At 41.0% G+C, this 143,046-nt stretch overlaps 13 protein-coding genes across 14 annotated transcripts in view; 4 read left to right on the top strand and 9 right to left on the bottom strand.

The window, feature by feature from the left end:
- Positions 1-4,372, bottom strand: part of tmtops3b (teleost multiple tissue opsin 3b) — a gene marked incomplete at both ends in the record, with an annotated part of 5,097 nt that extends 725 nt beyond the window's left edge. The window contains 3 exons of the mRNA XM_080836237.1: positions 590-823; positions 2,694-3,022; positions 3,997-4,372. Coding sequence (XP_080692363.1) covers positions 590-823; positions 2,694-3,022; positions 3,997-4,372 — 939 coding nt within the window. The remainder of the gene's footprint in view (positions 1-589; positions 824-2,693; positions 3,023-3,996) is intronic.
- A 5,515-nt stretch (positions 4,373-9,887) lies between these two features.
- On the bottom strand, positions 9,888-18,029 carry htatsf1 (HIV-1 Tat specific factor 1). The gene is made up of 10 exons (XM_080835476.1): positions 17,994-18,029; positions 17,301-17,465; positions 15,332-15,515; positions 15,155-15,202; positions 13,559-13,713; positions 12,869-13,032; positions 12,386-12,482; positions 11,352-11,441; positions 11,063-11,200; positions 9,888-10,793 (listed from the first exon to the last, which is right to left on the bottom strand). The coding sequence occupies exons 2-10, from the start codon at positions 17,463-17,465 to the stop codon at positions 10,431-10,433; spliced, it is 1,404 nt and encodes a 467-aa protein (XP_080691602.1). The 5' UTR covers positions 17,994-18,029; the 3' UTR covers positions 9,888-10,430.
- A 6,952-nt stretch (positions 18,030-24,981) lies between these two features.
- adgrg4b (adhesion G protein-coupled receptor G4b) lies at positions 24,982-37,602 on the bottom strand (the record flags this gene model as incomplete). Its single annotated transcript, XM_080845220.1, has 23 exons — positions 24,982-25,139; positions 25,519-25,683; positions 25,825-25,926; positions 26,072-26,352; positions 26,575-26,674; positions 26,821-27,089; positions 27,855-27,976; positions 28,085-28,188; positions 28,271-28,418; positions 28,510-28,635; positions 29,008-29,148; positions 29,538-29,706; positions 31,460-31,664; positions 31,988-32,094; positions 32,859-32,988; positions 33,212-33,360; positions 34,018-34,079; positions 34,263-34,339; positions 34,447-34,515; positions 35,107-35,208; positions 35,354-35,502; positions 36,409-36,433; positions 37,017-37,602. 23 exons carry the CDS (start codon positions 37,600-37,602, stop codon positions 24,982-24,984), a joined length of 3,546 nt encoding a protein of 1,181 aa, XP_080701346.1.
- Positions 37,603-41,087: 3,485 nt separating this feature from the next.
- fhl1b (four and a half LIM domains 1b) lies at positions 41,088-45,637 on the bottom strand (the record flags this gene model as incomplete). The annotated part of the gene is made up of 5 exons (XM_080835998.1): positions 41,088-41,242; positions 43,677-43,863; positions 44,172-44,341; positions 44,889-45,063; positions 45,482-45,637. 5 exons carry the CDS (start codon positions 45,635-45,637, stop codon positions 41,088-41,090), a joined length of 843 nt encoding a protein of 280 aa, XP_080692124.1.
- Positions 45,638-55,467: 9,830 nt separating this feature from the next.
- On the bottom strand, positions 55,468-63,149 carry slc9a6b (solute carrier family 9 member 6b). The gene is made up of 16 exons (XM_080837263.1): positions 62,696-63,149; positions 62,068-62,267; positions 61,758-61,835; positions 61,265-61,341; positions 61,072-61,184; positions 60,019-60,124; positions 59,779-59,920; positions 59,497-59,602; positions 59,166-59,254; positions 58,625-58,738; positions 58,390-58,501; positions 57,960-58,113; positions 57,741-57,771; positions 57,452-57,540; positions 56,785-56,890; positions 55,468-56,407 (listed from the first exon to the last, which is right to left on the bottom strand). Exons 1-16 carry the CDS (start codon positions 62,973-62,975, stop codon positions 56,261-56,263), a joined length of 1,944 nt encoding a protein of 647 aa, XP_080693389.1. The 5' UTR covers positions 62,976-63,149; the 3' UTR covers positions 55,468-56,260.
- Positions 63,150-64,122: 973 nt separating this feature from the next.
- hnrnph1l (heterogeneous nuclear ribonucleoprotein H1, like) lies at positions 64,123-70,005 on the top strand. Its single transcript, XM_080835762.1, has 11 exons — positions 64,123-64,220; positions 65,392-65,502; positions 65,597-65,752; positions 65,883-66,026; positions 66,580-66,718; positions 67,609-67,826; positions 68,337-68,443; positions 68,582-68,717; positions 68,850-68,933; positions 69,031-69,129; positions 69,351-70,005. Exons 2-11 carry the CDS (start codon positions 65,415-65,417, stop codon positions 69,437-69,439), a joined length of 1,260 nt encoding a protein of 419 aa, XP_080691888.1. The 5' UTR covers positions 64,123-64,220; positions 65,392-65,414; the 3' UTR covers positions 69,440-70,005.
- Positions 70,006-75,402: 5,397 nt separating this feature from the next.
- On the top strand, positions 75,403-84,286 carry pfdn1 (prefoldin subunit 1). The gene is made up of 4 exons (XM_080855435.1): positions 75,403-75,453; positions 75,997-76,163; positions 76,376-76,460; positions 83,799-84,286. Exons 1-4 carry the CDS (start codon positions 75,421-75,423, stop codon positions 83,880-83,882), a joined length of 369 nt encoding a protein of 122 aa, XP_080711561.1. The 5' UTR covers positions 75,403-75,420; the 3' UTR covers positions 83,883-84,286.
- Positions 84,287-89,240: 4,954 nt separating this feature from the next.
- slc23a1 (solute carrier family 23 member 1) lies at positions 89,241-95,243 on the top strand (the record flags this gene model as incomplete). The annotated part of the gene is made up of 14 exons (XM_080836717.1): positions 89,241-89,273; positions 89,710-89,844; positions 89,955-90,112; positions 90,238-90,326; positions 90,460-90,527; positions 90,676-90,857; positions 91,195-91,315; positions 91,704-91,860; positions 92,058-92,205; positions 92,291-92,396; positions 93,458-93,587; positions 93,795-93,938; positions 94,143-94,238; positions 94,523-95,243. The coding sequence occupies 14 exons, from the start codon at positions 89,241-89,243 to the stop codon at positions 94,786-94,788; spliced, it is 1,833 nt and encodes a 610-aa protein (XP_080692843.1). The 3' UTR covers positions 94,789-95,243.
- Positions 95,244-95,471: 228 nt separating this feature from the next.
- On the bottom strand, positions 95,472-102,342 carry LOC308372605 (uncharacterized protein). Its single transcript, XM_080847816.1, has 3 exons — positions 102,229-102,342; positions 102,085-102,146; positions 95,472-101,655 (listed from the first exon to the last, which is right to left on the bottom strand). The coding sequence occupies exon 3, from the start codon at positions 101,522-101,524 to the stop codon at positions 97,556-97,558; it is 3,969 nt and encodes a 1,322-aa protein (XP_080703942.1). The 5' UTR covers positions 101,525-101,655; positions 102,085-102,146; positions 102,229-102,342; the 3' UTR covers positions 95,472-97,555.
- Positions 102,343-104,813: 2,471 nt separating this feature from the next.
- fabp6 (fatty acid binding protein 6, ileal (gastrotropin)) lies at positions 104,814-105,998 on the bottom strand (the record flags this gene model as incomplete). The annotated part of the gene is made up of 4 exons (XM_080845210.1): positions 104,814-104,864; positions 104,967-105,056; positions 105,367-105,542; positions 105,932-105,998. The coding sequence occupies 4 exons, from the start codon at positions 105,996-105,998 to the stop codon at positions 104,814-104,816; spliced, it is 384 nt and encodes a 127-aa protein (XP_080701336.1).
- Positions 105,999-108,685: 2,687 nt separating this feature from the next.
- pwwp2a (PWWP domain containing 2A) lies at positions 108,686-119,588 on the top strand. The gene is made up of 3 exons (XM_080847829.1): positions 108,686-110,044; positions 112,201-114,259; positions 118,113-119,588. Exons 1-2 carry the CDS (start codon positions 108,954-108,956, stop codon positions 114,230-114,232), a joined length of 3,123 nt encoding a protein of 1,040 aa, XP_080703955.1. The 5' UTR covers positions 108,686-108,953; the 3' UTR covers positions 114,233-114,259; positions 118,113-119,588.
- A 136-nt stretch (positions 119,589-119,724) lies between these two features.
- ttc1 (tetratricopeptide repeat domain 1) lies at positions 119,725-124,794 on the bottom strand. 2 transcript variants are annotated; one of them, XM_080847840.1, is made up of 8 exons: positions 124,752-124,794; positions 122,856-123,372; positions 122,687-122,747; positions 122,440-122,552; positions 122,106-122,142; positions 121,689-121,837; positions 120,569-120,623; positions 119,725-120,105 (listed from the first exon to the last, which is right to left on the bottom strand). In XM_080847840.1, the coding sequence occupies exons 2-8, from the start codon at positions 123,261-123,263 to the stop codon at positions 119,969-119,971; spliced, it is 960 nt and encodes a 319-aa protein (XP_080703966.1). In that variant the 5' UTR covers positions 123,264-123,372; positions 124,752-124,794; the 3' UTR covers positions 119,725-119,968. The 2 variants fall into 2 exon arrangements, with proteins under 2 accessions (XP_080703966.1, XP_080703967.1); XM_080847841.1 differs by lacking the exon at positions 124,752-124,794 and adding an exon at positions 123,532-123,552.
- A 3,598-nt stretch (positions 124,795-128,392) lies between these two features.
- On the bottom strand, positions 128,393-136,822 carry LOC308377437 (alpha-1A adrenergic receptor-like; the record flags this gene model as incomplete). The annotated part of the gene is made up of 2 exons (XM_080854094.1): positions 128,393-128,928; positions 135,838-136,822. 2 exons carry the CDS (start codon positions 136,820-136,822, stop codon positions 128,393-128,395), a joined length of 1,521 nt encoding a protein of 506 aa, XP_080710220.1.
- Positions 136,823-143,046: the final 6,224 nt, after the last annotated feature.

Below are 143,046 nucleotides of genomic sequence, written 5' to 3'. Positions count from 1 at the left end.
TATTGGACATCAACTTCAGTTCTGTGGGGGCTCGAACTGTTACTACACAAAAACTCACTCTGAGCACGAATCTCAAACCTACAGTACATGTAAACTAATTTAAATATAAACTTTAACACATTTTTACACATCATTCATAACTATAACTATTCTTCACGAAATCAATGCTTAATTACTCAAACAGTTTTCAAAACACACATGGTTGTACTTTTATTTTTTGTGATTTTTATGTGTTTGTGTGTGTGTGTGTGTGTGTGTGTGTGTGTGTGTGTGTGTGTGTGTGCGTGTGCGTGTGCGTGCGTGTGCGTGTGCATGCACACGTACCTGTGTGAACGTTGTTTCTATCTGTCTAACTACCGATTCAACTTGGCACTGTTTCATGAAATTTATCTTAATAATTCAGAACATTTTTGAAGATCTAAAATTAATTTCACAAGGCTGTACAGAGGAAATAGTAGGCTTGTCTGGATAACTCTATGACTGTCCTCTAGTGTACAGCTATACACCTATTAATTCCACACATACAGTACAATTTGATTGAAGCACATCTACATGTTTGAATGACACTCTACAGTGTGCAAATCTATACCTGGTTATTAAAAAGCACGTAGACAATAGGATTAAGCACGGTGCTGGTCTTGGCAAGTAAGGAGGGGATGATACTTGCTGTGGGCCCGATCGCACCGACCCTGCCAAACGTGGCCAGCAATGCCACCACACCATAGGGCATCCAGCAGAGTAGGTAACAGGAGACCATGGACAGCACCATGAGCAAAACATGGGTCTCTCGACGCTGGGCTGAGGTCTGGTTGATCCTGGCTGTCTGCAGGTTGAAGAAGTTTGATGGGAAGGGGTCAAACACCACAGATTTACAGGCTATCAACAAAAGGTAAGCAGTGGTGGTGGTAGAAAAGCAGCATGGATATCTGATGTATAATAAACCCCTTGTGTTATAGATCAGTGATACGGATTCACATCAGCTGAGCTAGAGGTAGTTCAGTTTCGTTGTCATGCCTTTTATGTCATTAATATTCATTCAATCCTGTGTGCAGACAGTTAATCAACTTGAAGAGAATGTTAAGATCAACAGGATTGTATGTGAAGATGCTTTGGGGTTACCATAGTGACACCTTATTTGCTTCTGGAGCTGTCTAGTGTGATCATCAGAGTTGGTACATCACACAATTGTAAACAATGACAAATGCAATTGTATGTCAAGCATTAGTCAGCAAGAGATTTCTTGAGATCATGCAATAGATCTTTTCTTGATTTACAAATGTGAAATCAGGATATATTTCCCTTTGAACTATCTAATTTATTTTCTGCATGCAGGGTGTTGTGTATTGAGGTGGTGTGAAAAGAAAATTGAATAATAGCAATCTTTCAAGTGCCTGTTATTATAATGAGTATGATGAAGTTGCTGTATTTTGTATTTTATGAAAGTAGGAGAGAAGATTGTATGTATTGACTGAATTAAGTGGGACCTTTTCTGTTTAAAATTTGTATTATTCTTTGAGTATGAACACTGTGAAAATAGAGAAAGGAATTGAGGATTTATGCTGTAATAATTCTGAGGGAAAAAACATGTCAGTGTCAGTGACATTGCTACCCATCCCCGTTAACACAGCAACCACCTCTGCTCACCACACGATAGAAAAGCAACAGAAACCTGTAGAGAATTTTTTGTATCTAATTTCAATCCATGAATCAATCAATCAATCAGTTTATGTTAAATCTTTCAGCTTTGTTTGCATTTTCATAGTTGTGAAAATTGCCAAAGTTACTTCCCCTTTTGACATCATCTATTCGTCTATTCCAGTATATGTCTTTGCTAAGCAGAGAAACCAGAAGCCCACATGGAACCCCTCTGACAGTTCCACAAAGTAATGACCCGATATTATCATCAGGCGGAGATTAGGCACACACTCACACCGGACTCAATATACTGCCTTGGGGAAATGTACTCGAGCTGAAGTGGATTTAGAGAATGTATGAATGCTGTCAAGCAGGAATGGATCAAATTGTCAGAGTTTAGGGCTTTGAGATTTCTTCAACCAAGCAATATACTAAGCTGTAAGCATTAGTTTGTCACCATACCAGACCAGTTCTATGAGTGCCAATAAAGTATCAAAATCAGGGTGGATCACATTTTTAGATGATTCATTGATGGGTTTTGAAGAGTCAAAGGTTTATGTATGACTGTTTATGATATGCATAAGGTGTAAAAATTACTGAAGATAACCTTACGTATTATGCCATCATTGTATTGCAAAGTTCAACCATGCTTATATGACATTTTGCCTCGCAGTATAAATCACTGGTTGTGCTACGGTCTGGTGTGTAAAGTGGCTCGGGTTTCAACTGCATTGCTGTGTACTTAATTCTTTGTGTACTTGACACTCAATGACAGAGGCTCAGACTGATAACAAATGCAATTCTACTCTTTGTGGAGGACATGTGAGCATTGTGTAAGATGAGCCTTCATCACATGGATCCATACTTGAAGAGAAGCACTATCAACACAAGGATCAACATTATTACTTGCATATTTGCCATCATCACCATTAATGTACACAATCGCGGTGACCTAATTATCCCTGGTGACATCATTACCAGGCTCTATCATGTCTAAATACACACAACACCTCATCACAGCACCCCCGCCTCCCTCCCTCCAGCCCCTCACCACTTACCCCGTGGATGGCAATCAGGATCTTGCCATAGCAGTAGATCATGAGCAGGAGCGGCAGGAGCAGGCAGAAGATGAAGAGGCAAGTCACATAGGACACGTTGCCGGGGGAACGCTGGTGCCACTGCACGGAGCAGGTGGTGCCTGGGCCCTCGGGGCCGTAGCTGCTCCAGCCAAAGAGAGGAGGCAGAGTCCACGCCAGGGAGTACAGCCAACAGCCGGCTATGGACAGCCAGGCCTTCCGGTAGTCGGAAACATCTGCCGTAGTGTAGCAGAGCATGGTTGAATAGCGTTCCAAGGACAAGATGGCGAAGGATACGAGGGAAACGATCCCTGGATGGAAAAACATGACATATTTGCAGTTCTCATGTTTGACATAATATGCATGCAACTGTGCAGTGAACTGCAGTGAAGATATTGTCAGCCTTTGTGAAACTGTCTCAGAATGATCACAGTTCATGTTTGTAGGATCATCTGTTGTGTTGTGACCCTGTAGCTCAACAGGTACAATACGGTTACTTAGCCTACTTATAATACTAAGGTTCAATTCTCAGGGGGCACAGCACACATAGTGGTACAACTGTATATAAGCACTTCATTGTAAGTCACTGCAGAAAAGTATATATATATATATACAGTAGCCTATATATATATATAAATAAACGTATATTGTATTACATTTAAGGATTCCAGGACTGATTGCTAGAACTCGTGACTCGACTTGGACTTCAGCACTGATGATTCGGACTTGGACTGCATTTGGAGGTAGGGCTGTGTGATACGGTACACTAATTTATTTATCAAACGAGATAAAGTATATCGTTTGATATAGTTGATGTTGTGTTCAATAACCCGTTTCTTCAATAAAGCTGAATGTCTTTGCTCCTCTCGTCTTCTCTCTCACACTCGCAACCCTGACCCCACTCTCCTTCTGCTTCTGCAGGAGTCCTCTAGACATCATACTGGTCAGCGATGTCCGGAATGTTGTCATGAATGTAAAGGTTGTAAACGGTATTACTGCCTTATATTTGTACACCTATAAACTACTTCAGACCGTTGTCAATAAAGTGACTATAGTGCCTACAGTACTGTATATCTGTATCTTTATAACTTTTTTGAGAAATGTTCACGTTTTTACTCGTAACCTTTGCAGTCCCCAATATAAGAAAGTAGAGGTTTAAAGCAAACAGTTCGGCCACGTCTGGGAACCCATGTGTCTGTGTGTGTTGCAAAACAATAGTTTTATACTCTAGTGCAAGTTATAATAACTTAGGTAGAAAATGATATTAAGAACAGCAAGGACTCACCAAAAAGTGCGTTTGCAAAGCCATACCATTTACAGCCAGAAAGTCCTATGAGCCATCTTCCGTAGATACTAGCAGCAAAGCTGAAAGGAGTGCCGAAAATGCATACTAACATGTCACTTATGCAGATATTTAGCAGAATGAGATTGATTGGGGTCCGAAGAACGTGGAAACGAGCAAAAACAAGAAGAACACAGAAGTTACCCAAGAAACCCAGTATAAAAATGATCCCAAGACAAACTGCCACAATTGTGTGACTAGTCCTGCTAAGTTCCGGAACATCTTTCAGAGCTCGCGGGTAACGCAAAACGTCAGTGGTCGGGTCGATCGTGGCGCTGTCCATGGTGCTAATATTCAGGTCACTGTTTAAAATGACCATATCAGCTTGATTGCAAAGTTGATGGTAAGCGAGGCAAACAAGAGCTCAAACAAGTGCATACTTGTAATTGCTTGTTTCTTCGTCACTCTCTCTCCACTTTATTGGTCTAGCAACAGTTTCCTCCAGGCAGCATTGTTGATCGATCTCCCAGACCCCGCACGGCTGAAAGCCAACTCTCCCGCCTCCCGTGAAAGTGTCCTGTTTGTTCTGAGAAACATTCACTTACAACTGCATGAATCACCACTATACACAGAAAAAAAAAACTTTACCCCATACTGCTTTAACCTCCGGTAGTGAGGAATATCGGTAATTTGTGTTTAAACTCGAAGTTGATCAAACAACACGGGGTAAATAGAGTAAAAAATAATATTTAAGGAATGGTGATGACATATCACACCACACTATGTTTGTTTAAGGAAAGCTGTCCACTGTTTTGTCATTCAGATGCAGGATATTCTTAATTCCTAAACTGCTAATAATATAGCTCTCCATTATAGCTTTAAGATGATAAGTGATTTTGTTTGGAACATTTAAAAGGTTTATCAAAAACCAGGGTTGCCCCTCAACTGCATCAGCCAGGTGCCTAACTGCTGCTTTGGCAGAATGAGTAATGAGAAAGAGCTTTTTTTCTGAGCTCACTGGCACACCACCCCAGGATTGGAAAGCTCCTTGGGCTGAACAGATGGAGGAAAGTAAGATATCACCAGAGCATCAATAATCCACTAGATGGCCTGTTGAGAGGGCTATTACGGCAAACCCCATATGGGTCTGACAACAAGAGGGTCCAAAGGATGGGAGACTGGGTCCAATGTGTTGCAGAGAGAAAGGAGTGGTGAGAGTAAATTTAAGAACCATTCTTCAAGCTAGTACAAGGTCAATTTTGTTGCAACTGTGTGATTCTACAAATGAGTAATTGAAGCACTACTCATATAAGCACTATGGAAATTTTAAAGAAAAAGCTATTCAGATGCATTTGGTAGGAGTGGGTTTGTGTCGAAACAACAAAGGAAGTAATCCTGGGTCAAACACAATTGCAATTTGAGGTTGAATGCCAGCAGCTGAAACCATGCTGTTCTTCGAGGTACTGGTCTGCAACCTTCAAGCAAGACTGATTCTTATTCATTAAAAGTGGATAACATAAAAACACTAAATGTTCAGAAACCACACTGTCAAGAACATGTAACTTTGGAGACCTTCATTAATCTCTAAATCCACACTGCCATCAGCCAAGGATATGCAACCTCCTTTGTTGATGTAATGTCCTTCAGCAAACCTACCAGAATTATTTAGAACACTTTTCTCATTTTGTGTCCTTGTTCATATTTTCTTTGGGAACTTTTTAGTCTGGGAAGTCCCGCCCCTCTTCTCCGGCCAATTTGATTTAGCCTCTGAAGGGGGTCTGGCAAACTTAGGATAGCAGTTCACTTCAAGATTTCCAGAATCCTTGGAGCCAATCACAAACTGGCTTTTGGCTACCTGGCGCGCCATTGGCGGATTTAAAATAACCACGTCTAGTAACAAAAGCGAAACTTAAGAGAAAAGCACAGTAAACTATATACTGCTCTCGCGGCTGTCTTGGATGATTTCAAAGGCAAGTTTTCTTTGAAAATAGAACAGAAACCTGCTCTGGAACGATTCATACAGAAAAAAGATGAGTTTGCTTTATTACCGGTCGTTGTATCGTTGTATAGTATCATTGGTCTGATTGGTTAAAGGCGTGTCCAATTACGTGAGTGAAGTGGACCTCCATTGAGGAGTTGGCCAGACTAACTGAGCAAATGAAATGCAGTGAAGGCGCGGGGAATTCCCAGACAAGGAACTTTTATACACTTTTGTAGTATTGTAGCTTTAAGGTATAAGGTATAAGGTTACATTTTTTGTTTAGATTTCTAAATTCGAAATCTTCTGTGAGCCTGTAATCTTAAAAAATACATACAAAAATAAGACCAGGCCCAGAAAATGAACAAAGAGTTTGAGGGCTCAGCTTCTTTAAAAAACATTTAATGGGTTTACAAATGTTTTTCATTATCTAGAGAATAAGTGGCCTCCTACATGAGCTGCCTAGCTTTTTATATGCCTTCATCTCAGCTATGGGGGTGAGAGGATTATTAGCACTGACTTGCATGTCTCTGTACCCATCCTCTGTACACATAAATCAAACCTCGTTAGATGTGAGAAAGTCACTCTCTGTCAGGCTCCGCAGGAAGCTTGGAGGAAGTGAGTATGAATGAGTGAGTGGGTGATGGAGCTCAGCCAATGAGGCCAAGCAGCAGTCACCACGGTCATCTGTGACGCAAATGATTAAAACTTCACATGACTCTACCACACACACACACAAGAACACATCGTTATGTCAGCCAATTAAAACTCCTCCTATTTCAATAATAACATATGAATATATCAATTTTCTTGTGAGATTGTCATTAAACAGTTGGTCAATTATAATAATCTCCCACTTCTTATGAGATACTAGTCCATATCAGAACAGTGTGCTGCAATTCATTATAGTTGGTGAACTTGTATGAGTGAGTTTGTGTCTAGATAAAGATAAAGAGGCAAAATAAAAAAGACAATCAAGGCATTACATTTCTATTTATTGGTCACACTACGTTTCCATAAAATAATCATGAAATCTTACACATCTGACCCTACTGATTTTATTTGTCTATTCCTTTTGTCGGTTCATATTTTACCCATTGGTTGTTTCTTTCCATGCTTTCCTTCAGATACAAACAAAAGATTTAAATCAAGTGAGAAGCTGGCCATTTTTATTGACAGCACTAGGCCGAAAAATTGTTCATGTTCACCGTTTGCCTCCAAAAGCATCAATTTATCATGGGATACATTCCAGGTATCTTGAGATATCATGTCAAGGGATAGTTGTTAATGAGCTTTGCTTCAGCATTGGCTAGTCAAATGTTTTTAATTCAGACTTTATCCACTTGATGTAAAATAAGCTAATTTGTAAGAAATAGAAAGTTGATAGAGAATAATAATGTACTAAATATTGAACCATTCTGTATATTTGACAATGTGCCTTGCACTTCTCACTAAGCAGTAATTTATCAAATGTCATTTTAGGTTTGCTATGTCCATAATATGTTAAATGACAACCATGGGGAACCTAAGCACTCACATATGCCATAATCTCTAATTATCTATAGGTAAGACAGAAAGTGAAAGTGAAGATGGAGGATTATATGCCATGCAGGGGAAGATTTGAATACAACACAAATATTCTAAGACTTTACATTGCAGGAATAAAAACAATGAGTAACACTAAGAGTGTTAAAAATGAGCTAATGAATACATAGCAGGTGCTGTAAATGGATTTGCGAGGACATTCGTCAGTCACTGGAGAACAGCGCAACTGTAAGACACAAGTTGGACCAGATTCTTTCTAGCAGATCCATGACACTACCCATTAATGTCCCTCTAGGCTGCCTTTAGGGTAAATCCCTGCTTCCAAATCACAGGTTCTGAGCTTTGGGACTATTGGAGAGACCGAGAAACCCACAATGAAGGTCTATCAATTTTAGCAGTCAGTTTCTTAGGCTTGATTCTCCCAGCCTCTCTTCTGAAAAGCCAGTGTGGGAAAACATCTTATTTACTCCCATGCCCATGACGTCAAAGTAAATCCTCTCCACAAAGGAAAAGAGGTACTTCTTCTTTTAGTACCAATACAAGTCCTTTGTCTTTTCTGGTACTTGGACACCTAATAAGAGAAACACATAATACATCTCAAATTATATATCTGAATTAAAATAAACAGCAAAACTAGTGTAAAATGATAAATTATGCTTATATAGCCATATTGGTTTTGTTCCACTTTCCCTAAAATGAATTCTAACCACAGACGTCCAACTTCAAAAGGGAGCCTTGCCAAAGTCAAAATCTTGGATGTATCGATACATGCTTCTTAAGGATGTTTCTGATAGAGGTAGATGTTAAGGAGCACATAAAGCTTTGCTCAAATTGAGACCAATACAACTTAAGACAGAAAATAGAAGATGTTAATAGATATGAAGGAAAATGTCTGAATATACATAAATACTGAAGATACTCTAATCATGTACACTATATATTAAAACAGACAAGCACCTGAGTCTAGACTGATCCTGTTGCCCACTGAATCTCTAAAAGCAGTGGGTGAATCCCAGCCTGGACCGCCCGCCTTGGGAGCCATGACTACTCCCCCTGCTGGCCGTTCCATGTGTAGCATGCTCAGGAAGCCCTCAGATGGCGGTGGATACACCATCGGGGGCAGGTCAAAGCCAGCACCTGGCCTAGTGGGGTAGCTCCAGAGAGCAGAGGTGAGAGCCCCAGGGCCCATGATCACACCCTGACCGGCAGCCGGATTCTCGGCTGATGAGAACTGGGCCACGCCAGGACCAGATGGAAAAGTGTTCTTGGGCCAGTCTGGGCTGGACGGGTTCCAAGTCGGGGTAGATGGCTCTTTAAAAAATAAATAATTTATAAATAATAAAATAAAAAAAGGATGGTTAGTGTTGTAATTGTATGGTTGGAAGCGAAATTGTATGGTTAAGGAGAAGCTTAAAAAACATTTCCTTGTTTGGTTTACAGTTACACAATTGCACAACTCCTCCCCAAAAACAAAAACCCAGAAAGGGAAACCTGGGGAGGAGATCAAAACCTGGCAATCTATTCCTAGAAATAGCTTTGAATAATCTGTCTGGGCATGAAAAAGATAAGGCGTAGAAAGACAAACCTGGTTTGATGGTCTTGCTTCTGCTCCGAGGTTTGCTGTTGTGGTCTATGGGCGTGCTGGCTTTGACGCTGAGGTCTTTAGGAATGTTTGCCTTTTTGAGGGCACGTGAGAAGTGCTCATCCACCACACTGTTGATGTCTCCCTGGTAGTAAGTGAAGAGCACCCTTTGTGGTGGTTCTCTCTCCTTTATCTCTGCCAGACGCTCTACCCTCAGATTCTCCATTAGAAAGCACACTCACGGGCCTACATGGGAAGGAAGTTGTTGAATTTATCCCATAGCACTGAACACAGTACATTTCAAATAGGACCACAAGGATTTTTGGTCATTAACCTCATGTATAGTACACATCCTATGATCTATGCACAAGGAGCAAATACACAGATCTCTTACCTTCATAAACGATAAGTCATGTAAATCCCTTTCCAGAAGGAGTGTTACGGCAAGTCCTTCAAAAGAGTGTCTGCCCGCCAAGACAGCTTCTAGCTGAGTGCCTCAACTTCAAATGGGACAGGCTCTGTGTTTGAGCACACCTTGGCCGATACTTTAACTTTCAGTGGTATGTGGCTTCATGGGCTCTAGCATACAGAATGTGGCCTGTCTAGTTTGACTGGTAACAGACATGTTATATTAGTGAGGGGGATGGGGGGGGGGGGGGGGGATCAGCTACAGGCAGGTTCCATAATGACACTTGGGCTGTAATGATGCACCTTTAGATCACTGACATGGATGTTTGTGGCCATGAAAAGCTCTAAAGCAAATATGAAGAAAGACGCTGAATACAGATGTTCAAATTCACCAGTTTGAGCAATTTATGTTTCACAAGCTCTATGAATATTGCTTCCATGAACACAGTGCCACAAGAGTGCACCTGTAATGTAATTAACAACTAGAAGTACTTTTTTAAAAATAATTCAATTGATCTTCTCTTTTTCTAACATAAGATTCAGCCAAAATTCTTCAAAAGTCTTAAAACATGAGATAGTAGTTAGTCTTAGAAGTGGTAGGTTTCTCACAACAAAATACCCAACAATGATATTACTTTAGAGTTTTAATTATAAAAAAAAAATCTCAAAATAACACGGGAAACTGAAGACATGACAATGAATTAATGACAAATTAAAACACTGCTGCACAGCACAGTTCCACAAACGAAGGGGGCAATCATCGTCTCACGAAGAGCTCCTACTGAAATATCACAATTTGATGACGTTGCACGGCCACACAAAGGAAGAAATCAGGACAGACAAGGCAGTGTTGTGGGAGCTTTGCAGTGTGGTTTAGAGCGGGTGGAGATTAGTATGAGATGAGGCTACCGAGTCATCTCCCCTCTAAGCATCCTCTTCCTCATCATCTTCATCACTACCAGCCACACTGCTATCTGTTGACTCCGCGGCCCGGTCTTGGGACTCCTCGTCTGCCTCAAGGCTCTCCGATGCCCCCGTCGGGCCCAGAGCAGGAGTCGGCGTTGGAGCCGTGGCTGCAGCTGTGCCCTGGCCGTTGGAGGCGTTCGTGGATGCTGCTGGTTCTGTAGCTGGTGGTGCTGCATCTGCTCCGCTGCTTTTCGGGGCTTCTCCCTGCGCTGCGGCCACCGCCGTAGCTGCGGTGGAGGCCTCTTTGCCCCCCTTGCCATCATCCAGGAAAGTCTCCCAGCCTTTCAGCCTCTCCTCACGCTCACGCTTTGTCTCATCCACCTACACAGAAGGCCAAGAGCAGGAGTCAGAAGAAGTATTCAAGAGAGGGGGATGGGAGACAGAGGGAATAAGGAAGTTGAAGAAAGGTTGCGGAAGGAACAGAATGAGGTAGATGATAATATTACCTGAACCTGCCTTAATTGAACATCGTATATCATTAGCATTAATCAGTTTACTCTATACCTGAAATGTTTCAGAAGACACTCTGGGGCCTAGTTTGCACATTTATACATATACATATATATATACATTTCCTAACAAGCATTCACCGTATAATCAGTGGCGCCATCCCACAGTGCAGCAGACAGCTGCTTCCCTCCGAACCACCGGCCATTTAATGCCAGTATGCAAGCGTCACCATGCTCGGGCTCTTTAAACGCCACAGAAGCCACTCCATCAGGGTGTCTCTGAGGAAGGAAGGCACACGTACACATAGCACAAAAGGAAAGTTATCTTAGGTATGATTTAAGTATGCTTTGTGTAATTTACTATACTGTATTCTACAGCTGTGCATACGTAGGGTTTTCAAGGAAGTCAAGGGGATTTGTTTTTGCTCACATCGAATATGATGACTTTCTTCACTTCGCCAAATTTCTCACACTCAGTTCTGAGGTCTTCTCTGTACTCGTTCAAAACCAGAGGATCTTCCTGAATAGAGAAAATCACACATTACACAAACTCAAGACAACATTTAACATAACAAGGACAAATGTAGTCATCTGCAAAAGGATGGCAAGTTTTTTGCACTGAGGCCAGCAGTTTTTATTCTAAAGGAATAAGAAAAAAGTTTCTCAACCATATTTCTGAAGGAACAGTAAAATATTCTTTTCAAGTTCACTTTTTTCAGGCATTTTGCTGTATTAAGAAGAAAAAAAATTCCAGGCCTGAAAAATGGGGTAAGACAAACAAAATGCTTAGCATGCTTAGAATGCTTAAGTTGTTAAATGAAGGGTAAAAAGGGTCACTGGTCGTAATGAGAGAGTTTGGTGTGAGGAAGTTGAAAGCCAACCACTACAGACATGGCAGTATGACTCAAACACACACCTGCATTCCTCTAAAGGAGTCTGTTGATTTAACCAGACACTGACAAGCGGGAGACGAGGAGGAAAGCATCTGCTTCAAGCAGAATGTAGCCAAACTTGCTCTCTCTAACGACACACCCACTCACTTTTTTTAAGTCTCTCTCTTTCTCGGAGACAGCGTCACACAGACCACACACCCACACCCACACCCACACCCACACGCGATTCAAAAATGTAAACGTGATAACATGGATTATTTTATTAATATTATCTAGGCTTTCAATTAAAAATGGTGGATAAATGTTACTGATACATTTTCCCAGATGTAAGATCATCATCCATCAACATCACTGGTGTTTCTACTGCATTACAAGGCATATTATTTTGGCTGCAGGTAAATCAGGGTTTCCCTGCTCTGAAATGTTGCTTTGGATGTGTTATTACATTTGCAGACCACAGTGCCTGTATACTGCTTGATATCTCTCTTGCTGCATTATGTTAATGTGTGCATTTGTGATTCATTGACGAGGTGCTTTTGTGTTCATTGACAAGGTTTGTGTCCTGTCTCACCTCAAAGTCACTGGGATGAAACATGTTCCGGATGATCACCACTCGCTCGTGGCGCTTACGAGTCTCCCCTTTCTTCTCAGGCCGCCAGTCCAACTGCCTGGAGCAAGAGTGGAGGTATCAGATTGCATGATTGCATACAAATGGTACACAGAATAGTAATTTTGCAAAGAACCATGCCACACACACCCCCTGACAGACACATACTCACGCACACACACACGGTACAATAAAAGGTAGATGATGGCTATGGCAAGATTCTGTGTTTTTATATGCGGTACGTGAATAGGGCTGCCACCATCTATGTGGATGCCCACCAAGCCCCCCCCCCCTGCACAGAGCACCACCAACACTGCAAAAATAACTTTACATCATAGCAGCTTCTGTCCTCAAGGAAGTGAGTACCCCATTATTATTATTTTTTTCAATTTGTAAACACCCCAAACCCAGCAGTATCGCTTTCGAGATTTCAAATGTCAAGCATACTTTTGCTGCTGCTTAAGTCTCTTGCGGTACTCTTTGGACTTTTTCTTCTTCTTGCTGGCATCGTACGTGCCCTTGAGCTCGAAGCGTGCTGCCTCCACATGCAGCTGGTAACCCCTTATCTCACTCTCATCCAGCAGGCGCAGGGCAAGGGCGACCGACTCTTTCTGGAAACCAGGAGAGGAACAGATCATTTTTAAAAACACATTTCAAAACAAACAGCAGACATAATCTGCAACAAACAAACAATAAAGCATAATTGGGCCTGCTACATATCTAACTGACACTTCCCATTTAAACAGCAACTAAGACATCTTAAAATGAACCAATGAAAATTGTATATGACTACATCGCTATCAGGTAGCATGAGTAAGCCGGCTTTTCAGGACCATTGCAACTATGATTTCAAGCACACCAAAGAAATTATGTTAACATGACCAACAGTGTACTGGTACAAAAGCCTCTGCTGATTGGCTTGTTAAAACAGAATACTCGTAATAATTAGTCAAGACTAATTGTGACAATTAGCTTTGTAAACATTTGGACCACAGTTACATAGCTCTTAAAGCAATACAATCCAGTCAGGTCAAGGTCCAAGGTCCAGTCAGTGGGGATCATAAATGAGCATCACAGTTCCTTAGCACACCATTAAAACTTTTTCATAATCTACTCAGAGAGACTTTCTGGCCATACCTTCAAATAGCAACAAAGTGCATCTCCTTTCTGGTTACCCTCTCTGTCCTTGTAGAGCTTCACCTTGTACTCCTCTGTGATGGGGTCACGCATGATGATTCCACATTTAGTCATGAACCCCACAAACTCTTCTGGAGTTATGTCTAGGGGTAGGCCTGAAAGGCAGGGGATATGAATGCGCAAATTAGGTGGGTCAGTTGACCCAAAACAAAACCAGCATTAACTGGTTACCTCCGCATTGTGTTACGTCCTTGTATGAAATTCCCCGTAAAAATGAAGTTTGATTTGATTTGATCAACCAGAATGTTCAGGAGACTATCTTTGACTAAGCATATTGTCAAAACTACCTTTTGATGACGCAGTTGTATGCATTCCAAATTCAAAAAACATTGAAAGTGAAGACTTTTACTCAGCTAAACGAATCAAACTCACTTCGATTGCAAGGATATTGGTTAATTCTAATTACTTTGTCATGAATTAGCAGATCCTTTTAACATGAATCACTAAATAATCCCCCAACACCCTCCTCCCCAGAGATCAGAAGTAAGAGTGGGATTAACCTCTTCTAAACTACAGAGTTTAAGCTCTCAGTCATCACAGTCCATCTCAATAGAAATCACATCAATTCTGTCTGGCAATCTGCCTAGTCTCTCATATTCAAAGGCGGTTGGAGTGAACAAAAGCTGTTCTCAGGTGCAAGTATTGTTATTAATAGTTAATAATAAAGACTCAAGTAGAAGTTATAGTACCCATCAAAAAAATGACTTGAGTAAAGGTTAAAATATATCTCATAAAAGTAGTACTCAAGCCGTGGGTAACTTCATCTGATATTTGTTACACATATTAGGCATATGTATTACATTAAAATGTGGGATTTAGCCTAATATGTTAAAATTTAAATAGCTTCTCTAATAATCACAATGTAACATAGACATCTGCACATTCACGCAAATCACATTCTGAATAAACCAAATTAAAAAACAAATAAATAAATACATTTTAGGGTGGAGGGCTGCTGCTGGCCTTTTGGGTGCCCAAAGTGGAATTGCTTTGTGGTTTGGCGTGTGGCTAGCATTTCAACAGACAGTAGGCCTATGCTTTAATCAGTCTTAGAATAAACCACACACAAACAAACTTTGGCTTTTTAACCCATAGACTAGGCTTGAAACATTAAATGTACCCAGTAAGATATTAAGCTTTCTAACATTAGCTAATTAAACTTGGACATTTCTTGCCATGTCTGGATCCAGTGCTACAAGGTCCACACTCCAATGCAGCCCATTTTCCTGCGAATTTCCACTCAGAGACTAATGTTTTGGTATTTACTTCCATAGATTCACACCGTCATGTGCCCTGGTTCAATATTGCTGCACCTTTGGCGTACGAACCAGAGGCCACTGTGGCGTCTACGTCTACGCTGTACGTGCGTGAATAACAAATTATTGAATGTAAAAGTAGGGAGACGTGTGTAGCCTAATGTAACAAAATATACGTACATTATTTAAATTGTACTTAAGGAAAAGGTGAATAGTATTCTACATAAAATTCAAGGAAAAGGTGAATAGTATTCTACATAAAATGTATCAGAAAACATACCTGAGACATAAACATTTGTGTTCTTATCTTCTTCCACATCAAACCAGCCTGCAATCGAAACAAAAAAGGGGATGCTCTGTTAGGACACATCTGGTGTCTACTTAAACAGTCCTGATTCAAAATAGATAGAGTATAACATTACAGAGCCTTTTGGAGGCAAAAAACAAAACAAAAAACCTGGATCTCCCTCCTTCTTCCTTTTTTCCCCTTTTGCATTGGACTCTGGGTCATCACTCTTCTCTGGCTTCTGGGGCTCCCCTGCCTTGGCTCCTGGGTCTTCAGAGGATGCAGCTGCGTTGTCCTCCTGGTTCTCAGTAATGCCATAGTTTGCCTGATACACTGCCAAAAAGTCATCTGTTAGCTGCAAAAAAAAGGACATCAATCAGACTGATGTCAATACACCATGCGCTGACTCACAAAGAGCAAATTATATATACAGTCCTGCTCACCATTATTGGCACCCCTAGTGAATATGGGCAAACAGGGTATGAAAAAATATGTCTGTGCTGTTTATCCTTTAGGTGTTACACTCAAAATATTCACAAAAATCTTACCTTTTCATTGAAGTTGAATTATTGTAAGAAAAAACAACGTTTAAGATTAAATAATGTGTGCCACTATTATTGGCACCCCTAGAAAAATCTTATAATTTAAATCTAACTGAAGTATATTTCCAGTCATGTTTTACATTTTTAAGTTCACCTGTTTAATTATGAACTCTTAAGAGGTTAACCATGACTTCCTGTTCCACTGACGGACAAATATGAGGTGACACAGGCCAAATTCCATTAGTCATTCATCACAATAGGAAAGACCCAAGAACACAGTGACGATGTGCGATGAAAAGTTGTTGAGCTGCACAAATCAAGAAATGGACACAAGAAAATCTCGTACCAGTTGAAAATACCCATTTCCACTATCATGGAAATAATAAAGAAGTTTAAAGCGTCAGGAGATGTTAAGAATCAGCCTGAAAGACGACGTGTGTGTACATTGACCCCAGGCACCGTGAGGAGGATGGTTCGACTGGCAAAATAATCTCCAAGAATCACAGGTGGAGAATTGCAGACATTAGTTGAGTCTTGGGGTCAGAAAGTCTCCAAAACTACCATCAGACGCCACCTACATCACAACAGGTTGTTTTGGAGGGTTGCCAGAAAAAAGCCTCTGCTGTCAATCAACAACAAACTAAAGTGCCTACAGTTTGCCAAATGGAAGTCAGACTTTCAATGGGACAGAGTTAAATGGTCAGATGAGACCAAAATAAAGCTTTTTGGCAAAAACAACAAAGGTGGGTTTGGCGTAGACAGAAAGATAGCCATACAGAAAAGCACCCCATACCCACTGTGAAGTATGGTGGCGGTTCTTTGATGTTGTGGGGCTGTTTTTCTTCCAAAGGCCCTGGACATCTTGTTAGGATACATTGTATCATGGACTCCATCAAATACCAGCAGATATTAAATGAAAACCTAACAGCCCCCTATAGTAAGCTTAAAATGGGCCATGGTTGGACCTTCCAGCAGGACAATGATCCTAAGCATACCTCAAAATCAACACAAAAATGGTTCACCGACCGCAGAATAAAGGTTTTGCCATGGCCATCACAGTCCCCAGACCTAAACCCCATAGAAAATCTGTGTAAAGAGCTGAAACCTATTGTACCAGCCTTGACCTAAGAATCTGAAGGATCTGGAGAGATACTGTATGTAAGAATGGTGTCAGATACCGTGCCATGTGTTCACCAACCTTATCACGCATTATATGAGAAGACTCAGAGCTGTTATCTTTGCAAAGTGAGGCTGCTTAAAACATTTAATTAAGGGGTGCCAATAACTGTGGCACACATGTTTTGAAGAATAATATTTATTTAAGGTCAAAACATCGTTTTCTCTCAATTATTTTACCTCAATGAAAAGGTAAGATTTTTATGAATATTTTGAGTGGAAGACCAAGAGGATAAACAGCAAAGACATTTTTTCATTGCCTGTTTGCTCATATTCACTAGGGGTGCCAATAATGTTGAGCAGGATTGTAGTTATTCACAGAGTAATTTTAGCTCAACTGAGCTTGTGTTGAACATAAGCAGTGAACGTGGTGATTTAACCTTAAATTACTGTCTGAGCGGTCATCTTTTTACTCAGTTTACCTTTGGAAACCAAGCTCTCTTGTCAGGGTCCCAGTCGTACTCAGTACCGTCCTCCGGGTCCACATATGTGTAGGGGTCATCGACGTTCCCACGCTTCTCTCCGTAGAGCTCCTGCAGCCGTAGCTGTTCAAGGAACTCCTTATTTCCATGCGGTTCTCCACTCATCTGCACACAGAATAACACAATTTAGGCGGCTCACAACTAGTGAGTTGTTGCAGCTCCACATAGGGAGCTGGACAGGCACAAATCTTAACATGATTGTGGTATAGACTTCAATCATCTATTGTTGCTGTTTAACTCCAGAAGTGAAAATATTACCAATGAATACAGATGCGCATGTTGTCATATTATTGCCAGCACTAAGAAGGAACGTGATTATAAGCAACGATGTCTATATGCATCACATATCTATGCCCATATGGTACATTAGTGATAGCTCTAGATAAAGTAAATAATAGTAGTTCAAGTAAAACGATGAAACTGGCAGTGGCTAGTTAGCTAGCTACGTAGCTAGCGTCAACAGCTATCCGTTAGCTATATATCATAGCTAGACCTCTCAAAGTGGTGGCATGCAGCAATACATCAACTAGAGGCTATATGTATGCTTCATGTAAATCCAAGCCGTTTTTAAATAGACGTTTCATATCCGATTGGTTACAACAGAAAATATGCCATCATTTAATAGCTACATACCACGGAGAATATCCGCGACTACAACTTAAACAAGTTAACTTCCGGGTCAATGAATCACTTCTGTCTGACAAACCAGAGACGGGAGGCGTGACAGATAGGATGAAGGAGCGGGACATTCAAATGTTTTGCACATAGACATCATATAGGTCTATGATGTCTATGGTTTTGCAGACATTGGTGTTGATGCTTCTAAGCAGTAGGCTACTGGTTTGTAGGGAAACAAGTTGAATGTGTTTTCAAGGTTTCCAAGTAGCCGAAACATCACAACAGTACAGTGCAACAAGGAAGATAAGGCAAGTTTACACATTTAATAATAAGTGCCAGACCCTTCTTAAAGGCACCCAGTGCAACTTTATGTAAACCGCAAAGATGAGACGTCGTTCTGTGGTGAGAACTGATAGAAAATTGTACACAACAACAATCGCCGGTGGGGAGAGGCCATTTTTCCATTGACTGGAATCCTGCTGTATTTATTGTAGGTTACAAAAAATAAAGAAAATGGCGGCGATTGTTGTTGTTATCGATTTTCTATCAGTTCTCACCACACGACGACGTCTCATCTTTGCTCCTTGAATGTCGATATGTAATGGTATGGAGTTATTGAAACTTACTACGTGTAAAAAAGACTAGAAATTGAATGTTTATTTTTAAGCCTCGAAAGTTGCACTGGGTGCCTTTAATTAAAATTAAATTAATCTAAAATCAATATTATGTAGGCTGCAATGATTAGCCTAAAGACCGCGATTATGTGGCACTGATCAAGTTGTTTCCTCTCCCTTTATTACAGGGCATTATGATGGAAGTTATCGCAGGACCGGGATGCTTGGAGAACCCTTGTTGACGGCCTAAGCCCCAGTAGGGGTAAAAGGCGATGATGATGATGATGATGATGGACTGCTACTGGTAGACAGAAGATCGTCTACTCATACACATGGTTGATGACCCCCATGGTTTAACTGTCTCCGTGTAACAACAAGATGGTATGTTCTTGGTAAGGCTAATTTTAAAAGATGGACATAGGACTACTAGCAAATATAAAACCCTTACCCTTTGCATATATATATTTAATATTTTTTACTTTTTAGAATTTTTATATATTTTTTTCTTATATTCTGTAGAACATATTATGTTGTTATGCTTTTATTTGTATTGTCTGCTCCAATATGACAAAATAAATTCCTGGTAGGCATAAACTGACTTGCCGATACAAACAGTTCTGATTCTGATTCTTAAAGGCCCATAGGTGTAGGTGACCGGCTGAGGGGAGTTTTGTAAATTTCCCTCTTCCTGTAAAATAAATCAGCAAGTGAAGCTACTTAATAACTTACCTGAAGCAGTTAAACCTATGTGCAGACTGCCACAAGCATTTAATTGGGAAAATTAGGGGAAAATTGGGTCCACAACTTCACCATTTGATAGAGATAAATGTACCCCACCCCAGGGCCATCCCTGAGTGCACAGATAGTGTCTCCTTATTATTGAAGATGCATAAAGTGGATCAAATACATCAACAAACATTGATAAGTGTGCATGACAGCTTTCTTTGGCAGCTACCTCTGTGTGGGGGTGAACTAGGGTGTGTGCCGGCATGTCCACAGTATCTCCTTCAATTGTAAATTAGATTGAAGACTTTTCTTTCCTGATGGGCACACTTTTGCATTTAGTACTTTACCTCCAAACCACTCACACATACCCTGGACAAACAGATGTTGCCAGGAGCTGCCAGCACCAGGTAAAGATGCAACATCTTTTTTTAATCCCCTCACTTATTGGCCAACCTTGATTTGCTGCCAAGTCTTTTATCATACTTACCATTGCTTTGATATGTCATATTGTAAATGTGTAATGGTGCAATGGGTTAGGGTTCCCTGAGGGATGGGATTGGGTAAAATATGTAGAACTGTTAAAATCCCCGAAATTCTAAAAACGAATGAAAAAATTATTTGAACTGAAAAAAACATTAGTATATTGGTATTAACCACACAATCTATCAAATAAATTTCACCCTGATTTGGCCAAACACTTAACTGATTTCCACTTATATTTCATTATGTGACAGTCAGACCTAAATGCACTTCTTAAGTTTAATGTTTAAATGTGCTGCATCAAGTTTAAAGTTTAAAAGCTCTGAATGTGGGGTGCATTGAGTGGCAAAATAAATATATTAACTGACAAATGTACAGCCTCAGAAATGTTCTGCCAGCATCCTCTCTCACCTTATTAGCAGCAACAATGTAGCTTTTTGCTGGGATAATGATTTTATATTCTTCATAGCTCTCCATTATAAAGACATGTTCATCCTGACTGACGTAGGCAGCAGCACAGGATTGGTCATTTTTTGTACAGAAGAAGAGTCAAATAATGCATCAAACACGTTTATGGGAACGCGCAAAGCCTGAAGCTGAAAGCCTTGGTTAACAAAGTAAGTTGACAATCACCGTCGTGATACCAATAATCTCTGAGAGGGATTGTATCTTTAACCCTTTCTTATGTTTTGCAGTATATTTTGGAAAACAGAACAAAGTAGACCTGTAAACGGAACAAAGCACAAATGAATCCGATGAGAACTGCGTGCTGATAAATCATTTATTTTTATATGTACAAGAATCATAGAGAAAAACAAACGAAATAAGTTATTGCTTTTAATTTCAATGCTGGTCCAAAGGGCTCTTCAAAAACAGAACATGACACAGTAAATGGTAGGTTACATGTCAATCATGCTTGGATCACTCTTTTAACAAGTCTTATCCCAAACTTGGAGGCAGGGTCCACACAGAAGTCTTTGCCCAAAACTGTTGTAGCACTGGGGGAGAAACGGCAGGTTGATGTTTTAATGTCTATTTCACGTAGGGTTTTTTTTAATAGTTAATCATTACATTCCAAGACAGAAGTCAAAATTACTTCAACACAGTCAGTTGGAAAGAATGATATGTACGTTGTTGAATTATACTTACACAATGGCCGGCTTGGGGCACTTTGAATTAGTTCTTTTGGCAGACATAATTTGGCTCAGTGGAATGTTTATGTGTGTACCAATGAAGCTAAAACAACAACCCATTGGAGCTGTTTCAATTCCATAAACTAAAAGGAAGACAAAATGTGTAGATATTGTTATTCTCAAGATGCATGTCCACATGACTTATTAAGTGTTAGAACTGACATTTTCTTTTCCTGATACTGGATATACTCAAATGATTCATTCCTAACAGTGAATAAACTGACTCTACCCTCTAAACTCAGTGAACTGTGATGTAGGTACTTACTGAAAGCTTCAGAGGTGATGATCATCATCGTGATCAATCCGAGAGCCAGGCAGATGCGGGTTGTTTTCATGATGTGACAGATGAGGTCGTGGGTGAAGTCGCTTGCAGTGGTGGTTTCAAGTGGTGATTGAGGAGCTACCGTACCTCCTTTAATATTCCTCTGAGGCACAAATGGAAATTTCTGTGGCATATCTTTCCAAATAGAATAATTCACGCCTACAGCATTGTCTCAGAAAGGCACGTCACCTCCGAGTTTTTTGGGTCCTTATCTGATGGTGAGATTAAGGTGATAAAGAGCTAAAGCACCAGTTCCTGTTGCATGCACATCTTCAGAATAATACTAACCACTAAGAAAAATACACTGTTTGTTTCTGTGTGCGGTGATAGCCATCGTTTGACAACCCCCCACACTGTTGTTCAGTAGATATAAAGTAAAGTAATCTTTAAGGAGCTAATGCATTGCCTATAACATGAACAGTGGAAGTGAACATAGAAATGGTCGACCTTATGGGTTTTCTATACCAGACTCAAGCTAAATATTAAACATAGAGCTTGTATCATTCCTGTGCTAGAGTTATCAATGTATTTATTCTGATATTACATAATCAGCAGTATACATCTAGTTTTGATTGTTCTATTGTTATAGCGATATGATCCTAGACCTCTGCAGAATCTTCTTTTATAACCTCTGCAATCTGTACAGGTCAGGGACTATTTAAGTGAATATTTATTCCTACTCTTGTTTTCTGATTTCCACTCTTGTTTACTGCAGAACCTCTGTGAGTCAGATGTGAAAACATGATAAAAGTCAGTTCAACATTCGTAACAGTATATAATTAGTCATTAGCTATTCAGTTGATTTGTCATGGCAGCAATGGAAGTATATTAAAGGGATAGTTCGGGATTTTTACATGAATCTGTATGGCATCCCCATGACCAGTGTCATGCAATCACGCTGACTTACCCCCGGCAGCGTCCTGTGAGTAGAGTTCTCGTCCAGTTTTGGTCAAGCCGAAAGTAGTCCGGCAGGTTTGCTAGACCCAGCAAAATAAAAAGTTTCTCTTCCCAAAACATTATGTGTTCAAAAGAGTGATATATTTGCATCCCAAAAACATGGTAGTGGAAAAAGTCACACCTCGTTATCACTTGGCCCTATTTTCAGTATGCGCGATACTGCAACCTCACAGCTAGGGCCTACCTGTTTGATTCGCGAAAGTTTGATTCGCCAAAGTTGCCTGAGAGAAACGTCCGTCACAGGAAAACGATGAAAACTGAGACAACATTTGATAAAATTGACATAAAGCTGAGTGCAAAAAAAATGGTGAAGGCTTGCGACTATCCAGGTTGTGGCAACAAAGATGATGGTAAATCGACTCTCAGTTTTCATCGTTTTCCTGTGACGGACGTTTCTCTCAGGCAACTTTGGCGAATCAAACTTTCGCGAATCAAACAGGTAGGCCCTAGCTGTGAGGTTGCGGTATCTCGCGTACTGAAAATAGGGCCAAGTGATAACGAGGTGTGACTTTTTCCACTACCATGTTTTTGGGATGCAAATATATCACTCTTTTGAACACATAATGTTTTGGGAAGAGAAACGCTTTATTTTGCTGGGTCTAGCAAACCTGCCGGACTACTTTCGGCTTGACCAAAACTGGACGAGAACTCTGCTCACAGGACGCTGCCGGGGGTAAGTCAGCGTGATTGCATGACACTGGTCATGGGGATGCCATACAGATTCATGTCAAAAATCCTGAACTATCCCTTTAAGAGATGATTATTTGTATATTCTAAACTTTGAATCAAGCATGTTTTATTTTCAAGACACAAACAAACACATTTCAAGTTTGACAAATCTGAATTTGATAGACAAACATGTTTGACTGTACACGAATGAGTCATTGGAGATAATAGTTTTTCACTGTGTAAATTACATGGTACTATTTTTGTTTCAGAAAACAAAATCCCCCCCCACCCCACGGTGTCTGCTAATGTCATGGCTCTCCAAATCTACCACATTCAAGAAATGTCTTCTGGAAAGAGGTTCTCAGCGCATTGCTTTCCTTATCAGCATAAGTTCATCCGTCCGCAGGCACCCTGCATATGGTAAATACCCATGAGATCACAGATCTTATCACATCTGTGTCGTCTGTGAAGTGCATGCACAAAGGCTTGCCCATGCTGAACATCAGCACCAGTCTTAGGCTCTGTGAAACTACAGTCATGAACTAACAGCCATTGCCTTGTGGATTAATGTTTGGCAATTTGATGAAACACAGACTGCTGATTCAGATGATTATAAAGCATATTCTGTGGCCTTTGAGCTAGAGTATTTTGTTGTAAGGAATATCATTTTTATACCTCATGCCATACCCCTTTCGTGGACGGTCACTCAAAGAAGCTTTAAAGGAGTTGTTTAAGGCTGCTGAAAAACTGAGCTAGTAGTTGTTGCTCAGGTGTTCGCAGACCACTTGGGGTAATTTCATTACATTCATGAGATTGAATGATTGAAACCATAGACACAGAAACCAAAATGAATGAAACGATGACAATATCTTGAGGATAAATAGTTTAAAAGAGGAATCTTTTGTTGATGCTCGTTCCTGTATTGAACCCTGACAAATACAATGATACGTGGATTCTTCCCTTGTTTTCTGTTGGCATGCAAGGTCATCTATATTTCTGCAGTATTTTTGATCCTGACTAAATTCCAAATAACAATTTCCTCTTTCTGGCATATGATATGAAGTTCAAGGCAAACCGCATGTGACGACAGAGAAATCTTTAATAAGTCATGAAATTAAAATGAAGATAAAAATGGTCTGTTCTGTCATTTTGGTAACTTTCAGTAAATTCCCCAGACCACTTGTTCTCAACCCTGGCACAGACATTTGGCTGTGGTGGAAGTCATTCACGGTAAAGGCTTATTGTTCATACAAACATGAATATTAGATTATGAAATTACCATTACACATGAGAGATTGCTGTTTGTTGTTTGTTATTTCGGTAATTAATGTTAGAAGGGAATTTGGGAAATCAGCTAAATCTCAACCTCTCATTTTTAAAGGGGAATTACAGAGTTAGCGAGCTTACAGACTTCTCTTGCAAACACCAACAACAACACAGTTGGCACTAACACAACTTATCAATTGAATGACAATGGAATGGTGTGTTTACAATTACAAATGTTATACAAACTTGATACCTATGCGAGAATAGTTAAAAACCACATAATGCTGCTTTAACATTAATAATATAATGAATGTATTCTGAATGCTTAATATGAAGGCAACTGACTTGCATAGGTCCAGGGACAGTTGCATTCTACTTTGGGGCTGTCCCTTTTCAGTATGTGGGAGACCTATTCAGCACATCTCCCAATCAAGAGCACAAAGAACATTTGGGACTTTTACATTTGTGTGATTCATCGTGTTTTTCAAAATACGGTTAAGTCACTAAGGGTATAACCCAGCATTTGGGAGGGGGGAGGGGGGGTCATAACAAAGGATTACAGCAGATAGATCTGAAGAGACACTGAGTCATATCTATAGGTACCTCGTGTTTCAGATGGAAATAGAAGATAGCCTTTATTTAGTTTCAATTAGAGCTCTCACAATTATTTGGTCTTTGGACTTATAACCTATATATTTAGTAAACACCTATAATTGACACACTGCTAATAATATTTTTTTTTAATACAAAGAAAGATCTCTCCATGCTTAACGATTTCAGTTAATATCACTCTCAAGGTGAGAGCCAGCTTTTGTCAGCCAAGGGGACACCTGGTATCCTCCTGATTCCTGGGGGAGAGGTGTGTTTTTGTGGAATGAGGGAGTGTGACTCAGCTGTGCTCGGGGCAGAGCCAGCCCATTCAAACAAATCAGACCTGGAAGAAAGGGACACAGTAAGGCAGAAGGAGAGGCTGATTCCTTAAGGACACACCGAATGTCAGTTTAAAGTTATATTCAGGTTAAAATCATTCATGTAGCTTCGCACTGGTAGAGGCAAGGCGCTGACATCATTAAGGTCATGGGTTTAATCGCCATGGAATACCCATACTGATAAGAAAGATATGATACTGGAAAATATATCTGAACAAAAGGAGAACAAGTTTACAGACACGTAGAACGCCACGTCATGCTGCACCCAGTAAAGGAGGCTGGAATACAGGCTAAACATTGTCATTATTGTGTTTTTTTAGGGCTGCCATTTTAGAATCAGAGATTAAACCCCTCTAGTTCCTCTGTATGTTTCCCTTTTCTCACCTAAGTTGGGTCTCCTGATGGAGACTTCTCGCTGACTGGAGTCCGAGGAAGCAGAAGTGCTCTCAGTAGTGCTCGACTTGTTGGATCGAACAGACTTCACAGAGGGGAACTTCACTGACTGACTGGGTTTGGTCTTAGCAGGTACTGTCGCAGTTTGGCTCCATTCTGATTGAACAACAAAAGGACATGGATTTTTTTTTTACCTTACCTCTCTCCAATTCTCTTTAAGTCTGTCTATTTCTCCCTCTCTCTTTTTTAACCTCCCTTGTTCTCTGTCTCTCTCTGTGCAGTCATTGGCATTCGTACCTGAGTATTCTTGGAGCCGGAAGCGGCCGAAGCAGAGGTGGACTCTCCATTGCTTACGGACGTTTTCCTTCATTAGACAGTAGAACACAAACAAGAAGAATCCTGGAAAACATTTGTAGTTAATTCAATGAGTCTTCAATTGAACTCGATAACAGACATGCTAAAAAAAAACTGAAGTTCTGTCTCTCTGGAGAGTTTACTGACTCTTTATTAATAGTGTTTATCATTTGTCTGATTGCGTTGCCACCTTGCAGGGAGTTGAGGATGGAGAAGACGTATAGCATAGGTACTCTGACTGGCCCCCAGGCAAAGAGCACCATGACCCAGGTGAGGCCCAGGAGGAAGGTAAGACTCGCCACGCCCCGCAGGTCCTTCAGGAGGTGGCTGCGCGTGCCCGCCGGACGGTTGAAGCGCATGTTGCGCAGCTGAACCAGGACCACAAGGAAGACGGCCATGTTGCACAGCAGCACCAGGACGATGTAGCCCACCACAGACACGTAGAATGTCACGTCATCCTGCACCCAGCAGCTGAGGGAAAGAATCAGGCTCCACAGCTTTACTGTCATGATAGCGCAATATGTTTAGTCATTATGTTATTTATTTGATCCATTTAATTGGCAATTATATTTCTATGCGATTCGTTTATCTGGTGACTGGCACAAAATACTGAAATGATTTTACCTTTTCAATTTAGACTACCTCTCCTAGTGACATTGTGCCTAGCACAACATAAACACAAAATATACCTACAACATGTCATCAGATGGCTCAAGGGATGAACCGTATGGAGAACTGCCATAAACATCCCTTCTCACAATAAGAACCAGGCCACAAATAATGAGAGGAATTCCTGCATGATAGAGATATACCATCATTAATGTCATTCATATACCCATCATCGCAATGTCAATGACCATATTTCATCATAATCATGACCAGAAGCAGTAGCATTATCACCATGACCACCATCGTTACAAATCTTATCCAAGCACTCACCCCATCCCAGAGCACAGAACTTCAGGATGTAGGAGGGTACGTAGACATTGAAGACTTTCACCAGGGCGAAGTACATGTTTACTGCCTCCAGGCCCATCCAGGTAAAGGAGGCCAGTAGGAAGTAGTGCATGGTGACCGCCACGGCCCTGCAGAGGACAGAGCTACCGAACGAGGACAGCCAGGAGTTGAGCAGAAACACAAGGTTAAGTCCTTCCAGAGCTAGGGCCAGGTTCAGCAGGATCTTAGAAGGGTAGTCTCTGCGGAGCTTCCTGTTAAAATCCAAAGATAATTAACAGGGAGTTTTTCCTTGCCCCTGTTGCCATTGTGCTCTGGGCTCTGTAAAGCAACTTGAGCAGGGGCGTAGCCACGTGGTGGCCAGGGGGGGCCACGGCCACCATTGGTCAGAGAATGGCCACCCTGCAGCCCCCCCCCCCCAACCTCACAGCACAGGAAAAAATATATAAAAAATAACATGGGATTATCAATATGACATCATTAGTGTCCATAAGAAGGTTCAATCCATTGTTTATGGCTAGATGAGCCGTTAGAAAACTGCTGCTCTGAGTGATGCAGCGTGTGAGTTTTGAAATAGTAGTTTTTGACAATCAAGTACCACCCCAAACAAAAGACAGGCCAGGACTGGCCCCCCCCAGAAATAATGTCCTGGCTATGCCCCTGACCTTGAAACAATTTTATTGTTCTGGCGCTATATAAATCGAATTGAATTTTATTAAATATACACTCTTGACGGGGCCAGGCATAGCCTTTCACACTTTTTAATTTCACTACATTTTAGTTTCATAATAATCAGTTGAGATTGGAATGTATTTAGCTCTACACAGGTTCCATAACTGCAGCATGGCATGCCAACAGCATTTAGAAAAGTAGTATATTGGTTAGATATTACCAAATATTGGAGGCAAACATATTCACAAAATTGTAAGACCTAAAACCATCCCATCCCATCAAAATATATTGATTAAACACCCAAGAAACGTTCTCTGCACACCCCAACTGTGAAATCTTGCCCTTACTCAAAAGCAGTGTATGTTAACACAGTCACTCCCAAGAAGACTGATGAAACTCCACAACCAATATATGTGATGACGGTCAGGATCTTTTCATTGGTTTCATCCACAGGAGTCCTGGACAGGTCCTACAAAACAGGAAAAAATTATGGCAGGGTTAGATATCATGGGAATAATAAGCCATCATTGAAAAGTGTTGTACAGAATATACATTTACTAATGCTAAGTGTGAGCACCAGTAGGATCCCAAAGTGAGTGAGGTGATCACAGAGGCATGTAGAGTGATCAACACTGGTGTTGTGTAAATAGCATCCCGTGGGATCCCAGCCCCCAAGCCCGCCTGAAGAACAAAAGACAAACCAAATATGACACACAATTATTAACCAAATACCACAACTACAAAAAGGAGTGCTGGGCCTGACCAGATCCCTGAGAGGGTCCTTTATTCCTGTGCTGACCAGCTAGCTCCAGTGTGTACACCAAGATCTTTAAATACATCCCTGGCCCAAACTCACCATTGTTATTTTTCTTGTTGAAATTCCAAAATGCACACAATACATCCTTCTCCAGCTGCAGAAAGAAAGAAAAAAAGGAGTATGGCACGAGCCCAATGTAAGTGATGATTTTACTGTAATAACCACGGCATCATCATGCTACTCACTGGTTTGTCCTTCAGGTGGTGCAGTGTAACTGCCACATGCTGCTTCAGACCTTGAATCGGCCCTGTTGCATTGGTGACACTGGCAGACACTACAAAAGTGTTGAGTATTTTGTGTCTTTGTCCATCCTAAGGAAAAATGCCAATAGTGCATAGTATGTCAGCAACATTTTAGCTTAGGGTACAACTGATTAGGAAAGTGTGTAGCACATGAGCAGACTCTGATCCCAAATGACAAGTCTACTGCCTCAGAAGTTATGTAAATTGCACAATAACATAAATCTTAACCCTACCACAGCATATCTTTTTTTGCCCATACCCTCTGTGTTATAAAAGCATTGATGTTAATATTGCTGATATTTTTGCTTAGGAAAAAAAAGAAAGAAAAGTGAAAGATAATAAGAATCATAAGTCAGCAGGAAAAAAAACTTCTTTGTCTTTTACAGGTACACTTGGGGAAATACGTTTTTCTCCCACGGAGACTGATTTTGACTATGGCACCTCAAACAGAGCAGGGGTCCCGAAGAACTGGAACTGGACGCGGGCCTGGATGCCCTGGCCGGAGGGGAAGCTGGCCTGCAGGGATGGGGGAAGGGAGATGAACGCCACTGTGCAGTCAAAGGGATCCTGATTGACGTAAACCTGCAGCAAAAAGGGGTCCGTGTCATACGATGGCTGTGCGCAGTACAGCATATTCAATAAGCAATTCAATACGCAGTGAGCAAATTTAAAGAAAAAACTCTGGGGACAATGGTTATATAGGGGGTCAGGAGTGATAAGAGATGATGAAAGAGCTGTCATGGCGAACAAAGTCATTGATAGATGGTGCTCTCTAAAATAGCTTGAGTGTTTTTTTGGATGAATAGCAAGTACCTGTACTCACTTGGCTGAAACAACGGAAATTAAAGATTCCTTTTTTATCTTTAGAGGAAATGTGATTGGGGGTGTGAGTTCAAAGATTACCATGAATTCTGTAATTGGGTGTCCAGTCCTCTTTTTGCCACTAATCAGTACCCTTCCCTGCTGCTCACCTCTGGGTTCTGCCCCTCTGTAGCTGAGGACACCCCAAAGGTGAGGTTATGGAACTGGTCCGGGTCAACATTCACCACAGATATGGCCAGTCCAGGAGCTGCCAGAATGAAGCTTTCTCCAGAGAAGCCTGACAGTCTGTCTCCAATGCTCTCAGTAATGTATAGAATGCTGCCAGGGATGGAAACAATAGAAAAGATGTTGGGCTGTAGAACATACAAAGGCTTAATGAGTACAGGCAGATGGAAGCATAGAAGAAAAAATATAAAAATTAGAGCACAATGGCAGGTGTTGGCAAGTTGTATGTCATGCACTGCCAAACTGAGTTTATGTAATACAAATAAAAATCCAGGTACATTTTAGTGGTATACTGAGTGGTGGTGTGTGTGTGTGTGTGTGTGTGCGTGCGTACGTGCATGCGTGCCTGTGTACATGTGTGTCCTGCAGGGAAATTACAGTTTTTCACTGTTGCTAAAACCCGTTTTTCAAAACAGTAACGTCTTTCTCAAAACTGCACACAGAAAATTGAAAACCTCACACACAAAATGCTAAACCTGACACTCCCTTTGCAAGATGACTCTTTGCTATCAAATCTCTTAACTGTTCACAAAATGGAACTCGTGTTTTCATTTGGTACACACAGCCATATTTTCAAAACACACACACATACATTCATTTAGTACACACAACTAAACATTAGCTGCACATTATTTGTATTTTGCAGGACTGAAAGAGAACCACACTGTGGAGGAAGAAAACACACTTTCAATATTTTTTGAAAGCAAAGTAGCATTTTCCAGGAGATATAAAGGGTTTTGCATTTTCAGTTAGTTGCTTTGGGATTTGTGTTTAGAGTTTTGAGAACGAGGCATGCTTTCAAAAAATGTGTGTAAGCAATTGAGAAAAACTATAAGCATTTTGTATACAATTTTATGTCAATACAATCTGGTGGAACAGGAGACTGAAATTGTAAATATGGGTTGTGAGAACAACGGTATTGCTGTTTTATGTTTGACTATGATAAATGTAGGCCTACACTGATACATATTACAAAAGGAGAAAGGGCTCAATGAGTTATTGTCATTCATATGGTGTGTTTCGATGATTGTGTTTTCAATTTTGCACTTCTGTGTGCTGTAAATGCTTGGTAGTGTGCAGCTAATGTTTAGTTGTGTGTACTAAATGAATGTATGTGTGTGTGTTTTGAAAATATGGCTGTGTGTACCAAATGAAAACACGAGTTCCATTTTGTGAACAGTTAAGAGATTTGATAGCAAAGAGTCATCTTGCAAAGGGAGTGTCAGGTTTAGCATTTTGTGTGTGAGGTTTTCAATTTTCTGTGTGCAGTTTTGAGAAAGACGTTACTGTTTTGAAAAACGGGTTTTAGCAACAGTGAAAAACTGTATATTGATATGCAGTATTACAGTACACAAGGCAAACAGATTTCGTACTTGTTCTCCATCCTGAAGGTTCTAATGAAAAACCATGAAAACATGGTCTACCACAGCGGCCCAAATCTCATTAGAGATGACCATTCTCCTTCTTCTTTCTCCTGATCCTCCTTCTTCACCTTGTCCTCATTCTCTTCCTCCTCCTTGTCCTCCTCTTCCTTCTCTCTGTCCTCCTACTCTTCAACCTCCTACTCCTCCTCCTTCTTGGCTTCCTGGCTTGCAGGTTGAGGCTTTGAGATTTTACTTGAAAATTGTGTGCAACAACAGAACTTTGTGTACACTGTTTTGACAACAACGTGATGTGTAATTGACATCAGTGTGTTCACAAGGAAAATCGGACTCTAATGTAGATAAGGGAATCTTAAGTATTTCCCACTTGGGGCGAGCGATTGATACATGACGTGAAGGTTGTGCAGATTGTGCCGAATTTTCGCTTTTTACTTCTTAACAATAGTGAAAAACTGTAAACAAACTTGTTTGTGACGGGCTGGAAGTTGCTGTCAGACTCTAGGATATCTGAGAGGATCTCCACAATGACTTTGCCCAAAGCTGGAGTCACTGTGGAGACGTTCACCACCGCACTCAGCTTGTTCAGTATGGTGACAAGTTCCTGGTCATTCAGACCTGTGTGGTTACTCAGCAGGCATCCTATCATGACCAGCACATCCTCTGCATTTTCTAGAGGGAACATCAACACATGTACCATCAGTGGTTGGGGAACAAAAAAAGATGGGGAAACATTTTAAGTTTGACATTAATAATGACAGGAAAATGCACTTTAATAATGACTTTGAAGGTAAGAACAGAACATGTTGTCATTTCTGTATCACTGATCACAAAGGTTATGGTAAGTGATAATTTAATGGTGTTATGTCTGTGTGCGTGTTTGTGTGTGTGTGCGTGTGTGTGTGTGTGTGAGCATATGTGTGCTTGGGTTTATAATCTCCATCCACGGATCATGCTAGAGAGTAGCTAACGGTGAATGTGTAGCTGGTCTTTACCTGCAGTAACCTCTATATCATCTAGGTCTGGGATGGTTGTCACCACATATGGGCACTGCTGTAGATCGGCTGGGACCCAGCGGGCTTTGTTATTTGAGGCCAGCAAGCTGAAAACAGAGGGAGAAAATACACACTTGCAAGGTAGAATGCTAAATATTAGAACATTCGTTAGAAATTAGAACATAATTTGGAAAATTATAATAGGGGTATCTACTATGGCCATGGTACAGATCCCTGTTTTGTATGACTGGGGAAAAAAGGAATGTGCCATTCTCGAAAAGGACACAAGTGTGTCTACAGTAGCCTATATGATTTGACAAACAGAATCAGCAGCTCTGAATCAACACAATCCAAGAGCTCATATCAGTTGACGATAACAAGGCATATTTGCGCTCTCCCTTATTTCCGCCAATAATGTGTTTGCCTTTGCTTAAATAGGCGATAAAATGTCATCCATTATTGATAACCATTAATTACCCTCTAACTAATGAGGAATGAATTTCCCTCAGTACTCAACAAACAGCCGTATAGGAGGAAGGGGTCATAAAATGCTATCTTAGGCACAGTGTGAGGCGCCATCTTGTCAGAGACATCAGGCATACTCCACAGGTAATAATGCTATAATGCCGTAATTGTTTCCACAAGCATTCTTTGTGACATGCACTTGTCTGATTAGTGGCAGGATAAAGATAGCTATGACTGACCAAGTCACTGAAAACTTCAGAGAAACAGCCCAAGCAGTAGCCCTATGGTGTGACCAAGACAGCTAAACGTTTAGGGAAGGGGCAAGTCACGTAACTTATTGGTAATTCATCTAATGTGTCACCCTCTTGTATAGATTTGATCTTCTTCTTATGCAAAGTCAACCCACCACTGCCTTCGTGCAGTCCGGCTGGGGTCTCCCTCACAGGGGAGTGATGCTACATGCTGGGCGCTAGTCTTAGGCCACACAAACAGGCCTTGTCTGCTCTGGTGCCGCTGCCACAGACACTGACCTGGCACTGGATAAGGGAGAGGAAGAGATTTAAAGCAATACATTCATCAAAACTAAATACAAAATAAATGTAGCCAAGGATATGCTGTCTTAGACGAAGACAACTGTAAGGGTCAATGGCTTTTTTATAAAAAACATGGACATATTTTATAAATAGGAGATAATGTCTTGTCTTTAGCTAAATATTTGACTGTAAATGGTAACTCGCTAATTTGCCACATAAGACTCACTTATATGAGAGACTAGGATTTCTTCAGGCCTGGAATCAAGGATAACAGGACCATCTAAGTAGGGAACCTCCAAAGAGTTCCGGATCTGGTCTATAGTCTGCTGTATGGTGCAGGATGTTGTCGCTTGGACTTGGAACACGGAGGTGTGACTGTGAATAAAGTCAATAGTAGAGGCCATTTTGAATCAAAGATATCTCATACATGAACATGGAGTATGTGTATAGTATAAGGTCGTGAATCTCTGTCAGGAGTGGAGTTCATTCCCATTTTACCTTGTCTGAGTAGAGAGAGGTGACTGCAAAGATGAAATATCAGAGGTTGGTTTCAGGCAACAAAAAAAGACATAATTCTAATAAATAATTCAAGTGTGTTTTAGGCAGGCTATCTCATGTTTTGTAGGTCATAATAAACAATAGATGACTGCATGCTTGAAAAACTGAACTATTAAACTTGCTACACTCACCCGCCCTGATTCATTTGATCTGTTCCGAATAGGAGTCAAACTAGCACACACAACATGAGGCAAACACAATGTTAGATTTTATTTTTCAGTTACTTTGTGAAGTTCATTTATCGATCATGAATAAATGACACAATCAACTTCTAAATGAGATCATGCATGTCATGTGTTATACACTCAGGAGAGCTGTTGCTTCATCATACAAGTCTGACCAACTACTAGCTGAAATGTAAAATAGATCAGTAGGGCACTGGTACTAGTAGATAACAGAACATGTATCAGAACATCTGTCAGGGTCAAAAGATAATGGTTGTGTTCCTGTGTGGTAACTTCAAAAAGGACTGACCTCTTCCCTAAAAACTGGAAGTTCAACACAGACATCTTCTCCTTGGACAAAGTTTCAATGATCTGCAAGGAGATAATAATAAGATGAGACCAGGCCATTTGTATAGCATGAAACCATCAACTGCCAATGGAAACTAGCCTTTTAGCTATAATTGGGTGCATTCACATTTTAATGTTCATGAATGTACACTGTCCCTCTTGATCAAATAAATACATTGATTGATTGATCAAAACCGCACGTAATACCCAAGCTTTTATCTTCTGCTCTGGATTCATGGATGATCCTGTGAGTGTGACGGTCAGATTCACCCTGAAGAAACTCTCTGTAGGACAAGAGCAGAATTACCCATTTACATTATAGAATTATGTTAAAGTCATATTGCCTTAATAAAGTCCGGTAAAATCCTGCGCAGTGACGCAGACCACCCACCTGAGACAGTCCCCTCAGTAGAGAGGCTGAGAGATGGGACGGTGCGAGCTGATGAGTCTGTGAGTCGATCTGGATCATTGAAATGAAATATGATTGAGCACAAGAGTTGATAGAATATTGATTGTTTTTCATTGACGATGTTTAAACGACGACGTTTTTCTGCTCTTTTTACCCTGCCTATTAACTTTGGTTTATGTTTTGTTGAAGCAGGCGCACATAAACGTTATTGTTGGACTAGAACATAGACTCAAACAGAGACTAGTGTGTGGTCTTCGATATGGCCTAGAAATGGTTTTCCAATATTGCACCACCTTTTAATACATGACATTTACCAGAGGGAGAACCTTCCGTGACGATAGATAGAGCTAAGGTCAAAGTTGTTACTAGAGTAGAGGACGGCAATGAGCCTGAGTTAGAGCCTGTGACAATAGCAGGGGGATTGGGAGGAAATGTCCCTGAAAGTGACAGATTAATGTCTTGCAAAAAGTCTGGAAAGAACAGGACTGTATTTAGCTATCTTTAGAAACCGGCTTTCCAGGAAATCAATTGTCAAGAGGCAATAAAGCTGACAAGAACACATAATAGTATTTACAGTCAGGCATTAAATAATTTAGAATCCTTTTTTTTGTATCCTTTTTGCCTTTTTAAAGGCTACCTTACCCGTTGTAGAGGCTGTGGTTGACACTGTCAAAGCTGGGTTAGTTGAGAAAGATGAAGTTGTGGCTACAATTGGAGGTTCTAGGGTGACCACTGGAAGTGACTCTAGAAGACACAATCACAAGACCCAGAATCAACTAGTGCAGTTCTATAACTACTTTAATAAATACCCTCTTCTAGATAAAGATTAGTATTGAATGTGTATTTAATGTTTGTCCATGATGACTCAGCAGTCGGTAGCTCTACCTACCCACAGGGCTGACATAGATGGAGCTGTTGACTGGGGTCAGCAGAAGGTCACCATCAGGATACTGGACTTTCAACAGCCTTGTCACCTGTTGTTGGACCGAGCTGACGTCAGCACCAGGGATCACATTCAGGTACACAGAGCACTTGAACCTTTGGAGATCAAAGAAGAGGTTGTGTTTTATAAAGTTTGCAATCTATATAATTACAGTTTTGTGCGCACACATGTGTGTGAATGTGTGTGTGCGTGCTTGATTGTGTGTGTGTGTGTGTGTGTGTGTGTGTGTGTGTGTGTGTGTGTGTGTGTGTGTGTGTGTGTGTGTGTGTGAGTGTATGTATGTCTGTCAGTCTGTGTGTGTGTGTGTGTGTGTGTGTGTGTGTGTGTGTGTGTGTGTGTGTGTGTGTATGTGTGTAAAAGACAGGGGCAGAGATCACGCTTACGGGTTTACTGTTGGTGTAACCTTTCCAGCCTGCTGAAGATAAACATTTTAAAATGCATGCCTTGAGAAACATTTACAAGTTGTTATAATAATAGTGAGATTGATGAGAAGGTATTTCAAGGACACATTAAATGCACCCTTTGTATACTGTGATGTGGTAGAAAAATGACAATTACCATCAGAACTGTGTTTTGTCTGTTGAGGTAAAGAAAAGAGGTCCAATTAATTAAACTGTTTAAATGTGTGTTAATTATTTACTATGCTAATTCATTATGGTAGACACACAGCCACATCTCAGACAGAAAAACATTGTGAAACATACAGTGAGATGAATATAGCCAAGCTCATCCTTAAATACTGCAACTCTTATTGACTGCAATGGAAAAACTTCTTATGCATTACCTCACTAATGTGGAGACCAACACTGTATGAATATACATATTGGGTGGTAGAACCTCCCTTACCTGTAAAATATGTTAAAAGCAAAGGTATTTATGGCAGCTCCTGAAATTGATAATTTATTTGATTAATGTCATAAATGAAATCAAGGTTTTATGCTTTTACCCATTTATGGACCAGATCTCTGGCTTGATATTCAATAGTCTCTTGTGTATCCCACCGCTGAATGGTGATATCAATCTGAACTGCATACAACGACCACACTTCAGCAGAATAAAAGAAGGAGAGTAGTTAAGTGTCAACTGTATCGTGGCAGATACCGTATTGGAAAAAAACACGGCCAGCTTTTTAAAATGTCTGCAAACACTTGTTTGTCAAACGGTCATAAGCATTGTGGCCTTATAGTCAGGGGCAGACTGGGGTAAAAAAGTGGCCCGGGAGCAGTGGCGTAACATAGTTTCATGTTTGTAACTGCCGCCTCCCCCTGCGCACATATTCTGCCAATAACACTTGAAACTGTGAACTTGTTAGGGTGGATCACTAGCCGCTGTCACGCCCCCTCCCCCTGCGCACATATTCCGCCTTCAGACTATTTAGATTGACATAAATATGTTTATGGCCAACGACTACGGGCCCCCAAGACCCACGGGCCCAGGTGCAATTGCCATATAGTTACGCCCCTGAGGTGGGTCGGTATTGGACCGGCCCAAACCCTGTTGGCCAACCAGGGATTTCCCTGGTATCCCTGATGGCCAGTCCGCCCCTGCGTATAGTTTTGCTCACACGGAATGTTGGTTACCATACCTACTGTATGGAATATGAACTCACCACACAGAAGATTGGCGTCATCAACAGGGGCACATCCGCGAGTGATCCAGTCCTCAGCATCCCACCTCACCACATCCCCATCAACACAGTGCTTGAGCTGGCTGGCTGGAAGTTCTTCACTCCACATGCGGAAGAGTGTCAAGTAGCCCTGGAAGTCAGTCCCCGTCACGGCATGTATCTCATTGTTGTGGATGAAATGTGACGCGCCCAGAGTCAGGTAGCCATCTGAAGCTATGTTGCGGTTGGACCGGGTCAGGGGTTCTTTTTTGCTGTGGATCTCGACGGTGTTGCCGTTTATGTAGAGACGCGGCGACAGTCGGATTTCAACCCAGGTTATGCAGACAGAGTACCAGACATTGAGGTTTATTGAAAATGTAGTGCTCCACCTTGTGCCAAAAAGCCAGAGGAAAAGGTGTCTATCGATCCCCTCTAGGCTAATATCCACATGGCTTTGATCAGGATGGCTGTACATGAACACAGTCCACTGTGAAGTGGTGGTGGATCTCTGAAGGTCCACACACACACTTAGTTCCTTTAAGGGCGGTATGGAGCGTGCCAGCTGCCAGTAGGTGCAATTAAATCTCATGAAATCCACCTTCTTTCCCCATAAGCTCTCACTGGTGGGATCTAGTAGGAAGAATCCATGGTGGTCAGAAAGACTGCACGATCACAGATTCTAAAGCATTAATCTTTATGACTACATTGATATATTTATGTAGTATGACATGCAAGGCCTAACCGATAGGATGGATATGAGGTAAAGCTACTGTAATCATCATGCATACAACTGCACCTGAAGACATGAGCAACAGAGAAATTAAACTGCAGTATAAAGGTATTTGTACCTGCATATATAAGAGAGGCGCCATTTAGTACCAAAATGCTCATTAAAGTTGTGAACATTTTAGTTTCTTTGCCCATCACCAACCTGGGAAATAAAGATTGAAAATGTTATCATTGTTTTCCTTCATGACAGTCATGATATAAGTGACTGGTTTGAATTCTATAATGACTTAAAAAGAATCCATGCTTCTCCCTCTACAACCAGAGGAAAGAAATATTGTTTTTATCCACCTCTGAGGATAAAACAAGTATTCTGCAAGCACACAAAATGTGTATAGCCCAATAGTTCAAGCAAACTAAATGTGTATAACCCAATAGTTCAAGCATACTAAATGCGTATAGAAATGTGGAAATCACAGTGAATTTACATCCAGTGAATAAAAATGCAAAGACTTTTAACTGTACTTTTCTGTACTTGTTTGCCCACAGAGTTAAATGAAATATACAACAGGAATGTTGTGAAGGTCTAAAACAAATACACCTCATCTGTCAACTAAAAAGAACAGGTCCACGGAAAAGAACAGGGTTCAAAGGGGCTTTATGAAGTCAACCATTTTACAAGTACTTTTAATTAAACATTTCTGAACCACACATACACATGCGCACACACCCACCCCCACACACACAGACACAAACAAACACACACACAGAGACACACACAGACACACACACACCCACACACACACACACACACACACACACACAGACACACACGCACACACACACACACACACACACACACACACACACACACACACAGACACACACACACACACACACACAGTTACACACGCACACATGTAAGAAATTACACTCTCCAGTTAAAGATATGTCTAAATGAAGGTCCCTGCTAAAATAGGATTTGAAATGTAATATAATAAACATGCATATAACACAGGAGAAAAACACACAAACGCTCATACAAATAATTATATCTAAAATTGTTTAGTTTGCATTCAGTTGTTATTTTCCGTTTTCACTTATTAATTTTCCACAGTTTTGCCCTAATTTTTTACAATTGTATTGCATGTGAATAAAATATCAAATGAAAAGCACATAGCGGGGGGGAAATCCTTTTAGCACATGGTTAATGCTACCCATATCCTATAACATGTTCAGTTATTTAAAGAAACACTGATATTTGTATTTGTCTCACAGAATGTTTTATAAACATTCAAAATATATGTATTTTTAAGATTTTACTCACCAATGTTTCTTTCCTCAGAAACTGAGGATTGACAGTAAATCCAGAGATAATACTAACGTTACCTTTACATTACAGGTTAGTCATTTGACAGAAAGGATTTATTATGTGAGCTCTGTGTCCTATGGATTCAATGGCACCTGCCCAGGTGCCTGACGTGTCCCATTCCCACGCCCCCTGGTGCTTCTCCTACCAGTAAGAATTTAATTGCACCTCATAGAGCAGCTCAAATGTGTGTACTAAATGTAACATTAAAGAACAGTGTTCTTATTAACTCAAATTAAAATGCAATACACCATATTTCATGTAAAAATTTGTGTTTATTGTAAAAAGAGGTTTATTAACATTGAACATTTGGGTTCGTTTGTGATTGTCGAGATGTTCATTTGTCAGTGCTCCAGTTAGGATATGTGTGTATTCTTTTTTGTTTTTCCCTTCTTTGAGCATACATCCCCGCTGTGTCCATCTGCATACATCCACACGTGTGTGCCTCTATCTGTCCACACACCTGTATTTGTCATTATACTGTATGTGTTTGTGGAAACAAGTCTGTGTACTATAGATTTTACACCAAGCTAGACAAATATTTGATGAGGAGAAGGAGATTGTCACACCTTTGCACCTATATGAGATATTAATGGCCAGACCCATGCATACCAAACACTCTTGTGTTCTTTCATTATGGTGGTCATCTTTTGAGAAATCAGAACATACCCACACTAGTTTACAAAATGTAGATTTGGTTTATATTGCATGAAACCACAGCACTAAGAAAACAATAAAGAAGAAAGAAATCAAGCAGTATGCTCATATCAACCGTGAGGAACTTCTCTGTGAAAGAGTGTGTTATAACCCAGTAAAAGACAGTGGATATTTTATTGAGCTCACCAATGTGAGCTAACATTTTCAACACAAAGCTTCTGCAGCATGAAGAGAAATAAAATGGCACAAAAATCTTAATGTGACTAAAACGATGAACTGAGTTTGTGATACGTTGTGCCATACAACTGCAAGTTTAACTGGTTTCACTAGGTGGCATTATGGATACAGCTGTTCATGGCAGTTGCCTTGGTTACCTTGGTATTTTAACTGAGTCATGTTGTGCGGACTGAAAGGAGATGCAAGCTGATAAGAGTTTGAGTTTTAGGGAAGTGCAGCTAGCCACCTTTGCCACCAAGCGTTTGCTGTTAGGTTCATACTATTTTTTTTTTTACAAGAATCACAGTGGTGTCTTCTAATTCTGTGCAGATAGTTAAATCTCTCTCTCTCCCTCTCATTTTTTAGATCTGTGCTTTTTTCACTTCTGTCCCATCACCCAGTTGTTTTCCACTTTTCAATGCAATGACAGTATGTAAAGCATTAAGTCTTATAACAATTTTCAAATTTCTCTCAGTTAGACAACATGGATTTCATAGAATACCACATACAAAACGTTGAAAATGATAAAACACATAATACCTAAGAGTATAGTTTGAACTTTATGATGTTCATTAAAAAACCTGAATTCCATGGCCTAATCATAAGCCTTGATGGTTTATTTTTTAAAGTAAGGCACACACTGGGAGCAAACTTCCATTGGTTCAATTAAACAATATTTGAAAGGTTGCGTTCAACACTAATATGGGCTAATTTGAGATGGATATTTAGAAAAGTTGATCTTTAGGTTCAGTGTAGATAACTTAAAATTATCAACTGATAAAAAAACCTGGGTGCAGAAAGGCCTTGCCGTGATTCTGCCGAGCAACCACAGTGATCTATTTAACACTGTTTGAATACAGATAGACATACAGAAAGATAACATACATTTGACCCTCCCTACAATTGAGACAAAAACACACATCACAGATGTAGAAGACATAATCAGTACCTAAATCACGGAGTAAGCTATAGTTATATCTGATACATGAAAAGCCTATTAAGACTTCTGAGTACTGGCATCTGTTTAAGCGTGACCCTGATATTCTGTACATGATTGCACCATATCCTGTATGGCAGCTCAAAGCCTCTGGTGATTCAGCGCGAGCTCACAGCTTCTTGGCACAGTCGGAGCAGTAGATGGAGCCGGCTTCAGCAATGAAACGCTTGTCAGCCAGGTTTATTGAGCACTTCTTGCAGTTGAAGCAGTACTCGTGCCACGCGCCTCCCTCATAGTTCACAACGTTAGTGGCTTTACCAAACCCTGGATGGGGTTAAGAGACAAGAAAATGTGTAAATATGTGGTCAAATGGATAGAGATAGGATTAAAATAGAGAGACAGTGTGTATGCGTGTGTTTGAGAGAGAGAGAGAGAGAGAGAGTGTATAAATATAGCATTGGATATACGTATATGTATGTTTTTTGTTGAGAGAAAGAGAGACAGTGTATAAGTATAGCGATGTACAGTATATATATGTATGTGTGTGTTTGAGAGAGAGAGAGAGAGAGAGAGAGAGTGTATAAATATAGCGATGCATATATGTATGTGTGTGTGTTTGAGAGAAAGAGAGTGTATAAATATAGCGATGCATATATGTATGTGTGTGTGTTTGAGAGAAAGAGAGTGTATAAGGGCCATTCTACCGAATTCGTGTAATATGCAGTCCCTCAACAATAAAAACTATTTACAAAACAATTAGGTATTTAGGCATAGATATTTACTAAGAAAATGTTATGGTCTATATAAAACCAATGTATTAAATGAGATAGTGATAAGCTAAATATATACAAAATCATCATTTATAGGGTACTTTCTATTGGGAAGTAGCTGTCCCCTAGCCTGACGATGTCATACTCATAATTCTAGTCAGAATATGAGTCTGATACTGAACCATTGGGCTGTGATTATGGGGCGTGTTTCAACGAACCAGGAAAGAAAATGCCTCTTCGCTGAAGTGGATACCTAGAACCAATCAGAGCAACGTAGTATTACCATCTGATAGATTAAACTTTTACCTGATCCCGTAGGAAGGACGGCAAAAACATCTTTTCAATCGACAAATGCCTTGATCGCGTTTCTCTGTTCCTCTTTCAAAATGAATGCGCTGTCAATATCTGTTGAGATATGCCTGCTCACGTTACTTAATTAGCACTCAAGGCTAGAAGCTACCATTTGTTTCAATGTTTTTTTTTGTCTACGCGTTAGCATAACCTATCAATAATGGTCTAGAGTGCTTCAGTTAAGACCTACAATCCTCGGCAACATTCGTGTTGCACATACACAACTAACCGAGTCAATGTAGACATAAAAAAGTCGTGTAGATAGCTTAAATCATATAAAATATGTCCCACTAAGCTCCCGAGACGGCGCCATCTTTGTTCGATGTATATTCTATTTATCTAATCAACTCAAGCGTTTGTTGGTCATTTGTCCATCAACGTATAAAGCCCGCCCTTACAATTTGATTGGTCAGATCACTTTTCCGAGACGTTTAATCTCTCCCAACTAGCTCAAGTCCAGACTGAATCTCCGGAGTTCAGGCTGGTATCCAGGCTAGCTGTCCCCAACCCTGACATCTAAATTTCAATGCCTTTAAATAACACTTTTCAATTAGATTTTTTTCAATGATTTAATTTCAAAGATCTTTATGATTGGGTTGAAACAGAACTTGGAATATTTAGATTTATTGTGGGTTTAATTTTTAAATCAATTAACTATACTCAAAAGATCATGTCCCTAGTTTTCATGTCACTACCGAAACACAGGAGTTTTCGTCCATTGGCTGAGCCTGTGTTTTAGCCATGACCCTGCATTTTTGACCATGCAGTGACACTGCATCCCTGTCCCTCATGGTTGAATGGTAAGTAGCTAAATCCCATAGTTTTTATATAAATGTGTTCCAAAGTCTGAAAATCGATGTGTAACCTTAAGAATTGTCACTACCGAAACCCATGTTTTCTTCAAACCTTTTGGGGTTTCATGCAAAATCTTATGTTTGTATGTGTGTACACCTCTTCAAAGATTTGTTTGCAAGCCGTGTGCTTGCTAGAATTCTTTATTTATGCTTAAAGTTAGCTAGAATTGTCACTACCGAAACAGTCACTACCAAAACATATGGTAGTGACCAGATGATTTCGGTAGTGAAATAATGAAATGGTAAGTAGTTCAATCCCATAATTTTTAAATAAATGTGTTGTGTGGACTAAAGGGCGGGCCAGAGCACCTTTTGGAAGATTTTGGGAGAGAAATGAACATCCATCCAATAGTGCAGTCACTACCGAAACAGATAAATTGAACTTGAAAATTTGGTAAAAATTAGATTTTTATGGATTTCATTGTGAAAACCTTCAAGAAATATTTGTAAAAATACTCTTCAGAGAAGGGAAGGAAACATAATCTGAACAGGTCAATAATAATACTTTTTTACTATAGTAAATGTGATGTTTCGGTAGTGACAATTTTTGGAAGAGGAAAAACATTCCAACACATTCTGAAAATACAACTTAAAAATGTACTGTTCTTTTACTAGATATGTGTACTTTAGATATGGTACAATATACATACGGACAAAGTTTTGGGAATAAAACATAAACAAATTCTAAATATTTCCAACGTGACTTTGCACCAATTCGGTAGAATGGCCCATAAATATAGCGATGCATATATGTATGTGTGTGTGTAGTGCCTCAATCCTGACCTGTGATGGGATTGTGGCATCCTGTGCATTTCTTTGCCACAGTGGTCTTGTAGCAGTCCACACAGAAGGCCTTCTCCTCGTGGGAGGTGAAGCGGGTGCCAGCCAGTGGCTTCCTGCACTTGGTGCAGACGAAACACTCTGAATGCCAGGGCTGGTCCTGGTAGTTCACCCCTCCGGTGGTGATGGCCTGGGAAGAGAATGAACACAGCCCTTTAGAGCTCGATCCACACCTGGGTGTCATGGCTACTTACATTGGTATGATTCCAGCAGGGCAATTCAGTCACAATAAATGATGACTGAAAACTAAGGACCATATGCTTTTCACAAAGTCAAGCAGAGACCAATATGATTTGAATTACATTAAAAGATATATTTACTGACATAACTTAGCAACCAGGGATTCCACAGCTGCAGACAGACCTGCAGTTATGTATAGCTGAGTACAGCAATTAGGGTTATGAGTGGTTTTGTTTTAGGGACTTTGAAACAGTTTACCTGCTTACAGCTGACGCAATGCTTGGCAAACTTCTTCTCGTGACAGTGGGTACAGTACACGTTGTCGTTTTTGGTCATGAAGCTCTGGGACCGGATTGGCTTTTTGCACTGGTAGCAGGTGAAACAGTCCTCATGCCACACGTTACCCTTATAGTCCACGTTCTCAGAGCCTGCAGGATTTCAGTCAATGCATTACACATGTCGATGGAGTCATTTGTGAGGATTTGTTACATCAGCATAATTAGTAACCAGCTGAAAACCACTTGAACAATTATTTACCATAGTCACATAGAGCTCATCACAGTCCACTTTGAACGATGTGTCAAATAAATGCTTACATTAATTACAACACCACTTGAAAAATGGTATTTTAACATTAGTTTTGTTTTCTGCAGCTTTAGAACAACACATCTAATGTAACAACTCAAATATGTAATGATGAATATATAAGCTGAGGCCAGATAGAACTGATAAATGAATGATCCCCAAGAAAACTGGTCGAAATCATTGGCATAAACACCTGTCCAATCTAACAAACCAACCAATCAGTATGTGATTCTACATAGATCAACCAATCAACATTTGATTCCACATAGATCAACCAATCAACACGTGACTCCACATGGATCAACCAATCAACATGTGATGGCACATAGAGACACACCGACAGCTATAAAAGGCGACAGTCTACAGCCCCACCCCTCTGAGGAACCTCACCTGCCAGTATGGGCTTGTAGCAGCAATGGCAACGTGGTGCATCCTCACGGGAGCTGCATTTACCACACATGATCCGGTCATCCTTGGTGCTAAAGGACTCCTTCGCCAGGGGCTTGTAGCATTTGGCACAGCGGAAGCAAGCCTCATGCCAGTAACGGCTCTTGTGGTGCAGCTCCTGAAGGGGAGAAAACATGAGTGAAGATACAGCACTGTGTGGTAATAGCATAATCCGATGATCAGGGGGAAGGACATTACACAATACGGATGTGCTACTCATCTAAGTGTGAATATCATGTAGTCGTGCCATGACAACCAACTGAAAACAAAGCTGAAAAATTGGAAGATTAACTCATGAGTGAGAGGGTGGTCTTCAAAGCTACATACATGAGTAGCGTTCATTCAGACCAACAGAATCGTGAGATGTGACATTGATTTATTTATTTAGGCCTCGGAAGACACATTGAGGATTAAGAGCCTCATTTTCAATGGTGCCGAGGGTACATAACGATCAATCCAAAATACCACCGTTCACAAACGGTCACACTCCCTGATATCTCCATGATGGCCACGTAGGAGGAAGGCAAACTCCTTACCTTCGCGTCGGCCCCAATGGGACGGCGGCACTCTGCACAAGTGTTGGCGCAGAACTTCTCGAAGCAGTTCATGCACACGGGCTTCTCCTCCTTCTTGATGTACTTCTTGCCGTTCAGGTCGTCGCGGCAGTAGAAACAGTCAAAGCGGTCTGTCATGGCTGTGCCTGGGCGAGTCGGGCGTCTGGACCTGTGTGTGACAAACCAGTGGGTGTGGGAGAGAGAGGGCGCAGTGTGGTGGTGAGCGAGTGAGTGGCGTGTGCGCCTGAGTGACCAGTGGCCAGGGTGCTGAGCTGAGGGAGGCGCCAGCTGGAGGAACTGCACAGCCATTCACAGACACAGCTGTTGCACCAACACTATGATGACACTGGGGTAACATGATCATATTTGGAAAGGGAAGCATGTCAGTCAGCACTCAGATGTCAGATATTGAGCACGGAGGTTGAGAGAGAGAGAGAGAGACAGAGAAAGAGAGAGACAGAGTAAGAGAGAGAGAGAGAGAGATAGATAGAGAGAGAGAGAGAGAGAAAGAGAGAAAGAGAGACAAGGGACACAATTGCTTTTTATAAACAGGAACCACTTACACTGTAATTTTGAGGTTTACCAATAAAGTTTCACATCAGCCAGACATAACACAATGTCTGGCTTTCTCGTAGGCCGGCAGAGTAAGGCTATCCTTGTTTTGACATACGAAAGAAAAGAGAGAAACAGAGATGCTAAAGAAGCCCGGCACTGGCGCTGCATTGTGCAGCCGGTGCCGCCCTAGGAAGCCATGACGCAGTGTGTTTGCTCAGGCATATTACTGATACGACTGTGTTTGTTCCTCTTTTCCTTTCACAGAACAAGACCATTAGCACTGGGTACAGCAGCTTCCACGGGTATTGCGTAATGGCAACTGGTCACAAAGCTATCTTCCTACGCTACACTTTCCATATGTGTTTATCTGTGCCTGATAAAGGCTAAGGCTTGGCTACAAAGCAATAACATGGACAAACCCAATGGGAGGGAGGACACAGACTCGTTCTCACAGGCAGTACAAGTTATTCAATTTCAAGCTCGATAAAACATTGGATGCTAGGGAGGACAGTCCTCTTGTTTCTCTAATTGGATATATTTACTCAATTATGTCTCTGTGTCATTTGTAATGTCGAGCAAACGCAAATGAATCTGTCTAGGGAGGATTGAATTGAATTGGGCTTCAGCAGGCAATGATTAAAGAGAGAAAGCCATTTAGCTATATGGATTGCTTTAAATACAGGGAGTTATGGGTCTCGTTATCGACTCAGTAAGCAGAAAAACTTTTCAAATTCACAAATTAAAATCCAGGGCGGAACTTACCTTGGATTTACATTGTGAATTTGAAACGTTTTCAGTAAAAAATCTTTTCAGTGGAAATAACCTATTTACATATATGAAATAGTCATTTGTAGCCTTAAGGGACACTTTACAAGTGGCAAAATAACAACACAGCATAAAAACCAAAATATTTTGGTGACAGGCAAGGGGTATCAAATCAAGGTTTGTGTGTCTGAGCACAGTGTGTGAATCTGGGTGTGGGCATGACTGCACATATGTCAGGATAGCTGTTATGTGTGTGGTGAACTATGGAATGCTCTTCCACTGTCTCAGTTTGGATAACACAAATCACATCGCTAGAATGCCTGTCAGTTCTGCTTAAAAACACCACCAGAAACACAGCACAAAATGATGATGACACAAAATACATACAAAGTGGAGTACCGAAAGTGACTTTCTAATACGAATCTGACTTGTGGTTGTTGACGAATGTTATGTGTTTAATCAGTGCAGAGTGCTTGAGCATCTGTTTGTACAATTTCTGCATTACAAGAGTTATGAGTGACTGCAGACACGCCAGAAATATGCATAAGTGTGTGTGTGTGAGAAAGAATACCGTCTGGAAAGTGGGCCACTGCTTTAGGCCTGACCACAGTACTAAAAAGCCTGCCATTTTGACCACAGGGCATAAGCACACATATTTCTTTTTAACAACGCAACATGTCTGCACTGAAGACACAAGTTATTTATGGACTGTACTCCTCAACTTATGACATGTTTGAGTCTTGAGATAAACATGTTATGTCTCCGTGGGAAGTCTAGCAAATTCAAGTCTCTTGTCATGCGGAAAGTCACAGAATCACTGAGATTCATATTTGAAAATAGCCAATCTCTCCCGCAGTGTCTGTTTTGCAATGCCATTCCCTGAACTTTCTTTGTGGTCTGGATGTGGTTCACGGGAGGAGGTTCACGGGAGGAGGCCCCTGGATCCGTTGTCAAACCTCATGGCTCCTCCTGAGTTGACAGCCGACATTGACCTCCCTCCAAGCTTTTTATCTTCCCTTTCTTTCTTTCTTTTCATTTTTTTTGTACAGGCTCTGTTCCTGCTACGTCTCCTCTTTCCTGTCCCTGTACTACGATGATGAAAGCAACACTGCGCAGCTCTGTTTTTAAAAAGAAGTTCCTGTTCTGTTTTGTTCGTACTATATATATATACATCTAACATACATTTATATGTATATATATATATATATATATATATATCCTTACTCACTCTGTCTCAGATATATACAAACACGCAAACAAACAAACACACACACACACACACACACACACACACACTCCCATGTGTTATTGGAAGACACATTCACTTCTGGCAATCACCTGGAGAGACACAGGCAAAGGACACACTGTCTGTATTAAAATCATTAACCTCCTCTCTCCCCTACCCTGAACAAATGCAAACACTCATCCCCTTTACCTGGTGAAACCCACAAGCATGCATCAATCATAGGCATGCATCGACAGGAAGAAAGGAAGGTGCCAACACTGACATCAGGCCTAGATGCCACCATTCATGTCTCTCACCCCCCTCATGTCTCTGTGCTGAAGCAGGCTATCTAATCTTAGGCGTAGGAGAGGGTTGTGGAGGTGTTCGTACATTTTCTCCCTGATCCCTGGCAGTATAGAAGCATGCAGAGCACAGTTGGCAAGTGGCCCGCTGTTCAGGGTTTGTCCAGGGGTGGGCTTCTTTGTGCCTGTGGGCATAAGTAACTTGCAGACCATCAACATAGCATAGGAACAGTCAAGAGTCAAGACAGTCTAAAGAAACAGATTCTCATATATGCACTTGCATCTTTCTCTCTCTCTCTCTCCCTGATTCTCTTCTATTTCTTTCGACTGGACGGGTTGTTTTTTAGCATAGGCTATAGAAGGGTGTGGTGCTGTTCCTTACCGCTGAAGTGACCAAATTAGAACTGGGGAATGACATCACTCATGTGTTGGCGTGCCACTTCTATACAAATCACGGCACGCCTGTCTTCCTGAACCTTTCTTTTTTAATTTTGTTCCCCCCTTTTTCTCTCTCTCTCCCTCCAAACACACAACATGAAAAAAGCACTTCACCATCTACCAACAGAAAAGAGGAATGAGGAACCAATGGCTCCCATGTCTCACAAATTAAAGACATCAATTCCCATAGGCACCCTACACAAACACACTTAAAGGGCAGAGTGATATGTTTGAAGAAAAATGGCAAGAACTGCAAATCTGTCTGACTGCGCAGCTGGGAAAACACTGGGGGTCTAGGCTGGGTGTTATATTGGCATGATCTCCTCCTTCAAGAATGTGGGGAAAATCGGGGAGGCAGGAAGGCTGGAGAACAGTGGCAGAACTTGAGCCAGATGACTGACTACCGGCAAAGAAACACACACACACACACACACACACACACACACACACACACACACACACAGCACAGGGAGAGAGAGAGACATACCACGTTGCATACACAAACGGTGAACACAAGGCTCACTCACACCAGCATAACCCTCACTTTCCTGTCAATATTTCCCTGTGGAAGATAAGAGTTGTGTAGCTAAATCTTTTCATGTGGTAAGAAGGCATGTTCATGCATGGCATTCTGAGGCAAATATGCTGGAATTGTTTGGACAATGATAAAGTGGAATATCAGGAATTTACCCTCCACCAGTCTCAGTCATACAGACACACAACTACATCCAGACATTCAGATGCAGACGGACACACAGAAATACACACACACACAGAGGGAGAGACAGAGAGAGAAAGAGAGAGAGAGAGAGAGAGAGAGAGAGAGATATACAGCCGCGGAAAAAATTAAGAGACCACTTAAAAATTATCAGTTTCTCTGGTTTTACTATTTATTGGTATGAGTTAACATTTTAGTTTTACTCTATAAATTACTGACAACATTTCTACCAAATTTCAAATAAAAATATTGTCATTTAGAGCATTTATTTGCAGAAAAATGACAATTGGTCAAAATAGCAAAATAAATGGAATGTTTTCAGATCTCGAATAATGCAAAGAAAACAATTTCATATAGATTCTTAAACTACACAATACTAATGCTTTAACTTAGGAAGAGATCAGAAATCAATATCTGGAAATACCGCATCTTTTTTGTTATTTTGACCAATTGTCATTTGTCTGCAAATAATGCTCTAAATGACAGTATTTTTATTTGAAATTCAGTAGAAATGTTGTCAGTAGTTTATAGAATGAAACAAAAGTGTTAATTTTACTCAAACACATACCAATAAATAGTAAAAAAAGAAAAACTGATCATTTTAAAAAAGTGGTCTCTTAATTTTTTCCGCGGCTGTATATATAAAGAGAGATAGTTAGAGACAGAGACAGAGAGAGAGGGAGAGAGAGCACACCATCAGATAAATGATTAATCTATTTATCACAGCGATCTTATCTATCAGGTAGAGAGTAAAATCTGAATTTACAAAGTAACGACCCAGGGTCTGGGAAGGGATAACATGTACTGTAAAAAGTTGTATACATATGCCCATACACAGATAATATGAATTTGGACTCTTAGGGCCTGATTTACTAACAGGATTGCGCCCATTTTCTGGCGTAAAATAGCGGTCGTAACGAAAAACGGTATTTACTAAGCTGGCGCAGCGCATATTAACGCTTTGAGGGTGTGTACCTGCAAACAGGTGGGATGGTTCGGAAACGTGGGTGGTAACGTAGGCGTGTAGCGCTATTTAATGGGAGGAGTGCGCCTACTGATGAACTGCGTGGTATTTACTAAACTGCCCGGCGAGCGCACATCTCTGATTTGCAGGCTAATTCTCCGCCTCATAAAAGCACGTCTTAACCAAGCGCATTTCCACTGAGTCTGAAAACGTTGATATGGCAGCAGCAAGGCAAAGACATAGACAGAGACAGCGAACAGAAATATTTGTTTCAACTCGTATAATTCATATATTCATATATATGAAATTAAACTTTCCGAACGTAATTGGAGAAATTGATCGCACCCACATGCAAACAGTCCCACCTTCAATCCGCGAACACGTTTACCGAAACAGAAAGCACACATATTCAATGAATGTCCAGGTCATATGTGATGCCAACATGACCATTACTTACGTGGAAGTGGTCTGTCCATGACAGTTTTATCTTTCGGAATAGTGCCATTTATCCATGATTGAGCAACGGTGATTTTGGAGAGGCCTGTCTACTTGGTAAATGTATTTGTTTCAGTGGGGATATATTGTAGTGAACCCATGTCCCTTGTAGAACGGTTTAATCTCGCCATGTACACATATATATTGTTATAATAGACAGTTTATGCATTAATGCCACCAATAGCATATTATTTATAATCGTGTTCTTTTAAACATCTCGCTGTAGATGATGGCGGGCAAAACAACAATATAACCCATTGAATCAGGTTCAGTGATTGAGCGAACGTGAACCAATATATCTATCTCGCTATCTATTCGCTATCTATTCGCTGAACCTTAGTTTTTTCTTCCTCGAATCTCCATGGTGGCAGTAACTTGCTGGCAAGTTCTCCAGTCTTTTAACGGTGCGCTAAATAATGATTGCCCAGCGCGTATCTGGCTTGATAAATATCATGGAAAATGCGGGGAATCACCGTGCGTTAATGTGCGCCTGGCAAAGATGCGTTCGCAAATCAATCTTAGTAAATCAGGCTCTTTAAAGGGCGGAGTAAGCACAGTTTGCCCAGCGCAGATCTGGCTTGATAAATACCAAGTAAAATGCGCAAAAACACCGTGCGTTAATTTGCGAACGCAGATTAAGAAGCGCTCGCATATTAGTAAATCAGGCCCTTAGTCTTTTTAGGACACAGATATAGGGGAGCCTCCCTCGTGTTTATGCGCATTTCTGTGCAATTCCGGAACCTGTATGGCAAAGCTAACACTAAATCTTTTGCTTGACAGTGGGATGGGCCAACACCACGTTGACCTTGCTCACATTCACACTTCTCGTGTCATCCTGTAGCTATGTGACCAAACCAAACCACACACAAATAAATGTCAAAACCATTAGTCATTTCCTTTATGGCAGAGACACATAGGCATTCATGCTAATTTCACACCTAATTGGGTATAAACTACTTCAAGAGTGTACACAACGCAGACTCACTAGAGGCCAATCAAATTTCAACTGTATTCTCTTATGACTCAAGGCCCTGAATACCCAATAAGGATCTCTTAAATGGGAAATCCACTTGTGAAACACATACTTACTCCAGTGGGAGGCTTAAATAAAGCCTATAGGACATGGATCACTGCTACAAATCCTTTTCTCAGACATCTTTAAATAGTAACGAAAACACTCTAGCAGAGTTTATCAGAAAAGCAGGGGATGTTGTGGGGTTATTGCCATATGTGTCTTATGAAGGACATACAGACACTACAAAAGCTTATGTTTCTCCCAGTGGTTTCAAGGCCTTATATTCTACAAACACCTAAGGGCAAAACCACTTCAGTTAAATTCAATTATTAACATAGCGCCAATAACAACTGAAATTGTCTGAAAAGGCGCTTGAGACAGTTCCTTAGACACTTCACAGTTATTGGCTGCTACACAGCCAGCAGGGTCTCCATAAGTCACCTCTCAGACTGGAACAAATTGATCTGGAAAGAGCTTGGGAAAGAGGAAATAATACATGCAATAAGGCATTGTTATCTGGTCCGGTGTTTTCAGTTGCTCAGCTGTCTCAGGAAAGGGAAATACCCCATCTGCAGTACATGCATCCATACAAAGCCACTGGATGTGGGGTGTGATAGTAACCTATTAAAAATCCCTCCCAAATCCTTACAAGAGTTAACATGGTTACTGTTGTCAGATTTATTTCCCACCTCAGTCTCATCTAAACTTTTCTGGCCTTAAGCATTACATGACTTAGGCAGACCTTTCTGTTGTGATGATGTATCAATTTAGCAACTAAAAAGCTAATCAAGGCTCCACTGTATTTTGCATGCCGCTTCACTATTCTTAACCACTCAGGCCCATGGAAGGAAATGTTTTCGGATTACTCTAAACAATGAGTTGAGGCTCGGGCCTGACGATGTGGTCAGTATAGTGGTCTGTGGTCAGTGGGGATATTCTGAGTGTCAGCACTGTGGTAAAGTCTTCCATGAACTGCACATGTACACACACACACACACACACACACACACACACACACACACACACACACACTCACACACACACACACACACTTATACAAACACACAAACACACACACACACACAGAAACAAAATGGTAGACGTTAGATAGCCTAGATGATGCCCCATTTGTTTACTACTAGTAGTACTGTGAATATACTACTATTTCATTGAATTGTAAGTGCAGCTCTTCTTTGTTTAAGAGTCATGACGAGCTATAAAGCTGTTTGTGTCTGTGTGAAAGAGAGAGAGAGGGAGAGAGAGAGAGGAAAAGGAGAGTTCATTTGTGATTGAGTGAGTTTAAAGCAACACTATGCATCAATCTGACACTTTTTGAGGTATAGTTTTATAGGCAACTGGTTTTGGTACCATCCTCAAATTAATTTCGATAAGATATGGTCATGTGAAGGACAGATAAACACCTGTGTCTTTCCCACTAGCCATCCAGGATATGCACAATGTAGTTCTGTTTTCCGAGCTCAAACACCAATAGTAAAAAAGCTTACACAGCATGACAATGCCAGTTATACTGCCAAAAAACACCAGTTAGTGTGTTGGCAAGCTTCTATCAGTGCCACCTGGACTGTTGGTGGTGCCTTTTAGGTAGTGAGCTTGCTAGTTTTGGAACAGAACTACTTATTGCTGCTTTAAGTGTGTTGACAGATTTACAGACAGTGTGCTTTTCAGATTTTCAGACATTTCTGTCTTGCTGTGCACACACACACACACACACCCACTGACATGTATGAAGAGTAAAATAACAGTAGAAGAATGTTAATTGTTTAGGGGGGTGCTTTTCTGCTGGGGGGTGCTTATGCCCTGGCCACTGAGCTCCCTCCCCAAACTGAAAAAATCTTAACAAGAAACAGATTCTACAGTCATATTTATAACCATCAGCATGCAGAGAATTTATAGAGCCAACGCCCCTCTAAGGGACACTATTTCATTGCATTAAACCGTATATCGTTTCCCCCCTTATGTCTTCTTTGTATGCTGACCAAATCAAATCTCCCATGTAACAATTGGAGGAAATCAAAAACGGATCCTGTGAAAGGAGCTGCTGTTTCACAGACTGGAACGCTATATTCTACACTTGGTTTTTCAAACATTGCCAGAGATGATACAACTCTCACTCAGGTGAAACTAAACCTTCTGGTGAGATTTGCTGGCACAGCTCAGAATGATTTCAAAAGAAAATACGACGAAAGTACACTCTTGGTGATTGTAGAGTTGACATGAAACACTACACGTAGTTAGTGTAATATAATATACTAGATGGATTACCACTCTAAAAGTCAGTAACTTAATTAAAAATAAGTAATCTAAGATTTTAGACATTTATTTAGCCGTATCGTAAGCTACAATGATATAATATTTTAGCTGCAAAAGCACATGGTCATTCCTTAATTACACAAATCTGTCAAAAATCCACACACCTTAATGTTTTCTATAAATTCTGTAACAACACTGTACCATGTACAATAACGGTCTGAAGCTCTTCTGTTCGTTTTCCTGCACATTGCGCAAATGTGTCTTAATGTCTGAGATTTTGTGTAAACCCAACCCAGTAAAACAAGATTGTTCCGAGGTGATGAACGTAATACGAATACACAAGACGGAATTTCTACTCACCACCAGGGAATTGGAGGAAATCAACGTAAGACTATTGTGCACGCTCTCTCGTCCAAGTTTCTTTCGCTCTTTGAACAACCCGCATGAATACCGGGATCTGCACGTAGACTGAAACCAGCTACTTAAAAAGAAGACAGGATATGGAAAAGGATATGGTCAAAATTCTACAGCCACCGTCTCAACGAACCAGGAGTTCTCAGTCCATGCTACCATTGGTTTAAGACTGTAGGGTATGTCCTTCCCTTACAGCTCGCTTGAGTTGGGAGCAGAGGACTAGACTGTCTCCCTAAAAACTCGACATTCAGCTCCAGTTCTGTTGTTCATGTAAGTTGCTATGGTAGCCTGTTTATATGGACTAAGAAAGCCATGCAGCCTCAGCATGTGAGCCCACATGAAAGGAACGGCCATTCCCAACTATGCCAACACTTGTTCAAACTCTTTTAGTCTAAATGTTTTGAAATGTATCGTTTACCCCTTAAGTATGATTTTGGTGCGGAAAGAATGACATGAGTCATGACACGATTGGTCGGCTACTGTAGCCTACAGGGTGGAAAAGGTCACAATGTAGCCTACGTGGTTAAAGGCTTTTGTATTCCCATGTGTTTTTTAGATGAACCATATGTTTATTAGATGTTTGTTCGATGTTTTTCCGTGATATTTTAACAGGAGGAATTCTTCTGTAAAAATATGTCCATTTTGGTTCCTAAGAGGCAAAGTGAACCAAATGATGTAGACAAAATACCTTTTTGAGAGGTTGTGGTTGCTTCATACAAAATAACAGGTTTAATCTTTTACATTACAATGACATGTAATGGCATATTGTCTATAATGCAGAAGTACTTCAGGGATCACAACGCAAAGTGCATACAATATTTAATCAGGGACTTCTCAGGACAAGTCTCATTAGTGTACAAAGTCATCTCATTTTAAGTCATCTGGAAATGGCACTATTTCTGGAGTTGGACAATGCAATATTAGGCACTTAGGGTAGGTACACAGTTTGGCTTTGACAACCCAACTACAGTGGCTTCATTCCACACAGAAATCAAATACTTGGCTGTAATACAGGGTTAATCTCACTACCCCTGTTGCCTCTTGGCACAAGAACCACAAACACTCTTTATCTTTTCAAACATGAAATACCAACAAAGGAAAGAAACAGCAACTCTTCAGGATGGTTATAACAAAGTCCTACAAATTAACCAGTGGATGAGACAAATAAATAAGCTAAATAAATACTTACTTGCACACATACAAAAATGCTGAAATATACACAAATCTTGAATCAAAATAGGAAAAAGAACATATAACTTAGTGTGCTTTTTAAGAAGAAGAGGTCTAGTAAATGTCAGTGTCTATTAGTTGAACAGGATTACACACTTTCAATATGTGTTACAATAAAGACTAGCTCAGTGTTGTGTTTTAAGTTTAGATTAAAAACAAGCTCAGGCAACAGTAACACAAAATACTGAAACAACAGAAGTATCACGCACTTAGGACTCCTTACCGCTTACTCTACACACCTACTGTGTATGGAGAGGTCTACACATCTGGGGGACCAAGAGTTTTAAAAGGTCTGGGAAGGAGTACATATTTGTCAGTAGATTGTAACAGATTGTACAACGTAAATCATAATAGGAACCTGTCACTTGCTTAACCAGAGGGTACTGTGGGTCCATACAAGTGGCTGGAGGAACTGCTTCTTGTAACCGTGCTGATGGATATATCGGTGTACATAGGGCTGCCCGAGCCCTCGTTCCTAATCAGCTCTGAGTCCTCATCATGCCAGTCACCTTCACTCTACAGCAGGTCACAAACACACAAGACAATCACTGCCAAGCTCGTAATCGGCACGATATCTGTTGTGTCAGGTTCTTGTGTGTGTGTATAGGGGTGTATAAGCACAAATGCATGCATAAGAATTTAGCGTCTGTTGTGTGTGTATGTGTTTCTGTGTGTGAGAGAGTGATAGAGCGAGCGAGTGCATCTGTTGTTGCATGTGTATTTCTATATATGGGACACACAAAAGAGAGAGAAAGAAAGTGTGTGTGTGTGTGTGTGTGTGTCGGCCATCTCACCTGGTAGGCCTGTGTGGTGGTTAGGCAGCGTGCCAGAGACCCACAGCATGCTGGTGTGTGTGTGTGTGTGTGTGTGTGTGTGTGTGTCGGCCATCTCACCTGGTAGGCCTGTGTGGTGGTGAGGCAGCGTGCCAGAGGCCCACAGCATGCTGGCAGAGAAGTGGTGAGTGGGGGTCCACTGTGAGTCAGGAATGGCTTCAGGTATCTAGAGCACAAAGTCAAGGCCTTCACCAATCACGGTCCTGCTCTAACCCCTGGATTCCACCGGTTCACCAATCACGGTCCTGCTCTTACCCCTGGATTCCACCGGTTCACCAATCACGGCCCTGCTCTTACCCCTGGATTCCACCGGATCACCAATCACGGCCCTGCTCTTACCCCTGGATTCCACCGGATCACCAATCAAGGTCCTGCTCTTACCCCTGGATTCCACCGGTTCACCAATCACGGCCTTGCTCTTATCCCTGGATTCCATCGGATCACCAATCACCGCCCTGCTCCTACCTCTGGATTCCACCAGTTGCAGGTCTATGACATTGTGACTTTGTTCTGTCCTCTGTTTTGTCTGCTTTATTATGGACTTGCTGGTATTTTGGGCATTTTTCCTTGGGTAATAATGAGCTCTGTTCATTCAGCTGCTCCTCCTGGAGACCCTGGTTGCCCTATTAGCTTTTTGTGCTTAGAGGATTCTTGTACAATAGCAATTATCCATAGGAAAAAATAAACATTAAAAATGCAAGTAGACTTAGCATGTGAATAAGGATACTTGTGGTCAAACGAGTGCCACATCCTAAAGGGCCAAGCTCCTTCGTGTCTGACACCCCTACTTTCTGTCCCGTCCACACCAGGTGTCAGCTTGAACACATACAGATAGATCAAAAACACAAGCACACAAATGTATGCTACTTGAGCGCAAGCTCCTAACATATCTCAAAGACAATCACCTATAGATATTTTTATAATTAATTACTCCATGTTAAAAACTGCAGTATCGTATATTAATATATATATATATATATATATCTTTTTACTGAAACAAAAAAAAAATTGCTTACAGGATTATCTTGGTCTGAATCCACTCCAACACTGTTAAAAAGAGAAATAAAAGATGATTTATAGGTTGTTCATGTCTTGTACCAGAGTGGTATTCACTTCTTGCACAGTGCATTTGAGCTGGATGGAAAATTCACCAGAGCATATTTTTTCGTCCTGGATAATCAGGGACGTGCTGAATGCAGAAGATGTGCGGAAGTGAACAGGCCGAGTCAACTCACCGGATGTTCATGAAGGACAGCATCGGTGTGGTGCCACCCCCACACACCCACACTGTGAAGAAGACAATGAGGAGGGTGCTGGAGAACGTCATCCGCCGGGCATACGTTGAAGTGTCCCTGATTGCGAGGGCGAACGCCATAGCCCCACGCAGACCTGTGAGTGAGATCCCAGAATGAGGGGAGGGGGGGTTAAGGGCTACAGTCAGGCAAGGGCCTCAGCCCAATCAACAGTCTGTCTTGACAGAAAGCTAGAGTCCTGCGTGCAAAAGTACTATCTGTGACGAACAGAGAACAGGCTGCCGTTATCTTACAGCCATATCTATACCGTGGTTACCTATTAACCATTCAAATGACAAGCTGATTGAGAGTACAAACACCTTACCCTGGTTACAGTAAGAAATCATCTGAATCTAATGGTTTTGGAATTTACCCGAAAACATCATGACATGCTGGAAATTGGAACCGATCTTGTTTTTGCGGCCCAGGTTGAGCAGGAAGGAGAGGGGATAGATATTTGCTGCCCGGCCAAGAAACACAGCAATCTATTGGGACATCAGTCAAGGGCTGATTCTGAAAATAACTGTTCAACACCAATGACTGAAAATGGCAGACAGAATCAAAAGTATGCTAAATCACATGCCATACTGTTTGCAATGTTAGGATACGAATGCTCCAAGTATGAACATGGGGTTGAATACGTGGTACTGGAAGGAGAATAAGGTCAAACCCATGTAGGAGAAGATGAAATTTTCGGCCAGAAAATTCAGCAACTCAAAGAGCTGTGGAGAAACAAAAAGATAAAGGTCGAAAATATTTTCAGGACTTGAGCACCAATGCCCTTAGACTTTCCACTACGCCACAGCTTTGCTAGGGAACACTATTCATTTACATAATTACACAATGTGTGCGTTTATAAATGTGGCATAATTACGCAATGTGTGCAAATAAACAATTAAACCCTTGACTCAAACATTCACATGTTTATTTCAAAACAATAATACAATCTTGTGATTTTATTAAATTGCTGATATTGCCCTTACATTATTAAAATAATAGCTTTTGAGAAATATCAGATAAGTACGTATATACCCACACACTGATATTAATATAATACTGAGCCACACCATCCCCCAAAACATAATTTCTGTTTGATTTAAGTAATAATTTGGTGAAGGGTTGTCTTAAGCATGCAGGGGTATGCATCACCTGTTTTGTCCTGTCCTTAGACTCATCGGAAAGGTTATTGTAGGTGTAGTGGGCCTGAGTCATTCCACAGAACACCACAGCCACAACACCTGTGGAGGGAAACCAGGAACCCATTAATATGTGAATAGAAAAGATGGTGGTTTGTGTGTGTGAGTGTGTGTGAGAGAGAGAGAGAGAGAGAGAGAGCGAGAGGGACAGAGTGTGGGTGGTGGGATGGAGTAAGTAAGAGAAGGGCCAGACTCAGGAGTAAAGAGACCATACTTTTATAAAGGGTTGAATAGCAAGATGAACACCACAGGTGAAATGTGTGACTGTGCTTTGCTGCTGGTACCTGTAAATCCACAGGCCTCTGCCAGCAGGAAAGTGCTCCAGGACATGAGGAAGAAGAGTGCTGTCTCCAGCAGGGGGAACTCACGCAACTTGGTGAATTTAGTGACGTGCAGAGACAAACACAGAGTCAAGGAACCCCTCACAAGACCAGACAACTGAAGAGGCCACCGAGGCAAAAGCAGAAGCCTTCCCACAGACAGACGTCTACACTGTCATGACAGAGGGTCATGAAAGAGCAAATCAGGAGTATTCAATTTCATCTGGGTTTTTCTGTAAAGGATATGAGAGAGGTCATAACGCCAGTGACCACTCCAAGGGCGAATGACCCACTGAAGACACCCAGGAACACACCCACAGACTTCAACATGGCACTAGCATCGAATGTGTGGTGGTTATCTCCTGCCGGCTGGTAAGCTAGAATAGATCTGTGGTGCAATGGCAAACACACAAAGAAAAGCACTTTCATTGCATCTTAGAGCTGACAAAAAAAGAATGATGTGAAATGTATGCGCGCCAAACTCACGAGGACAGAATGATTGCCACAGCATCATTGAGAACACTCTCCCCGAACAGCAGTGCATAAAGGTCCACGTCCACCTTCAGCTCATTAAATATGGCAAGAACTGTCACTAAACAAAACAAAAAGACAATATTAAAGCGTGTGCAAGATAACCTGAAACAATACCATTTAGATTTTGGGACCAAGGTTTACTAAATATTCATGATACTGGACAGCTTATCCCAACCTGTGACAGTGAATCCATATGAGTGTAAATGGTTAACCAATCTGACCATGACTCCTATCAGTGCTAAGGTGGCTTATGTTTGATTGCATTATCCTGTTGAGAAGGGGGGCCTCTAGTGGATTTAGACTGCCACATCAAGTACATCTTTATGCTGTGATAGAACACACACCATTTGTATTTTTGGTGCATATTATCGCTTACCTTGATGTATGGAATAAATATATGTGTTACTAAATTAGATTTTTTTTCAACACATCAACACTTATTCTTCTTACTGTATAATTAACTTCCTAACTTTCTAACTATGGCTTTAACTGCCTTGTTTCCATCATATTTCCATCCATTACACTGAAAAAAATATGTCCGTTAATTGGTAAACATTTAAATATAAATGAAAGCCAGACTGTATCCCCCCTTCCATAACACTGACAGGGCAGCCTGTTCCACAATGTTTACATAGCTCCCTTCTTGAATAACAGGAAAAATAGTCAACATAATTGAGTAAGTCAAAACAAGCAAAGGTCACCTTAGGTTTGTTGACTTGCACGCTATGTCTGTATTGAGATTTTACAGATCAGTTGATTGTGCCTAAATACTAGAAAGCACTTGAAATGGCTTTCTCAAAACCTCAGATTATACCATGTAGTGGCAACAGTAACACAGTTTGCCCTAAACACTATTGCAAAACATTCCCCTTCAAATGTTTATGTGTACATACATTTTATTATAGTGCTTATGTGTCTACATAAAGGTCCACTTGAAAATGATGTACTAAAATCAACATCACTTTCTATGTCACTGTATGCCATGATGATATTGGCTGCATGTACCTGGGTCTGTGGCAGAGATTATGGCACCAAAGAACAGGCAATCAGTGAAGAAAAAGTCCCCATGAATTTGGCCTACAGCCTTCATAAAAGCAACAAAGCCATACAGTAACGACCTACAATGAAGGAAGAACAGTTTAGTAAGGCAAGGCCCATAATATTCTAGTGAAGGAAACACAGAGAACATTGCACTCACCCAATAACAAGGCAAGAGATGGCTGTGCCCACAAAAGCATAGGTGAGAATGGAGCCGAGGTTTCTAAAGAAATGCCTCTATGAATACAGAAACCAAAGACAAGCCATAACATAAATGAACCGAACCATTGGTACGTAAACACTGAAATACTCATTAAAGGTGCAGTGAATATTATGTCTAGCAAAAAAATTAAAATGCTTCTGGATTTCTAATGATGATGTAACTCAAAAGGCATGATAAATAAACAGTGTTACTATGCATTTTACATGCTTTGTTTCCCCATTTCAGTTGATTTATGTCTGGCCACTCTAAACACACAATAAGTGCGTAAAAAACACCTCAACGCGTCTACATGCACAGTATTATCCTTCATGATGACGCAATATTATCCTCTAAGGCATGACATAATTTTCGGTCTAGGTGTAGTCAATGTAGGAGGCTGTGTGCAAAGGATCACTGAAGTCATTGTCACATGAGGATTGTGCAATCTTACCCTTTTGAGGCTGTAGCCTGCATGAAAGATTATAGGAGGCAGCAGGATATTGAAGAAAATCTCTGGGTCAAAGGTGACCTGGTGGAGAGAAGAAAATCTACTGTTGAAAACTAAGATGGTACCCACTGTCAATGTCAATATTCGGAATAGGAGTTTGAACGATTCAGACACAATAACAAAATGTTTAGTGTAATATATTTTTTTGTAAAATATAAAATCAGTCTTATGCTAGCTTCATTGTGACTGTGTTTAAATTGAGAAGGAAGCATGGGTTTTAAACCACATACAATCTGGTATGATTCATATGTACCTTTTTCAGCATTTCAGCATCAGGGATGTCCTGACCATCAGTTTCTCTTACTTCACCCTTTAGTGTGTACTCGTAAAAGTGACCACTGACATTGACCAGTAAGGTGGCTGGACTGGTATTCATGGCACAGCTCAAAGTGACATTGTTAAGATCCTGTTGCCCATGGATCCCAAAACGTAGTATCACACCAACCAACAGACCTGTTTAAATATACAGCCATATTTAGAGGAGGAAGAGTTATTACTTGTTTTTCTACCACATTAGAAAACAGCTTGCCCTGAACCCAAGTTCCTAAATATGTGTTATTGTGTAGTAACACATATTTAGGTATTCAGCCTCTGCACATTATGATTTGTGTTCCACTAGCACCTCTGCCCAAAAGGGGGCTCAAACTAGATAGAGATTCAGGCTATAGAAACAAAGTTCTAAACACGAGTTTCTCATCTGTACACAGCAGCACAGGCCAAAGACGGTTACCACAGAGTACCCGATAACCCAAACTATACTGAATAAATGACTGTCAGGCTTATGATATTAACTTATCTTTCCAAGTGTACATGTGGTACCATGGCACAAGTGAGAAGCTAAGACCCTCACCCAGCTGCCACACAAACACTCATATTCTTACCATAAATCATTGCCAGTCCTGTTTCATGTAAAAACCTGAAACGGCGATGCTTGAAGAGCCATATTGTTAAAATTGTTAGCGTTAAAAGCATAATAAAAATTAGAAGGTCGGCACTGTCCTGCCTGTGGTCTTCTTCTGCCTTTCTTTCTGATATTACATTGGCCATACCGGTGTTCTCGGTTTGACAACTTACATAATGAAACAGACATGTCATCATGCAAAACAAAACGACAAAATCATTTTTTTCCAACCCAATGTAACTTTTGGTTTCAGACCCCATAATGCAGCAATTTCACGTACGATCTCCGCAATATCAATTAACTATAAAGTCGTTGTCATCGCTGTGTGAACTAACGTATTGGCACACTGTGGCAGCCTTTGCTGTTGTATCGGACCGTTAGCTACTGCGACCAGAGATTTTGCATAGGGACTACAAGGGCGCTGCTCCTGTAGCACAGTGAAATTGGCCTAAATAGTGCATGTCGTTTCCGGTCTCGATTTCAGCGATGAGACAGTACAACCGCCTAAATAAGACATCCGGTTTTGGGCTGCCTAAAACTTTGGACAACATGTCAAAATAAATGTCCGGTCTAAAACTGCAACTACAAGACGCTCGTTACGGACGGTGAGTGATGAAAATGTACATAATTGAAAAACCAATCATAATTTATATGTCTGACAATCGTATGTATGGTGACGTAGATCTTAATGTAAGCAAAATAGGTCTATATATTTCACTCTGTGAGTTCACTTGTTTATTACTCCCCCCCCCCCCCCCCCCCCCCCCCCATACACAGCCTTTCAAATACATGGTCTATTGATCTCTATAGGCTTTTGCTTGAAAGATTGTGGATGCTATTTGGCTGACAATATCCCACTTTTTATTTCACAATCATGTTCTACACCCTCTAATTAAGAGATTTGACCCTATGTTAACAGTGTACAATTTGTAGTTTTCTCAGCCTAACAACTTTTGCAGCACCAGTCTATTTGACATGTAATTGTTATTCTATGCTATTGTGAATGACAATCTGTGAGATGTTGTGAGTATTTATTTTTTCATTGTGCAGTGAAGCAGGTGCCGTGAAAATGATTTTTTTTTATTATTTTAAGGTGAGAACTTTCTCGGAACAATTGCGATATTTGTGTTTGATATACCACACAAAAGCATAGATATAAAACCTAGGCTAACAACATTGGTGAAATGGGGCGATGTGTTAAACATATGTTTAGAGCATTACATGTCAAAATGCTTTACCGCTACGATCGATTAAATCAGTACTATCGATTAAATCAGTAAGTTCGTTTTGTTTCGCCTTTACTTTGATTTTTTTCCCCGTCTCCCATACAGAAATCGAGACCGGAAGCGACCCGGACTATTAAGGCTTGTTTCACGCTGCTTAACGGAAGAACCGAAAAGCACTCTCACCGGGTAGCGCACGCGCAGCGCGGTCTCGGTTCAGATTGGAGTGTGTGCATCATTGAGCAGAGCCGCTGTGACAATTTCATTACGAATTACTTAAAGGTAATACTATTTTTACTATTTATCTTGTTGTTGCATGTCCTGTATACTTTCTCGGATCATTTTAGTAATAATAATGTTTGGGGCTTTAGGATGTACGCATATGGCTACGACTTCTTAATGTAGGCGCGCGTAGTCTTTCATTGTGGCGGAGTAAACTGGCTAGCGAGGATGGCTAACCCAGATTTGTAGGCCTGGGGCCATTGTCTATCGCCGTTCAAATTTAGCGGCAAGCTAGTAACTGTAAAAACCACTTAGTCAAGGCTGTTAACAAATTGCCCCTATCTGTCTGATAATGTGTGCCACTGTAATGTCTACGCAGTCCAAATTGTATGTTTATATATAGATCGCTAGTTAGACCTCTTTTTGTGTTTTTTTTTTGCATTGGATGTGCTAGCTAGCTAGCTAACATTCGTCACATGTTTCACGGTATGATGGCAAAGTAGCTTAGCGCTGGCATAACTAGACTTGTGTCTATGAGAACACCACTGAAAGCTAACCTAGCATTAGCTACTCAAATTGCGTGTGGATACCATCGACACCCAACTATCTCAGGTAAATGTAGACCAAAAGCTAGCTATTTTCGACACGGCTTAGGCCTGGCCTTAATATCTCAGATGTAAGGCTATATGTTGTCTTCAAGTTGGTCAGAACGGCTTTTCGTGTTTTTTTTTTCTTCTGTCAGCCAAACCACCCAATTCGCTAGTATGTTTTGTCTCTACTTAGCTAACGTTAGCTACTTTTAGCCATGTGTTCTTTGTATCGTTTCCTAGATCGATAAACTGCTAAAAGACAATTTACTAGCACGGTAAAATGACGCCGACGTTCGTTAGCTGCTTGGCTACCTTAAATGATCTGGACTCTGTTTTGCGTGCTTTTTCTGTTGTTTAATGTTAGGAGACTCTTGGGTATCATGTTAGAGTAATTTTAAACCTGCCTGGCAGGGACATTGGGTGGAAGAAATGTTTACGCTCTTTGAGTAAGCCAGGACGTTAATTGAGTTTTCTGTGGAGAACGATACTGAATGAAATCATGGCAACAAATTATGACTTTACCTCAACAGAGGTGTTCCGCGATAACGGAGAAACGGCTTTCATTAAACAAGGCATGATCTCTGCTGCTCGATAGTGTGCTGATTTAACTTCATGCTCAATTTGTTATATTCTTTTTTCAGATCTGACCTGACATTCGCCAAACATGGCCGATGAGGGATTTGTTGTGAGGGTTCGTGGACTACCGTGGTCAACATCAGTGGATGAAGTCTCCAGGTTCTTCTCAGGAAATGGTATGAATCGCATCCTTATATTTTGTATAAATATGGTGTTTTTATTAAGCAATACATTTAATTGTCCAACCAAATGTAATTGTTTCCCGTACAGATTGTAAAGTGGCTAACAATGGCACAGCGGTCAACTTTACCTATACCAGAGAAGGCCGGCCTAGTGGAGAGGCTTTTGTGGAGCTGGAAACGGAGGACGACTTGAAGATTGCTCTCAAAAAAGACAGGGAAAGCATGGGACACAGATATGTGGAGGGTAAGCTATGGAAAAGGCATTGTATGATTATCAGTTGGATATCTTGTGGTTTTCAGAAATTTCTTTGTAGTGTTTTCTTTGATTTTACTATTGTAAAGCTGTATGTAAATGTCAATGTGTTGTTTCACAGTGTTTAAATCAAACAACGTTGAGATGGACTGGGTCATGAAGCATACTGGGCCTAGCTGCCCAGAGACTGATGGGGACGGGCTGGTGCGATTGCGTGGCCTGCCCTTTGGGTGCAGCAAAGAGGAGATCGTCCAATTCTTTGCAGGTACGATTGAGCCTCTTCTCAAACCTCTCCCGGCTTAGATCGGTTGGCTCTGCGGGAAAAAACTACAGAAGCAAATGCACTGCTGTAATATTTGAAGTTATTATTGTGTGGTGGTTTTTTTTCTCCCTCCTATGATATTAGTCTGGATGTGTGGATCTCCTTTTAAATCATATTGAGAAATGCCTGATTTAGTTACCCTGGTCCTTAAATACAAACCATCAAATACAAACCATCAAAAGCCAAACAAACCGTTTGTATACAAGTTTTCTTCTGTAAGGTATTTTTGCACCTTAGGATAAAAATCCTTGTCTCTTTGCATTTGCGAAAACCCTTTTCCATCGTCAAAATGACTCGTAATAATTCGAAGACTGTTGCCTAATAATGGTGAGCGTAACTGTTGGTCATGTGGAAAGGCAATCTGTCTCTAACCCTTTTGCTTATTTTATTAATTTCTTTCTTTCTTTGTATTCTGAAGGAGATGAAGTGAGAGCACTGTGAATGGGCGTGTGATTTAATGTGTCCCCTACTGGGGTTATCTGTCCTTGGGTTGAAGGGTTGGAAATCGTGCCAAATGGGATAACATTGCCGGTGGACTTCCAGGGGAGGAGTACGGGGGAGGCCTTCGTGCAGTTTGCAACACAGGATATAGCTGAAAAGGCTCTAAAGAAACACAAGGAAAGAATAGGGCACAGGTGGGGATGGATGGTTGGCTGGTTAAGCTGCTTCTATAATGGAATTACTCTTAACTGTCATGAGGAACGCCTCTGTGGTAACGTCATATTACATGAATCTGCACATGCTACATCGACATCACACAGCACCTTTAAGGGACATGTAAAGACCTTATGGACACTAGTGTGTTTGTGTGTATAAGTGAATGCACATGGCTGCAGTTCTGAATGGATGGGGAGTGGTGAACTGTAAATTCCTCTGCATTTATAAATGTGACCCTGCACCAGGTGTATCAGTAGTACAATATAGTGGCCCATTTTGAATCTGAAATTCAACTATGTTAAGATGGTCTTAACTCTGTCCTCCAAACTATTTCATTAATGGTAATTGCACTGTGACATAAACATTATGTAACACTAAGCTCCTAAACCCTCCTGAGTACTTGTTGGTTCCAGTTGTATTAAATTTGTAAGGGCCAGCTTCCCTGTGCACATGGATTTCTTAGTCACAGGGAAATGTCTGGTTGTGCAATTTGACCCTTCCATTGACCGATATTGGACACTTGACAGTTCGATGGTACGCTTGTCTTTTTGTACAGAACTATGTCAGTTGGAAACGTGCAAACAACTCCCTGGGAGGGTGGGAGGGCTCTCGCTTTCCTTTAGTTAAGATATGCCTACTGCATACAAATATGGCTAATAAAACATGTTCAGTGTTCTGAGGACTCCTAAACAGACTGCAAACAGACTTTCATGCCACAATAGTTCAGAGCTGTGTAAAATAGGTCTGGTCCCTAATAACAAGGCCAGGATTATTTCAGTCCTTGTCTATGTTCTTGATGGCTACTGGTGACTTCCTCTGTGTTCTAGGGTGATAATATTGGGTCTAATCTTTGTCCTTGTGCTCCTAGGTATATTGAAATCTTCAAGAGTAGCCGTGCTGAGGTCCGAACAAATTATGAACCTCCCCGCAAAGCCATGGGTGGCATGCAGAGACCCAGCCCGTATGACCGGCCCAGCGGCGGGGGTGGTGGTGGCGGCGGCGGCGGTGGGGGGCGAGGCTACAATGGCATGAGTCGAGGTGGCTCAGGTGGCTTTGACAGGATGCGACGTGGCGGCTATGGCGGAGGTGAGTTGTTTCTGACTCAGTTCTTTGGTATGAGATTTGATGTTGGCACTACAATAAACATGTAGGTTCATAAACAACAGGTTTTCTGACGGTCTTTTGGATATTTGGACTTAAACTAGTAAGCTAACCAGCTTGCTAACAACCAACAGGTCTACTTAGCTTGCTAATGGCCAACAGAACTACCTAGCTTGCAACGGCCAACAGAACAACCTAGCTGGCAACGGCCAACAGAATAACCTAGCTTGCTAACTGATATATTGGGCAGTTGTGAAGATTCTGGAAGGCTAGTGGGAACACGTGTGTAACTCCCTCATGATAATATACTCTCAATCATTTTGAGGATGTAATGCAGACCAGTTTACCTGCAAAAAAACATGCCTGAACTGATTTTTTAGTTTGTTATATTTATCCTTTATATTCAGTTATAATCGTGTTGAATATTAGGAAAAAATAAAGGACATCACAGAATGTCTAACTTGATGCTTGTATCTCCTTTATAATGCTTCACAGATGGGCGCTACAGTGAGGGGGGTGGCTCAACTTTCCACAGCACGACCGGTCATTGTGTGCATATGAGGGGACTACCATATCGAGCCTCAGAAAATGACATCTATAGTGTAAGTAATTTTGGGTCTTAGACTGTGCCAGATAAACAAATAAGCTCATGATCTACATATGTTTTCAGAAGACTATTGAAACCCCTTCTAGAAAACATTTAATAAATCTTTTTTTCTCTTTCTCATTGCCCTCTGTAGTTCTTCTCTCCACTCAACCCAGTGCGTGTGCACATTGAGGTTGGGCCTGATGGCAGGGTGACTGGGGAGGCGGACGTGGAGTTTGCTACACATGAGGATGCTGTGGCGGCCATGTCCAAAGACAAGGCCAGCATGCGTAAGTCTGAGATGGGACTTAAGCAGTGGTGCCTCTGTCACCCATTCAGTACTTTTTGTTTTTAAATGAACTGAATCCATGTCCGGAGTCCCTTACCTTTTATCTCATGTGCTTCTCCTTTTAATTTTTCAGAGCACCGTTATATTGAGCTGTTCCTAAACTCAACAGCAGGGGGCAGCAGTGGAGGCTATGGCAGCCAAATGATGGGCGGAATGAGTAAGATCTTCAAGCAGTACTTGTGGACAAACGGGGATGCATATTATGTAGAATCATAATTATGTAGAATTTCTAATTATATTTGTTTGTTTGACAGGCAGCCCGTCCTCTTATGGGCACAGTAGCCAACAGATGAGCACTGGATACCAAGGTGGCTATAGTGGTCAGTCCAGCATGGGCGGCTACAATGACTACAGTAAGTGTCAGCTTTGTGGTGTTGGACGATAATTGAGATCGGATAGGAATTTAATGTCAGGAGCTTTTCTTGATGTGTTTAGCACCTAATATAGAATGAATGTGTTTGTCAGGAGTGAAAGGAGAGTATACTTGCACTCCCTTAATTTTCCATTCTTACCACAACACCTTTTCACTTCACAATGCCTTGGTCCAAACGTGTGTATTTGTGTCTTCTGTCAGGTAGCCAGAGCGGAATGAACAGCAGCTACTATGGTGGGAGCCGGGGATCGGTGGGCATGAATGGCATGGGGGCAGGCTGGGGGATGTGAGGACTTAGCAGATTCTAGCATGTTTCACAGTTTTTTTTTTTGTTTGTTTTTTTTAGTTAAATACTGTACAGACAACATCTGTTATGCCTGCAAGATAAAACAAGGCCAAGGTTTTATTTTTATCCCTCTGTTCTGTAACCTTGTTACTAGAATCGGTGCATCCATTTTATTTTGACTTGTGAAGTGGAGATAACACATGGGTTGCGAAAAATCGGTTCCGTCTGGCTTGAAGTTGCACAGTTTGTAACCCGTCCCAGCCAAGTGTGCTTTTTGTATATACGGTGATGACTGCTTGTGACAGAAGCTACAAACATTTCTAGCTCTTCCTCTCATGAGGTCAAATGTTCTTTACCTTTGGATTTAATATCAACTTTTATAATGTCAACAAGCATTGTTGGAATAGTTTTCTGTTTGGTTTTTGTATTGAAACGGAAAAAAAATGTTTTTCTTCATGCAAATTTAATACATGTGATATGCATATTTTTATTAATATTCTCAAGGATATTTCATTTCCTTCAAAAATCTCTTGTTTGGTTGTCCACAGTTAATAAACTTCTTCAACAATGTTCTGCCTCTTAAGGTCCATGCCTACTGCATCCAAATAAATGTTTTTTTTTTTTTTTGATAGTGACTTGGATTTTTATTGAGGGACTTAATCAACATATTCTGTACTTGTCCCTTAAAGCAGCAATAAGGTGTTCTGTACTAATACAAACACGCTAAATACCTTGCAACAGCCTAGTTGACACTGATGGACGCTTGCCGACTGGTGTCTTTTGGCAGTATAGCTGGCAATGTCATGCTGTGAAAGCTTTTAGCACGGTGTTCCAGCCAGGAAACAAAGCTGATAAAGGGCATATCCTAGATGAATAGTGGGTAAGACACAGTTTAGAACAGTGGTTCTTAACCTTTTTGGAGGTACTGAACCCTGCAAGCTTCATCAGTGCTTTCGCCAAACCCTTCGTAATTTGAAAAATAAAATATGATTTCTTCAAAACGTAGGTATGTATAAAAACGGCCCGACATTGCTAGTGTAAACCGGGCTATCCTGCCTGTGTGACCCCTGCCGAACCCCTGGGGTTCGATCAAACCCAGGTAAAGAACCACTGGTTTAGAACCTATTGTAATCTTCTCTACAGAGGAGTTTCAAGCTGCCAAGAGGCAGCAGTAGGCCTATCTGATCCACAGCTAGTGTGGACTCAACCGGAATGTGCTCTGTAATGTTGCAAGAGCTGTATACCATTGAAATTGCATTTCTTTGGGAGTGTCTATTCGTAGTTTCATCACTGAGGAAGGGGTAAATATACCGGGATTTCACAATGTCCAGTGGAAAAACATTTGACTGCCCACAGATAGTTGATTGGATTATTCTTTATGCACAGTGGAAAACTACCATCCACAAAACTGCAAAGGCATTTAGAAAGTTAATCCTGCCATACTTTGTATATATATTCATACATACAGTCCCTCACATACTTATAACAGAAACATATTAAGCATAAATATATAGACACCTTTACATTACTTGTCATTCAATGTGATGCTGCTCTACACCGACCTCAAGATCGACATAACGTAGATCCCATGTGTTATTTTGCATTTCTGGCCTCAGTCCATCCCATAGATATGCAGATATAGATACAACTATATAGATATAAATACATCTATACATGTCTATGGTCCACCCACTCGTCCTGCAGAAATATGTTGCAGTGTAACGTCCTCAGGGATGTCAAGATAAGACGATGAGGAAGGACAGAGGACCTATGAGAAACACAGGAGCATCTTAAGTCAAAGATTTCAGAATTCGTTAGGGCCCAGGTGAAAATCTGTCAACTTACAATTTAAAATAAGACGTATAGCGGTTTATGAATGAAAAGAAATTATCAGTCAAACGAAGAAAGATCTTCATATGCTTGATTTATTATCATAGGCCTATATGCCAACTTAATAAAACATTGATGATAGTGTTTTAAGTTGGCTAGTTTTCAAGACCACATTAATGAGAACAGCAAGATATCACACCCTGTTAACAAAATGTGTTAACAAAGAATTATACACGCTTCAGTGGAATTCAACAGTTGTAGTATGGAAGGCCTTATATCTAGAGCTTTTATAATAATATTGTCTACAATTTCCATTGACTTTGACATGAAGTAGGCCTAATTCAATTCAGGGTTTGTTCAAAACAACTTAAGCTTGTCCTTCTGGTATTTTTAAAAGGTCAATTTATATGATGTGCAATGCCATGCAGTATAACCACAGGTGTGTTAAGTCTGTGTCTTCAGTAATTGCTGCCTCCTTTCAAAAATGATGAGCGTGAGTGGGCAAGCACATCACATTAAGAAAGGAAGGAAGGGAAGGATGATTGATAAATACAAGAAATGATAATCACCCGTAGATTGCAATTATGACAAGAATGTATCAGACTTATTTAACAGGCCTATTGTACGTCAAATATACTGATCTGTCTTTTAGTCTTGTGCAGTGGCTCTTGTTCTGGCCGTGGGACCCACAATTGCACATGTCATTAAATAGTGACACATTTTCGACACAATTTGATAGAATTCAAACCGTACAATAAACATACATATTTAAACACAAACATAGGGCCTACTTTAATCCATGCATTTGTCTGACATCAGATTTTTTTTACCACATAGCCTAGTCATTGCCCAAGTCAATGATTCAAACTACACGTTATATTTATTCCTTCTTTCAAATGATCAAAATACAAAACTTTGTAAACAAAACTTTTCTAACAGATTTGTGGCTCCGCTCGAGTTAGCCTACAGCACTATTCGAGTTCCTACACATCGGCCTCTCATGCAGTAGCCTAGGTTATGCATCAGCTGCTCACGCAGAAATCTCTATCATTCCAAGAGCTCCCTTTCCATACGTGATTAAGGCATGAGGACCGCGAGTGGCCTACTCTTTTTTCATTTAAAAATAAAAGCTACTGCTCATATATTTAGTACAAACGTCATTTTAAAGTTCTGAAGAAACACACTCAAAATTATACCGCCACCAAGCAGTTGAGAAACTCTGGCCTTTATCTGATTAATTGAGGTGCGGTTATGATTCACCCTGAGAGGAGGTACCTGAGAGGGCAGGCCTATATAATTACCAGAAGACGCTCTAACGTTCTAACACGGTCTGTAAAACGCCATTTGGAAGACAGATTTATCTGAATAGGCCTACGTACAACAGTTCCATTTCCGTTTTTCGACGACAAAGCTTTAAGACTGGAATTGGGTTTGACAGCATGTTTTTCTATATCTTCGGTAAGGTTTCTTTTTGAACAACGCAATACCTTTAATATTTGCTAAATTACACATAGTAGGCTATAGGTCTTCTTTAAGACGACTTGACAAGTATGTTTTAAGATCAAGAAAGCAGTTTATTTGTTGTCTATCGTGTTATACGGTTCCTTGTATTAATTTTCATTGCATGCGCTTTATGAAGTGTTTTTCAGACTGTGCAGTTGCGCATCCATAGATTTACAGGAAGGCGATACACCTAGATCAGTTGGCACATACAGCTCTCGAAGTGACAGACGGACTACACTTGGAGTTGAAATATACAGTTCGGAAGGTTATGAGACCGAAACTGATTATCGGACTGTCCCAACTGGTAATAAGCCATCAGTTCTCACTGCATACCTTACTGCACAGCTTGCAACCTTTAGACTTTTTTAACAGCTTGAAATAGACCTATAAACCATGTAACTGTGTTCCTCACACGTTGTTTGACAACCCAAAGGAGGGGAATGTAATGTAATGTAAATGTGTAACACAATGCAGGGTGTTGTTCAATATGTGTTTAAACCATGGAATCCGCATTCAATATATTTTTTTTTTAATGAACAGCTAACATGGTAGAAATGAGGACCACAGACAGGATAAAGGACCTAAGTAACCCCTGTCTGGATACTCATAAGAATTTATGCATTCACGGAATCTGTCAGTATCACTGGGAACTGAATGAGACATACTGCAAGTGGGTTTCTCCTCATCCTTACTATTAATATTTTCTAAGTCACCCCTTTATTGCACATTTATATTCATCGCATTGAGAGTTTTTACTCATGGATTGAATAATGTCATCGGCAGATGTCAGCCAGGTTTCAGTGGAGCGAGATGTCACTACATCACACTGATGGTCAAGCACACACATGGTTATGACCTGACAACAGTCCTACCTATAATCGCAGTGGCCCTCTCCATTCTATGCCTGACTGTCTTCAGCCTGTTGCTGGTGATCAGGTCTGTGTACCACTTTTTATATTTTATATTCATAATTTGGTATATGTTGATATTTAGCTCACATAAAATTTTGTTTTTCAGACATCGAAAGAAACACAAACATGATGTAGAGTGTGAGGAAAAAATTCACCTCGAAGTGACCCCAGTCCACCAACTCTGAAACAATATGTAAGTAACATGGTGAAAGTATGTTTAGATAAAACATTGATCAATGTATGTACGTATGTACAGTGTGTATGTGTGTTCAGTATATGTGATGATAATTTATTGTGACCTACTGTATTGCTGATTATCTAAATAACTTTTATTAGGGAGAAGGAGAAAGTCTACCTCGATTAAAGGATGGAGTCTGGTGCAGGTGTGGTCTGGTGCTCTACATGAGTCAAGTCATAAATAGGAGAGAGATATTCTGGTACAATGATAAGCCAGGAATACGGGGTCTCTCATGGGGGGAAACTTCCTGCAGAATCCATCCTCCAAACTAAAAGACTGATGGGTGGGAGGAGCATTTGAACCCCACCCAGCACCCTTGCTGCATTCCAGGTGGATATACAAAAACAATGCATTCTGCATGCAACAATGCAAAAAAAAGTTATTGATAGGCCAAAGTTGTTGAGGGATGGCTTGAATAGTTGTTTTGATGTGTAGCTGAGATCATTGCTGCTTATATATAAGCTGCTTATAAGCTTCAGTATGTCCCTAAATGGTCTTTTTAATAGTTCTTTCAGTATGTTGCAATTTGGTCTTTTTAATTAATTTATTGGTGTATTTAACTATTTATTCATTATTTATTTTAAGAAGTGCTCCATGGATTTAGTAGTATTTATGCAAGGTATGTTTAATGTTAATATTTTTTGATATTCTGCTTATGTTAATGATGTGCTTTGTGACGTAATTTTAAATTGTTGTCTGTTGTTTTGTAACCTTCACTGTAGTAATTAACTTTGAAAGAAGCAATGCTTGAAATGATGTCATGTTAAGAAAATTGCTGTATTCATTCTGATCCCACAATATGACACCACTCGAGTGCTGGTTCTGCACTGCCCACTTTGCCCCTATATGACCATGCTCAAGAAGCCTTCTGACCCTGGGGCATAGAAAATACAGTCTATTATTGATTCCATGAATTCAAATAAAAACTGTTGATGCATAATTACAAGAGCCTTGATTATTGTCTTTAAAAATGTTGTGCTACACTGCACTGCTTCACTGTTGTACTGCCTTGCCCGTGGTTACATTTGTGAGGGCAATCCTTTCATGCATCATATTAGCTGCCCTTCAGCTGCAGGGTTAAAGCAGTCTAAATCCAATTCAATTTGGCCAAGATAAACAAAATTAGATCCTATTTAATGAATTGACGTACCAACGTAATGGAATTATAACGCAAGATGATTAAGTGCTTTACACTACAGTGTACGATAAACTAACGCACACGCGAAGACAGGAGGCCAAAGAGCTGAGACAAATAGTGAACAGAATAAGATCTGCTGAAGCAACGATTGAACAAATCCTCTCAGTACAAACAACTACTCTACCTTCGAGGTCAACACTACTCACAGCTTTACGTTACAAGCAGAGCACGCAAAAGTTTGGAGATATTTGGTCACAATAAGCTTTTCTCGAGTTTGTGTGAGTTTGTAATATACTGGTGTTGAGCGCGTCATTAGAGATGCCACGCCCTATTAAGCTTGAGACCACGTGTTTTCTCTCAGCAACATGGCGACCCCCATAGACTTGGAGTTGAAAAAGGTAATTTTGATGCATTATTACGATATTTGGGGGTAATATCTGAGTTCATTATTCGGTTGTTAATGTTCAAGGTTGCCATTGTTCAAAAGATCCATTGTTCATTGTTCCATTAAAGGTGTAAAAAAGCCCACAACCTGTACTTCACGGTATTTGGCTAACATTTTGGGGTAGCTTGAGCTTGCTAGCTCGCTACTTGGCTGAAGGTTTAACGTTTGGCCTAAAGTTTATTTAAATATTATTGCGTGCTCAATGTGTCAGTGGATTCATTAATATGTGAACTGTTTCACACAGTAAAGAAATTATGTCAACATGTTCGTCCTACTGCGCTAGCTAGCTTCATAGCATTATAGCCTTGTTTCTGGAGGTAGTTTGTTTAAAAGTCTGATGGCGCGTATGATAAACGCGAAAACATTGTCATAACTATGATTTTTAACTGTCTCTGATAACGACTCACGTTGATAACGTCTTGTGTTCCCTGTTTTTCCTACCTACCCTCCCCTGCTAAACATATTTGGCTATTACATGTTCGCTTTGTCCTGATAGGCATTCGGAGAGCTGCAGTCTAAAGTCATTGATACCCAGCAAAAGGTGAAGATGGCAGACCTGCAGATTGAACAGCTGAACCGTATAAAGAAACATGCAAATTTGACACATGCCGAACTAACACCTCTACTTGATACTACGCGGATGTACGAGGGAGTTGGACGAATGTAGGTATCGCCTTTGAGCTCTAACAATGATCGACCCCCTTCCCCCCAATGATGTTTTCATCGAAGGCCTTTCTGGCTGTCGGTCATAAAAGCAAATAGTAGAATTCATGAATACAAATAATGTATATGCCACCCAAATTGCCTTGACAACTATAAAGCTAGAGAAAATATTAATATTTTGTCAAACTGAGTATCATCTCTGTTTTTGTAAGGTTTATCTTGCAATCTAAAGATGCGATCAGCAATCAACTGACGGAGAAGCAGAAGACAGCAGATGACAAGATCAAGGAGCTTGAGGTGAGCCTCCTAAAGTGTCTGTATCACTGTGATCTTGATGTACATTTATTGTATTGAACATTTGCCTGACATAACCATCTGTGAATTATGTTGCAACACTTTAAACATGTATTTAAACATAGCACGTAAAGAAGGACAGTAGTAGACTTAGTTTATTTGCTGCCTTCATCTTAGTTGCATTTTTCTGACAGACTTGGGTCAGACTAATGGCTTTTGTTCTTGTTAAAGAATTGAAGAATCTCTTAGTAGTTGTTTTGTGGCACATAAGTGTTTATAGACACTGGAGGTTAAAACTGTTCTCCCTCAAATTTCATAGTATGGTTTAAACAGTATAGAATGTTTAGATGTCATTTCAGTCATACATAAGAAAATATGTTAAATTCCTTGAGCCACTGGTGGGGAACTTCCCATAGCGGCCAATCCTTTCACTGTCACTTGCAAGCACCCATAGCCAGCAACCTTATCAATATAAGAATTGCCCAACCATAGATACAACAAGACACAACAGACTATAGACCGGTTCAACACATGCTATATGTAGTAACAGAGAACCGGAAAGGCACTCCTTTACTGCCCTCCCATAAAATCTGAGCAACAGGATACAACATCAACAAAGCTACCCTTTTGAGTTTCTACTGGGGCTCTCAAGCAGGCACCTTCCTGTGTTCCAGTGTTTCGTTGAATTTGGCCCATGACACCTCCAGAAGGCTCAACAGAGGTGTCTAGCGTCCCAGAGCCACCCCCCTCCATACTCATGATGGGTTAGAATACATGCCACTTTCCCAGTTTTAGTTCAGGTTAATTTACGACCCAAAGTGGTCTGCGAGCGCCTTAGCTACAACCACTTGGCTCACTTTTTCATCAGCCTCAGACAACTCCTTTAAAGGTCCTTTGAGTGAGCATCCTTAAAAAACAAAATCCATCCAAGGTGCCGTGGTTGATTAAGCTACAGATTTTGCTACTAATACCATGTAATACTATGTATGCTTGCCAACCTCATTGCATGGCTTCCGCTACCAGTTCTACATACTTTAGCTTCTTCCTTCCAATTGCTTCCTCAATCGCATCTTGCATAACGGTTGTTAACTCAACAACAAATCGTAAGGGTAGTCAGACTAAGGTATTCAGATAATCTAGTAGACCCTACTCGGTTCAAACATATAATACATGGCGGCCATGTTAAAAAAAATGAAAAGAGCTTGTCATAGTGGTCAGAAAGTAATTTGTTTTGGAACTGGGTTCATACAGCATCACTACTCCATTGCACCTGCATACAAGGAATCTTTGATGAAAACCTACGTCACATCTGTAATGAAGAAGGCTCTCGTCACTGTGGTTAAGGATACTGACTCAGCTGGTACTTTCCTCATATGTTGAAATACATTTAAGTTCCTTTCCAGGGAAGATGACTGCAAGCACTTCTTTAGGAAGCTGGAGCGATCAATGCCTCTGTATTTCCATTCTGTCATAATAACCTAACGGTCTTTCACTGTTCTTGTTTTCACTTGGCATCTTGGACCCTCAGAGCATGCAGAGCAATGCATTAGATCAGGGGTCGGGAACCTTTTTTGCCTGGAGAGCCACTTTTACCATTTATTTATTTAAGAGCCACAAAAAGACAGTTACAAGAAAAAGTTTGGATATTTAACTAACAGTTGAAATTGAACATTAGGCCTACCAGAGATTAATGCGACTTATTCAGTGAGGTGAAGCTTCATGCAAGCATTGAGGCTTTCGTCGTTTAAACGCGAGCGCAGGTTCGTCTTTATATTTTTCATATGTGAGAAAGATTTCTCGCATGCATAAGTGGAACCGAACATGGGCAACACAGCAAACACACTTGTGTTTGCTAGCAAGCTGTGCTCGCTGACGTGCGATTCCTTCCAGCTGATCGTTCAGTGATTTGAACTTGCCCACCCAGATGACAGACAAGGTCGGCAACCTCTATCTCAAAATCGCCGATAGAAACACCAGGGATGCACAATACGTTTTTTTCCTTTTCGATATTTTTCTCTAGCCTATCAACTTTAACAATGGAATTTTTCTCGTTGACGGAAATGTAGGGAAATCTGTGATTTTGTTAGATATTGGCATGGCAACCAGCCGCGAATGTAACAATATTTTGCAGGCTATGGTTACGGAGTCAAGTGAGGTGGAAAGTTAAATTAAATAACTCAGATAGACCTACGTATTTGCCACAAAGCCTTGTCATTTTAATATAACTAGTATTGACTGTTATTTAAGCCTTCTACTAGGCTAGGCTGATCCCTTGATTACACGTTTTTTTTCTCCGTATTTTTCTCCAACCCATTTCGTCCGAGAGCCCCGGCCGTCAGCAAAAGAGCCAGTGGTGGCTCGCGAGCCATAGGTTCCCGATCCATGATGAGATGCTGAATATAAGGGTATCACTGAGGCTTTGTGGCCAACTACCCTCTGCTTGTGGACATGTGACCAATGACAGACCATAAATATATGTTTCGTCGGAACATCTATTTTAAGAAAGAAGCCGGTGTTTTTTTTCTTCAGTGCAGCATGGTTAGCCAAAACCTAGATGAGGACAACCCTCTAACCATACTTGCTTAGTGACTGACCGTACTCTACACACAAGCCTGTTGCTTAGTGACTGACCTTACTCTACACACAAGCCTGGATCTGTGTGGGAACAGGTGTGTGTGTGTGTGTGTGTGTGTGGGACCAGGTGTGAGTGAGGGTGTGCCATGAGGGTGAAATGACCAGTTCATTGCAGTGACTCATCCAGCTGGCAGCTGTGCCATCGTTAGTGCGTACGTCATGAAGGCATCCTGGTTTAAAAGGCAGTTGTAATATTTTGGTCGTTAATTCAGTCAAATACTTTCTGATTTCTCATTTTGGAGGCGGTTAGGGTTTTTTCAAACAAGATTTCTGTATTTTGGCGATTTGGGATATTTAGGGAATGTACATTACATTTACAACAGATGTCTCAGGCTAGTGTTTGAGATCATACCCCACAAATTAGCAATGTTGTGGTGTGTTTGCATGGCGTGTTTTGCAGACAGGTCAGAGATATCCATGGGTTACCGGTTCCTCATTTGCACAGTATTGCTTATAATTGTTGCTGATACAGACTGACATACTGACAGAGATAGTGTGCATTTTTGAATGTTGTGCCCAGTCGAGCAATTTTTCAGAAACTGAAAGCACTGAGGCACATACAAGTCTTAAGTGTATCTTCAGCCACACAATATTGTAATGCGTATCCAAACATATGCGCACTATATATAAATCTTTCTGTGCCCTATCCTGGCACTTAGTCTTAGCCGTGCCGTTAAAGGAAAAGCTGACTGAAAGACTGCAGGAAAGAGAATTAACTGGGAAACACATACTTGAGTCACTGTTATAGTAAAAGAGGTTGGCAGATCAAATGAAGGTAATCGGATGACTTGTTTCCTGTCGGGCAGGAATTGTAGTGGCTTGGGTTGAATATTAAGCTCCCTGACGGGTCATAAAGTGCTGATGGAATGCACTAGACTAAACCTCAGCTCCTCAGGGCATGCCTGCGCAAATCCTTCTGTCGGTGTGTTTCGTAATATTACTAGTGTTGAGAGAGTGGTGATGGAATGTTTACTTTTCTGATTAGAGAGAAATTAATGATTAAATACAAATTCCTGGCTGTCCAAAAGTGCTGTTCTGAGGTTTGTGTGTGTGAGTGGTACTGACACATCTCTTAGTCTGGCCGGACTGACGTGTGCCGTTCATCAAGGATGTGTCTGGGCAGAAGAGTGAATGGCTGGGTGACGTATGATGTCTAACATTTGTGCTTTCATGTTGGCCTTGATCTTTTAGAATCCTTGAGACATACATCAGATAAATGTTTTATCACTTTTCTCTCTGGATGCCTTCATTGTTGTGGATAGTGAGTTTTTACAAAAAACGAATTATAATTCAATGGGTTTGTTGGTGAACAAATCAGTATGCATCCTGAATTTGGTGCATGAAAACACATTCATTTTTATAGCTATCGGTATCAACGATGTGTCTGTTGTGTGTTACTGTTGCTTACAACATGAACTCACACCTATCCACTCACACTCACTCACTCACATACGTGCACACTTACACTTAGTCAGGCTAGCTTTACACGACAACGATCTGAACACAAACCGCAAAAGTGGCGTTGCGTTCCCACTTTTTATTTCGCGTTTAGACGAGCGACTTTGGGTGGAAATCTGCATGCACACGGGGACGCAAAAATGTGTGAAACTTGATGTAGTATGCATGCCAGGTGGCTAGGTGGTACTGTGAAGCACTGTCATACAACAACACCAAGAGCGCGCGCATGCGTTGAAACGTCCTTCTACTTCTCTCCTTAGCGCGAAATCGAAATTCGGAAAACCAAAGCATGGCAGCAATCCGACATGTTAATTTCCTGTATGTGTGGCCATTAAAATAATGTTGAATCTGACGTTTGTTGGTGTTTGGATGTACTGCACATGGGTATGACGTCAACGCGTAGGCAAGGATAGCCAGCGTGAGCAGCTCAGAGCACACTTTTGCGTTTTCAACCCTTTAGACGGGAACGTGACGGTGGAGCGTTTTTAAGATTTCCACTCTGGAGGGTGGGTTCATTTCTTTGCGTTTTCAAGCCCCAAAAACGCTGTCGCCGTCTAAACGAAAGGCACATCTGATAAAATATTTTGTCGTTTTCACCCGGGAGCGTTGTCGTGTAAAGCCACCCTCACACTCACACTTACAATCACATACACACACTCACACTCACACACTCACACATACACACACTCACAGTCACACGCTCATATTAATACATAGACACACAAACACACACACACTCTCACTAACACTCAAACATACACACTCACATTCACTCACTCACATTAATACATACTCACTTTCTCACACTCACACTCACTCACTCACATTAAAACATACACACACTCTCTCCTGAACTAACAAATACACACTCACACTCACACATACACAGTACACACACTCTCACTCTGTCACACTCACAGGAATGCATTGTATGCTTCCTCCAAACACTCCAAGGCTCATTTCATGTGATGGGCAAAAACAAATTCACATGATCTACATTTAGATATTTTGCTTGTACTTGAGGTCTTAGCTAGTGTATTCCAACCCATGAAATGTATCTTTCTAATTTCATTCATTTATTTTGTGTCCTGTGTCGGAAGTTCTTTAAAATTATTGTACTGTTTTTTTTTTTATTTATTTACTTCTTTTTTGGGTGCCTGTGTCAAACAAAAATCCCTATGAAATAAACCAAATTGACCAGAAACTTGTAGGCCAGTATAAATATCTGTAAGATATAAATATCTGCACTGTTACGAAGGTAGATGTGGTGTGCAGAGGGACATGTCGCACATTCAACTTTGGGTGAGTTTGAGTCTGAGTACTTTAATGGACGTTCTCAATCGCAGACTTATTTGACAATTTGTCAGCTCAACACAATAGCTTGAGAAGTGGCTCAACACCAATCCCAGTGATGACTAGCAAACAAAGGACTGTTTATTTATTATAATTTTTTCATGGCGTCATAAGCAGAAGGTGACAAACAAGAAGACCCATTCACTGAGAGACAATGAAGAACCTTTGATTTGGCAGATAAGAGCAAAACCACAGTTTCCCCCAGACTCTGCTTCAGGTTTCCATAGCTAAAGCTGCTGCCTGTCTGTCCAAATATGTGTAGGCTGACTACTTTACCCAACATATCTGTTTTATGTGTGATACACATGACTTCCATGGGTCTGAATTCGCATTTATTTTTTCCCACATTGTCATAGAGGACTTCCACTCTGATATTAAATTAGTGTGGTAGAACTTTTGAACATTTGCACTACAGTCTGGTTGAAATCTGCTTAAACCCTTTGTGTGTGTGTGTGTGTGTGTGTGTGTGTGTGTGTGTATGTGTGCGTGTGCACACGTCACTAGAGCACTGCCTTTCCTTTGAGTTTTTGTTTTAGTCGTGCTCTCCTGCGTCACCGTACAAGCGCATGAACTTCCATATTTAGTGAGAAGTGCGCACCTGCTGGACACGGGGAGGACGGTCACAGCCCTGTGTGTGGTGGCACCTCAGCATATCTAGATAAGGACCATAACCAATCTCTGACCTCTCTTTTTTTAAAAGCTATTTTCAGTCCCCCGCCTTCCTGCATCTCCACTTGCTATCTAAAATGCATGTCGGGTGGTGTGGCTTAAGACGTAGAAATGAGCAGCTTTGCTTGAGTCAAAGCCTTGGAGTGCGTTGTTGATGCATGTTTCTTTGATCAAAGCCAGCCTTGTGTGTCTTGATGGGACAGCCCTGTTTCAGATAGCACCACCACATTGACTACACTAAGATGACGTCCTACGCTTTCTCTCCGGTTATCAAGGTTTTTTTGTTTTGTTATTGTTTTTGCTATTGTACGAGGTGACAGTTGTGAGACATGAAGACAATGACTACTCTGTCAGGATGCCTATTTTTGTAAACTGGATAGACAAGTTACAATAAGTACAACATTCATCAGACAACCTTTAAAAAGTTGTTATCTTCTTTTATGGTTCCCTCTGTGGGTGTTGCTGGCTGGATAGTGTGGGCTCACATATCCCTACTGACTGTTATTCCACTTGCAGGTGTTTTATTTAAAGCAGTTTATAGGTGAAGTGATATGCAGGGCGTGTAAGACACGTCCAGTCATCTATGGAATCAGATTAATGCCATAAATATTTTGTAATCTGTTATATAGATTTTGTATCTGTAACATAGATTTAGTATCTGTGAAACCATCTACACTTTCAAAACCTATCTACAGATACGGATTTCAAATACGAAATGTATCTACACTTTCAAAAACTATCTTCACTTTCAAAATGTATTTACAGATACAGATTTCAAATACGAAATGTATCTACACTTTCAAAAACTATCTACACTTTCAAAAACTATCTACAATAGATACAAAATCTATATTACAGATACAAAATCTATATTACAGATTACAAAATATTTATGGCATTGATCTGATTCCATAGTCATCCACCTTCTCTCAAATGTCTTAGAGCAAACATCAGTGGCTCTTGGTTCAGAAGAGTTCACATGAGCCTACTGACTGCTTCATCATCTCTCTACAAGCCTCACATATTGAATTTAGTGTTCAACAAAGCCCATGAAAAGCCTTTTATATGAAACATTTTCCTATTGTTGAGTGTTTACTGTGCTGTTTTGTGAACATGAAGTAAACTGTGTGTGTGTGTGTGTGTGTGTGTGTGTGTGTGTGTGTGTGTGTGTGTGTGTGTGGTCGTTTGAGGATGTGTTTGAAATGTTTATGTGTTATCTCTCTACAGCAAAAGAAGACTTACCTTGAGCGCAGTGTGAAGGAGGCAGAAGACAACATTCGAGAGATGTTGATGTCAAGAAGGGCCATGTGATGTGTGCTCACACACACACACACACACACACACACACACACACACACACACACACACACACACACATATGTAGACACACACTTTTTCTAAGTTAAAAACCAGAAATTAAATCCTGTAATACACATCAGTAGGTTGAAGTGGCTGAGTCGTGGTAGACAGCCTTGTGTCTCTGCTCAGTGCATGATGCATGTGTCTGTGTCGAGTGGGGACTTGAAAATACGCAGGAATAAGGTGCAGTGACTCAGAACTGGGGCCTTAGGACTTTTCTGTTGCAATGTTGGTTTTGTACAAGATTAAAAAGGAAAACTGTTTGTTTTTTAATTTGGCACAACAATAAATCCTGTTATTATTTATTTCAGGCTTTGGCTTTTTGAAATAGTAAAGCTGTCATGGCTGCTCTCCAATTCTGTCTGGATTTGTTTGTACTTGTGTTGTGATCCCTTCTCGTTCATCTCGTCTTCATCTTGTCTCAGTGGAAAGGCCCTCTGCCCTAGCCTGTTCATGTAATAATAATAATGTAACCATGTACTGATGGTTGGAGCCATGGATTGGGTTTGACTCCCATGTCGCCCTCCTTACACAGAAAGTACATTTCCTTGGAAACAGGTGATGACTACATGCACTTGGATACTTGGGAAATTTATATTTCCCATATTATATTTAATGTTTAGAACCTGATTAGTTCCACATTTCAGGAAGTTTTTTCCACTATTCCCTTTCTCTCAGTGTATTAGGAGGCTATTTTGAATGTTAAAAATTAGGCTTTCCGAATCTGGGATGGGATGGGAGGAGTGTCTGCCAGAGGACATCATTTCTGCGAAACCACCCTGTGAGAATCTTTTAGTGGTATACGGTAATTCAGCATTTTCATGTAACTACGAATAGCATAGTTAGTAAAGGTCCTGTGGGGATGACATCTCTAGCTCGTCTGGGAAGTCCCGCCCCTCTTCTCCGGCCAATTTGATTTTGCCTCTGAAAAGGGTCTGGCAAAGATTGCGCAGCCGTTCATTACAGCATTCTCAGGATCTCTGGGACCAATCACAAACTGGCTTTTGGCTACCTGGCGCGCCATTGGCGGATTTAAAATAACCACGTCTAGTATCAAAAGCGAAACCTAAGAGAAAAGCACAGCAAACTATAAACTGCTCTCGCGGCTGTCTTGGATGATTTCAAAGGCAAGTTTTCTTTGAGAATAGAACAGAAACTTGCTCTGAAACAATTCATACAGAAAAAATATGTGTTTGCTTTATTACCGATCGTTGTATCGTTGTATAGTATCGTTGGTCTGATTGGTTAAAGGCGTGTCCAATTACGTGAGTGAAGTGGACCTCCATTTAGTAGTTTGCCAGACTAACTGAGCAAATGAAATGCAGTGAAGGGGCGGGGAATTCCCAGACAAATCTCTAGCCCTACCAATGAGGACAAATCTTTACTACTCCATCCAGTCTGCAAAATGATTGTCGCCCCCTTGTGGACAGGGTGATGTGTTTTTCTTAAAGGACACACACAGACTTAGTCATGTTGATGATTTTCTTTATGAAATCTTTTAACTGGATATCGTGGACATAGCAGTGGTCCTGTAGTTTTTTTTGGATGTGGTCGCAGCACATGAGGAAGCCATGATCTCCCAATCCAGGTTGAGAAGAAAAGGGTTGTTATTAATGAAAAACATGGGGTTATGCCACAAAGAAGTTTGGAGAAAGGCTGAGAAGATATAATGGAGAATTTACCTGTTTTTTTTACCTGGGCCCTATTATCACATCCTTTTGGGTCCAGATTTTTACTAAGGACAAAAACGAGCCACTGGCAGGCTCATAATGTTATTAAAGGTTTCAGAAAGCCTCGTAATGTGATTAAAGGTGCCTGAGAACATGGAAAGCATCTCTACAGACAACAGAGAAATAATCGACCAAACACCCATTTCCAAACTTTTTTTTTCAGATTTTATATAGATGTCGTTGTTCGTTTGAGGAGAGGGTCTCTAGCCTCAGCTTTCCAGTCCCATTTGAGTTTAGTCATGGGCAGAATCTCTGATTTTGTCCAGTTGATGGAGCCAGACACCCTTTTATAATTACTGATCAGCAGACAGACTGATTTCATGGTGGTGAGACTGATGCCTGAGATACGGTCACAATGACTAACGGAAGCAGACATTTTTCAGAGCTATATGTGCAGTGGTATGTCTGGCCAACCCATCTGGGTGTTTCCCAAAAGCATAATTGAACAGTTATATTACCATAGTTAAATGATAAAGAGACTATCATTTTGAACACTCTCTCTTTCTCCATGGTTACCACGGTGGTCGCTCCATGGCGTTTTCAGGAAGCACAGACCAAGCGGTGAAGTTCCAAGACTACCTCTGTGAAGTGAGTTTCCTGTTTTAAGCAGAGATCAGATCTGAGTTCATGTTTTTGTTCTTTGTGCAGATTAATATAAAGATAGCACAAAAAGTAAGGAAATTTGTGTTTGGTAGATAATTTCTTTGTTGTAACAATGGTTCTTGGCAATAAATCTTATACCGATGGAAAGCCTGTTTTTGTGTGCCACATTTGTAAGGAACATGCATTTGTGGGATGAGCAGCCACAGCCTGGCACCTCCTCCTCATGCTGTTCACCAACCTGGTCAAACGTTGCTTTGGGATAGCATTCCAATCCTCAACCAAGACTCGATTGCAGGTCAGCCATCGGGGTTGTGTTGGTCACTAACACGTACAGCACGCCCAAGCTGATCCCATGTTCAATTGGGTTGAGGTCTGGGCTCATGGCAGACCATTCCATTCTCTACCTGATGGTGTATTAAATGACTAAAGTGTAAATTACATTGCCAATATGTCTTGTTGTTCCTTGTTACTGATCGAGAGTTCAATCATCCAATCCACCAAACAACTCAAAACAAGAGTGAATACCAACAGCAATACCAATACCAACAAATGAATGTTCCTTACCATTTAAAAGGCTTTCCAAAGGTATAAAATGTATTGCCAAGAAGCATTGTTACAACAAAGAAATAAGCTACCAAACACAAATTCCCTTACTTGTTTAGTTGTGACTGGTATTGAATAACAAAGTGTACAGCACAGATATGGGTGAAGGTTTTAAAACACAAAAACAAACTTGGAACAGAGACATGCAAACGCTCAGAGTTGGAAGGTTAGCTGAACACCCAACTGTGTCTAGCGGGCCTGGAGTAGAGTTGTGATATTACAGCAGTTAAGCCATTCTCACTACATCTTTGGATTGTTTTCATAAGCATTAGGCAAGACAGATAAGAGGGCTTATGGCGAGGTAGTGGGACATAAAAGTAAGAATCCTACCAAAGAGTAATGATAGCCAGGAGGAGTGAGGTTGGGGTGATGTGTAATGATAGCCAGGAGGAGTGAGGTTGGGGTGAAGTATAATGATAGCCAGGAGGAGTGAGGTTGGGGTGAAGAGTAATGATAGCCAGGAGGAGTGTGGTGGGGGTGAAGAGTAATGATAGCGAGGAGGAGTGAGGTTGGGGTGAAGAGTAATGATAGCCAGGAGGAGTGTGGTTGGGGTGAAGAGTAATGATAGCCAGGAGGAGTGAGGTTGAGGTGAAGAGTAATGATAGCCAGGAGGAGTGAGGTTGGGGTGAAGAGTAATGATAGCGAGGAGGAGTGAGGTTGGGGTGAAGAGTAATGATAGCCAGGAGGAGTGTGGTTGGGGTGAAGAGTAATGATAGCGAGGAGGAGTGAGGTTGGGGTGAAGAGTAATGATAGCCAGGAGGAGTGAGGTTGGGGTGAAGAGTAATGATAGCCAGGAGGAGTGAGGTTGGGGTGAAGAGTAATGATAGCCAGGAGGAGTGTGGTTGGGGTGAAGAGTAATGATGGGGAGAGAGGCCTGCCTGCTCATAAACATCCTCAATACATTTGTGGCCAGTGGTGTAGTCCATGGTAAAAGCAGGTATACGGAGTATACCCACTTATTTTTCAGTCAGCATTGGGTTTACCCACTTCTCAAAACAGGGCGTTTATCCTGTGCTGTATGGGCTGCTTAAAAAAAATAAGAGTATACCCACTTCTCCAGGGACCACTACACTTCCCATGGGCCCCGTGCTTCTGAATTTTTCACGCTGCTTGAAATGTTCAAACTTGGCAAGAATGGGCCTGGGTCGGATTGTTGCCACTGGAGATTGGAATGCGTGGGAGTATGCTCTCTTTGTCCCAATCCGGTGGACTCTGCGAAGGTAATGTTGTTTTTGGGCTCTTCTGTGATGTTGATTTTTTTTTTCAGTAATGTTTTAAGTAGGCCTAGGCCTTGTTCCTCTGGAGTTTCCTTGTTTGCCTCTTGAATTCCATGATATATTAGATTGTTTAGTTCGTCCCATTAGGTTTGTCTGGTCTGGTCTGTCTTGCACCATCATGTCTAGCCTGTCTGTTGCGTCTCATCCTGTTAAGTGAAATATCTCTCGAGTTACCTCAGGACTCCGGAGTTGCGTATACATTATATTCAATAATAACTAGCTTGTCAGGCTCACCCACGTCTTGGCAGGTCAGATAGAGGCACGGGCCCACTCTCAGACTGCAGCAAATGAGAGAGAAGAAACATCAACCACATTACACAAGGTATAAATAGAAAGAAGTAAGCATTCTCTGATGCCAAAACACTTTGCCAGCAGGGATAACCACGTGGTGGGTCTCAGAGATAATCTTACAATTTTTTTTGCAACATAATGCTCTACTAGGACTACTGTGGACTAGGACTACTAGTTCTTCTTATCAGCCCTTGCTTACTAACACACATAGAAGGTACACTTTTAAGCACATACACAGAGTTAGAACCGTCAGCACTTGAGAATCAACGATATACAGAAACAGAAAAGTCATGTTTCAGCTAACAAAGGCATATGATTAACACACATACATACTTGATTAAAGCCAGAGTTTCATATTTCCCTGTCACATCCTTTATATGTGAATATGTAAATGCAAAGCATTATGTATTTTTTGTTACTTTGATGCATCATACTGTATTTTATTATTCTGTGTTTTTAAAAAATCACCTGAAGACAAATGGTGTATGATAAATGAAGGTACATCAGCCAAAAGGCATTCCACACTCCTTCTCTCTTGATGCAAAGCAGAGATCCTTCTTGCAATCTCCGTTCTGGGAATGATTGTTGTGCAGCTTCTGTACGTCTTGATGAGCAGTAGTGGGTAAAGTCCAGGCGAAAGGGGAGATTATTAACCTGGCTAATCTGCAGCCCCTCTCACTCACGCCTCTTTCAGTCAGTGGTGTCCTGTCAGTGAAGGAGGTCAAGAGCTCAAGTCTTCAAACAGAAGTAATCTACAAACATAGGTGCACATAGCCACTGGCGTACGCACCTACACCGGCACGCCAATGAATCACATTGACGGCACACTGGACCACAAGGTAAAAAATATGTCACTGTATTTGATTAGATGACTTAAGAGGTCTGTAGTGAGAATGAAAAGGTTTTTTTTGCAGTGGTTGTAGGATACGACTCAACGGTTTCTTGAAGGTTTTTGTCATTTAAAAAAGAATAAAGAATTAACTGGTAAAACATACTATGCCAAAGACAGTATTTTACAATATTTCATGGGGAGTAAAATTATAATTTGGGAAATGTACCTACTAAACATAAACGTTTCTGTTGAATATTTCTTTGAGTAAATTATTATTGGAAGCATATCTCAACCTGACAAATTGTCTAAACATATCCACACTAACCATTACCTAAACCCTTAGCTGAATGTGTGTCTGCCCATAAACAAGGTAGTTATGGGTACAGTCGCAGTTACAAAAGTTCTGAGAATTGTGTGATTTTGACATTCCGGATTCCTGCCAGGATGAGGACAGGCAGGAGCAGCCTGTTGAAAATGGTGGGCCTCCCTGCACAAAAAAGCAGCAGGCAGGGTTTGACATGATCTACCGTATTGAGGATGTACCACCTTGGTATCTCTGTGCGCTTCTTGGCCTACAGGTGCGCACACATGCACTGCTGCACAATCATACATTCTGTATATGTTGTTCATCTTTATCACTTGTCTGGCATGTTGCGGTTGATGTTTTATGCGTCCCTGTGTGGTCCAGCACTACCTGACCTGTTTCAGTGGAACCATCGCCGTGCCCTTTCTGCTGGCGGATTCCATGTGCGTGGGCAAGGACCAGAACACTGTCAGCCAGCTGGTGGGAACCATCTTCACCTGTGTGGGCATCACCACTCTCATTCAGACCACTTTTGGTGTCAGGTAAACATAAACATGATCCGTGGGTGTGTATGTCTGTTTATCAGCCTATCTACTGTACATGCCTGCCTTCCCATACACGCAAATGAGGAATTATTCAAATACAAAATTGAATTTGTCCTCTACAGGCTTCCGTTGTTCCAGGCCAGTGCATTTGCCTTTCTCATCCCTGCTCAGGCCATTCTAAGCCTGGATAGATGGGAGTGTCCTCCCGAGGGTAGAGTTTGCCCTACATCCCATCCATCTTTTTAGACACGAAATAAATAGAGCACAATTAATTTTTTATCTTCTGTGAAATCACACCGTGGTGCTGTCTTTTAAGTCTAGCTGACTTGCTGTCAATTCCACAGAGGAGATTTATGGGAATTGGACTCTTCCTCTCAACACTTCTCACGTCTGGCACCCCAGGATCAGAGAGGTAATTCCTGGCATGCCATGTTTGTAGGTATATCTCATACTGCTCACCTAGACAGCCTCAGCATTCCTAGTTGGTGGAATTGAATGGATGGTGGCTGGTAACCAAGATGTTTGTCTTTAACCCTGTCTCTCCGGTGTGTGACCTGCAGATTCAGGGTGCCATCATTGTATCGAGTTTGGTTGAGGTGGTGATTGGCTTCTTTGGACTCCCAGGCCTACTGCTGAACTCCATCGGCCCTCTGACAGTCACGCCCACCATCTCTCTCATCGGTCTGTCTGTTTTCCAGACCGCAGGGGACCGGGCCGGGAGCCACTGGGGTCTTTCTGCGCTGTAGGTCGGCCTTCTGTTCTGTTCCGGTCTGGTCTGTTCTGAGGTCTTCTGTTTTCTTCTGCTCTCTTCTTTCTCTCTTCTTTTCTTGTTCTTGTCCTTCTTCTTCACTTCTTTTAGTTTTCTCTCATCCTCTCTTTTATGTTCTGTCTCTTATTCTGTGAGACTCCAACTGCTGTAAATCTCACTTCAATCTCCTCAGCTTATCGCCTTGATGAAAGTGTTTCATATTAATGTTGTGTAAATGATATTACTAAAAGACATACTGTATATCATATTAATCATCAAATAAGATCCTATAACACTTTTTAATGTTGTGCCGTTGTGTGACATTTTCCAGGTGTATTTTCCTCATAGTGCTGTTTGCGCAGTATTGGAGAGACTGGTCTATGCCCATACCAACCTACAACAGAGAGAAAGGCTGCACAACAACCAAATTCCAGATATTCAAGATGTTTCCGGTCAGATCCCATACACATCCATAACGCTTCAGGACACCACCTTCCATCCCCTAGATACTGACTACCATATATGCAGTAGACTGGTCATGTGTGTTATATACATATGGATGCAATGGGGTTTTATCAGACTGGGCCATTTCTGTAGTTTACATTAAATTGTCCTCAGACTGAACAGCCAGGAGCCCACTCAGGAATGAACACATTCCTTAAATGTAGTAGTGGTGAATGTTCTCGAAAAAAGCAGCGGGCAACCCTGTATATAGACTTAATAAATCTGATGTTATTGTACACTAAATGTTTGTTCTGACCATGTGTTCTGTGACTAACTAGTTTAAACTATTCGTCTTACTTACCCTTACCCCTGAACCCTGCTTTGTGATTTGTTTAGATCATCATGGCCATCATGATAGTTTGGCTGATATGTTACATCCTCACACTGACTGACCTTCTTCCATCGGATCCAAACAGCTACGGCTTTAAGGCTCGAACAGATGCCCGTGGAGATATCATGTCCCAGTCCCCCTGGTTTCGCCTACCCTACCCATGTGAGGAGCATATTTTTTAAGCCTGTTCAAATCACACAGCTATCCCACTACATTATACAGGATGCTGTATTACTTACAACCTGATTAACCTCTAAATAAACCTGAGATAGATCTTTTTAGTGTTTTAAGGGAACTGTCAACTTGCCAGTTTTGTAATTGTTTTTAAATTGCAAAACATCCCTGACTGTGATTTATAGGCCAGTGGGGTTTGCCCACGGTAACCATTGCTGGGGTGATGGGCATGTTTAGTGCCACCCTAGCTGGTATCGTTGAGTCGATTGGTGATTACTACGCCTGTGCCCGCCTCTCAGGGGCTCCCCCACCCCCTGTTCATGCCATCAATAGGTGAGAACTTTATTATCTCATGAAATCGGAGCTTGAACGAGTGTGAGTGTCATTTGCCATTGCTGTCATACTTTTCTCATCACAGGGGGATCTTCACTGAGGGCATATGCTGTGTCATAGCAGGACTTCTGGGCACAGGGAATGGCTCTACCTCATCTAGTCCAAACATTGGAGTGTTGGGCATCACAAAGGTAGCTAATTAATGACAGCCTGTTGTAAAGATAATAAATCAATATAGTACAAGTGCGAGTGGGATAGGTAAGGGATATTCCCACGGGTGGTGTTCGGCCGTAGTCACAAGGCTTCGTGTTGGCCTCCGGCCTCGTGGCTACGGCCGAACACCACCCGTGAGAATATCCCTTACCTACCCCACTCGCACTCGTACTATATTGCTTAATTATTATAATGAAAGTTCTATAGTCAGAAGCTATAGTCACATGTGGAGTATAGAACAGAATGTTGGGTTACATATCTCTAAATCAGACCATGTCACAGATGAAGGGGTGTGTCAGATGAAAGGCCACAGAGATAATTAGCGCTATCGTTTCCAAGAGCTCTCACGTGTTCCATGTAAGATAGTATCCCTTCCCTTGTTTATTTGCCCTCATTCCTTTGCCCTTCTGTGGCAGGTCATGTCACGTACGCCTGGATTCTGAAATACGGCTCGTGTAACATATGTCACGTTGAGCTCTCAACCATGACAAATAAAAGTCACACAAGGTTTATTATCATCGTTTTTATTGTATTCTTGTATTGACTATGGGTATAATACCATCCTAGACTATAGTGAAGTGGGGCAGTCAGTGAATCAGTACGGTTGTCATGAATGTATGCATGTGGTGGAAGTGGATGGAATGTTTAAATCGGTGCAAGTGCGTAGAAATCCGTATCTCCAGACAGCGCGTCCTCTCTCTCTCTCAATAGTGCTTTCTCTCTCAATCGTGCTTTCTCTCTCGTACAATCCGTCAGGATCTCCAGGGCCAACTCCCAATTACTCAGGTTGACTGGCTCTTATAGCACTGGGAACACCGGTCCCAGGTGTTCCCAATAGCTTCTAGAGCCGACACACCTGCGGGTCATCTGAAACACAAGAGACACCAAAACAGACCGCCCAGCAACCCAAAAGAGGCGGGGCCGTCACACACACTATAAAACTGTGTGTTAATTGATGTAATTTTCAAAACAGTATATTCTCTAATATCACTGCATGTGACTGGATGTTATGTTTACCATGGTTTGTCTCTTAAAATAGGTTGGCAGTAGAAGAGTGGTCCAGTATGGAGCCATTATTATGTTCATTCTGGGAACAGTGGGAAAGTTCACGGCTCTGTTTGCCTCTCTGCCTGACCCCATTCTTGGTGGCATGTTCTGTACACTCTTTGGTAAGGAAGTGACATCCTTGGCATGGTATGTGGTCATTGACTATAATACCCAATAATGCCCACTGGGTGGCAGTATGGTGATGATAAGCATTTTGTTTATGCCTAAGCTGGTGACATTTTGGAAATAGTTTAATCATCTCTGTGCATATGTTTGTCTATGTATATCCCTATATGCATTCCCCTGACTCTGTGTTCTGTCTTTTCCAGGAATGATAACAGCTGTGGGCCTGTCCAACCTGCAGAGTGTGGATCTGAACTCCTCCAGGAATCTCTTTGTTCTTGGCTTCTCCATGTTCTCAGGACTCATGCTGCCCAATTACCTTGATTCACACCCAGGAAGTATCCAAACAGGTCAACTGGAGTAGATTTATATAATTCCATAATCATGAAGCTATTCTTCAGGGTATTTTGTGTCTTTTTAAGCCATAGTGGTTTTCCATTAAATAAACCTTTTAGAAGTATTCATATATAGATAGACAAGCCATTACATGAACTCTTAAGTCCTCGTAAAGATGGACTTACATATACTCATTAACTGTTTACGTACTCTTTCAGGTGTTCCTGAGCTAGACCAAATATTCACTGTTCTACTGACAACAGAGATGTTTGTTGGAGGTTTCCTTGCATTCCTATTGGACAACACCATTCCAGGTATGCTAAATCCTTGCATGCCCTGTAGAAAAAAGGAATTCTGTGCATATTTTTGTACAGGGTTTCCGTTTCACCAACCCTTCCTATGTATGAAAATATGACTGAAGGGCGGGTTTTCATTATTTCCCACTAAGGCACCTACTGTAAATGTGATAGTAGCACATTGTATCATACGTCAGTGTTGGTAAAATGATCACAGTTGAAAAAGGCTGTTGATTTAAATCCAGCAATTGAAACGGCTATAACGAAATGTGCAAAAGTACACATTGGTGTTTTATGAACAGGGACGATGAAAGAGCGTGGACTACTGGAGTGGAAGTCAGATGGCAGCTCTAGCGGGAGCTCAGTGGACACGTCCACATACGACTTCCCTATCGGCATGGGCTGTGTGCGCCGCCTCGGCTGCCTGCGACACCTACCCATCTGCCCCAGCTTCCGCGGGTTCAGCCTGTTCAAACGAAAGGCCAGGGCACAAGGAAGGGACGACCTGGAAGAAGATGAGGTGGTGGAGGCAAATTATCCTGTGAAAACAACTTCCACCAAAGTATAACCTCACTGATGTCCTTGTAGAAACATTTTGATACATTATTTTTTATAGGAAACTGCATTTCTCACAGATTACTTCTCAGCTGTGCTATCAATAATGTATTTCTTATTTATCAATCATTTAAAATTAACTCAGAAAAATGTTTTAATTATATTGTTTGTATTTAATGTTTATATGTGTATTTTCACTTTGCCTTTCGTCCACTGCCAGCCTGGGATAATCGATGTCTTAAAAACTCATTGCATGTAATTTGGTCCCGACTTATCTCAATGAAAGTTGGACTAGGTTGTCAGTTGTGCTGTCAATTATCCTCACGAGACATGTCTTATTGTATACAGTATTAAATTACAGCGTTAACAGGCCTCAATGCTTTCATACTTGTTTCTTTCACATATGTCATGGCTGCACTCGCAAAGCAGATGTATTGTAAGCTGTCTGTGGTGAAGGGTCATGTTTGAATTCACAACCTTATATTATTGTTGTAAAAATAGTTTGCATACTTGGTTCAGCTCTGAGAGGCAGTCTTAATCCAGCCTAGTGAAGACACAGACAGTCATCACATCACACTATCCGCCTACTCGTGTTTCACACATTATCATGTCAATAACGGTTTTCAGTACTATTTCTGTACTGAACAATAAAATCACCAAAGGTATTAATCGTGTATGTCTTATTTATTTCTTAAATGTACAAAATTAATATTCAAGTGATCAGTGTTGTTAGTTATGCAGTAATTTAAGAGGTGAAAGCAATAACATAGGCATGGAATATAGTACAAAGGTGCAATTTGTCTCTATTAGGAGTAAAAGGTCAAATGTAAAATTTTCGATGCACATACTAATAATGTCACTGTGTGCTGCAGTGAAAGAAAGAGTTACAATCAACAGGAATTGCCCACTATTTACAAATATATTATCATGAATACAAAGAAAACTGTAACACAGTTCACAAATATTTAAAGCCATCTTTACCATGAACTGAAAAATATTATTGTATAGTAGCTTAATGTACCAGGGAATCCAGTGCAAACAGCACAGTACATCCAGTAGGTTTAAGGACTGATTTAAGAGGGGGCATGTTTGCAATGATCACCTACAACTAATCAATCATAGCAACATGGATCCCCTGACACTAATTTGAGAAGTTCTGTATCAAAAATGACATTATATAAATAATCCAGTGACATTTAAGTTACATTCAAGAAGAAAAAAAAAACACTCCCAGTAAACAATGGTGCATAAAGCTGTTCAAAATCCCCTAAAACTCTGCTTTACTCAATTCAAATAATTACACATCACCCAACATAAACACTGTATACAAAAATATAAGAACTCTTGAGTCAGTCAATTCTTATTTGTCACTTTTCAGCACACTGGAAAGGACAAAACAACTGTAAGGTTAGTTCAAGGAAGTGCGGTTTTGTATTTAGAACATCTACTGTACAGAACACAAATGAGCAAGCACCACTACATCAATCACTTACATTACCATAGAAACTATTTCCACTATGTCATTGTCGCTGCTGCTCTGGGCAATGTGGAAACATTTCCAGCCCTTCAGTGGATTCATCCACCAGGGAAGAGGTCAAACTCCGGTCTACTCCATGTTTTTTTCCGTTGGTGTGCTGAAGTGTGTTCTCAGTGTGTGTGTGTGTGTGTGTGTGTGTGTGTGTGTGTGTGTGCGTGTGTGTGTGTGTGTGTGTGTATGTATCAATTTGTAACAATCCTTTTCAGAGGTTGACTGTTACATTTACATCCCATTCACTTTCTTTAGGTTTAGTGGGCATCCTGTTTTCAAGTAGAGATCATCCTCTCCAACACAGCCTGGGAACAGATCATCTGCAACCAATGTGGGAAGTGTTTTCTGTCAATGGTGAGGGCATCTATCTTTTGGTTGTCAGAGGTTGTCGGTATTTTGGTTAAACTTTACTTTACAGTGATTCATTTGTATTTTCTTATTTACTACAGATTTTGTAAAACACCTGGGAATTCTCTGGTGAGGAATCCTCTTGCGCATCATTGGGATGTAGTCTACAGGGTCTTTAATCAGACGTCTTCCTCGCTCTAACTCTCATTCTCTCCGGCTCTCTCCATCTTTTTCTCTCCCTCTCTCTCTCCCTCTCTTTCTTTCTTTCCCTCTCCCCCTCTTTTGCTTCCTCCTTCTCTTTCTCCATCCTCCCTTGGCTCTGCGTTCCCTCAGTTCCACCCCTTTCCTTCAGCTAGGCTCACTAACAAAAACTCACTATGATACATCCTTACCAAACATAAGCATAAATTGATAATGTAAAATAAAAATATGCATCAGTGTAAGAGACAAAAATGCTAAAGGTTTTGACTTCTAAACTGTCACTGTAACTGTCACAGTAATCTGACTGTTGCACAGGCCCTAGAGGCTGGAAAGAGCTTGCAGATCAGAACAAAATAGAAAGGAAGTTTTCACACACTGATACAAACTGAAGACTGATATGATTATTAACTAGGACGTTGCCCACCCATTCAAAAATTGACCATCAATATTCTATGTTGATTTTTCGAGTAAACTACACCATGATAGCAGTAAGACACATCGTACCATCAAGCTCTTTTGATTCCTTAAATTGAAACATAATACATGACATATTCGAGAGGCTGTTTCTTGCAGATATGGTTCCAAAATGCTTCCATTATTGGTTACAGACATTCCACCCCACACAGCGCATGGTAAACCTCTATGAGCAGCTAATGGAAACCTGAGCACCATTCTTCAAGATAGAGGTTACCTCAAGGTTACCTCAGGGCCCGGGATGTGGCAGCACCTGCGTGTGGGACTGCATGTAGGGCAGAAAGTTGGGGGTGTACACAGCTGGGTAAGGGAGCGGCATAGGGGACATCACAGCGCTGGGCAGCGACTGCTGGGGCAGCAGCACCTCTACATACTGGCATGTCTCTGGATCAAACAGCATCTTGCGCTGTGGCTGCAAAGGAACGTCCACGTAGAAGCACCTTCCGGTCTCAGGGTCCAACAGGAGGTGGCGAGGAGCGGCCTGCCCCTGCATCAGCCCCCCGCCCAACTCTGGGTAGATCATGCTGGCACTGCTGCGTCGACCCTCAGAGGTAAACATGGGGTAGGTGGTCTGGGTGGCACACAGGTAAGGCTGAGCTTCGGGAGAGGGCATTTTTGGCTCCCGGATGACACCCCAGTTCTCTCCATTTCCGGTCTGCTTGGGGGAGCCCTTCTGTCCCTGACGTCTCTCTGTGTAGCAACTCATGGCTGGTTGTTGGCTGTCCTCTGGCATGTGCTTGACCAGAGGACTGGGTCCAGTGGGCTGAGCAGACGTCTGCAGCATCACTGGACCCTGCACAAAGCCCATCGCACTCATGTGCGGTGACATTGCTGGGTAGCTCAGAGGATTAGCTTTGTAGTAATACGTGGGCAAGACCTGGGCAGGGGTGATGGTTCTGTTGAGCACACAGGCAGGGGGGGCCTGGCAGTGGGGTGGCAAAGATGGGCTCTGGAAGCTCTCCTTGAGGTGTGCTGGGGATGGGTAGCACTGAGATGCTGCAGCAAAGCCATGCAGAGGTAGTGCTTGTTGCTGCCTGTGCTGTTCAGCAGGACCTCTCGAGCGGGACCTCTCGAGTTGATCTTGATTGTTGTCTAACACTTCTCCATCAGTCAGCAGCTCAGCAGAGGGTTCCGGTAAGGCCTGCGGTGGCTTCTTTGCTCTGTCAGTGTGTTTACATTTTGGGTTGTCACTCTGAGCGTCAAGTTTACACAGGCTATCGCTGCTATTCATTCCTTCCATGCCGTCTGACTCGAGACAGCTGCTGGCAGCGGACCGACTGTTTGGACTAACCTTTGTAAATCTAGTGTCAAGCTTATTAAGGCCTCCTCGGGGACTGTTGTGTTGAGAATTTAAATCCCTCATTTTCTGTGCCTGCACAGGTGGAGATGAAAGGGCTTTCTTCCCCAGCTGTTTGTCTCCTGACTGGAACACATTGCCTTTATCGCCTGCTCTTTTGAATGATTGTGTGGCTGGTTTTACAACTCTAAAGAAGTCCTCGAGTCCCTGCAGTGTGCCACCAGGTCCCCGGAACGAGAGGTTATGGGACGTTTTCACCAGACTTCTCATATCCCTGACAACATGAACCGGTGCGATTCCTTTCAACTTGTCATGTGTACTCACGTTGCCAAATTGTCCTGGTATCTTCAGGTCCCCTTTTTCTGTAAGCTGCTCCTTCTCTATCCCTGGAGTGCGCTCAGATGTCAGGGGCTGATTACTTTCATCTGGACTTATCTCCAGATCTGAGAGCAGGCTGGAGATCTTCTGTGGGCTTGGTGGCATTTCTTTGTTGCCACAATCTGGTTGGTTCTTGAAGTGCTGTTGTTTATGGTTTCCCTTCTCCACACAGCATTCCTCGAGTGTGGCTTTCAGGCAGGCCTGGGAGCCTGTGGCCCTGCTTATCACTGCACTCGTGTTCCAGCTTCTGCCCTTTGCTGAGTCACACGATAACTTCTCTCCCGGGCTCCAGCGAGCCAGCCGCGCTGCCTCGTCTCTGGGGTTTGGCTTCTCTGCTTTCTTACCGTCCGCAATGGAGGTTATTTCTGGGCTGTCCGGATCCTGAAACTCAGCCCATCCTCCTCCACAGCTGAGAGGATTGAATCTGTTATTGGTGATGGGTTTCTGATGTGGTTTGGAGTTGACCCTAATGTATTCTTTGATTGAGCAGCTCGGAGCCTTCACTGGTGGACTGTGTGAGGGCACCTTGTGCTGTGAGGGTACACTTGAACTTAAGTAAATTTTTGTGGGTTCAGCAGGTAGTTCTTTGGCAGATGGAGGTTTGTAAGTATCATTACTGTTGGTTTGCGCCTTGAGAGTGGCAGAAGCATTCTCCTGCACTTCTGCATTCCGAAAGCCCTGCTCATGTTGCATCTTCTTTGACAGGACATTCTTTATCAGACAGGAGGCCATTTTGGTTCTGCCAGTGGTCTCGTCCAGTGACAGGGATTTCTGCAGCCTCTGTTTACGTTCGGCCTGAACTGACCTCTGCTCAGGCCCATGTGACTCCTGGTGAAAGGCTGCTGGTGTGCTGTTCTGACGCAGAAAGATGTCCCTTGGACGGCTGGGCGCTGGAGGGGCCTCCCGGGGCTCGTCGTGGTTTTCGTTGGCGTTCGACTCCGAAGTGTCCTTTCTCTTAAGCTGGATCTGTCTCTTGGGTACCGTCTTCATGCTGCCTCTTTGCACCTCCTCATGGGTTTCCAGGGCAACATCAATACATTCAGCGCTGCTGGCCTCGGAACACGCAGATGTGTTGTGGTTGCTCAGCGAAAAAGCCATTGGCAGGTTAAAGGAAACCTCGTCCTCCGCCCAGCCATTGAAATTGCTCTCTATGTAAGGCTGGGTGGAAGACCTGCAGGTGAGGTTGTAAACATCCAAATAGTTTGTCTTGAGAGAGGAGAATGTCTTCTTTGGCAGGTTACTAAGAGTCTTGACCTCACTGTCAATCTCACTGAGCTTCGTGCCCATGTTGTTTTTTCCACTGCTCTGCTGCGTGGCGCTGAAGTCTTTCCCAGAGCTGCCGCTGAGTTTCTGAGGGTGCGCTCTAGACCTCCAGGCGACTTGCCCGCAATGCTTTTGCCACCTCCGCAATTCAGGAGGACTATGCGGCTGGTGTTGCTGCCCGGTTGCGAGGATACACTCAGAATAACAGTGAGGCGGGATTCCTGGCTTGTGCACACTGCCTGTGAGTGTCGAGATGCAGCTTGCAGACACTTTTCTATTTCTGTCCCTGACTGACAGTTCAGCCTGCTCCACTCTGCAGCTGGCCATCGTGTGCTGACCCTCCCCCGCTCCAACCAGGCTCTTCTTCATAGGCTGACCCTGGTGCAGTCTGCTCCACTCAACCATATGGCTGCTAGCAACCTCTGCAAGACATGGCCAATGTTTCAGGGCCACCTCTGTTGGCATTTTGCCACTGATTTCCCTTACCCTGTCCTGGTTGTATTGATTTCCCTCAGGCGTGATCAAAATAGTTTTGAAGTTAGACTGAAGAGGTGGAAAGCAGAATCCTTCCTTGGTGTTGGTGTCAGTATGAGTAGGCATTTTGACTTTAACGATATCTCTTGATGGGAAATTAATTCTTGGGGAATGAGAGGACTCTGACAAAAATATGCTACCTGTTTGAAAACTGTTGTTGGTGGAGCCATGTGCTGTTTGTTTTAAAGTCTGATTTGTTGTTGTAGGTACTGGTGAGATGTGATGAGTTAAACCGGATGTCTGTGATGCTGAAATAGAGTCGGGTGAAAGTGAGATTTCCACAGGTTCATATGAGGAGGGCACAGAAAAGGACTTCTTTAAAATGCCTGGATCACTGGCCTCAGGTGATATAGCTGATAAGTTTTGTGCAGGAAGTAGAGCGGTTTTACTGTCGGCCTCTTGTACAGGAGCAGGACGTAGAACAGGTCCACTGTCGATCTCTTTTACAGGAGCAGGACGTAGAGCCGTTTTACTGTCGATCTCTTGTATAGGAGCTGGAGCCTTGCCTTCAGGGGGATTTCCTGGTCCTAAGCAGGGGCAACAAGTTTTGTCTTCAAACATCTCATCATGGTCACTTAGAGAACAGACAGCAGAGCAGTATGAGCTGCATGTGTCATCAATGACACTGTCGCTTAAATCAACGTCACTATCTTCCTCTTCTGTCATTGGACAAGGTGATTGGATGGCATCCTCAAAGATGTCACAAGGAGAAGACCTTTCTGACATGTCAGTGGCTAGGTAGATTCACTGATGTGTCTGGGATGTTGGGTCGATGCTGCAGGACTTGTGATCAGTGACTCACTCAGTCTAAAAGTGGCAAAGTGTTATCACAAGCAGAAGCCCGAAGGATCTGGGGACTTGAATAATGCAGACAGCAATAGAGATAGAGAGAGAAAGAAAAGGAGAGAGAGAGAGAGAGAGAAAGAGAATACTTAAATTACGCAATTGAAATGAAGTACAGAGGTCAAGATTGTTAACAGTGGAACCAACCATTAAAAAAAGCCAATAAGCCAACATAGCCAATTATATTAATGTTTTTTTTTGTATTATCACTCACACACAAAAAGTGATACTCCAAATTCAAAGTATGAGGGCAGGCTTAAAACTCGGAGTACTCTACTATACCCCCTAGTGTTTGTTTATTATATAATATATGTCAGCCACGTGACAAAAAACTGCTCTCTGTGACTTTAGCGAGCCGGGCTCCAGTTTCCTTAGTCCTAGGCAAGCATATAGACGCATCTCCATCGACTGTGTGCAGGATATATGTAAGCACATATACTAACCTAGACTTAGAGCGCAATCCTTCAGTCATATTCAGGCATGGTCTTCTCAGACTTCTCAAACTCTGAAAGAAGAGTCATGCACCTTTAAAATTGCAGATGAACACACAACTCTATAAATCTAAAACAAGAAATTAGGGCACATACCCTCCAAAAACAGCACCAGGATGGGGGTGGTGGGCTAGATGAATCAGACCCTTTTCTCCCCCTCCTGAGGTTTGGCCCAAGTAATGTGGTCCAGGCCCCGCAGGAGCAGAGGCGATGGTCGAGAGGTGGCAGTTAGCTCTAACAGCAGGTGCTGGTCAGGCTGAGATAGAGCATGCCTCTGGAATTCGGTTAACATGGCCAGTGCAGTCACAGGGCTGGATAAATATAGCCCGACCAGTCCCACAACACTATCATAAGGGAGATATGGGGGTCCTATGGGTACGCCTTGGGAAGTACCGGGCACACAAAGAGGTTGCTTCAAATAGCTTGCTTATGTGTGTATATGTGTTTGCTGTTGTTGGGGGTAGGAGGTATGTGTTTGTGTGTGTGTTGGGCGGGGGGGGGATTCACAATATATGCTCTTTCAAAAATCAAAACAGTACAAGGTTGGGTATTTTGGTATGACTGTACAGGATGGACAATCTATGGAAGCACTGCCAAGCATCTCATCTTGAATAAACAATGATTATTTAATACCACTCAGCTCCTCAGGCCTGAACGGGATGTATGGGATGGTGCCAGTAGTCTTTGGCTGACATAGATTTCATGGTGATCGTGACACGATGGTTGTTAGTTCCTCCGTGAGAAATGTGTGATGGTGTCGTGCCAAACGGTTCTGGGAAAAGAGCCCAGTGTTTGAGCGGAATGGGGTGCTGTATGAGCATTTGGTGTAATTTATCTTACAAGTGCCAATTGGTTGGATGCTGTGAAATGTTTATGATGAATATGAGCTCCGCTATCCCTCCTACACAAGACTAAGGCTGTCCCATATTTAAATGCTAACACATACTATGCACAGTAGATTAGGGATATCAGTTCCTGTGGCTTGAAGTTGGATTTGAGTGGACATTTCTACGATATTCTATGACGGAAATCAAAGTAATGTTTACTTTATGACAACAACGCATTTTCCTCTGTTTCAATTTGCCTGTTGATCATTAAAAGGAAATATGAGCCAACAGTAAAGCTCATTCCAAGCATATCACACAGCATCAGTGAGAAAGTTTCTCTTCGTCATGTATGTTTCATTTGTGGTTGAACAGGTTCAATGTCCAATCATTTACAGAGAGATTTTGATGCCACCTGTTGGTGAAACAGAAATCCAGCACTTTCCTTCTGAGAGAGGTTTTCCATCTGTTCTAAGATTAAAATGCAGTTGGTTTCTAGAAAAGCCCGATTCAGTATTTGTATGATATAGAACACTTCACCAATCTGTTGTAATGAAATAAGCTGGACAGTCACATGAAGAGTTTTGACTACATGCTAATTTTCTCAAAACTAGTACATTTTAGTCAATCAAATTTTCTTTGAAAATCTTAAAGGCACCCAGTGCAACTTTCGAGGCTTAAAAATAAACATTCAATTTCTAGTCTTTTTTACACGTCGTAAGTTTCAATAACTCCATACCATTACATATCGACATTCAAGGAGCAAAGATGAGACGTCGTTGTGTGGTGAGAACAACAACAATCGCCGCCATTTTCTTTATTTTTTGTAACCTACAATAAATAAAGCAGGATTCCAGTCAATGGAAAAATGGCCTCTCCCCACCGGCGATTGTTGTTGTTTACGATTTTCTATCAGTTCTCACCACACAACGACGTCTCATCTTTGCTCCTTGAATGTCGATATGTAATGGTATGGAGTTATTGAAACGTACTACGTGTAAAAAAGACTAGAAATTGAATGTTTATTTTTCATTGAATGTTTATACAAAGTTGCACTGGGTGCCTTTAAATGAATCAACCACAACTTTATTGGTTCATGTCTGTCAATTCGTGAGTGCAGAATCAGACAGTAGAGATTTAGAGGGAATTCCTTTTTAGCAGACTAAAAGTAATTTAAGGATCTGATTAGTTGAACGCAACTTTACTCAAACACAAAGGGTTAAAGACTAAATTCATTATCCAAAGTTTATTCTCCATGAGATAGAGGAAGCAACAGAAGACCTCAAATCACTTAGTATTTGAAAATTAGGTGAGTAGGTATTTCCATGTGTTATGTGTCTATTTTCCTTCATAACTGGGTTCATTAAATCAAATGCTCGACGACAAATGCTCGTCCTTAGAGAGTACCAGTTTATCCTTCTATAGTCCCTAGAAATAAACATGATTTCACAGTACACAGTACAACCTCACTTTAAATGTGCCGTTTGAACATTTATAGAAACAGTGTAACATTTTCATCAATGTAGGTTTCACTGAGCATAATGGCAAGGGCACTTATGCCTCCATCATGCTGTTATTACAGCAGTTATTGGAGGGATTTGAGGGTGATTTAATGGAAACCAAAGCTAACTATGTGCTTTTTGATTGTTGATTAAGAGTCATTTCTACAAACAGGTATATTTCCCATTTGGTTTATCTGTTTTTTATAAAGTGGTTTTAAGTGTTGTCTTCCTACACACTCATTCATGAAAAATTCAAAGTACGCATAAACGAATGAAGTTATTTTGCATTTTAATTCATAGCACAAGTTTGAAGTTACCAGTGTTACACAGCATAACAGTGATACTGTAACATGTATTAAACCTTCTTGCTGATTCTCTTCAGGACGACAGAGCCTGTGGTTGAGGTCTACATAGAAAAAAAGAAATAAAAATGATTATAATAATCATATACAGTATATTTCACAGACATTATTTTTCATCTTGTCTTCAGAGAAGATTGACACCTCACCTCAATTAGTTTCCCACCACTGATCTCAGATGTGTGATTGTAATTGGGAAACTGTACACTAAGTTTGGCCCCATCCATGGACACCGTGGCCTGAATAGAACAGAGACATCATGATCAACAATTCTTCCATTGTGAATCTCTTGCATCATAACCAAAGAAGGTGGATTAAGTACTGGCACCATACACTGTAAATGTCTGAGTTAGAGAAAGGGGTGGGCATGCGACAGAGTAAGAGAGAGAGAGAGAGAGAGAGAGAGAGAGGGAGAGGGAGAGGGAGAGAGAGAAATAGAGAAATAGAGAAATAGAGAAATAGAGAAATAGAGAAATAGAGAAATAGAGAAAAGGAGACACTTAAACAGGAGATGGTTATAGAGTACAAGCTGCCAGAAGATTCTTTTACCTTGAACTTCTTTCCACCAATAGTCTCCATGTCACACTCCTTGCCGATGACGAATTTGTTGGAGACCGAGTGGTTGGCAGGGTAGTGCTGGGTCCAGGTGAACTCATTACCATTCTGCACCACTTCAGTCACAAGTTTGTAATCACGACCTTTCTCAATGACGTCATCAGGAATACCTGGAGAGGTACAGAGCATTAAATCATAAGCATAAGCTAGACAATGTTGGGGATTTACCGACAGCATCAGTGTTTTACACAACTCAGAACAGGCAGTAGATTCCAACACATTTATAGCATAAATTGTGTGCTACAAACTGTTGCTCAGTGGTTCCAATTTTTTCAAATGAAAATTTCAACCAAATCGTCTTCTGACAAGTATGAAGAAACAGACAAAACCCATGTTAGTGAACACATCCTTATATGTAATAGGACAAATTCAAGAACAGTCCAAAGCAATTCAGGCAAAATAACAGCATATCTGTATGTATACAGAACAGAAAATCTGATAATAATCTGTTAATACAGAAAGTAACTAGATTTGTGAGAGATTGCAAAAGTTATCCTACCCAAGATCTTGCAGAAGGCATCGTACCCCTCCTGGGACTCAGTCTCGTACTTGCCGGAAAAGGCCATTGTAGGTCTGGCGTAGGTTGGTCACAAGTGTGTGAGAAAGAGCGATGGGTGAGATGAGTGAGAGAGGTAAAGAGGGAGAGACTCACTTGGCTTAAATAGGGGATTCTTTCCTCAAACTCAGCCCACTTTTCAATAGTACGACGCTTATGTCACCATTGCCAAAAGTGCCATAAATGTTTATGGTGACAGTACAATACTCTTAAAAAAAGGCCTTAAGTCATCAAGGAGTGTGTGACCATGGGGTTGATCACCCCCAGTGATCAGGAAGACTTAGATGAGCATGTGAAAGGAGGACTGTTTATTTCCTTAGATCTTGCCTCGTCTAAGTTTATGACACATCTTCATAGAAGGTGCACTGTTTAACTTTACCCAGAGACAACTAACTGCCTTGCAGCTGCATCTGAATTCATTATTATCATCTTTATTTCAATGAGTTTATAAAAAAAATAGGCATTACTCAGAATTAGTCAGAATGTATGTTAAGTCAAGTCAAATTTATTTATAAAGCACATTTAAAAACAACTCACGTTGACCAAACTTCAGTGCTGTACAATTAAATCACAATAAAATATCAACTCAAATAGAAAACAGAAACAAAACAATGAAATTATGTAATTTAGGAGAAACAGACCTAGGTAAGACAAGGCGACTATTATCAAACTTAAAAAAGGCCAAAGCATAATTGTCTAAGGGAAGTTGCATCATATTGCTACAAACTATATACTGCAACAGCTTTACAAACCAAAGACAAGGCAAAACAACATCTATATTCTTTCATGTGCTTTCCTACGTCATTGCATATTTTGTCTGTTTGTTGTTTATTCAGTTAAAATATTTTGGAAAACAAACCGCTATTGGTATACTTTTCTGCTAGTTCTAGCAGACATTCAGGAAGGCTCAGACTGCATAGAATGGCTGATAGTATGGTAAAAGGAAGTGTAGTCTTGCAATGAATACAGTGGAGGCCAGAAAATGTCTAACTTAATTAAACTTGACTTTCACTCTAAATCACACGGGTAAATGTGAGTAAGGCCTACCTTGTCATGGCTTAGTAGTGAAAAGGCGTTCATAAATAGCCCTAGAATAATTTAAGGTATGATTACATCTAGTAGCACATGGTTGAAGTCAGGTTTTGCCTATAGCTTGTACCAAAAGTATAATAGCCCAATAAGTAGGCCTTTTCAGTTCTGAACTGTCAACTGTTCAGAAGGTAACTTGATTTTGGGCAAATGACGATGTTATTTTATCCAAACATGTCTGGGATTGTTATTCGTGTTATTACCCAGGCTCTGGTCTGATAATAACTGCTTTTGTTAAAACTCTTTAAATGTTTCTCTAACCCAGTATTTTTATTTGTCAGAGAAAATGACAAAACGTAAATCACACTTTTCTGAATATGTATAGTTTGTATCTACACACTTTTAAGCAACTTATGAAAAGTGTCCGACAGGTCAACCAACCCCAGAACATGAGAAAGGAAGCACACCCAGAATACGTAGTGACCTTTTGACTACTGCTGTCAGTTTTACCTTTTTTAAGTGCCCTATAAACTTCTGTGTCCTTCATTTCCAAATTCCCGCCTTTGGAAACTTTGATTACTGTTGTAAACTTTGGTAAAACATAAACTTTTACAAGGCTAAGATTATTACTCCGAGCAAAATTTAATTTGGGTGATTACAAAACTGGCATAGACATTACTTAGTGTTGGAAAGGTATAGGCACCGGAAGGATAAGCATACGATTGTTAGCAACTCCTTTTTGCAGTCTTAAACTGTCATAAAGCCATGCTATAATTTGGGCAAATTTCCAACTCTCCAACTCTCTGTAAGCTGTAATGTGGTCAAATGTTTACTTGGGTATAACCTCTGGTTTAATAGAAACATTATCAAAATACAGTACAGCTTGAACAATCATTATCAAGAACTTAACATTTACATTTAGTCATTTAGAAAACACTTTTATCAATAGCGACGTACAAGGGAGAGAACAATCAAGCTACGAGCAATAGAGACCCAGTGTAATAATAAATTCTATTTTACAGAAGAAAAAGAAAAAAAAAGTGCAAGTTAAGTACTTGTAGAAGTGCAAGTCAACTGCACTAGTTACTGCACAAGTTAACAATGCTGTAGTAGTAGCACCTGACGATAAAAGAGCATCTCTAAAGTATGTCTGTAGGTCACCAGACCTGGCTAAATGTCACTAGTCCTGCCCATGTAAATGTACTGTCATCTTGTGGTTGTTGCTGCCATCATTTCCTCAAGAGACAACACCAGTGGCATTGCAATAGGAGACACAAATGCTGTCACTGTTTACACATATGTAAAACATTTATGGAAAAATGACAGCAGGCTAGTTACAGGTTAGCCTACTTGTTCTTTGTGAAAATTCTTAGAAGGCTATAGCTTACTATATTCTGGCTAAACCTAAGCAGACAGTTATAAAACTGCCAAAGAAGTGTACATCATGAGAGTTTAAAGGCCTACTTGTTAGGCTTTAAATCTCATGTCCTTAATTACTATAAATGCATATTGAACATCTGTACTTTTGGGACTTTTTGATTACAAAGTTGTTACATATGTTGACATTTTCTTTATTTTGACTGTGAATATTGAGGCATAGAATGATACTAATATACACTGACCTACAGCACAAACTCCGAATCATATGGTTTGTGGACGACAGTGGTTGGGCCTAGTTGCTCAATTAAAATAAAGGTATGATTACTGCCCCTTGTGGCACCAACGTTTAGTCTCACAAAGACCAAGTGTATTGACAAAAAAGAAGCCAATTGCAGTCAAGTTTCCAGGGATTTCTCTTGATTGACACCTTAACGAACACTACAGTTATAGCTTTGTACTTTACTAACCAATCCCAAGTGTCCTTGCTTTTTAGTGGGCGGGCTCACATCTTATCAAGGGAGAGGGCCAAGGACTGGTTGCAAATCGGAAAGAAAAAATGGCGGCCGTGGCTGCAGAGCCAGGAGCTGCTGCGGCATCAACAACAGCAGGGGAAGAGGTCGAGTTCGAATCGGAATTAGCTGATCAGGAGGCAAAACTGAATGCAGACGTAACTCAGGGCTCTACGTCGGTAATGGACATTTGTCAGCAACACATTGATGTGGATGCAGTTCAGGAATGCAGTCAGCTCCAAATGGAGATAGTGAGAAGGCCGGACATAGAAGCCGCGGGAAAAACCCTCTTTGCTCATGGAGATGATGAGGACGACAAAACGGGTCGTCTCAGTAGCGAAGGGGACAATACCGCGGATGATGATTTTGAGGACTACAAACTGAAAGACAATTTAATGACGGAGGGTTTGAAAGAACAGTGTTCCCCTTATTTGGAGGCTGCAAACGAGGTCAGTCCTCACGACTCTCACGCCTGCCTTTTGCCTAGCTCCATCTCCGTCTCTCAGCCATCAGTGGTCTTTTTGCATTCTCTCCCTGCTCATCCCTCTGTAACAGAAACTGGGTTACCACTGGCTGAACCGGCCGAACCAGCAATCGTGGGATTGGACCTAGAATCCATCGATCATTTCAGAGAACTGATAAAGCCCTCTTGTGAAACAGACCCAGTTCCCGAATCCGCATGTGATGCTTCTGGTTCAGAATCCGTGCCCCTGGAAGATGCTCTTCACGAATGCCCGCAACATACCGACCATCCCCAGTCTTTGTCAGTTTCAGAGAGTGATTCGAATCTCAGACCATCCGTGGACGAAGGCTTCACTGGTGACTTTTCAGCCGTTACTGCAGAGCACTCACCCCAACTTCCCGTTGTTGGGGATACGGTCCTGTCATCTCCAGTACCATTGGACTCATGCTCGTCCCAACGGAGGTTCGAGACGGATCCTTGCGAGATAAAGGCTGAGCCCAAATCATCCTTACCCATATCAGAAACAACAGGGTCACCGCTCGAAACAGTCGAGCACCTTATACCTGGCTCTGAGGTTCGAGTATCTTTGGATCACATCATCGATGACGCATTGGTCGTGTCATTTCGTTTAGGCGAAAAAATATTTTCTGGAGTGCTCATGGACCTCTCTAAGAGGTAAATAACGCTTTAATGTACCGGTTGTGTTGATTATGAGTAGGATTTGCGGAGTTGTTGAATGCCTTGGTACATTTGTCCCATTATCAGTCATTATGTCTTGATCATAATAGCCTACCATCATACCCTTAAATAACAGCTCGACAAAATAGTATTGTCTCTAAGCGTTGGAGTGTACTCGAAGCAGAAATGTTAATCAAGCACTGAGTCACAATGAATGCTATCAGACAATGTTTTTTAAATGATTCATATATACATAGGATTACATTTAGTTTTTTCATGGTATTCCTTACCATACTGCGTTTTTGGCCTTTATTTGTTTACATTTTAGGGACCTGAAGTGTAAACAAATATCTACATCTGAAATCAAATAATGAATATGCAAGGAATGCTCAGAAATATAGTGAAATTGATCTAGTTACCATTGGTTAAACTGTTATTATATTCCTATAAGCCTTTTTTTGGACAAAATGAAATGGCTTTCTAGTGTGAATTCTGCCATTTAAAATTTGTCACAGACCTACCCCAGCTGTATTAATGTGCTTTACCAGAAAGTACACATATTCTGTTATTGTTGGTATTATTGTTACTATTGGTACCCATCAATAACGGTGTTATTACCAATACTTTGGTTCAGGGAAAACTGCAGCTTTTCATGTAAGCTAGTGTGTACTTGTTAGATTGGAGTTAGATCTAGGCTATGTAAATGGGAAGATCCAGACTTTTGATGTCAGTTCAGGTGAAGGCTCAAAAGAGGAAGACCCTTTACCTAATGGGAAATGCATCACTTTCTGAGCTTCAGTTGAGAGCAGTGCTGTGCTTCAGGTAACCGTAGTGACAGGTAACACTTATTTTAGGTCATACTGACATTGAAAATTTGTAGCAACTTGCAAGCAATGGGTAAATATTAAGTCAACCCCTGTAACAAAGGTATCAACTGAGTTTTGCTGTATAAATGGTTATTTAGCTATTTCTTTATACCAGTAGTTAATACCAGTAAATTGTGGATATGAGTCAGTTCCAGACATATGGCCTTGTTCTTAAGCCCATCTCTATGTGTTGAATGCGATTGATGATATCACACATTCATTTTGAAGCAATGCTTTGTGGAAAAGGTTTCATGAAATGGTGAGGGGATGTTACTTACTGAGAGGACACTGTTTTTGAAAACATCAGTATAGTGGCAAGAAATATTAGCAATTTGTTTTCCAGAAATATAAAGGTAAAGATGGTTTACAGGTAAATAGCACAGTTTAATGAGCAGTGAATATGGACATACTTAGAGGATATTTCATGTGTAATTGGGTTACCCTTAGTTCTCCATTGCTATGGATTTTCTGTGAAATAGTGTCTTGAACTTCTCTTTTCTATTCGTTTGAGAGTGACATGGTGACTTGTCCTAGACCACTGTGGAAACAGAGTTTTCCTCCCATCCCCTCCCCTCACTCAGTCCAGCAAGCCTGCATCAAACCACTCTCCTTTGGCTCTGCAGGTTTAGTTGCACTCCCTGCCTGTGATGCCTAGACCTGTGATGTATAATTTACTGTTGGCTGGTATCTTGGTGAAAAGAGTCTATTACAGGCCCTCGCAATAGATGCTGATCTGGAAAAGAAAGGAATCCAAAAGCACTCAAGTGAATCTTTTTTTTTTTTTTTTTTACACTTAGGAAGTTCCTGAGAGACCCAGTGTATGAGATGCCCTGGGCGATTCAACCATATTTTGTTATAACAAATAACATGAGCAGGCCTGAGGTCTTTAGTAAAATACTCCTTTGTCCTCTGTATATCGCCCAAACAGAGTGCAGTGCGCATCTATCGTTGCTTTAATTCATGTGTTTAAGAGGTTGGTCGCAAAATTCCTATGTTGTAGTAGGTTAATATCTGGTGAATGAATTATTTTACACAGATTTACAAGGGGGTTAATTTCATAATTGTTACACCTGTCTCTGGCTGCCTAGTTTTATTTACACTTCCTTTTTTATTTACTATGGTTAAGAGATGTTCTTGCACTCCATGTGTGAGGATTATTTTTTGCCTTTAATAGTTGATCTTACAGTTTTGAAAATTACCCTGTTTAGTTTTTTTCCAGAGGGAATCTGTATATTTGAACATGGTATGGATGTAATACTTCTCTCTTTTTTTATTATCTTACCCTAGGTTTGGACCCTATGGAATTCCAATTACAGTACATCCGAAGAGAGAATATAAGGATAAGCCAGAATCTATGCAACTAAAAGCAGTACCTTCTCAACCAGAAATCGAGAAAGGAGGTAGTCAAGATGCCACTGATGCCCCCCGGAAAGACCCAGCGGAGGGTTGCAATGTTCCTGAACCTACCCCTGAACCCCGGCCAAACCCATGGACCTCAAAACCACCTCCCCTGTTTCAAGATGGGGCTCCTTACCCGCCGCCATTGTTCATCAGGGACACGTACAACCAGTCATTACCTCAGCCACTGCCCAGAAAGATAAAGCGCCCGAAGCGTAGGCTATACCGAGAGGAACCCACGTCCATAATGAATGCCATTAAGCTGCGACCACGACAAGTACTGTGTGACAAGTGCAAGGGTGCAGTGGCAATGGGGACGACAAATGACAAGAGGGAGACGCGGCGAGGCCCAGCATCTGATTGCCGGACCGAGGATGCCAAACGACGGCGCAACGACAACACTGCAGCAGCTGCCACTGGCAAACGGCCTAGGAATGACCACCGGCCTGAAGAGAAAGTCCGTAGTTCTGACGTACCCAAACGGCAGACTCCAGGCATCCGTATCTCCTCCTCATCCTCCTCTCTTGGCTCAGTGAAGGGAGGTGCAGGTGGGAACAGGGGGGTGTCAAGCACAGCAGGTAACAGCTCGAGAGTCCAGCTCAACACCAAGAAGGTTCTGCAAAGCAAAAATATTGACCACGCCAAGGACCAGGAAGTGCTAAAGATGGTGAAGGTGCAGCGACAGCAACGGGAGACGGTATCCGGCAGCAGTGGCAACACCAAGGCTATGACCAGGGCCGCCGCTCTGCAAGAGGCCCACCAGAAGGTTCACTTCACCCGACGCCTGCAGCAGATCAGCGGGGGTGGGGGCCCTGGCATCTCCAACCCCCTGCCACCGAGGATGCGCATCAAGCCCCAAAGGTACCGTAACGAAGAGAACGACTCTTCTTCTTGTAAGCCTCCTTGCCTTGAGAAAGTGCCTGGAAGTGGCCATTTGTCGCCTCCCAAGCCCGGCCCGCCCCGCTGCCCCTCCACGCGCTCCTCCTGCTCCTCCTCATTCGGCTCCACCGGTGAGGCCGCCACTGATGCTGAAAGCCTGGGTCCCGCCAAAGCGACCGACCCTGAGCCCAGGCCGCTGGGCCAGTCCCAATGCCAGCCCCTCCCTCTGCCAGAGCCGGAGCCTGAGACGGCCATGGAGTGCAGGGACACACAGGTGGGGCCCGAGGAACAGGAGGGGCGGGAGGAGAAGCAGTGTGAGGAGAAGCGGGAGGAGAAGCAGTGTGAGGAGAAGCGGGAGGAGGAGAAGCAGTGTGAGGAGAAGCAGTGTGAGGAGAAGCGGGAGACGCGCGGGAGCAAGGCCGGCAACCTCGTGGTTTACGTGTCCCTTAACCCCAGCCAGCCCGACTCCTCTAATACCTCCATGTGCAGTGTTGATAGCGCAGATGAAATAAAGTCTACGAACTCTGAGTGTAGCTCCACCGAAACCTTTGACTTTCCCCCTCCTGGCGCTTTGCCCTCGCCCCCTGCCCCTGGCACATCCTCCGCAGTTGTTACCGCCGCCGCTTCCTCGTCTGACGCGACAGACGAAACAAAACGCAGTAAATCTCTCAAAGGTGCAAAGGTCTTTTCCAAAAATGTCTCAAAGTTCGTTGCCTTGGATGGCAGGACCATTTGCGTAGGGGACATTGTTTGGGCCAAAATATATGGCTTCCCTTGGTGGCCAGCCCGCATCTTATTAATCCAACTGAGCCGCAAAGATAATGGGCTCTTAGTCAGGCAGGAGGCCCGTGTCGCCTGGTTTGGTTCGCCAACCACCTCCTACCTGGCACTTACACAGCTCGCGCCCTTTCTAGAAAACTTCCAGTCACGCTTCGACAAGAAGAGAAAGGGCTTGTACCGTAAAGCCATCACAGAGGCGGCTAAGGCTGCCAAGCAGCTCACACCTGAGGTTCGCGCCCTCCTCACACAGTTTGAGACGTGAGGCGCTTTGCCTCTGGGCAAGTGAAAGGTAGGCAAAGCAGGCACCCACTTTTGTCCCCCTGTACCCCATGTGAGTCTTCAGCCATCATTCTGACACAAAGAAAAGTGTCAGGTTAGGACTATTTTTACTTTCTCTAGCACGTGGAAAGGGGAACACCGCAGAGAAAGCACATATCAGAACAGAAAAAGAGGTTTGGGTGTTCAATGAAGGCTGTTTTGCATCATGATTTTAAACACTACATGTTCAGATTGGATAGATTTTTTTGGTTGTTTTAAAGACATTTTTTAAACATTTTGCAGATGGTAACATAGCAGCTAATCTCAACATTGAGCTCCTCTGTCTAGGTTTTATCTTTAGCTCTCATGTGATTGCGTTCTTAAACATGCCTGTCTTTAATGTTGATTACATAAACCATGTCCATCTGATCATTTAGGAATGAGTGTGCAAGTGAGGTCTATGTACCTTTTAAGATAATACATTTATTTGTGAAATGCATGAAACATTTTAGGTTGTAGAGAGGGCTCAACATATTCAAAGCAATAGGGTTTTCTACCACAGGTAGTAGTGCTGAGACACTTCAGTGTGGATACCCCCATACCCGTGAATTTGTCAGAGAACCCATTCTCTGAAAAAACAGAAACACATTTCTCCCGTATAATTACCGTTCTTCATTACGAGGGCCTAGACTGTTATACTGCCACAGAACAGTTATTATATCCACAGAAACAAGAAGATGTACCGTTTTTACATCGCCAATAATTATATTGTAAATCCACGTTATCTTTATCCTCTACCTACTGTATAAGATCAAGGGCTGTCTGTACCTTGAGAGTTAAGCAGGCCCCGTATGCTCTGGCTCCTACTGGCACTAGCCCCAATCATGAGTTCAGAATCCAGGGAGCACAAGCACTGATGAGGTGTATGTCACCACAGTGAAATGGGTCTATACTGTGCACAGTGAGCAGGTTCCTGCTCTTTTGCTATTCCTAAAAAAGGGAAAAAAAGATTGTTATTGTTCCCTGGTATGGATATTGATGCTAGTGGCCTGTAGGTTCTGTGTGAAGAACACCCAAGATGAAGTATTATATGAGAATCGTGGAAATTGTTGTGACTATTTTGGAGCCTTATGTCTTGGTCAATGTGTATTGGAAGGGAATAGTTTGTGAACACCTTTTTCAAGTGTTAAATGGTAAGAACGATTGTCCTCAGAAATGTTATTCGAGTAAAGGTATTGTGGACACTTCTAATCCGTTTGTATGGGTAGTTGTTCCATAGCGTCTCGCAAGGTGTCCTGTGTATTAGATAGTGTGATGACACCAGTGACACGTCTATGGAAGCAGCTGTGTTTTGGATTGCGTTGTTTCGTTGAACCTATGGCTGGCCAAAGCTGCTGGCTGTGGAGCTCTGGCTCTGAAGCAGAGAAAGCTCTTGATCTTGCCGTGGCACAAGGCCAGCAGTGGATCTCCCGGCAGCGGCACCAGTGTTCTGTTGAGCTGCCCGTAAGCCAAATTCACCTTAAGTGCCCATGAGAGGAGTGCCATGCTGCTCTTGTCTCCCCCCTCCCCCTTCCCCCATGTCCTCCCTGTATGCCTGGAAAAGAGATCACGGTTGACCGCAGAGAGCCTGGCAGCCGACCACCCGGCTTAAGTATCTATAGCCCCAGCTCTTTTTACCTCTTGTTTGTCTGATTTACCCATGTGTGTGTCCCATTTTTTATTTATTTTTTAAATCCAGTCCCACCTTTTTTATTCTGTTCTGGACAGTAGAGCTCATGTTTGGTGTATGGCACGGGTAGTGTTGTTATTGAAGGTGTGCACACTTGAAATGATTGCTTTCATTTGTATCTAACTGCAGAGCACAACAAATATGTGCATAGATGCAGACAACCTAAACCTGTCACAACATTTCGTTTTATCTCATTGAGTGCTCTGAGTTGTGTGGGGCTTTTTGAGGTTTGTCAAAAGTTCCAAATAGCTTATTTTTGCGAGTTGTCTCAAATTTTAGTGTTATGACACAGCTGTACCCTTTGCTGGGCAATGTCTTTGGATTTTTTCTGTGGTGTGCCTGAACTTTATTTTCTGCCATTTGACTAGTTTGGCTTGTCCGGCTGTGAATCTTGAATATGTACATAAATGCGAAAATATGCAATTAATGTGTACGTAGATGCAGTGCTCGCAAATGGAAATAAGGCTTTGGAAGAGACAGCCTCAGAACTGAGAATAAAATGGCTGCGCATTCATGTGGTTTGAGGGGGGAGATTTTTGAGAACGAACTACCTGTTCCTATTTCATGATGGTTCACTCTGTGACAGGCACATCCCATCGAACTTCTCTATTAACACCCTTCCACTATGAAAAGGGATGTACTGTAGGCCAGCCTGGTCTCTTGTTCCCCTCCTTTGCTCTCATTCAGTAGGTAGAGATCTTAAGACCAGAGTAAGCCCGATTAGTATCTGACAAAACACTAACTGACTTTGACCTTTTGTCAAAACCAGAGAAAAAAAAATGTATTTATTTTGGTGGTTGGTTTCTTTGTTTTGATTTTTCCGTTTTTTTTTTTTTGATTTTTAAAAACAAATCTGTTTGCAGGTCAGAGAATGCTGTAAATCCTTTGAGAAAAAGTTACATTTGAAAATATTGTGTAAATGTTTCTGTTTCAAAATTATATAAATAAAATGTGAACAAAAAGAATTTTAGCGTAGTTGTCATTATTTTAACCTTTCCCTGCCCCCACCTACAGACCCCCAAAAGCAGAAGGCTTAATTAAAATACGTTGAATAATAATCTGTGCTAAACACAGTTGTTACAATGATTTTTTTCACCACTGATTGGAAGGGCGTCTGACCTACCCATATCCTGTCAAAGAAACTGGACAGATTCTCTTACCTGCAAACAGACTTAAACATGTCTAGCAAAAGTAACCAACAGATTCATGGTCATGTCTGTGTGAAGCTGTTTCGTGAAATCTGTGATTAATGCTAAATGGAGACGGCAACCCACAGAACATTTATTTTTATCAGAGAGCTTGCATCTGCTATCATGGCTGTTCAATTTGGGCACTTTAGATAAACAAAAAAAACTGAGGAGATCTAATTCAACTTCACACCAGAGACATTTATAATAATATTTAGTTCAGAATACAGTGTATTTAAACAATTGTTAAAGTCCTAAGTCTAGTGAATCTTTTTATGTATTATACAGCCTTGTTCCTAGAGTGATATTTGGACTGAGGGGCTATAAACCAACTTCTCAGAATTAGCACAGAAACCTTACCATCTGGGCCATGAAACCGTCCTTGTTTTATTGGCACAAAGGTGGAGTACCACTGTGCTTCTGATCCAGTGTGTGAATGTCAATAGCCATCCCCTTCCTACAGCAGCTTTATGTGGGGGAACAGATGTTGAGTAAGTGGAGAGGCTCTGTCGATATTTTTAGTTACTCCTTGGACCACATAGCTAAGTAAATAGAACTGTTGCAAGGCTTATAGCACATATCCTTCTGTTGGATTAGTGGACATGAACGTGCTTTCATGGGCAGGCATCCGGCGTGCATTGTGTGGTCTTTGCCGGTCTTGTTCGTTTGCTAAAAGTGATATTTTAATACCTGGGCATTAACCATAGCTTACAACACTGCTTCTTTTGCAAAGGATGCTTATATCTGATATATTGAAAATGTTTTCAAAAGGAATATCACGGCCTCCTCACTAGCACTTGGTGCTTCTTAGTATTGAACTGTTCATTAACAATCCTAGGAGTTGTATGTGTTTAGAGGCTTAAACGATATAGGTTCAAACTCTGTGATTGCACTACCTTGGGTATGTGATGAACGAAATGGGGAATCGGATGTCATTTTGATTGGTGTTTTCCTCTGCTCTCTTCCAGTGCTGCAACACTGAAGGGCTGTTGATTGGTCCATGGTTTCCTCAATTCACTGCCAGAGACGGAGGGATGGGAAGGGGAAGATGCAGTCTACCAAGGGACACATGGGCCAAACGAAGATATTATTTTTATTTAAGAAGATGACATATATTTATAATGAATTGCTGATTTGCTCTAACTCCAGCTCCTTTGATTACGTGAGACACCTTAGATCTTGCAGTGCTTTTTTCTTTCTCTTTGAACGAGGATCGGTTTTTAAAGCATGTTTGAGGAAGGGCAAGTACAAGATGACAAGGTGCAGAGCGCTACAAGGACAGAGGATGCTGCGAAATTAGCAACGGGAAATAAAGTATGTAAAGGACAACACCTCGGTCGAGATGAAATGATGAAGACTGTGGTACAGATTGCATGTGTTAGGCTTATGCTCTCACAGAAGTGCAAAGATGAAGGATCAGGCTTTTGCTGTGCGAAGTAGTCATGAAATTCCTTTCTTTTGCCCAAAATGATGTGATATTTGTTCTAATGATGGGCTATTTTTAAAGTGACATGGCCTTAACAGGTGGGCTCTTTGAAGTCAATTTTCTGTCTATGTTTATATAAAGATTATGGGGATTGGGAATAATAGTTGAATTTTGTAATTTATTGCCAACTGGCTGAATCAAACATACAGACATACCAAGCTCAGTACAGTACACCCAGTACACTCTTTGTCAAGGACTGTTTGCCTATTTTACCCCTCAGACACTGTCACCCTTGCTCTGCTCTCCTACACCCGTACACACAACATCAAAAATGTTAATTTGTACTCTCTTCTTAATGGTCCCATGATGAGTTTGTCCTGTTTGCTTATAAAACGTTCCCTATGGGGCCCTGTTTAAATTCAATGTGTAGTGATGGAGGGGGGTCTCCAGTAACACTGGCTGAGCTGAAATCTCAAGAAAAGGAAATATCAATGAAAAGCTCGGTACACAGATCATGTGGCTTTCCTCTTTTGTATATATAAATATGCGTTTTAAAACAATCGGATGACTTCAAGTTAACATATGAGAATGATGGTTGTGGGAAAGTGTTCTGTTTTTACTGTATCTGTATATCTCTATGAACTGAACATTAAACATCTGCTTTTGCCTTTGGATGGGAGAGAGCATTTCTTTTTGTGTGTGTATAAACCTTACCACTCACACTGGCACCAGAATGTAATGTACAAGAAGGAACAATAATCCTCATTTGCAACAGAGTTGGTTATTTGCCAGATGCACACCCAAGCATGCAGTCTTACAATGTAGACAATGTTTCTCATTACGGTTAGTCTCAGTGGATGGTGTCCACAGCCTCTGAGATACTTCTGTCTGCATTTATTTGTGTATGCTTGTAAGCACGGCATGAGATTCATAAATTACACTGTGTTGAGTTGGCAGAGTACAAAAAAAAGTCAAACTGTGTGTGACTAAACAGTTTTAGAATGGACTTCAATGATTCGCTTCCCACTGCAGTTAAGTTCATAGCGAATTGCCACACAGTTTCTGGTGGGGTGTTACTGGATTAGCTTCCAGAACACCATGCATAAGATCAGTATCACTCAGTGTTTTAAAAGAAAACTAGTTCAACAGCAGTAGAACACCAATTGCACTTTTAGACACACAACCTGATATGGACGTTATAAAACCACATCTACATTATTTGTATCAACACATTTGGACTGATAGTTGATTCATGTGAGAATGAATATGACTGCTTCACTTCAAATACACTAGCCATTCCCCTACATATTATTTGCAGGACACTCACAACACTAGCACAGCAGAATATGATGGTCTTTTGGCTATTTTACATTTCAAAGCAGTGGTATGGCCATTGTGTTATCTTCTGTTGGTACCAGGGTTCTGCACAAAGTTAATGGAGTAGGATCCAGAGCCTGAATCCTGATTGACCTGGAAGTTTGAAGTAGAGAGGCCAAATGGACGCAGGACCATATTGCCCAAGTCTTTTAGTTTACCTGTGAACACAAACACACACACGCTTATTAAAGAAGAGGTCCAATAAGTATATTTTAACTGGTATTTTTTGGAGCTTTTCCTTGTATTTTCCAGATCCTCCTTTACAAAATATGAACTCTGTTTTCCATTATTATCAATTTTCAGGATGTGCTATTGCTCTTTCAAAAAGGCATTTCAATGTTGAGCATACTCAAAGCAGTGTTCAGAGAGATTTGGCCAAGCAGGAGAAGAAAGGGCAATAGTATTTTAGATCTCGGCCATGTCTAGGTGTCCCTTCCTTTTTAGTGCCCCTATTGATTTGAATGTATTCAAAAAGGAACATGATGGCAACAAAACAAACAGTTGATGACGAGACCGCTAGGTTCATAGAACAGTCAGCACTCCATTGGATGCTCACTTTAACTGTAGGCACCCAGCATTAAGACAGGAAGTGTGAATGCAGAGACAGAAAAAAGCTCATACTCATCATCTCCTCCTTCAGCTTCTCATTGCGCTCCTGAATCTGCTGAGGTAACCTCTGGGAGTCCAAAAGAGAAGACACAATCAGAGGTAGGTACTGACATTTTCTCACAATACAGTCAATCATCTCCATTTATTTATGCATTTGACACGCTCTATGATTCCTGATGTTAAAATATGGAGTGGGCCAGAAGCCTTCAGTATCTTAGGCTATGAAAAGAACTCTAGTGTTCTTACACAGTCCTGGCTCTGAAAAATGGGAAACAGAGAAAGGGGGTTGGACTGAGCCATACACAATTCCAGCCAATCAACCAGTTGCTTCAACAGCTCGGAGGGGAGGAGTGTAATTTCATTGGCTGTTGAGAAACATTATCAACACACTTTCACCAGAATTGTGGCCTGTGACTTTAAGGTGCTGCAGTTGTTGGGTCGAGATTAGAGGTGTAAAAATATAACACATCAAATCGTATCATTCGATACCACCTCTGAGATTCAGTACACACCCTTACCATTCCATACATAGATCAATCAATCAATAAATAGAAATAAATTAGTGTATACTAATGCGTAGAATTGTAGAATACAAATGCAAGGATGATTGCGCCCATGTCTCATCAAGAAATGTATTGGGGACTTGGAGGTTGTGGGGTTATTTCAAAACCGGACATTGTTTTGGATGGTACAGATGTGATAATTCCTTGGCCACTAGTGTTCCGAGTTTGCCTTTGTAAACAATGGGGAGCTAGACAAGTGCTGATAGGCGACACACGACTGCTCTATGCTGTATTCTCAATCATCTGCAAATAATGTGTCCAAAAGTAAATTGTGCTACCATAAACCTTTAGATAGACTTATTGGATTAAGTATTCCATAACATAAGTGGCAGACCAGCTACTGTGGCTGATTAACCTAGAAGTTTGCTTGCACCCCTGGTCACTAGAAAGTGTTAGTAGCCTTATTAGAATACAAAATAAAATAAAAAACATTAAAAAAGTGAATTTGGTGGCCACAACTTTCATTTTGTTGTATTGAAACCAAATCGAATCAAAAGGCCTTTCAAACCGTATCGAATCATGAGAATTGTGTATCGTTTACACCCCTAGTAGATATGGATGACACGTACCATGCATGCTTCCCTGGCCACGGGAAGACTTGGATCTTTTTCTAAAACACTCTTGTAATCCTCCAGAGCCTCATCCAGCTTATCAGTCTTCTCATAGAGTTCAGCTCTCCGCAGAAGTGCACGCACATAGTCTGGATTCAGCTCTATCGCTAATAAAGGGAGCAAAGACAAAGGCCATGTTCAAGAGTCTAAAATGGATGTCCTGCAAGATTTACTTATCTCAAAAAGCCAGAGAAATTAAAAAAAAAAAAAATCACAACCATCATAAAAAAACATTTTCGAAACTACACAAAAGGGCACTGATACACATTTAGTTTGCATAGTAGTTAGTTAGCAAGTAAAAACTAATATTTTCATAGTTAAAACATTAAGAAGAAGCAGCACAAATTACAAAATTGCCATCTTGTTCAGTATTACCTTTGGAGCAGTCCTTGATGGCTTCTTCCTTCTTATCCTTGAGAAATATTCAAAAATAAAAAAGATAGGGTGGGATTGGACATGACACACTATGCACATTACTCATACCAAAACTACTTGGTACCCTTAACTCTCTAAAGACTGCAAAACAATAACATGATGAAAATGTTTTGAAGATCACCCAAATCCTACAAACTATAATATTGTAAGACTACCACTAGATGTCACCAGAGCACCGGATCAAACATCCTAAATACACACACACACACACAACAGAGAATTGTAGAATGTAAGGATTGACCCAATTAGCTGCCTGTTTCAGTACTGGTCTTACCTGATGTGAGCGAGCAGCAGCTCGATTTGAGAAGAGAATAGACCTCTCTTTACTGCAGCTCACGGGACAAATATGCAAGGCAGCCGTGTAAGACTCTTCAGCCTCGACATGCTCTGAAAACAAAATTTAAAAAAAAAATGTCAACACAACTACAAGAGAAGTTTAACTGATATATATTTTCTGATATACATGCTAACCATATAAAAGGGAGGGAAAATATGTGGCAAAACAAATGGGCTTTGCTCACCTCCTTCCTTAAACTGGCTGTTGCCTTTTTCCTTTAGCACCACACTTTCTTTTCTTCTGCTCTGAGGTAGATTGTAAAGAAAAGAAACGAAAAAAACTGTTAAAATCTTTTGTTTCTGCAGATAAAAGATTGCAAGCCAATACTATTTAATAGAAACTGTTGAGATCACCTCTTTCTCTTCCTCTGTTAAGTCTTTTTCTATCTCTTTCAGGTGCTCATCATCAAACTCTGGTGCAAGTTCTTCTTTTAGTTCAGGTTCTGTATCTGCCCAGTCATCTTTTTCCTCTTCAGTTACGCTTTCCTGTCCACTGTGGCCATGGCTCCCGTCTTCCGGTGCAACCGTAGATTCACTCGTTTCCCCCTCAAGTCTGTCCACACTTAACTCCTCAAAATTTCTCTTCAACTCACTTAAACCTGAACTGTCTGAGTCTCCACAACTTGGTGGTGCTCCATTCTGTGAATTTTTGACAGTTCCTTCACCTGCTCCGAGTTGTGGCACTGCACTGTCATGTAATCTTTTACCATGTTCCTGCACATTTTCCTCACAGTCAAAAAAACAATCTTCCTGCTGTTCCATAATTTTTAGTTCTCCAGTGGCCTTGCTGTCTGAGTGTTTTTACTGATGAAAGCCCTTGCAACAATCAGACACGTCCTGGAGCCCTGTCCATATCAGACACTCCTTTGTCCTAGTTTAGTGAGAGAAAAGAGATCATTATTACATTACAAGAGATTCAACACCTTCACAAAAATGTCAATGTCACATACCAGACCTTAATTCTCCATGGCGGCTGTGTTTAGTTGATATGGCTAAAGCGTGCTAGTAACCTACACAAAGCACCACTTACTTCAGTAGATACCTTTTAACACCTGTTCAGCTGTACACACCTGCCAGACCTCTCAGATCACTAGAGAACAATCTCTTGGTAAAACCTATAGAACTAAACATAGTAAAGCAGCTTTAAGTTGCTATGCTGCTCTGCTTTGGAATCAACTTTCTGATGATATCAAAGGTGCTCCCACTGTAGTTTCACAACTAGACTTGAGACCTAACTGTTCTCAGAAGTTAACTGAAAAAATACACGTGTATATTTAGCTTTTATTTATGTATGTTTTTATAGGCAACTAATTGTAGTATGTCGTCATGTGAAGGAAAGATAAACAAAGCCGTCTTTCCCATCTGTCATCGAGGCTGGAACCCCCGCGAAAATGTAAGAAAAGCTACAGCACTGCCAACTGTATCGACGCAAGACACGAGCTAGCATTTTAGCACGCTTCTGTCAGTGACAACTTGGCCGTTTGTTGTGATGCATGCTTTATGTATCTAGCTCGCCAGTTTGACACAAACTACTGACTGTTGCTTTAATTGGACACTAATCAAGACTAAACAATGGCCGTTGTTCATTTCATTGAGATCATTTCTTCACTCTTCAATACGCAACTGGAAAATATTACCGCTCATCAACTACCATAATTAAGCGTCTACCGAACCTCACAATTTGCTGATATGATAAAGCGTCTCTGAGCAAACCATCGTATGAAATCATAAAACAGGGTGATGAGAAAGACGATATTAGTGTTAGTGTGGTGAAGTACGCAGTAAATCAACACAAGTCAGAGCTAGCTAGCTTGCTACTTAGCTAGATAACCGATGACATTTGGTGGAGCTTTACTATATCTGCCCCCAATGCTAGTTAGCATGGAGAAATGGACAGCTTTCATCCTGTCCTCTGGAAGTAAAATGTAAACGTAGCGATAACATCGAGACCAATGCCTTTATATATGCCAATAAATACAGATTATTGTATAATTGACGTTTTCCAGTTATTGTAATTGAATATTTAAGATGATAGCGCAAGTAAAACTTGTTTGCCACAGCTATGTAGCAAGGCATGCTAAAAATGTAAGGAGGTTAGTTTACCCATGCGCTGACATGTACAGACAACATGCCAGAGTGGAACGAAAAATATGACTATTGAGAATTTTATTTTAGTGTTGGAAAGAGAATACAACAATGTTACAAAAACAACCCTGAATTATAATGCTGTCTCATGTCTTCTGAACTTACCTTCTACAACCACACGAATGAAAAAGACTTCCGCAACACGAATGAATACTGGGATATGGAGTCATATCACGTGGGGATTTACATGATAGGTGCAGGGACTGGCCGCTGAAGGCAAACATCGAGATATTCCAAATATGCATCCGATGTGTGCGCCCCCCAGAAATGTCTTACCCATATGTTAAAAAAAAAAAAAAAAAAAAGTTTACTGTTATTATTAGTAACTAAAGTAGTAGTATTGTTGTGCTTTCCCTATCAATGACAGATAACATTAATGATTTTAATGCTGTAAAGAAGGCTCAGAGATCTACAGACCTGCACACGAGACCAGGACAGTTTCCTTTTTAACCATGATGATGAAAACCTATGTTATGTGGAATAACGTATGTCTTCTCTGTGATTGTGCTTGTCCCTGTATTTTGGTGCAAAATCACCAAATATAGCATATGTTTCGATGGCATTCAAGGTTATTGCATCACCAGAGAATGATCCTCAGGAATGGCCCTGATTAAGTGTTCTGATCTCAGGCCTACAGTTGGAAAATGCTAGGTCAATGCCTCGTGAAAGAGTGTCGGAGGTTGACTGAGGCCCTGAGTGCCTTCAGAAGGCTTCTCCTTCAAAGGTAGTCAGTGGAAAATCCCCCGTCTCCTAAGAAACCTGTTTGTCCATTAGTCTCCTAAGAGACCGTCTTTGATGTCAGTTTTGTTTGCAGAGCATGTTCTCGGTCAGTAAACTTTCCATTTTAGCTCAATAAAAAACCCATTTGATACACAATTAGTATAAAATATCCAGCATTACTAAACTTGATAATGGTCTTTCTTAATGTTTACGTTACTCCCTCCAAATGTCAAATGTAAAAGTAATGATGAAAGTAGATTCAATGTCTGATTCTTGCTCTGTCAGCTCATAAAGACACAGTATTATCAGTAGGTTACTATTTAAGGCGTATCTTTAAAATGTATTTTTCTTGTACAAAAATATCAGTGTATGCAGGGAGGTGGCACATTACTGCATGTGTGTGTATGTCATGTAGTGATCCCAGAGTCCTGTATGAATGTGGCGAGAATGCCGTGCAATGTATGCAGCCATGCAATGCACTTGTGTCTTCCTCCTTGCAGTCTTGTGTCAATGTTAGTTTGTATTTCTGTTACCATTTTTAGTCAGAGTGATACATGTAGATGCCTTAGAGTTGGATCCTGTGCAGTTGGTGTATTTGTCCACCATTACTCTGTGTGTCATGTAGAAACACAGAGAGTCCCTCATATGTTTTCCCATTCACCATCAGTGTTTCTTGTGTGTGTCACAATAAATGGTAGAGAAGCCAAAGAAACCTGCACATTGTTCCTGATCGACATTGCATTATTCTTTATTGTCTCAGTTAAAAAGCTAAGTAATGGTTTGATCTTACTTACATATTTAAGTCAGTGGTTTTATTAGATTATATTTAATACTCAATTTAATACATTGGGAAAAAATTCTGTCAAAATTCTTATGGTATCTCACTTTCAAGTTATAAGTTAAAATAATGAAATTCCCATACAGTCTAATTATATGGATACACGTGGGGAAAGAAGACTAGTGTCATGTACATATCAGTGTGTTACAATCACCTTTATTGAAAATCTTGTACATACAGAGATAACTTAGAGATGACCTCATTCTGATCATGTATATAACAATAACAAATACGTACTGTTTAATCCATCCTAAGACACACATTAAAATGAATCAAGTTCAACTCAGTGATAAAAGTAGTAGGTAATGTCCTGAACTGTGAATACAAAGGAAAAAGGCACATGTTAATATAAACAATTTCATATTTCAATATTCCTCATCATTGTCATCTCGAGTGTCTGGAGAAAAGTTGTTGTAGCTGACAAAAAACTTTGTTTCATTAATTTCACGTATTGTCATACACACATACTACTTTGACCATTTTGCAATACAGATCAAGACTAAGATGTACTTAACCATGAAGACACAGAACACTTATGGTTTGAGTCAGACACAAACGGAAGGAATACAGAGAGAGTTAAATCTAATGGATCAATGATGTTTACATTGCTACTTCTAGGGGGTAATGGTATTACACATTTCAGTGCCGTGCTAGAATTGCTCCCAACATGTGGTTCAAAAAGATAAATCACCCGGGTCTCTCTCTAAAAAAAAGAATGGTCAGAAATTGTACATCTAGGGTATGGACATTGAATGCATTTGCTAGTGAGTAAAAACTGTAAACTCCCAAAATATAAACAAAATATGACGATATTTTTTTGAACATTGGAGGAATAAATAATTCATGCAACGCAATGCAAACATGCTACATCTATTAACTTGCTCTATCCCCATCCATCTATCTTCAGAGTCAAACCAAGCCTTTATTCAGCAACGTAACAGAATTGCAAGCCCATGACTAATCATGATTGAAAGGATAATACAGACGGGTTTCAGTCTGAACTGAGAAACAGAAACAAACACAATGATCATGATCAACTTTCTCACGTTCTTTACTCCACAGAGATCCACTAAAATCTATGTTAGAGCTTTTCCCTTTATCCATTTAGTTTTATACGTAATGGGTATGTGATAAATAAAATAAAATATTTACATATAACATGATTGACCATCCATTCTTCCTAATACATTTTGCTCTATTGTCAATACATGCTACATTTATGGCTTTTACAGAATGACTGTAACAGATTTGTGTTGGATAGGGGTGGGCAGGTACCTCTCAATAATGGAAATTACAACCATATTCACGTCAACCATATTTTTGCAAATATTTATCACTAATTGTGAACGTATTTAACACTGTTGTATCTTCATATAGAGATACATTATATCTCTATATACCTACACATCTCATCTGTTCCAGAATCAGTTTTAAACCCTTAGTTCTGTTTGGAGCTGTGGCAGCTGAATGATGTGATGGGTTTTCTGAGGGAATCAATGTCATTTGTAAGTTGTTCTAAACTTTCTGTCTGGACTCCACCCAACCTTCACCTTATGGAGATTTTCTGAATAAATACAACATCTGGTGTCAAGCATCCCAACTTGGTCCAGTAAGATGGCAATTTCCTTAAGTAACAATCATGCGAACAAGTTGGATGTTCATGCCAGAGATTATGCACTAGTATCCCGGTTAACTTATTTTCTGAGGAAATCTGAATTTTAGCAGGCCAGACCATCACATGCTTTCAGTGAAGAGTTGCCTAGAACCACTTTGAACTAAATTATTAAAAAATATCTAACACAGATGTTAGATATCTGTATGGGTCTCACTAAATATTTTTTTTAAGAAAAAATCCTCCTTAGTATTCTATATAGCTACACATATTCCACACATTAAGGTGCTATGTAAGCTGTTCTTACCTCTTTTTAAGATATTTCTCTGATATATTGTTTCCTAAATTGCATCTGAGGGGGGATAGTGTCCTGTCCCCATGTTGAGATGAAAATGATTCCATGGTTTTCATCATCATGTTCTATAATATTTAAAGAAATAAGACACAACCTTAATGGCAATATGGGAATATAAGTAGCAATATCTATCTATTTTATTATTCTCCCAATGTATTTCACCATCCCCTATCATGTGTGCCATGAATATAAAACATCTCTGTTCACTTCAGATGTCACTTTTAAGGCATTTCCTGCTTTTCTCTACAATTCTGGTCGCCGGTCGGCAGAGCTGTTTTGTCAGTGGGGAACAGAAGAGCCATTGTGTTGGGTTTGCTCCTGTCTGGGCAGACAGTCTCAGCAACAGACTGAATGTCACCTGGAAATGGGCTCCCAGACATGGAGGAGGAGGAGGAGGACGAACATGGGCCCCATCCTGGTAATTGACCCAACTGCGATTTGGACACTGTTGCCTTGGTTACAAAAGCAGGGCTGGGATGGATGGAGGAGAGGGTTTGCTGACTTCCATTGAAGCAGGCTGAGTGGATGTCCACATAGGCGTGGTTGGAGGAGCCGAGGTTGGAGCGGTAGTTGTATGCCGTCAATCCACGATGTTTTTTGTGCTGACACTGACATCTGAGGATACGGATGAAGGCTTGCTTGAACTCGCGGCTGTAGCAAGGGTATATGATAGGATTCAGGCAGCTGTTGAAGTAACCCAGCCAAAATATCACTTTAAAAAAGGTCTCTGGTGGACGCAGGCTGGCATTAAAGGATCCTGAAAGATATAATTGGCAAGAGGTAAAGTCATTTTAATAGGGTGCAAGAATTGTATCCACAGTTTAATTGCACTATTAAAAGACTGGACGCTGCGTAGGCCTATAATCATAGTTAGTAGTGTCCTTAGTGTTTACCTTATTTTTTACCACAAGATGGCATCAGTTGACATCAAAAGGCTACACTCTAGAAAGGATATTCTTTCAGTTACACACATCATTAAGATTACTCATCTCAGTTACCTCATGTTATTTTACAGCAAGCTTAAAAGCAAGAAATATTTTAAACCATTTGCAATTTGAATTGTGTCATAAGCACTCACTTATTTTTTTGTGATTTAACTATTAAACCTTATATTAATGTGCAGTCGGACTCCAGAAACCTACAATCTACATCAAAGAAGTCTGAAAGGCTGAAAACAACCTGTAAGGATGTTCACGCATGCATTTGAGTCCTAATAGTTGCCTTTTTGACTCTCATGCCATCTATGGGGTGTAGAGTTCTTATAACAGAAGCTTTAAGAATATCTCCCGTTCTCCCAAACATAAACAAAAGTTAGTCTTCCATCAGTTTTCCAGATTTTCCCAATATAGCATAATAAAGTCAATATTCCCCATGGAATCTACCACTGGGAGAAGACTCTTTTACTGCGTGCCTTGCCTCATCCTAGCCCTTTTTTGGCCTTATCTGAGTCTGACTCAGTGGCGTAGTAAAGCAGGGGCTCAGGGCCACTCCGCTATTAGCACTCATCTCTCTGCCGCTAACACTGGTATGTTTACTCATGCACTGCCAAAGTGAATAATTTTTTAGGTACATCAAACTGTTGTAGCCAATTATGCATCTTCATAAAAAGAATTTACTGAACTGTAAATGTGTGTCATTAATGTTTTCCTCTAGAGGTAAAATCCATTTTTTTTGTGAAGAATAATAACACTAGGCACTCAACAAAGATTTTCATGAAGATGATAAAAAAAAAAAAACGTGGCAGTGCTCCTGGATACAGTCATCAGGTGCTTTTAACTTAAAAATGACAACTCATAATTAAAAGCCCTACATTAATCTAATTGTATTTGAACCCCACAGTTCTGGCTGACAGTAGACTAAGTGGGTACAGGCATATGTGATGAAGTGAAACAAAAGCACTCTGCGGGTATTGTGATAAATAGCTTGAAGTACAGATTTGCAATGGGACAAATACAATAAGAATAGTTAGTAGGATATACATTATATCTGTGTAGTAATGGGACAAATACAATAAGAATAGTTAGTAGGATATACATTTTATCTGTGTAGAAATGGGAGTGTCTCACTAGTGTGTGCATTATAAATGTAAAGAGGTTAAATCAGAACAGAAAGTGACTTTAGAAGAATCAGTGTAATGTAGCATGGCCTACTCTCAAAAGCTTTTTCATTACAAAGATTGTCCCACTCCTGCAGCAGAAATACAACACAACTAACACAGTAAATCGTACACAACACTAGTCACTGGTCTTTGCAGCGTGTATATTCTCTGTGTCCCCTTCCTACTCTGACATTACTTGCCCTTACAGTGACATATGGAGAAAATACTGCACAAATGCCTCCTCATCAGCAAAAAAAGTAGATTAATTGAACTCCTGCTGACAAAGCGCTAACCATGCTTTTTAAGTTCAAGGAACACTGGGTTGTACAGGGCAGAGCAAGGAATCGATTTTTCAGCTGACCCTGTGTCACTGGTCAGTGACAGCCAGAGACTGCAGAAGTAGCGGCTTTAAGTGCGCCATGCCATCATGCATGTTTGACCTAGCATGAGTGGAATCCTTGTCACCACCTCTAAGCATAATCATACTTTCTTTCTTGCACAAAATGCAAAATGCATGGTTCATTTCATGCATTAAACTGACCACAATGCTTTGATATGTACATGCCTATCATAATGATGAAGCCATGGCATGGTCATAGGGTGGGGTAATGTGCAATTTGACAAAATATTGCAAAGATGCTCTTAGCTCTTAGAATGCTCTTAGAGTGCATTTTGCATCACTTAACACACTCCATTGATGAAAACATAGCGGTGGGAATGAAACAGATGTTGAATATTTGCTGTGCACATCTTCAGTATGTCAATCAAATACATTAATAAAATATTTCTTCAGACGACAAAATTCATTTTGAAGGACAAAAATGTTGTAACTTGCTTATCAAATCAAGAACTAAATCGGACTAAAAGGGAAAGGCTTTTGGTGTTTGTTAACGAACTGAATCCCACAATGCATTATACCCATTAACCTATGACAGTTTGGGACCCTATAGTTAAGAGGGTACTGCATTCTATGATTACACATCAGCTGTTCAGAGAGGCTAACCAATGGGACATAACCTTATTTGCTGAAACCAATTCCATGCAAGGGCATTCACACATGTTGTGGCATTATTCATATCCTACAACTCATTCAAAACACGCTACTTAAACATGTTACAGAAATACAGAAGTTACACCGCTCAATCCCTCAGATCAGCACTAAACAGGAGCCTATTGACCGCTCGCAAAAGCCCCGCCCCCTTAGTTACTGTTGCTACGTCCGACAAAACTCCCAGGACTGTCAACCCAAAAGCCATGGCGAGGACCGGGACAAGCGCTGTATCTGTCAGTGTCAGTGATTCTTTTTGGAGAAATATCTCCGCAACATCCTCCAGATCAAGGCAAAAGGGACTGCAATCGACTGGATTCAAGTTTCACCACTTAGTCCCTCGGATCAGCACTAAACAGGAGCCAATTGCACATCTCCCTATTCATTTGGTGCTTTAAACTTCTGATGGCAGGAGTATCAGATTTAGAATTTGACATTTAGCAGCCTGTCATAAAGGGGCTCGGGGACATCATATCCCATGTGGTAGTATCCTGGGTGATTGCAGCCTGGATGCAATTGAGCCAGGAGGACCAGTGTTGACAGTGGGTTCTGTAAGAAATGCTTTAGAGGTGGTATATTTCAGTCTATGTTGCAATACCCCTGATAACAACATCTACATTTTATGATTTCATGCCCAAGACCTCAAATGAAGTGTAATTTCTTAAATTCTTGCTGATTAGCAAAATATAAGTAACAAAATGCATTCTGCTGTGCTTCTGCGGTTTCAAAACACTCCCCATTTCTGTCTCTCAGTCAGAGTATAAACTATTTTTGAGCTTTTTGAGGTAGCTGTGACATTTAATTTCGCAGATTCAATTATGTTATCTTATACCTCTCCAAAATATCTCAAGCTTTGGAATGCAATCTCTGAACTGGTAGAAACTGCTTCTATACTTCCCTCGTGGTGGTACTTATTATCTGTTTTCAGTCCTTTTGTTTGTGTTCCTGAGTTGAAACTGCTCATGTTCATGTTGCACAGATCAAGCCCTTACAGGAGTATCAGAGAAGCTACTCATATTTTACATTTACCTCTGCTGGTCAAGCTTGTTGTTAATATTAGTTTATCATTATTTTCCATGATTGATATGATGTGCCACAATTGGACATATCTGTTGTGTATCTTAGTAGTAGGCGACCTCGGCTTGCATGTGTGTGTGTGTGTGTGTGTGTGTGTGTGTGTGTGTGTGTGTGTGTGTGTGTGTGTGTGTGTGTGTGTGTGTGTCGTGTCGCCACCCTAAATGCACGTCTGTGTTGATGTGTTTCGTTTGTGCCAAAACACTGACTTTGACCTTGATCTTAGTGTGGCTAATGAGTGGTGACCTTAAGACCTACAAAAAGATGAGCTATTTTGCAAAGTACAGGCAGAGTAGTCAGCTATATTGGCAGCTATAACGAATATGGTGATTACTTTTTTTCGTAAATGTACATCAAGTATTCCCATATAGATATTGCAGAACTTGACTAGAATAGCTACAGTGGAGTGATCAATTACATAAAATCAATATCAATTATATTAAATATATCAATAATATATTATATATATACCAACACTCATTCAGACACTTGTGTGCATAAATGAGAGATGATCCACTGAATTCAGGTTAGGCTATAAGGGTGTAGCTAATGAGCATTGATCCAAATTATGCTGCCGGTGATAGAATCAGCTAACAGCTCACTTCAAGAACGCTGAGATCACAGCAAATAGACAGCAAGTAAATGAACATCTCAGATCCGTCCTTAAGCTTACCTAAGCAAGGTGTGACTATGTGACAAGATGTAACCTATGTGACTTCCTGTTTATTACCTTACATTATCCACATAATACAACCATTTCAAATGTGCCATCTTTTCTAGCCCCCTCAGTGGCAAGCATATTATTTGCGCTTTTCAAATGAAAGTGCATCCTCTTTGTCAGTAATAACACCACCCACTGACTGACGGGTTCTCCTCAACAGATGGTCTAGAAAGATAAATAGATAGATAGATAGATAGATAGATAGATAGACAGAAAGATAGATAAGATAGATAAGATAGATAGAAAGATAGATAGGTATATAGACAGATAGATTGATAATCACGAATGTTCCATTCCTCCACAGCCTTGTAGGCTAATGTTTGTGTTTTACACCTTAAGATGCTTGAGATAAGGTTTCTGTAGGATTGAAAGGTATGCTTTCTTTCTGTCCCTGAGGTCCTAGGACTGCACAAATTCCTTGTTCTAATGAGGAACATGAAGACCTTAGCAGGACCGTGGGGGCCTCCCTTACATGAGACACAATGTGACAAACCTGGCCTAAACAGAAGCAGGAAAGGCTGCTGACATACATAATTGACGCCATGGGATGCAGCATGTGATTAGAACTGTGATGACGATATGATGATGTTGTCTTTCACTGTAAATATGGGACTGTATGTGTGTCATGAGTTGAGTTTGTAAAAAGAAAGGGCCTTGCCCCACAGAGCATTAGATTTTTCTCACATCTGTTACCTGATATTTTTTTTTTACAAAAACCTCGGTTCTGCTAACACCATGGTTAGACTAACAAGGGGTTTTGGGTATGTATGTGTACTTTGTCTACTTTTTAAACTGTGTGGTACTGTCAATGTTCCGTGTATACTGAAAAGACAAAGTGACCCCCCCCCCCCCCCCCCCCCCTCCTCTCTTTGCCATTGCTTAATGCACACTTAGCATAGCATAGAGCATAGAGTGGTCTTGGGCAGTGCAGCTACGGTTTTTGACAGAGCATCCTTCCAGTTGAGTTGCAATAGTAGTCCTTCACGAATCATCCTCACCGTTCACACTAACATTTAGACCTGAATCTACCATGGCTGTCCCTAGGCCTATGGTACAAGGAATTAGGCTCCGCAAGACTAACTTCATGCCTGTGTTAATTCGGACTACCAGACGAAAAACCTTTCAACAACGACTTAAGTCAAACGCTCTGTTGAAATAATGGCTTTTTAGAAAAGGCCATCCAGAGTATTCACATTAAATTAGCAGTTTGGCATGTTTTGTCTGACATATCTGACATCCAAAGTTCAGAGCATTGTACCTTTCCCAACACTGTGAGCATTCACCAGTCCCCCGTCCGCCCCCACCTTCCCTGAATGCTCTTAGTGTACACCTGCCAGTCTCTTTCTTTCTCTCACGCCCTCAACAAAATACTTAAGAACCTCCCCTTGTGTCACCTTCTTTTTGACAGATTTTAGACACTTTGATTATGGTGTGACTGAACCTGACACAAATAGTTTGCTCAACAACATGGAGAAAATATGAACAGAGGATGATTGCATCGTCCTGACTCCAATATTGAGGCACAGACTTGCTATTTTGTGGACAGCGTGTTTCCATTTTAGAAAGCTACATCAAGTTGGGGTACACAAATCAAAGATGCCATAGTTGGGAATGCATTTCATGATTTAGAGAGGCAGTTGTTCCTGGCTGTAAATCATTTTCTTAAGGGAAATCTGCTATGGATCTCCTAGTGATTTCTTGAAAATGTGCCAAATGCAACAAAACTGCTGAAATATTCTTAAAAGGACAAACAGCCTCAACATGTTTTTGTAACTATTTAATTCCTATCCAAACCAATTGCATATTTTGCACATACAAATCCTATCAGATCAATATGTTGACGTTTTACTAAGGCTCTAATAAAATATATTATGTGATGTCTTATTTATTCTTTGTGTTACTTTTATAATTAAAATAACATACTGGGACTGTTTATATAGGCTATTTCCCTTTTAATATATAAAACAATACTTGACCACGTAAGCCATGCCAATCCAAAGAGCAGGACATTTTCAGTACATGTAGTAATGGGTACATTTATAGTAAGATTGACAACAGATCGTTAATGGTAACTGTGGAGGATGCGGACCTGTGAACTGAACAAGTCATTTGGACTGTGCGCAATGTTATTTTGCTGGCATACTTTATGGTTGACACTAACATAATGAGAAAAAGTTTTGCCACATAGCCTGCACCTTTTTAATTGCTATTGGCCATGTTCCTTTATATTGAGAAGTATGAAAAACAATTACCCATAGACCGATGGAATATTATTCACACCAGTATCTACAATACAAAATTAGAAGGAATGGTGTGTGAATAGTGGGATTAGACCTGTGTGACATCAAGGTGGAGCGCGATAAACCCGAATACATCTGGTGCGTCTTTTCGCAGGGATTTATATAAATGTGATTATTATTTTTTAACAACAAATGTGCTACTACATGATGATAAACACACTCTGGCGCTAATTAAACGGCGCGATCAACGATAAGATATTTTTGGGGGGGATCTTGACGGTTGCTTCTTGAGATTTATTTATGGCCTGTATTCCAGTGCAACAAATTCACTCCTGCGACTTGAAACAAGAGAGGTGAAGGTGTTCACGACAAGGTGTTTGTAAAATACCCTCACTTGAATAAATGCGTCCTATCTTACTGTAATACACGTCACTGTTGAAAATGTGTCAGGGTGGTCATCACTGTGAAGCCAAATATTCACTTACCAATGGGCAATGCAAGGAAAAATGGCAGCCAGCATAAAATAAACATGCCCACTACGACTCCAAGTGTTTTAGCAGCTTTCTTCTCCCGGGAAAACTTCAGTAGCTTCAGTGTCAGTGAGCTCCTGGCTTGACCCTTAGCTGTCCCACCGCTGTCGTCTTGTGTGTTGGAGCCTCTATAGTGAATCCGAAGCGTAAACTCATTTGAGTCCATGCGTTCCTTCATGACACCTGCCTCTAAATTCTTAGTGGTCCGTTTGGCAACAATATACACGCGCCAATACATGGCAAGGATAACGGCCAGTGGAATATAAAATGAACCCAAAGAGGAAAAAAGAGCATAAAAGGGCTCCTCTGTGATAAGGCAAACGGTGTCATTATCTGAAGGAGGTTCTTTCCATCCCAACAAGGGTCCAATAGATATAACAATGGCAAGAGCCCACACACCAAGCATGGCAAAAATCGCTCGTCTCTCTGTTACAAAACATGGATATTGCAGTGGGTAGCGGACTCCAATGTAACGGTCAATAGATATTACGCATAAACTCATGATAGATGCGGTGCAACATAAAACATCCACCGCGGCCCATATATCACAAAATATTCTCCCAAAAACCCAGTAGTTAAGAATCTCCAAAGTAGCAGACACAGGCAGGACGGTAGTGGCCAGCAACAGGTCAGCAATAGCTAAATTTATGATGAAGTAGTTTGTTGGGATACGCAAATGTCTGTTGCAAACAACAGACAGAATAACAAGTATATTCCCAACTATAGCAAATACTATGAATGCGCCGAGTACCATGCCCAGTGGCACGGCTCGGGAAAGGGTAAAACGGCTCGTATCATGTGTCTCTGTCACATTTGTGTTGTTTAAGTTGGAGTTATTTGTCCCTGATCTCTGTAACACTTCGTGCAGTTCTGTGGAACCATTGTTCCGAATATCCATGGCATCATCAGTATAAAAACTCATCTTGACCATCCAGCTCATCCATATCAAAAGGCGTACGGATCATCTTCAGTGCATCACAGAACAAACACCACTGTTTATTCTCCAAGTTACAAAAGCCGTGCGTAAACTCTCGGTAACATAAGGAGATTGTTAAATCGTCACTTTTTAAAAGACTCCTTTGTAATTTTGGTTCAATCCGTTTGCATTCTTCCTGATTTTTTCTTCAATCTTCTATTTTCCATCCTTCACTTGTTTTGCAGTGCTCCCGTGGAGGTGTTCCAATCTATTCTACGCAGCGTCCTTGGCCACTCCTGGATTCACAGCAATGCCCCTCCTGTTCGTGCTCCCTCCCCCGCTCTCCAATGCACCCGATGTAACATGAAAAGATGCATTTTTCAGGCGTGACTTCCAGGAGGTTGCACCCAAACCTATGAAAGTCAGCCATAGATTCCCAATTGTGAAAAAAGTTAAGTTAGCCCTGGCCACAGGATGCTATCTCGTTTGCAAACAGTTGCGCTGTTTACCTCGCTTTTCAGTGTAGCACGAGCTATTGAGAAACGATGTTGGAGGTGTTAATAATGACCAGTAGCTAATGCCAGTCATTACATATAAATGTATTGATCAGGTTACAGTACCAGTCAGTCGGATAGCTTTGGCTTTAAACGGAACTGAACTTTATTGCATCAAAATAACTCAATTTGAATTTTTGCTAACAGAAAAATACACACTAACATCAACCTAAGCGGGGAATCAAAGCACATTCCAACTTCGAACATGATCAAGGAATTTAAAATAACTCACTCACTCTCGCACTCGCACTGCATTCTGGCACACAACTATGTCACCCACAACACTCGGAATACACACACGTACACAACATGCTCACTGCTTGCAACAATACTTTGGGTATGGAATTTAATCTGCAAAAGGCCTCACTTCACACACACCAAGCTTTCTGCATTCCCTGAGACATAAATCAGATTGAGCTGCCATTGCAGTTGATCCAAATTGTTAAATTACGTTTGGCATCGGTGAGTGGGACAGCAAGACTAATGCATTCTGACGCATTAAAGATGCTGAGCACAGTGGAAAACCACGCCAAAGCATTGTGTGTGTAATCTAAGAGGAGTGGTTATAACCATGAACACAGACAGACACACACATACACGCACACACAAGCACACATATGCACACACACACTCTACTTTACCCTCTTACCGAAATCCCTTGTGAACCATCCAGCGTAAAACACCAACCACACTTTAAGTGAATTAAAGAGATTAAATCTGCCCTCCCTTCTTTTGACTTACAAATAGGAGAGGGTGATGTAGGGGTAAGATAAAGAAAGTCAGCAAAATGACAACTTCTACATCATAGTGTACTCTCATCGTACATAATTTGTTATTTCTGGCATGAGCTCATTAGGGTGATCAGGTGTCTCTGTGTTGTACTGCATAGCATTTTGACCCTTTGCCCTCCATCCCGCTTATTGAGGTAATGTCACGCATTATCATTTTGGTTTTTAAATGTCAGAAATAAGAACAGAGGAATGCGTTTTTTTTAACCCACCAGGCACATGAGCTGCTTATATGTCGTTGCTGCATAGTTTCTACTCTATGTAATAGCGCTACGTCAAAGGAAGAAACTTGGCTCATACAAATGCATCATGGCAAGGCTTTTTCTAAAAGTAGAGAGCAGTGAATGCAGTCATCACACTGTGCAGATGTGTGGTTGGTGAACTACGTCTCAAAAAACAAACTTGCACAAACTTTTGCAAATAAGGTAAAGGCTACCAGGTGACATCATGGCTCATCATATCTTTAATTTAGCAAAATCTGTAGCTGTATCTTTGATGGCCTTTACTTACGCATTACAGTTCAGAGACAAATTCTGTTTTCTGTTGTCTCAAAATCAAAGTTTTGGGTTACCTCTCAACATGCCCCACATTGTCCCACACAAACGTACAACTCATCCCACATTTGGTCTGTTTGTATCTGGTCACCCTAGATGCCAATGCTCCCCTATCATTAAAGGCACCCAGTGCAAATTTTAGGCTTGAGACTCGAAAAATAAACATTCAATTTCTAGTCTTTTTTACATGTAGTAAGCTTCAATAACTCCATACCATTACATATCGACATTCAAGGAGCAAAGATGAGACGTCGTTGTGTGGTGAGAACTGATAGAAAATCGTACACAACAACAATCGCTGGTGGGGAGAGGCCATTTTTCCATTGACTGGAATCCTGCTTTATTTATTGGTGGCCCAATAAATAAAGATTTGGAGGGAAAATCGCGGCGATTGTTGTTGTTTACGATTTTCTATCAGTTCTCACCACACAACGACGTCTCATCTTTGCTCCTTGAATGTTGATATGTAATGATATGGAGTTATTGAAACTTACTATGGTAAAAAAAACTAGAAATTGAATGTTTATTTTTAAGCCTCGAAAGTTGCAATGGGTGCCTTTAAGCAAAGTGACACGCAATAAAGAGTAATAGTAATTAAGCATTGACCACTAAGTGTATTTTGGCTGCTTCAGGATCACAAAGTCTTTCATCATATTTTAATTAATTCGAAATATATTCCTTCAGGGATGTATAACGTTCATGCCTCTGTAATTCAGTTTTTGTGATGGAAAGATGACATTACAGCCAACAGCTAAGGACTCTGTTGTACCATTCTGGTATGATGCTATTCTGGATGTTTTTGAGAGGAGTCTATAATAGCTGATAGATACATCACAACAATTCATGTCTGGACCCAATTTAGACCTTGCAGCACTATTATAAGAGATAAGTATAAGTACAGCTTATTCGGATTTTATTCCTATGCCACATTCTTCATTGTGGGAAATGCTATGAGGAATGGTAAATACAATGTGTATTCTTACGATAGAAGATATTTGTACTTATTAAAAGAAAAAAATACATTCTCTGTAGATCACATTTTAAAAAAGAAAGTTGCCACAAAATGGCTTGCAATGTAAATTGCTTTTAGAACCAATAAACACTTTTCACAGCGCACAACCACTTGAGTCTGACAGAAATGAGTGTTAGCAAATGGGGCAGAGTGTGGCGTAAGAAATCACATATTTTGAAGATGAACCTTATCTGAAAATCAACCTGTGAGAAATGAGGAATGTAAGAAAAAGGACTCATGGTAGATAAAAGTAGGGAACGCTTAAGCTGTCACTGGTAGTAAATAGTTTATGGCCCTTTTGACCTCGGGGCCGGGGAATATATCAGAATTCACTCACAGGACTCCTATTAATGTGCACTATCAAAGTTGGCAAGACTGCATTACTAAAATTTCTGTAACATAGCAGGAATGCTTGGCCCAAGTTCTACAAAGCAAAACACAGATAAAGGTCATCTCATGACCTTCTAAAACAGATCCACATTAGCAACTGTTTTCGCTGACGTTGCAGTTGAGACTCCAGGCTATATTCTTTATAAAAACTTTGTACATACATTTTTTTCAGTTTCCCAAGGGGACTCTATATCAATCTATTTTCTACTGAAGACTTTAGTTTAATATAGAATGAGTACCAAGCAGTTCCCAAAAAGCTTTTAAAACGACATGGTGGTGTAGAATGTATTTTACCGGTTCTTTAATCTTTTATATGATAGTCTCACAGGCAGGCTAAAAGCAAACCAGTAGGTAACACCAAATTAAATTGTTTGAATGGGTTGAAATGCAATTTAGGAGTTAGATAAAGTCAGACATTAGATAGGCAGGCTAATATGAGGCCATGTTCTGTGCGCGTGATGTCTTCAGCTCTCAGCTGAGTCAAATATTCAAAAATGAACTACCTTTTCTGGGCCACTATTGTCATTCTTTTCTTTATTGTGTGTTATAATAGGCAGAGTTATATCACCACATAAGTAAGTGTATTATTGACTTTTATTACATTTGCTTGGGAGTAGCTGATTTATCTTCCATTTTATACACAGCACTTACACACTATACTTTCCCCACATTTCTTTTAGTTTTTATTAATACAATCATAGATACCTTTTCTATGTGTGTTTTCTGTATTTCTTTAACCTTATCGTTTTACTATTTATTTCTTTGCTGTCTTTAAACTAGTGATCAAGACAGATAGAAATGGCAGATATGATAAAATCATACGTTGTTATGACTTCCATTGGCCCATTGTACAGTGTTACCCTGGGAATGAATTGCTCGGGTTCTTCATTGGTAGTACACCGTGAGGGATCACAACTGAAGGTTAAAACTGCAGGCCGCCTTAGGCTGTGCACAGTAGTATAGCATAGCGGTTGATTTTAGAATATAATAGAATGAAAAATCACGTAGTGCTCTATGATCCTTGTTTCCTTCTTGCCCTGTGTGGATGTCTGTGCTGTTCCTGTTGCATGTCTGTGTTCTCTAGGTTCCTGCCATTAGTGACTGTTCAACCGTTCCTGTCGCCTATGATCCTCGTGTCTCACCTGAAGTTCTTCACCATAATCAACCACATTTATAAACCCTTCTATGTCGAGCCCTCCTTGCCAGGTTATCTCTATGAGTTCTCACATCAGGTTCTTGCCATTGCTCTTTGCCCATTTCTCTATCATTGACGTTGCCTGTAATTCGGATTCTGAACTTCTCGTACTTTTAACAATTTCTGGATTTTGGATTGTGTTGACCTAGCCTGTCCTTTGTGGATCCTACCCTCAAAGGGTTTTTGCCTGCTTGGGGCTTTTGACTTCTCCCTGTACTTACATGCTGTCTGGATTTCCCTGTTCTCTCAGCCTCTATGTATTGAAACTGATTTTTGACTGGAGATCTAGCACATCAGCTATCATTATTGATGAATTTGATCAAACCCTACTCTTGTTGATCTTTTGGGCCTGGTTTACACAAGTTGTAAAGAATAATTGATGGCACTGAATCACCTAGTATTTTAACTACACAGTACACGGTATATGTTTAGAAACAGTTTAGATTTCTGAAAGGAATAATTAATTAGTTTGTTTAGTTGCAGGTCTTGTAAGAGACCTTGACTGATTAGCATGCACACATGATACTTGAACATTTAGTTTGTAATGAGGCATAGAGACAGATTTCAGCCTTAAAAACTATTCCCCAGTTCCATACACCGCAAAGCTCTGGGAATGCAACTCTATTCACACTTGGGAAATCCCATACAGAACAGCACAGTGGGTGGGTGGACGTATACGCTAATACACAGGGAATCTCAAGCAGGCACGTACACATATGGACTCTAAAAAAGGACGGAGCACGAATACATTCTAAAATGGAACACAGAATCGAACATTAACCATTCTAAGAGGCACATGCGCACAGCATTATGGGGCGAATTAATAAACACACACACACGCACACAGAAGAGTACAAACCCCCTGCATGCTTCCCTACTTAAGGACTAAAAAGTGAAGGAGAAGGTGAGGTGAGTTTATATGCAGAAATGCACACCACATTCAATTCATCCAAAAATCAGTGATCTGTTTGTACAAGCAAAAATATTTAACATCAGATCAATTCTTAAACCTCAGACCGCTTCAGATGTGCTTTTCAGTAGAACCGCAATATGTTTGATCATGACCAGTACACTTCAAATTCTCTGAATAAGGACAGGAACATTAATGCCACTGTCTCCAAGGGTTAGTATTCATGTCAGTGCATTAGGGTGAGTCTGACTAATGCATGAGGGGGTGTAAATAAATGAACATTGATGAATTTGTCAGATTATAATTCATCCGACAAACAGGCAAGCACGCTTCACACAGGGTGTCAGGTTAGAGGGAAGAGTGCACAAACAGAATGAGAATGACAACCTACTGGCAGCAACAATTATGGGATAATGGGATAATGGGACATGGTCATGGTCACTATCATGTCAGGCAGCTGGGCCACAGTCATAGGCATACTGAGAAATCAATAGCTGACTCGGGGTAAGGAACACTAAGTTACCTCTGCTGACCTTGTGTGTAATTGTGATCATTTTTCTTTGGTCCATTGATATAAAGATAGAATGATTTTGCATTTTCTTCAAGATCCAAACTTGTGTTCAAATCATCAATTTCCACATGACATACTTAATTTATTTTGTTGTCCGAATCGAAACGGTTAACATGGCTGAAGAGCACTTCTCCATGGGCGGAAAATGTCTAGAATGAAACAGGTCTCACTGCCTGCATATTAAACGGCCCACAAAACACACTTCTCATGAGTATGATGGTTTTTACCTAAAATAACTGGATGAATTAAATAAATGCCTGTATAAAAACGCAAA

Source organism: Sprattus sprattus, assembly GCF_963457725.1.
Source record: "Sprattus sprattus genome assembly, chromosome: 1".
NCBI classification, from domain to species: Eukaryota; Metazoa; Chordata; class Actinopteri; order Clupeiformes; family Clupeidae; genus Sprattus; species Sprattus sprattus.
The sequence above is the reverse complement of the archived record's forward strand: the minus strand, read 5'-3'. Positions and strand labels throughout refer to the sequence as shown.

Bases quoted from the DNA above. Each gene is read 5' to 3' on its own strand.
- htatsf1 (XM_080835476.1), bottom strand. From the start codon at position 17,465: ATGAGTGGAGAACCGCATGGAAATAAGGAGTTCCTTGAACAGCTACGG. The intron at 12,483-12,868 runs GTATGCTTGACA...CTCTTGCTCCAG, and splicing joins AGACTTAAGCAGCAGCAAAA to GCAGTTGGACTGGCGGCCTG. The intron at 11,201-11,351 runs GTGAGCAAAAAC...TTCCTTCCTCAG, and splicing joins AGAAAGTCATCATATTCGAT to AGACACCCTGATGGAGTGGC.
- slc9a6b (XM_080837263.1), bottom strand. From the start codon at position 62,975: ATGGGGTCTGAAACCAAAAGTTACATTGGGTTGGAAAAAAATGATTTT. The intron at 59,603-59,778 runs ATATCCTTTACA...TTGTCTCTGCAC, and splicing joins CTGGCGTTATGACCTCTCTC to GTCACTAAATTCACCAAGTT. The intron at 56,891-57,451 runs GTATCCTTATTC...TTTGTGCTCTAG, and splicing joins TGGCACTCGTTTGACCACAA to ATACCTGAAGCCATTCCTGA.
- hnrnph1l (XM_080835762.1), top strand. From the start codon at position 65,415: ATGGCCGATGAGGGATTTGTTGTGAGGGTTCGTGGACTACCGTGGTCA. The intron at 67,827-68,336 runs GTGAGTTGTTTC...AATGCTTCACAG, and splicing joins ACGTGGCGGCTATGGCGGAG to ATGGGCGCTACAGTGAGGGG. The intron at 68,718-68,849 runs GTAAGTCTGAGA...TTAATTTTTCAG, and splicing joins CAAAGACAAGGCCAGCATGC to AGCACCGTTATATTGAGCTG.
- pfdn1 (XM_080855435.1), top strand. From the start codon at position 75,421: ATGGCGACCCCCATAGACTTGGAGTTGAAAAAG. The intron at 76,164-76,375 runs GTAGGTATCGCC...TGTTTTTGTAAG, and splicing joins TACGAGGGAGTTGGACGAAT to GTTTATCTTGCAATCTAAAG. The intron at 76,461-83,798 runs GTGAGCCTCCTA...ATCTCTCTACAG, and splicing joins ACAAGATCAAGGAGCTTGAG to CAAAAGAAGACTTACCTTGA.
- LOC308372605 (XM_080847816.1), bottom strand. From the start codon at position 101,524: ATGTCAGAAAGGTCTTCTCCTTGTGACATCTTTGAGGATGCCATCCAA.
- pwwp2a (XM_080847829.1), top strand. From the start codon at position 108,954: ATGGCGGCCGTGGCTGCAGAGCCAGGAGCTGCTGCGGCATCAACAACA. The intron at 110,045-112,200 runs GTAAATAACGCT...ATCTTACCCTAG, and splicing joins CTCATGGACCTCTCTAAGAG to GTTTGGACCCTATGGAATTC.
- ttc1 (XM_080847840.1), bottom strand. From the start codon at position 123,263: ATGGAACAGCAGGAAGATTGTTTTTTTGACTGTGAGGAAAATGTGCAG. The intron at 122,553-122,686 runs GTGAGCAAAGCC...TTTTGTTTTCAG, and splicing joins CAGCCAGTTTAAGGAAGGAG to AGCATGTCGAGGCTGAAGAG. The intron at 120,106-120,568 runs GTATGAGCTTTT...TTGTGTTCACAG, and splicing joins GCTGAAGGAGGAGATGATGA to GTAAACTAAAAGACTTGGGC.